We start from the raw sequence: 137,576 nt of genomic DNA on the forward strand, positions 1-137,576 counted from the left end.
AGAAATCGGTAAGCAAGTTTAAAAAAATAAAAAATAAAATAAAATAAAGTAAAATAAAATAAAGTAAAATAAAATAAAATAAAGTAAAATAAAATAAAATAAAGTAAAATAAAATAAAGTAAAATAAAATAAAGTAAAATAAAATAAAGTAAAATAAAATAAAATAAAATAAAATAAAATAAAATAAAATAAAATAAGTGAGGGGGGAGAGTTACACAGATGTTGCTTTTTGCGTTTGACTTCGCAATGTCTGTGCAACTTTAAAGCTAAATTGCAGCTCGAGTGACATCTGTGAGTGGCAATTATTGCAGGCAGAGACGGGCTGGGCCGGCTAAAGGCTGAAGCTAAAAGGGCTGAAGCTGAAAAGGGCTGAATCTAAAAAGGGCTGAAGCTAAAAGGGCTGAAGCTAAAAGGGCTGAAGCTAAAGGCTGGGGCAACGCGGAACGGCGGCGGCGGGGCTCTCGTTGCCGCAGGGGCGCTATGCGGACGGACCGCCCGGGTGCAGCGCAGCCATGGCCGCCGGCTCCGCGCCGCCCCGCGTTCTCAACGTGAACGTGGGAGTGTTGGGCCACATCGACAGCGGTAAGACGGCTCTGGCGAGGGCGCTGAGCACCACCGGCTCCACCGCCGCCTTCGACCGGGCTCCGCAGAGCCGGGCGCGGGGCATCACGCTGGATTTGGGTTTCTCCTGCCTCCGCACCGCGCTGCCGCCGCAGCTGGGCCCGGGGCCCGGAGAGCTGCAGTTCACGTTGGTCGACTGCCCGGGGCACGCCTCCCTCATCCGCACCATCATCGGCGGTAAGGGGCTCCCCGGTGAACCTTAGGTTAACCCTGCTCTAGCAGATGAACTCCGCCTGCAGTTTGTAAGGGCAGCCGGTGTGATGTGCTGTGGCTGGAGCTGTGCTACAACCTGTTGGACATGCACATGGAGAGCTCTAACACGGGAGTGTTAGAAGCATTACGTGGAATTTGCTCGTTTTCCATTTCAGGCTTTGTATGTGATGCGTGGAGTTGATTCTGGTTTGCTTTAGAGGGTGAAGTAGGTGCAGGTTGGTCAGCTGAAGTGCAGAGACCTCTGAAAACTCATTTCCCATTGAATCTTCTGTGTTAGTGTCTCTTTGGTGTCGGGTATGAGCCTTCCAGGTAACCAGCAGGAGAACAAGTAGTAATGAGTGAGTAGCCTCTATGTGCCCCGTGGGAGGTTCAGGTGGGCTGACAGTTGGACTTAGTGATCGTCTTTTCCAACCTTAATGAGTTAATGCCCAAAGGTACAGCAGGAACTGCAGCCACATGCGATGTGAAGTAGCCACAGGTTGATCAGTTAAGTTTTCAGAACTTCTTATACTTTATTTCCCATGTATTTTCTATGCTAGTGTCCCCTTGGTACTAAGGAGGTGGTAGTTCTGCAGTGCAGTGTGTGTTTATTGGCAGCTGGGCTGAGGTTTAGACTAATTCTCTCCTCTTAGTGTATGAGCCAACCCTGTCCGAGCAGACGTGTGAGTGGTGTTAGCCGTGATAATGCGGTGCTATTTGCATTTCTTTTGGATAGAACAATAAACATTTCACTCATTTCTTGATTTCTGCAGCAGTGTCATTAACGTGTGCTCAATGGCTGCAAGGGAGGAGCGGCTCAGTGCCGAATTCCAGAGATGTGTGGTCGTCTTTTGTGCTTTATAATCAGTTACCGATCTTAAGTGCTTGTAAGCACCTGATTATCTTCTGAAGAACAAAGTGTATTTTGGCAAATGGGAGCTTTTTTTTGGACGGACTGACAGAGTGACTGGTAGAGAGGCGTTCCTTTCTCTAGGAAACCACTGCTCTGAGGGCTAAACTTTCTTTGTGAAGAGGTCTCTGAAAGCTGGGGGAAAAATAGCTTTTGTTATCGCTTGTTTGGGCTGGTTGTTTAATACATAGATATATATATATATTTAATTGCTTCCTATTAATTATTTATATGAAGATGTTAGAGCATTTAGTCGCTGCTACCCACACTGGTAGAGTAACTTATTCAATTTATGGCACTGTAAGGCTGTGCTGGGAAGGGATGTGGGTTAGACTAGTTGAATGGTGGTTTTCTTCCCAGCAGAAGTGATTCAGTGCAGGTAGCAACTCAGACACAGAGTGTCAAACTTGCATAGTTCCAATTATAGCAGGTTACATATAGTGAAAACTCCTGATTGTTTGATTAGTATGACTTAATGCAGTTCTAAGTGTTAAGAAACAGAATGGCAGAGAAGAAGCAGTATTGTGCTAATACTTGGAGCTAGAAATTTCAGCTGCCTGCTCGGTAGCATACACATAAATCTTGATATTGGATGCTCCTTTATTTTTACTACCAGGTTTAAAAAGTGAGACCCTGTTGTTAAACCTGATCTGTGCTGGTGGGAACTGTTCAGAACTCTTGTGATTTTAGTATGTTTTGGTGAAATTCAAACTGAGGTATAGCATGTCATGTGTAACAGGATATATCCTTCAGCATTTAGGCATCGCTATTTCAATATTACCACCTTGTCTGAAACTGAAAGCCAGGCTGCCCAGATCGTGGTACTTTAAGATTTAGGCTGCATGTTTGTGATTAGGAAATAGGTGGAAACAGTTTGCTGTTCCATTTTCATTGCAACCATGAAGGCTATAAGCTTTATTCTTTTTTCCTCCTTTAATCTGCTTTTTCCTTTTATCATAAATTTTCTGTTTTGAAAGCTTTTAAATAAAATACAAGAGCAAAGTACTTTATCTTCCTGTCTTTATTCTGCACTTTGGATTTTCCACAGCTCTTTGCTGTGTCCTGAGATAGCTGTAGATGTGAGTTAGCCTGCAGAAAAATGGGAGATGAGAGGGCTGTGAGGAGTGGAGTGGGATGTGAGGAGCTGGAAGGGTTATGGTGATGGGAGGGCTCCGTAGCAACCTTTTCTTCTGTATTACCCCTTCTGCATGCGGCTTCTGATGTTGAAGCTACAGGTGTGAAAATATGCAACTGCATGCTCATGTTTGAAGCCTCGTCTCTGAAGGCTTTATAAACTTGTTGACTCCTCATTGACTGGCCCCATCCTATGGGATTGCTGGGTAGCGCTGGGTTTATTCATTTTGTCCAGTCTACTACCAGACAAGCTCAGGATGTTCCTTCTTGGGAAATGGAGAAAGCAGTGCTGTCATCTCTGCCTTTCTCTTTTTTGTTTGTTTGCCTGCTCTCCTGGGCTGTGTCATAGTGGCAGCTCCATCCTCTATAACTGCTGTCTCTTCTATGCACCCAGGATGCTCTAAGGTTTAATTTCTCTACTGTACAAAGCTGATAAATCCACTCACAGACTCACTGAAACTATTTACTCTTCTTTAACGTATTTTTGTCTCTAGCTAATTCTCGAAGGGCGTTTTTCATGGCTGAATCTAGTATTGCATTTTGGTCATGCTGCACTAGGTAGCACTTGACCTTGCAAATACTTCTCACAGTCATTCACAGGATGCTTATGTACAGACAGTACCTTAGGATTCAGAGTGCAGACTGCTTGAGCAGTAAGCAGATGGAATGGAAAATGGAAGTCATATTTCATTCTCTGTGGCTGCATTTTTTCTTATAAAGCCTGCCCTTGAAAATAAAAACAACAAAACACAAAACCGTATCAAATGTTAAATCAAGAGTAGGGTTTTGGGGGATTTCTCTTTCTTCTTCTTTTTTGTTAACCTTCATGTTAGGAATTGGAAATGCTGCAGACAATTCAACCCAAAGTGCTTCCTTGTTAACTGAAAGATGACAGTCAAAGGCTGGAATGGAATAAGTGACTCACTGTGTTGTAGTTTTCACTTGTATTTAAGCCATGCTGGTTTATTCCTCAGCTTTTATTGGCTTGTTGCTGCAGGAAGGTGTGCTGTGATAGCTGTGTGGTTTGGGCAGTACTTCATTTATTCGCACCGTTCTTCCGAACAGCAGGAACACAACTTTTTTTCTGATAGTTTATGGTAATTTCAAGGTTGCAGCAGAGGAATATCTTATACATAATAAGCGACCAACAAGCAAAATGTTTGTATTTATTGTTTGCTTAACAGAAAACAAATCTGAAGAACTGAATTTTAATGGGCAATTCCTTGGCGTGTCACGAAGCATCTGCATTAGCATTATTCTAATGCTTGCCTTCTGCCCTGAAGGAACAACTGCAAAACACAACCCTGCATTTTCTATCAGGGCTGTTTTTCCTCTATTGCTATAGAGATCTAAGTGATGTTTTCGCAGAATTTCACACTGAAATTGGGTTGTTTCTGTTGCAGTGCTATGGGTTTTGTGTGTGATTTTAAAGCTTCTGTTCTTGTGTTGAATCTCAGCTTTCCAGCATTCACCAAAGCTGATGTTGCCTTCATCATAGTAAAAAGAGCTTTGCTTTAACATTTGCTTGCTGCAGACCCAGAAGGGTCTCAAATGAGTTCAGCAGTAGGGGATGCCTGCAGAGAGGTTACACAAGTTAATCTTCCAGGAGAAATTCAATCCCCATATTTCATTTTAAGACCACTTTGCGTAGCAAAGTAGTTTAACCAGTAGCAGATTTTTTACTTGCTGATGGTTAATTTCATGCCCTACAAAGGGTCAGCACACTAATACAGAAGAACATGATTACTTCACCCCAGCTTCCCCCACACACACGCAGCGAGGGGATCTTGCACTGTTTGTTTTGGGGGAGCTGTTGCCGGGTGCCCTTTCTGTTCAGTTTTGAGATGGACTCTCAAAAGAACTTCTACAAAAGAAAGTTATCTTTTTTTTACCCTATGAAGTTCAAAGGACAGAGCAGCCTTAAAGCGGGCTTTAATTGGAAAGCTACTGCTTGACCCTGGTTGTCTAAACCTGCGGGAGGAATTCTGGCAAACTTGTAGTTTTGTAATCCTTATGCCTGGCTGAACCTTTGACCTTTTTACTTTATAACTAGAGCTTCATTGTCACCATTTGTCCCCGCAGTTCCTTTCAAAGAAAACTGCCTCACAAGTGTCTGTTTCCACTTTGCTGCTGTGTTCTGTTAAGGAAGGGTATTAATTCATACCTGATACATCGGAGGGGCCAAGACTTTTGAACTTGCCCAAGAGCTTGGGGACGGGGAAATGAGCATAGCGAAAGCATGTCTTGCTGATGCAAATGAGTACAATGAAAACAGTCTTGGGAGATCAAGGGAAACGCAGGCTTGCTACCGGCATTCACATTCAGTCAGATGCAGATTATTTGTAAGATTAACACGGTGGCAAAAGAAAGTACTTTTATAACAGATTTGTTGTTTTGATGGGTTGGTTGTAAGCTTGTAAGAGGATTTGCAAACTCAGCATTGTTCTTGTGTTGTTGTCAAGAAAACGCACTGCTGTCAGTGTGAACTTTTGCTTGTTGGCACCTGTGTGAAGATACATCAGTTCTTCGTTTGCTCACACAGAATGAAAAAGAAAGAAAAGGGTTTCATAGTTTCAAGGTGTTTGCATGTAGAGATGACTGTAAACTTGCGTGGAGGACTCTTGCTCTTGATTAACAAGGTGCAGTGGAAACTTGTTCCGTGAGGACAGATTGCTTTGTGTTGTTGAGTGGATGTGGTTGTATTCAGGAGGGTCAGTGAGGCCATTTGAGGGCTGGCCTGCCAGCTTGAACTGAGAATGCAATAAGCAACCTGGTTGAAATTATGCTATCAGTCCCACATAACATATTTAGTTCAGTGTTTGGAACTGGCATTGATGTGAGTGCTACCTAAACCCTGTGAAGTTTGTTGGATTTGTGGTGCTTGTAAACTGCTGACTTTGTGTTAGGGATGCAAATTAACTTTATTTCTGTGAATGAAAAGCCTTTCTCTTGAAACTGAAGTAGTGTCCATTTTTTTACTTGCTTTCAGGAATGTATTTGGAGCCCTTTACTTGTCTGACAAATTAAAGGACTATTTTCATTAAAATTTCTTAAATTAAAGCTCTTTTCTTTCCCTATTATGGAGCTATGTGTAAAGAAGAGGCAGCCAGTATAAACAACAGGACTGCCCTACAATGCCCTCTCCCCAACCCCCCAAAACACAACTTTTTCTACAGGATATCACAGTGCACAAGAGGGCAGCATTTGCTTACAATGTGGGATCCTGATGGTAAGTAGGTAGGGTAACAGGTCAGCGTGGATGAAGTGACCTTACTTTGAAACGAACCAACATTAAGTAGAAGATTTGGAACTCAACTGGGGCTTAATTTTCCCCTTCCTAAAGAAAATGCCCTCTGTGTGTTAAGGAAGGTTAGTCTTACTTCATTTACAACTCGGATAGCATTTTTTTATACCTTAAGCAATAAAAATACAGAGTGTTGTCTTACGTTACGTGACAAAAGCTCATAGCAAAGATGGGACAAAACAACTGGGTTTCACAGAAGTTGAATGTGAGGAGGGATGGCTGTTACCCAGTTGAACTTGTAAAGCAGCTGAGGATGTTGGAGCTGTGAAATTCAGTGTACACAGCTAGTTTTTCTTCTCTGATTTCCCACATTATTTAACTCAGCAAAAGCAAGGTGGCTGTACTTTGTACAGTTGAATTTGTACAATTCTACTTTGAATTGTTTCTGTGCTGTGTACAGCTTATATGAAATCAGGAGTTGAAGCAAATCTGGTTTTGCCTGTGTGTAGTGTAGTGGTCTACACGTGGAATTTTAATCGGTGTCATGACTTTAATTATTCTACTTTTCTGCTGATTATACATTATTTCTCATTTCTGTCCATAGTACTGTTTTTTGAGTGAGGTAACAGTGAGTCTAGCCTACTATAATATGCTGTGATTTCTGTGTTAATTCTCTCTTCTGCATTTTCAGCTTGGAGCTGACTTCCCTTTTATTTACAATAGATTCAGTGCACTTCTAAACTGTATCAACTGTTAAGTAGTAATAGGGGAAAAAGCAGTCTTCTTTTTGTCTTATGGATTGAGAAGTTTAAAAGAAAACCTTCGCGTTTTGATCTTAAAAGCTATATTAATTGCATTCTCTTCTGCTTCTCTTTAGAATTCCATGAGATGTACTATTCAGTTGTATTCTGTTTTACAAAGGTGCCTATCTTGTTCTGAAAATGTGATTTACAGTTTCATTCTCCGCCTTAAATGTAGATTGTAAAGGAGTGGCTTTACTGAAACTTGTTTGAATGTCCAAATTCTTTTCCTAATATAGGACAACTTTTGTACAAAGCTGTTGAGTGGTTGTGCACACAGTTGCTTACATACAACAAAATTGGGCTAATTCACACTTCAGTGTTTGACACTAAAATTTGACAGCTTCTCAGGAAAACATAATAACCAAGTCCTGTAATGGTGCTGACTGGTTCTGTTTAATCGTTTTCCCTATTGATTTAAAAACAGAATTTCTTTGTTCCGTCATGCTGTGTGCTAGCATTCATCAAATAACTACGTGCCCTTTCATTTCATTTTCCCCTCATTCTAGCCTAAGTTTCTGTGAGCTGTTTGGGACAGTTATTAATCCTTTTGCAGAAGTTTTAAAGTATAAGTTATCCTTATGAAGTCTTAGAAATACCTGCATAAAAACTATTTCAACCTACTGTAGGATATGAGGCATGTTTGTAATTAAAGTTGCCATTGTCAACGTGAATTTAAAGCTTATTTTTCAAAGCAGTGTTTTTACTGATGACGGATACATTTCCTTGCTAAATAGTTCAGTTTAGTAATTCACAGTGGTCTACTTATTAAACCAGCTTGTTGATTGGGTTCTACTGCATTTGTTGTATGGCTTGGTTTAGAAGCTGTCTTTAAATAGTAGATGGAAGATACAAGTTGAATGATGTGTTGCTTATATACTATTTTTCTAAACCCTTACAAACCAACATGCAGATGGAAAAATCTTCCAGCTAAGAAAGCAAACCAAAGATGCACACTGAAGTCATTGCTAAAGTCCGTGAGTGGAATATGAAGTTGTTCCTGTGGTGTGGCAAAGTGCTGTTTTCTCTCTGTAACCCTAAGGCTGGCATAGCAAGCTGAGGAGTGAAGGCACGTCTTCAGTGCGGGTAACTTCCAGCTGGTTCTTGAATGCATTGTGTTCTTTGGGTCACAGCTCGTAACAGAGCAAAATTGAGTGAGAACTCCCGCAAAGAAAGAGTTGAACGGCTTGTGTGGTAACTGATTGTAAAGATACTGTGCATTCAGTGAGGAAATGTTCTCAGTGCTATCTGTAAAATTCAGATTAAATAGCCATTCTGAAGTGCTTCCTTTAAACTGTTTGTTTCCAGAAGCGTTGCAGGCTAAGTAAATACCAACAGTTCTTATTTCCCATCTCCTTATCAGTTATTCTACCAAAATGTTCTTGCACAGCCTATCTAATCTCTTCAAGTGTACATGAAATGGGTAGCATTGGCTTCCAATTTGAATCATGATCTCTGTTTCAAACTTAAGCTGATTAATTCTACATTAGATTGTAATTATCAGCATTACCAGCACTAGGGGTGGCCTCAAGTAGCCAATATATATGTGGAATATGACAGCAGAGCAGCAAAAAAGGAAATGAAGCAGAGTTTAAACAAAACTGAGCTGGCTGTATTCAGCAGTACCTTAAGGGTAAAGGATGAATTTTTATTTATTTTTACACTCTCCTGTACTAAGTTTGGATTTTGAGAATTTGAGAGTTTACCCAGGTGAGAAATCAGGCCGCTCAGCCCAGCCTGGAGAGATGAGATGATTCAATTCGGGTTAATGATTTGTTTGTTTAAAGAGCTGTTTTCTTTCAGTTCTTGCCACAGAAGGATCATGAAAGTGTTGTTTAGTTGATTGTAGATCTGCTTTTTCTGCAGTGCCATAAAAGCAAATTTAATGCAGTCCCCTGCAGTGCTTTCTCATATTCTGTGCTAAAGTTTTCTTTTGCTTTTACTTCTTATTTGGGGTGCAACGTGTGGTTGGCATATAATGGCAGCTGGTACTCTCAGGTCTTAGTTGATCTTGTTAATTGAAGAATGTTGCCTCAATCTGTAATGCTATTTCACGTTTCTTTTATTTCCAGTGTGTGTGTGTTGTAGAATGGGTGAGAATATTCTGCAAGTGATTCCTATATCTGTAAAACTTGAAGTAGTCTTTGGGAACCTGCTGGGCAAGGAAGGCTATAGGAGCACTTGATAACTATTGGTAGGACTGTCTGCTTACATTAACCAGGGTCAGCAAGGGAAAATGTCTTTTGTTGCAGACGTTTATTCATGCTTAAAACTCCTCTTGTTACATTGAACACTTCCCTTCCAGCATTACTGCTTTGGAGAAGAAAGTTTCCAAAGTATGTAAAGCTGCATTTCAGAGAAGGAAGCAAAATAGTTGTATTTTTCTTTTTTTGGGATCAAGAGGGAGAGGGAAAATGGTTTCCTTGTATTTAACCGTGCTGTTGGATGGAAGACAAAGCTCGGTCTCTCTTGCTGACTAATGTCATCATCGAGGCATTTTTTTCTCCCACAGAGCAATTTTGTCTCCATTGAGACCCCCACAGCCATTGGCAAGGCTATGGCCTGAGATTAAATCTCATGCTTGGATGAAATTCTAATGACTGTAATTGTTTCCTCTTTTCAAGTCTGTGGTCCCTTCATCAAAGGGTGGTGCGGAAATTATGCATTTATGTTATAAAAAGGGAGGTCACGATTACCTGAACCTGTGGTTGGCTTTGGGGATTCTGTGTTGTGTTCTGGCAGTGGTTATCCACACTGACATTCTAGTATGTGAAATGATTTAAAGAGTGACTTAGGGTATACACATAAAGGTACATGTGTAAGGTAGCAGCGGTGCTTCCCAGTCTTTTGGCCATCACATCCAGCTGGGCTGCTGCTACTGTGTAGGGTGGGGAGCTGCTCTGGTGTCTTGGTCATAGAGAGCAGTAAACATGGCACAGGGTAGGTGTCTGAGTGATGTACCAGAGCCAATTCCCAGCATATTACAGCAATGAGGTGGTGCTGGGTTTGGCTTCCCAGCTGGAGAGTGCTCAGAGTGCGCTGGCTCTGTCGCTGTTTGCCTGGGTGCTGGTGACAGTGCCTGGCACTGCAGTAGGGCTGTGTGTGCAGGCTCCAAGTTTGAATGTGGATGTGAAGATATTGCATGTGGATTGCTTGTCCCGTGCTGCAGGGTTAGGATATGTATGTCTGTGTGTCACTGTGTGATGGAAAAATGCCTATCAGCATTTTGCATTGTTTGATGTCGCCTGACCAGCAACTGTGATCCTCCCATTTCTTTTTCTGGCTTTCTGCTGAAGCTGTGATGCTTGGTGATGTGTTTGTCACTGAGCTCACCCTTTGCTCTCTGTACTGTGTATTAGGATTTCTGGTAATGCTGTCTCATTCTGTCCAAAATTTGTATTTCTGTGGGATCTCTTGTGGGATGAGGTTCCCTTCTGCCTTTGTGGTTCTACTTATTCCATCCAAGGGCAATTTGAATAATACATTTTGACAAAATTGAGCTGTACCGAACTTTTCTCAGAGAAAATACTCTTTTGGTTAAGGGCAGTGAAAAGTTCTGAACTGAAATTGCCTGATCTGTTTATTTTTCATTTGATCAGTGGCTGAGAGTCCCGTTTTTACTGTAATTTCATCTCCGGATGTTTTCATCACAGAACTGTATTCACCGAAGGTTTGGAGGGGGAGGGAACATTGTGTGTTTTTTCATTACATATCTCTAGGAGTATGTGTGTGTATGTATTTATATATATGTAATATTTGTTCTCAAACAGAAGCCCTGCTGTCCATTTCTCTACCCACTCCCGTACCAAGAAACGAGCACATTTGTTTATTTTAAAAGAATGCATTATTCAAACTGATGCAGTGGTTGAACTCTGCTGTTTGCTTCTTTTTCTTTTACATGTTCAAGATTTTGTCCCGTTAAGAAAACTGTAGACCTTAGCTAGGAAAACTGTAGACCACATGTAAAGTGATGTCAGGTGGATGGAATCTTTTTCCTGTTTTCTTGCGTATAATTGAGTCAACCCGGGGTAAATACGGAATCGGTTAATGTGACATTTAAATTAGTTGATCATATCCCTTCCAAGGCTTTCACATACTGTTTGAAGTGCTTTTGCAGTCTGTTACTGAGCATTAAGGTGGTACTGTGGAGACACAGTAAAAGTAGCCCTGGTCAGCTTGGTTGAAATGCTGCACTGAGTAGAACTTGTCATAAGAAGCAGAGCATTGCGTAGCATCAGTCCTTGCTGAAATAAGGTTGGACAGTAGCAAGGAGGCAGACAGCTTTGTGCTCAGCCAGCAAAACAGCCCATCGGGAGAGTTTTCCAAAACTATGTGTTCTGGAAAAGGCAGTTTGCTGCTAAGTGGTAATAGTGATCACTACCAAATATTCAGAGTGCCTGAGTTGTGCTATCTCTACTCTGTTTGTTCCGGGGGACCAAAACATTGAGCTTTAGTCATCGTGTATTCTTTCTCATTGCTTTCAGCATTGAATTAGGCAGTGATTAGTACTCTTTCATTATGCATTAGTTTATCTTAGTGATGCATTGTTGCCTTATTGAATTCGGCTGATGCCTGGCAATTGCAGCAGATTTTGTTTTCTTCCTGTGCCAGAATATTGAAGCTGTCAATAGAGAGGTGTTCATAACTTTGGCTTTGTTTTTAGTGTTGGACTTACCTGTTTTTTGGAGTAAGGTGAAAGATGTGAGACCTTTTTCCCCTGTGCAACTCTTGGATGTTTGGGAATGAACCACGCAGCGGGTTGATCTAACAGCTTGGAGCTAGAATGCATTATTTCTTGATGTTCATAAGCAGGGCAGTTCCACATATGAATAAAAATAAGTATTTTTTCTTTAAAAGCAGTGAGGAGAGGGGGAATGAGGAGGGGGACAATGCAGTGGGAAACAGCTGAAAAGGTGTTTTATTTACTAATAAATAATAGTTTTATTTACTAATAAAAAAGTTTATTTACTAATCCCTACTTTCCTGTGTATGAGGAAGAGATGAGAAAAGGACGTCCATGCTGTTAAAAGTTCACCTTGGTTGTTTTCTCACAATGGGGTAGGAATTAAACTTAAGGGGAGCCCTGGTGGTCTGTGATTTAGAATGGTCTTTGGCAGGGCTGCAGGGTTGCAGGTATCCTACTACTCTTTTGTTTATTTGATGTTGTCTCTTTGGATGTTTTAAAATGATTGTGTATTCCGTTTGCTTCCAGATTTAGCAGTATAGAAGCTTGAATTCTACTTTAGTGATATTCTTGAAATACAGTAGGCTTCTCTGCCAGTAAACGTGTGCTAGCATTACTTCATTAATGAAGAGGAAAAAAAAAATCTAAGTACCAGTTTATGTGATCCTTATCTATTTTTATTTTTATTTTTATTTTTATTTTTATTTTTATTTTTATTTTTATTTTTATTTTTATTTTTATTTTTATTTTTATTTTTATTTTTATTTTTATTTTTTTTACTTCCATGCAAACCTGTCATTAGGGGCAATTTCACTTTCTTTACATGAATTACTTGCTTTTTCCCCCCTCTTTATATACTGTTTGAACTTCATATTTTTACAGTACAATGAAGTAATTTTTACCTTGAAAGCAGATCAGGTGTGTCATTTTAAAGATTATTAATAAAATTAGTTGATTGTGAATACTTTAGTGAACTCCAACAATATTTAATTTTGAAGTCTGCAGAAATTGTCAGTAAGAATGTATTTAATAAATTTCCTTTGTGTTTCTCATCTTCCATGTGCTTCTTCAACAACACTTGTATCCATCATTTATATGAATACCAAAGTGGGTAGATAACAAATGAAGCATATTTGCTGGAGTCCACTTATAGTGAAGTTTACATGCTGAGTTTTCCATTCCTTGTTCTATCAATTTCTGTTGTTTAATTTGTAATCTATTGTTTTGAGCATAGAAGACTTGAATGTCAAACAAGACCCAACAATGCGTAGAAGGTAACAGGTAAGAATATACAGAAACTTGTACAAGGCAAAAGCATCTGAGAATGGTGTCCTGAAAAGGTTTATATAATCTTTGGATATTCTTGATGTGCTTCCGACACTGGTTTGTACCAGATAGTGCTTAGGAGTTGCTTCCCTTGGTTACCTGAGGAACTGTATCACAGAGGACAGCTTAGCAAGTGCAGAGGATATAGCTGGACATCAGGCATGGCACTTGTAGCATCTAAGCTGGCTGGGGGGGTCTTAGTGCCAGTACTCACTGCTCGATGAATTTTGCAGTGACCAGTGGTGTCTTTTAGTGTCCTGGTTACCTCATTCCTTTCCTTAGCAAGAAAATGTAAATTTACATGTATGGTAGAAAAATTACTGCTTTGCAGTCAATGTTACTTTCTTGTTTATCTAGCATTCTTAGTCTGTTCATATTTCCATTAAATAACTTCAGCAGTGCCAGCATTCCTGAAGGGTGGTCACATGAACTTGACAGAGCAGCATGTATTCTGAGCAGACTTTGTTTGCTGGAGGCCTGCTTCCCACTTCCCTGGGGATGTTTTCAGCCTCTGTTCTAGCTCTAGAATGGAGTTTTGGGAGAGCAGTCCTTAATTACCAAGCGAAACATAGGAGAGTGAATGTGTGTGGGATGAATTGCTGGGAGGGGAGACCTGTTGTGCTTTCTCTTCTGTTGGCTCTTCTTGGTCACAGAAGTCCAGCTCTGGCCTCAGTCAAAGTTTTCATCTTGAGTGGTTCTTTACTTAACCAACAGATGTGGCTGCTTACAGACTTTGTTTACACAAAGTGCCATTACTGTTTGTGCAGAGCCTGCCCCCCCCAAGTCACTAACTTTGTTTTATTCAGTTATAGAGAAAATGCTAGGGGACTTGTTCTGAATTATTCTGACATATCTGTGATAATCTCAGCATGTTCTGCTTTATATAGGATTTCAGTTGTACTATGAAATTACTTTGCAAGGCTGTGTTGAAGCATAGCACCTCAAAATACCTAAAAGAAAACCTTTTCAATTTGTGAGCTGAAAGGACCTTTTCTGTAAATAGGGTTCTGTATGTTCACCTTACAAGATGCATGCTTTTCTATGCATAAAACTTGAAGCAATAGAGAGACCTGTTTGTGTCCATGATTAAACTGCTTTCCTTGTTGGTGTAGGGGGCAAGTGGTAGCTCAGGCTGTGTGCTTTCTAAAGCAGGAATCCTTGTTTTGTGTGTATCTGTGAGGTGTCATGTACACCTATGGCTTTGTATAGAAGCAACTGTTCAGAGCCTACCTGGGCCATTCACACTTGTGCAGCCCTGCAGCCAGAACGAAGCCCTGCAACACTGGAGTCCAGAGCAGTTTGGACTTGGACTGGGTCACTTGCATCAAGAAGTCTTTTAAAATAGTCAGGTAGGTCATTGAAATAATTTGAAAAGATTAGTTAAGTTATTGCTCAGCCAGTGAAAACATGGATATCTTCTTAGGATGCTTATTCTGCTGTCAGTTAAGACATCTTTAAATAGACAGAATGTCTTGGCTTTCCCAGTTAATGAAAGCAGTTTTACCTTTCCTCCTGATGCTGCTCTTGAAAAAGTTTAAGAACTGTTACATGCTTTTTGTGGTTACAGGTCATTAAACTTCAGTCTCTCTAATCCAACATCAGTTCAAAACTTGACAATTGTTGTCCAGTTTGTTTAGTAGTTAAGCTCTTAACTGCTTTGTTCCTTTGCATAACCTTCTTCATTGCCGTTGGTTTTTATTAATTATATGAAAAATGTGTTAATGTGAAACAAATCACAGAGCATCCACAGTGTCTGGATTACTTTGTGGAGTTTCTGTTTGGATGATGTATTTGGCATGAGAGTTTGTTTCATCCTGAAGTACTGGGAAGTGAGATTTACCTGAGTGTTGACCCCCTTGGGCCTATTCTGAAATGAGCTGTATATTTTGAGCAATCCTACTCAGCAAGATTTTAAGTGAAACAAGTGCACTGTCAAAAGCCCTTCCAGTGCCCTAGCAGAAAGCATGAAATAGTTCCGTATATCTGATGATGGCTTCCCAGGAGAAGATCCCCTGGTGCAACGTGTGGCTTGGTGGAATGCTGAACCATGGAGAGCACCTGTGTGTACCTGATGTGATACTGGGCTGTGGTGCATTGCTTGCCATGGACCAGAGGCCAGAGCACCGAACGAATCTTCTTTAGAATTTGAGTTTTGAATCAAATCTATATTCTAAAACAAATAGGCTTTGGAGCATTTGTGATGGTTGAAAACATGGGTTACAGTGAACACAGTCTTGAGGGCCACTTCTGTATGGATTTATTTTCATTCCTTGATCCAGCACTGTAAGAGAGAGATTTATTTGTTGGCATTTGGAGTTGGTGAACTTGATTCTTAATGAGATCTGCCCTTCCTTGGCCAACACGTTCCTTGCATGGTGTCTGCCCGTAGCATTCTGTGCCAGTGGTGACTTATGGGCCCTGCAGCCTTGGCGCTGTCCCCTGTTGTGGGAGCGTGGGCGACTCAACTTGCTCCTCCGGGCAGCGCTGGGCTTCCCTGGAGAAGCACTCCTTGACCCTTTGTACTTCACATACAGTATCCGCCTTGCGGGCGGGCTCCAGCCTGTGTTTGGAATGCGTAGCTAACGCGTTCCACTTGGGTCCATCGTTCCATTCCATAATGTTAGCTTTAATTGGCTGGTTTTAAACTTTCATGTACAATTTCGTCGTACACGGTAAATTACCACCCTCTTCGCCTTTTCTGAAGAGCAAGGAACTACAATCCAGGCTGCTCTTCCCCTTGCTGCCTTTTACTGTTGCCCCTGAGGTCTTTCAGAGGCAGCAATGATACGTAATGTTTCTGCTGGAAGACATACCTTGTAACTGGTATTTTTCCTCTAATCTCACAAGACTGTCTTTTATCGTTGTGTTTTTTGGATGGACTTTTGCACTTGGAAATGGGATTGTCACATCTTGTCCAAATAAACATCTCCAATTTAGTATCTGTTGCCTAACTATGCCTAGTGTGGCTGGATATCCAGTGTGTTCTCCAAGTGATAGTTTAGTTAAAAAATACTTAATTTGCTTGTTTGTTTCAGGACAGAGTCAGCTGTTACCAAGGTTTGTTCCTGCTCTACGTGAATACGTTTCTATGTGCTTCAGAAATGTCATTATTTCTTCGAAGGGTAGAAAGAAGTTTCTCCTACTGTATGGATTTCCATCTGAACATCAGCTGCAGCTAGTTTGGAGAAAGAGGAATAGTTTAGTTATGCGAGGAGTAATAGTAGTGACTGCATATAGAAGCAGTCTTGCAGTTGAAGCTCCAAGCAGTGATGAGCCTCTTGTTCATACTTGGTTTGAGTAAAATAAAACAAAGCCTGCCTTTATCCTCCATAACAGGCTTACGAGCTCATGTTTCGGCTTTTCCTTTCCCCTCCCTTTCTGCCATGGGCTCTGTCTTTTTTTTTTTTTTCCCCGTTTGCTGAACAGACAGTAGCTCTCCACAGTATTTTTAATCTCAACAAGACATCCAGCAGCTGATGATGCGCAAGTGTTGCACCAACAAAGGCGGGATGATGGCTGCAGCATTCCACGTTGGACGTTTTTGGCTGCGGATCCATCTCTTGTGACCACTGGTTCCTCCCAGCACAGCGTGTGAGCTGCGGGCAGGCGGCTGTGTTCCATTGACTCCTGTTGTGTGCCTCCACTCGCCTTACTGCAGGCTTCCCCAAAAAGTCCTGGCTGGAGTTGTACGGTTTGAGATGAAAGAGCCTGTTGTCTTGTTGAATTATCTCTGTCCTGTCTATACTTAAGCAAAGCTGGCAGGTAAAATATGAAACAACAGAACAAAAGCTGTTATAGTAACATCATAAGCTAGATTAGAATGTATTTATTTAGTTCTAGGCCTGTTGCGTGTTGCCCACCGAGCAGCAGAAGTCGACTCAGAGGAGTTTCCTGCACAGAAGGCTGTCCACCAGGATAAATACATCATAAAATGCATTTCCCCTAGATGTTAGGAATGTCTTTGGGAATGGAATACAATTGAATTTGAAGGTGATTTAAACGTATGCTCATGGATGTGGAGGAGCCATCAGGATCTTCCATCTTGAGAAGCTAGTTTTTTTTTAAACTAGTTTTTAAATCCTAAAGTAGGAATGTCTTCAGTTTATTTTAATACTCGGGTGCAGCACTTGAAGTTACTGGTTAGTTTGGGAAGTGCTTGAAGAGAAGGCAGCTCAGGACGCTGTTTGGTCACTAACAGTGTGGCTGCTGGACACTGTTTTCAGATGGGCTCAAGAACTTCCTCCTTACATCTGAACTCCTTGAATCCACACAAAAATCTGCTTAGGTCATAACATTTAGCCTTGCAGGATTGTTTTTACTGTGCAAATAAACTACCAGAAATTGATTTATAATCTAGCAGTGCTTCATGGACATGCCTGTTTGTTAGGTATGTGTTCCTTCCGAGCAGAAAGCCTTTGGAGCCCCTCAGTCTTGTGCTTGGCCGCTGCAGTCAGGTACTCCTACTCAGCGCGAAGTTCCCGATGTAATTAAGGAAAGTTGGGCTGATGTCTTGATTTCTACCTGAATGCATCATTAAGCATTACAAGAGGGGAAATTAGGCCACGGGGTTGGTGTCTTATTCTTTATTTTTTTTTGCTTCCCTGCTTTTGGTAAATCTTATTTTTGATGCAAGGGCAGTTCTGTCGCCAGCCAGTCCAGCACGCGTAGACACTCCCCCCGCCATAAAACAATGAACACATTCAGGCACAACTCGTGTTTTCAGTTATTAAAAAACGGAGCCGTCTGTCTCTGCCTGTGACTTTAATCTTTAAGCCTTTATTCCCCGTACCCCACCCCCTCTTTCTTTCCCCAACCTTTTGTTTGTGAAGTGCAGGGCTACAGGATACGTGGGCCAGCACTTTCTGAATGTATTGTACATTCCCTTGGCAATTACAGATGTTTGTATCCCTGACTGATGTTATTTCAGTATTGTGAGGGTGAAGAAAAAAAATTAAAAATGCTTTAAAAATGTTTTTCTTTTTAAAAATATATTTATATTTATCTTTTTGGAGGAGGGGAATAAATTTTATACTTTTTAATTGCTTTTATTTAAGAAAATCTTGTTTGTTGACCTTGGATGAAAAATTCTTGAGAGCTGTGTGTGAGCGTTCCAGTAGCCAACTATAACTCTTCTGTAGGGACAGCGTGTTTCACGTGGTGTTGTGAAACGTATCTCATGCTGGGCTGTAGCACAGAACGAGCTCCTTGCTGTGGGGTCCATGACCTCTGCAGTACTTTATTTCTAAGACAGAAACAAGACAGCGTAAAGCTCAAAACACTTGGAGTTTGGATCACGCTAATGTATTTCTAGCTCTGCATGGAAACCAGATTGTTTTGTTTTGTTTTTAATAGAGTAATGATTTAGAATCTGCTGAATTAATGTTTTAGTTTTGGATTAGTGACTTGCAGAATTGTTCAAGGAGGATTATTTTTATTAGTCTCGTAGGACTTTATAGAGTTTTTTCATCTCTAAGAGGTTTAAAATCTATTTCTTACTGGAACTTCCTAAAGCTGCAGGTGCATGGTAGGCTATATGTTGTTGGACTGATAGAGGTAGAGAGAATGAGTAGCAAATCTGAGGTGTTAAAGCTTTGCACTTCCCTTGGGGATCTCTGTGCATTTCATGATCTCTCAGGTACTTGACCTAAAGCCTCGAATTTAAGTGGAGAAAGCTTAATGGGATTATGACTTTCTGGTTTGTTCCTCAGAAACTCAGGGACACAACTTTCATACCTGTATCTGCTTTCCCACTACATGCAGGCTGCTATTTGTGCATTGTGCATGTTCAGAGTTATTCATGCAAATGTGCATTCGGGTTGGTCTCTCAAATACTTGTTGCATCCCTCTGGGTGCTTACAGGTACTCTTCAATAATGATTCTCCAGTCCTTAGGGGAAGAGTTGTTCATTAACCACAGTACATTCTCTTTATCCTGAGATAACCAAGTACTTCAGTTGCGGATTGCTTCTGTAAGGATTTATGAAGTGTGCTGTTTCTTGCCTTGAAACACAGGCACAGATGTGATTGAATCCTAGATATGCTAAAGCGATTATATAATCTTACGAAAATTCTAAAAGAACTTGAAAAGATGAAGAGCTGATTGAAATATTGCTGATACAGAATACCGTATACAAAAAAATGTTCAAGTATTGTGCAGATATCTTCTTTTCTACTTGGAGTCCCTGTATATAATAATTTATTCACATATCTCTAAAAATATAGGCATTTCCAGGTGCTGCAGGTGCTGAAGGTGTTTTCACATTGTCTTCTCTCCTCTTGTCACCTCTCCAGTGTTTATGTTATTAGTGAAGCATCTCATAAACCTCACATATAACATTCCTAAAGCTGGGGGTTGTCTGTTCATCTCTGCTTGATGAGAACTGACTCTTTATAGATGGAGCAGAAGACTGGAGGCTGTGTGCAAGCCTGGCAGAGCTGGGGATGGATCTGTGTCCTTGTTCAGGCAGCCTCATGATTGGTAACTCTTTGGGATGTCTGATGACTTTTCTGCTTTTTAGCTGCTGCTTTTTGGTTTAAGATGTATCTTCAAATACTTCCAGTCTGCCCTCTTGGAAAGAAGGAGTAGAATGATGACACTTTGTACTTGAGTTGTGGTGTTCTTTTTTCCTTTGCATTTTATTTAGTGTACAATATTTATTTAGCTTTGATAGTCAAATATATTTAGCATTTTTATCTGCCATGTGATTGGCAATCTTGTAGACAGCTGGCATGAGTCAGTAAAAAGGCTTCTTTTCATCTGGTCTCTTCTCACCTGTTTGCTTTTCAGCATTTACCTTAAAGGCTTTATAGACTACCAGGGACCATTTATGATCAGCTGTTTAAGGCTCAAGTATAACAGTACAATAATTCCCAGAAGCATATATGGCAAAATACCCGTGAAGAAGGAGACTGAATCCTCAACTAACTGCTCATCAGGTCCCAGGAAGGCTTACTAGGATGCTGGGCATGCAGTGTCATCTGAGGATGTTACAGCAGGGTTTCAGATTTGTCTTATTCTTGTCTTGATTATTTTTTTGTTCTTTCCTTTCTTTCTAAATCATAGCCGTAGTGTTGGTAGATGTGCTGTACAGCTTATTACCTCGTTTTTTCAGGAACCTTCTTTCATGAGCGCAACTCTACACAGCAGTGGGCACTTCATTGCTAACCTGTACTTGAGCCTGTGAGACTATCAGTGCATTATAGGTGCCATTTTCCTGTGCCATATGAGGACCCAGAAATCTGACATGACTTTTGCTTGTAGTTCGAATGCCAAATTAAGGGACCAAACCTTTCCGTACTCTGTGTAATACAAACACGTAGTGCCAAAAAAAGTGGCGTTGCAAATGTTAATAACCCAATTGTTTTCTTCTCTTGTGCTTTGTTTTGCTTTCAAGTGTATGAAATAGCCTTCCCCCCCCCCTTTTTTTTGTATTATATGTCATAGATTGTGCTTCAAGAATGATGAGCCATATAATGACATTCAGGCTGAAATGTTAGCTAACTTTTGCTTTAGTTTTATGCAATATTCTGAATATTTAACTTCCCAGCTTTATTGGTTGTCTGCATTTGCATATGCATATGTATGAATGACACTTTAAAAAGTTAATGCTTGCTAACTAATTCACAATTTATGCACTCTCTTTTTCAAGCCAAGAAAGAAATTAATGCGGCTGAAATACCAAGGTGTTGTGCAATTCAGTGAACGTTCACTCTTTCTGTAGCAGTCATCTGTGTCTACTCAGGATGACTGTTGAATGTTTAAGATATGTAGGCGCTTTTAACCCCTTTCATAGTTAATGTTTTCAGCCTTAAATTAAGGATTGGATTCTGACTGGTTTGTGCTGTGTTTGTCCATATAGAGATTCAGGTCTATTAATGTATTAATGTGTGGAATCACAGAAAAGGGCATCACAGTGTATGGAAGAAGGATGATGTCTTCTCTCATGTTACTACATACCCGTTTTTACATGCGCTATATACTATAAGGTGTACTATATTCTAAAGTGGTACCAATCAGCACTAATTTAAAGGTTGGCACATCCCCATTATGTGCCTCATTGTCCTCTTTTTAGAGAGATTTTGTTTTCTTTCTCTTGCCTTACTTTATATGTTTTGTCATCGTATGTTGTTACATGGATTTTTCTCTATCAAAACTTGCCATACTGCATTTGTCTTTGTTCCTTGGTTTTGAGGCCACTTATCTTCCAGATTCCTTTCTCAGAACATGCTTAGATCTAAGAGTAGCACTGTATATTACACCCCTTGTGCAATCTACTACTTCACCTTTTGACTGAGCTTCAGTCAGCCATCTGAGCAGCTGGGCCTTTGCTTGTCTGCAGGTGTGCATCTTGGTCTTGGGAAGTGTGATCCATGGCTCCATGGGCACTGCTTCTCCAAATAGGCTGGCAGCAATGTGGGGCTCCTTACTTTCTCTGTGAAATCTTGCTGAAGATCTCGTGTTGGCCTTCCTTTTACCTGTATTCTAATGCCTTTTGGTGGGCTGTCTTTATTTTCAGGTATAGTTTTGCAGCAAAAGTAATCTGTTTAAGCTTACTCATATGGACAGTACTGCCACAGGAGGATCTGCATATATCATTAATTATTACATGTCGTCCCTCAGTGTTTCTCATCATAACCTTCACGGAGACATTATCTCTTTTGTGCTTCCTTCGCATGGACAATCGAGCTTATTGATGTATTCTAATCATGTTGTTTGTCCCTTTGAAGAACACAGTCTTGCCTCTGACATGTTAGACAAAAGGAAGGGTAAGGGCCCACGGGTCCTTTAACATCTTCAGGACAGTGCTGCACTCTGGTTTATTTGAAAGATGAAATATATTCTTGTGTGATGTTTTTTTCTTCTCCAAGAGAATCCTTCTATTCCTCATTAGCAGTTATCTCTTTCCATCGCTTCCTATTTATATTTGAGTTGAATTCAAGATTACAAGTAAATAACCAAGAGGTTATTTGGCGTATCAGAAAAGTTGTTCTTAGGAGTGTGCTCTTGTGGCCATCCCTATTTCTCTTTGTAGCTCTTGGTTTAGGAAGGAGCTTGGTGCCTGGTTTTCATTTAAGGGGATTTTGTGCAACCAGAGGTTTCTTTATTGTTAGGGAAAAAAAAAATATCAAATATGCGTATAATTCTAAGCTTTACTGTGTATTCAGAAAGAAGGCTGTGGGTTGCCATTCTGACCCTTGCTATTGGTGATGCACCAAGCTATCCAGAGATGGAAGCTGTGCGGTCATTCTGTGTTTCCAGCTGCTGAAGCCTTCAGGAACAGCGTGCCTGGGAAAGGGTGGTGGGATGCTCGAGCTCCGCAAGTTCCTATTCTTTTCAAAGTGGTTCCTAATGCAAGTTGGTGTATCAGTTTTGATCCACGATTTGCATTGCTTTGCAGAGGATCACTTCATGTATAATTCACACGCTTCGGTTGTGTGCGCGTCTCTCCCTACCTCCTTTTTTTCTGCTTAAAGTTTGGAAGATTTCGTATCCCACAAAACATCTTCCTTATTCAGCACAGGGCCTCCCCCCACGGCACCTAGCGAAATCCTGCCCAGCTCATGGCATCTCCTGAGGTGTCGCTGTGTGTGAAAGCACAGAAGAATGTAGTCCTTTCTGAAATAGATTCCTTACAAGGAGGGGGGGGGGCTGGGAAAGGGGAAGTTTCATACTGGCTGCATGATATAGACAATATTTCCTGAGACAGGAGATACTAACCTCAAAGAATTTAAAATAAAACATTGATCTTTTTCACTTTTTTCAGGGGAATAGGGGAGGCAAAAATGGTAGAATAGTTGTTCTTTTTATCCTCTGTGCAGATGAAATCGATTAAACCTTAAAGACTCGCCTCAGTCCACCCGGTTTATTAATTGAAGAATTTCCTCTTCCCCAGAATGGGAAGTGCACATTAGAACAGAGCTTTGCCCCTGAGTAGCAATGATACTTGAGAACAGCACATTTTCTACAATCCGATTTTCTCTTCAGCACTAGAGGAAATCCTAACATGGTAAAAGCATATTGGGGAGGGAAAAAACAAAGTTGAAGGAAGTCCTCTTTCTTTTCCTTGTAAAGCATGAAATCAAATTATAGCCCGTGGCCAACAGTTATTTTATTTTTACATTTCAAATTCTTCTTTCTGCTTCCTTTTGGTGCCTGCGGACGGGAGTTGGACTGATGGTGCAAAGTCAGCTAAAGAGATGACAAATAGAGAAGGATGCAGTAGCTTAAATAAGCCCCAAATCAGCTGTGTTCACATTTGGTACCCATGTGCGTGTGGGACCCCTGTGCTGGCTCACATTGGGACCCCTTCTGTCCTGCTCTGCACTGCCCAGGTCTGACTGCAGCCTTTGTAGGGTTAGACTATGGGGAATCTAATGTAGTGCTGAGCTTCCACTTGCTGAAGTTGTAGTAGTTTTAAACACTCTAATACTCTTAATCTGCATTTGTTGAGGAGAAAACCATTCAAACTGTCCAAAATGTCTTCAGGTTTTTCTTTTTCAGCAATAGTGAAATTGCTGGTGAGTTTAATACTTGCAGTTTATAACTAAATGTGGGTGTAGTGTGTACATATAGAGGTGGTAATTGACAGTGTTGTACTTATTTATTCTGCTCCCATCCCCCCCCTCTCCCCCTTAGGCTTAAAAATGCCTTCATTAATTTACTGTGGATGTGCTGTAGGATTCCATCTCCATGCAGCTCAGTACTGGAGCTCAGGTATAGAGGTAATGTACAGGTGCGTGCTGCAGGTTGCACAAACAGGAAGGTTTTTGAGTTCCTGAACTTGCAGAGTTGCTAAAGCTTCTATGACGGAGGCTGGAAGGGATTTGCCATGTAAGATGTGATATTCTGTGCCAAAATAAACACAGCAATCACAGTGCTTTGCAGTTTGTAAAAAGTAGAGTCTATGGTTTGGGTACTCCTGTGATGTTTCCCTATGTATATGGTATGACAGGTCTGGTTTTAATACTTTTTGGTTTTGGCTTTCTGGAACAATAAGCCATTCACATTGTGAAAGCCTTCTCAGGAGCCCACTGTGCCTGACAGGAACACAGCCTGATGTGGGGGCTCGCCTGTAGTCCCACTGACAGCGTGGATCCTATTTAATGTGCAAGCAGTGGCAGCGAGGAGTTACTTCCTTGATGATGATCGCTGTCAGATATTCCCCAAAATTCAGAAGCCAGAGTAGATTGGACTTGAGTATAGATAGCTAGGGTAGACTTCTTCTTTCTCTTCTCTGAAAATGTCTTGCTAACGTCTTAGTTCTGTGATTCTTGTCAGTGTTGTGGTACAGATGAGTGCTGGTGCCCCCGAGTCCAGCTGCCACAGCTCTTGCAGGCTGTTCTCTGATGCAGTGCTGCCAGCCTTGTTGCTTGTCCCCATATCTGGCTGTCACCCAGACTCCCTCTGTTTGTGTTATCTTTGTGTTTGTTTTCCTTCACTCAGCAGACCATCTACTTCTTTACTTTGTTTTTCCACTGTGGTTTAGCCTCTTATTGTGCAATATAATTCCCATCTTTCTTACTCCCTTGTGTTTTCTGGTGACAACTAGTTTGTTTCACTTCCTTCTTGCAGGGCTGTAGTTGAGTGCAGTGATCATGAGAAGGATACCCTGATGGTGGGTAGTTTTCAAACTAAGTGAGAAATAATACTTTATGAGAAGTGTCTTCCTTTAATGTTCTTCAACACCACTTTTGTAGATGAAACATGTATCTGTGGGAGGTCATTTGAATACCTTAATTCAGCTGTATTCTAGATTCTGTGTCACCTACTTCAGTGCAATGAAGTTTTTCTTATTGCTGTGCTTCCTTGTATGCAAACCCATCCTTTGCGTGCATCTCTCCTTTGTTCAGGTTTGTTCCAATCCTGCTTGTCTGCTTCAAGGGCTTGGTATGGAAGCAATGACTGTCTGTACATCGTATTGACATGTAGGATGGTATTCTGTCCTGCTTTGAAAGAAAAAGTGCTTCATTTCCTTCTGGTTCCATTTGTTGCAGGACCCATGGCAGGCCTTCTGTGGTCAGACAGTGCAGATTTGCAGCGTGATATCATTGCCTTGTTTTATTCTTCTTGGTTGTGGAGCCTCTACTTGGTATGGCTGTAATATTTTAAAGCATCAATTATAAGGTCATTCCAGGTCAGATTATATACACAAGAACACGGTTATATAATCCATTCTTACTGTAGCTTTTTTAGTTAAATCTTGTTCCACTGTAGAAATATTCTTCAGGAGCATTGTTCCTTTTGTAGACCAAAATCCAACATGGTGGTAAGTTGATTTAATAGTCTGAAAGAGAGCTTCATGTTTGCAATTTAATTAAAACATATTGTAGGAATTTCCTAGGATTATTTACAGACTAAAAGAAGAGATGTTCTGAATGGGATGTTAGATGCTCTGGAGAGGTTATGTGCGTGCTGAGGCTGTGGTTTAGTCACCTTCCTATAAGTGATTTGTTAACTTTTACCATTATCCTTGTATACTTTGCTTTGATCTCCGTGGGTTACTTCACTTTTAAGTGTTTAATGAACTATTACACATGGATAAAGGGCAACTAAGAAAATGGGTAATAGAGTAAAACAAAATTCACGATAGCTGTACTAAGTCGAATACTTGTTAATTTGGCTGTATCGCTGTTTACTTGGCTGCAATATGTTTTCATGCAGTGTGTCTTGATTCATTTTCTGGTGGTTTTGGAGTTTTTCCATGGGCTGTACAGTTATTTTTCCTGTGTTCATCTTTTCTTTGCTGTGAAATGCCCCGAGGTAGACATTCTTGACCCTCTAGCAACTGGGCTGATGAGTTTAGTCGCTCTTTTCAAGTGTTACTAATAGATTCATAAATACAGCAATTACAAGTATTTGCTTTGTAACAAACGTGTTCAAAGCAGTTAATTTAGTGTTTCAAGATAAAGGGGCCCTTGTACTGAAACTGCATGTAACAGCTTCAGCACAGATTTTGTCTCCTGTTGGAGGGAAGAGATATTGCACCATACATAATGCATCACACGAGCCACCCTTTGCAGAACCAGAATCAGATCTGGTTGCTTTGACTTCATTACGGAGCACAGTGTCATACCCTCGCAGTCACAAGGCTTAGCTAAAACTTAAGCTGCGATATTGTTATTTCACTGAACGAATGAGCCGTCTTTTTATGGTATTAATGTTATTTTACTTCATGGTTTGATTTTAGTTACTAATTCCCTTTCATTTTTAAAGGTGTCATCTGTGCAGGGAGAATTACCATGCGGAGTAGTTTAATACAAAACACAGGCATTAAGTTTTACATACAAAAACCTCAACCCCTGCTGGATACACTCACAACAGTGCCTGCATGCTGATTGTTCACTGTTTTGTTCCACTTGAACAATTTTCATGCTGTTGTTTCCCCTTGTTTGCTGTTCTCCAGCTCCGTACTTCAGCGTGGCATGGAACATCCCAGCCTTTCGTGCAGCCCTGGTGAGAGCTGTTAGAATTGAAGCGAGTTCTAAATGAATTGCGTTCTTGAAACAATACAAATAAAAATACTTTAAAAGAGATAAACTTTATCTTGAGTTTGTCTTGGAGAGTATTTTGAAATGGCTGCTGAAAAGTTGTGCAGGAGCTTTGCAGATGTCGTCGTAAGCCAGCCAGCCCTCCGAGGCATCCATTATTTACATTTAGCATTCATTATTCCAAGATGAAAGCTTTGGTAGGTTGAAAATAGTCATTTGTAACCATAACTTTTTTCTTGTCGCCGTTCCCACCCACTCGTTCACCCATGCACTTCAGCCTCGGAATGATTTCCTATCCCAAGAGTTCATGGGAACTGGGAACAAGGGTGGCTGTTGTGACTGCCATTATAAAGACTGGGAAAAAAATGAAGTGGGTTGGAGAGGGCAAAAGAACAAGGAACTGTCGCATCGATTTCATGTTCTTCTGATCAAAAGCTTGGGACAAATATTAGAAGCACTTATGTTCCAAATGCTGCAGTTTACATGATTTCTTCTATTACATCTCTTAATGTGTTGGGTGTTTTTTGTCTTCCTGATAGTTCAGCTTTATGTTTCTTTTCCTGCTTCATATTTAAACGTTGTTACGTTGAAGTTGTTGCAGCTTCATTTTGGTTGTTCGGAGTATTTCAGTTCCCTGAAGTGAGGCAGTTCCTTAATGCCGTTAGTGGAAGGCCCAACATTCACCAAAACCTCCTTGAAAATGAAGCTGAATTCATGAAACTTGAGTTGCTTCAGTCAGAGGTTGAAGAGCTCATGAAAACACAGTTTACAAAATAATCCACAGGCACAATTGGTAACAGTAGCCTAAAATTTAGGATTTTTTTTTTCAGGTAAAGAAGATCTAAGAATCTGTTGTTTATGACTGATATGAGCTATGCTTATCACTGATGTAGAAATGAACTACAACTTACTACAATGCTGATGTATTGAAGGGTTTAAATCAGCTCTTCTTCATACTGAAAGCTTTTATGAATTTCCTTTGATTTGTAGTAAATCTCACCCTTATTTTTTAAATGCAGTGATGGTGTCCTTGCACTGTTAATGTGGGGGAACGTGTAAACAATCATGGGTTAGTATATTTTTATAATCTGATAGTAGTATATAAGGGCTTAAATTCCTGTTTTCAAGCATAGCCAGGCATTCGTTGCTTGCATTGATTGGTACTTTGTTCACAATTCTGGGCACGTGTACATATGCAGAGAGTTTTTATGGAAGCTATTTGAGAAACTGATCCTGAGCCTCTTTATGCTGCTGCAGAACTGACTGTGAATTCTTCTCCAGGTGCCCAGATTATTGATTTGATGATGCTTGTCATCGACGTGACAAAGGGGATGCAGACGCAGTCAGCAGAGTGCTTGGTGATCGGGCAGATTGCCTGCCAGAAGATGGTGGTAGTTCTGAACAAAATAGATCTCCTTCCAGAGGCGAAGAGACAAAGTGCCATTGAGAAGATGACTAAGAAGATGCAGAAGACCTTGGAAAATACAAAGTAAGTTAACAATAACATTAGCAGTTAACTTGTAACATAAATACTTGAACCATATTTCACTTTCAGCATTCTGCTGAATTCATCTGTCTGGCCTCTACTAGATGAGTCATAGATGTAGACCAGAAGAATAGAAACGTTACCAGAAATTCCAACTCAGCCCTGGATTTAGGAGTATCATGTACATAGAAATATCTCAGTGTGATTAAACTTTTCAGTTTAAAGGGCTGCTTTGAATTCGGATTGGATAAAACAAAGCCAGGAAGGCTGGGTGAAGCAGAACTTGTAGTTCGTGAACTTGTACATTTTCTTGTTTTCCAGATTTCTTTTTCTGCTGTAATGAAAAGAAAGAGTTAGACCTTTTTCTTTAACCCAGGGTTAAAGATGTGATTGCCTGAACTAGGGAGATAAAGGCAGCTTCTGGTGATCTTCATCTGCGACAGATCAGTATGGACAAGAATCTGATTGACAGTGTTCCTGAAGTTTCCTATAATGCAGCGTGACTGACTGGGTTGGTGTTTCAGTCTTGTTTTGCATGAAATAATTGAGGAAAATAATGAACAATGTGCAGGGAGATTTGCGATTGAAAATGCGGCTGTTATGAGGTGGGACAATAAAACAGAAACTCTTGTGGCTATTACACAATTTAGTGGTTTACACAAATAGAAGCAAAGCTTACTTTGTTCAGGGTCATGGGGGGACTGTATGACTCCAAGGTTTACAGCGTGGAGGTCACATTTTGATTTTGAGAATTGAGGGAAACAAGTACAGATGAGTCCCACAGGTGTGTCTTGAAAATGAGCAAATTGTCAGAACTGGAGGGGAAGTGAATTTTTGAAGCATGGGACATGTTAACTGCAAGGTCCTTTCTGCCAGCTCTCTTTTAAAACAAGGATGTGCATCAGTTGATAACAACAGCTGTGATTCCACATGGAGGAAAGCGGTCTGTCGTAATGTTTTAATTATTCATTTGAACTCCAGATCCTAGGAATGCTCATTTATTGGATGTGCCTGTGTATTGTTCTCATAACTAACATTCCTTTTTTGCAAGAATAGTCTGCCCTTTATGATGCATTGAAAGCTTTGCTACCCTGGACTGACTGCAAAGTGCCTGTCCCATTGTATGCTGGGCACATGTTTCTTGACAGCCTCTTTTCCAGTCAACTTTAAACTTCCAAATACATGCTTAACTGTTTTTGTATTTCTAAACTACTTTGAACAGCAGGGCGCATACTGAGACCATCTGACAGTTGCCTCAGGCCTCAGACACTTGTCAATGGGGTGTTTTCCAGGACTAGTTTACTTGCTGATTATTATTATAGGCAGAGGAAAGTAACATGTTGTAGTTTAAAAATTTATGATGCCATAAGTAAATGCAAACTGTTCCTATGAATGGAATTTCTATTTAATTGTAACTTCTGGCACATACTACCTTGTGTCTTTGTTTAACAGGATCTAAACACTGCTGACAACAAATCCAGGTTGTGGAGTGACAATTTTAGTAGGACTTAATCATATTTGGAAGTACCTCTAACGTCAGTATATGTGGTTACTACAGCTTATTCTGGCATTGGGGAAATGGAGTGAGGCAGAAGTCTTTATTGTAATATGTCGTCCTAAAGAGTTTCTATGAAAATAAGAGTTCTGAAAGTTTCATTGGTTAATCACAGAAATTTTCAGTGCACGTTTTTTTACCTTCTGTTCCCAGATGCTTCAGGGAAAATATACTGGATTCTCTTTTTGCTACTCAGTGATCTCATTGTACAGAACTTAGTGCTTTTTCTTTACTGTAGTTCATTCCCTTTTTGAGATGAGATCTATGATTTGGGGTGGAGGAAGAATCACAAGGCTGACAGCACTCATGACTTTTGGTCTGAATCTACTGAATAAGAGTCATTTATTTTTCAGAGCTAAGCCATTATTTTACTTTTACTGTTGATTTATTGTTCCATTACTTTAACAAATATGTGTATTTAACATGGTTAATCCTGAATTGTGAAAAAAATGCAGTAATAACCTGACTTACAATCTGATTTCCATTTCCAAAATGTAGGCAAAGCAAGCTTACAGATCAGCTGAACTATAGGTTGTGTTCTAGGGAGCAAAAGTCACAAATTCAATCAGCGGACTCTAAAAAATAACAAAGCAGCTGCTGAATATTAAGGGCTTGAAGAACAGAATTCATTGCAAGAGAAAAGCTGAAGTGGGGTCAGCTGTTCTGCTCTTTTCAGAAGCTTTGCATGTTTGAGATTGTTATATAAATTTTCATTTCAGTAGAATTAGACCTTTCCACTGTCTGCAAACCTTGCACACTGTCTGCACACTCAGGTAGATATCGTGTCATCTTGCATTTGGCTCCTGTTTGGAAGGTTATGGCTGTACAGCCAGGACTGTAATTGTTCTAATGAAAGTTGAAAATGGAGTTAGTCTCCAGGTAAGCTAGCTTGAATTCAGAGCCACTCTGATAAAGCTGTGTAATGTGTTCTTGTTTCAGAAATGGCGTCTTGCTTTCAGTGTCAGTCAAAAGTTGAATCTGTGCCTGATGCTGAACAGAGTTAAAGATTTCATGGTGAAGTTCAGTAGCACAAATTCCAGTAATTAAACATAAATAAATAAATCTATAAATTGTCTGTTATTCACTTAGAGGAAAAAACAGATACATCAGGTTCTGAGACAGTTTCTTTGCCTTCACAGTCTGGTTTACACATGTGGGAGATCTGTGGTCTAATGGTGGGTCTAATTCTCTCTTTCAGGTTCTGTGGGTGTCCTATTGTCGCTGTTGCAGCAAAGCCTGGTGGACCAGAAGCTCCAGAGTCTGAGAATCCACTTGGTGTTTCTGAATTAATTGAGGTACTTGCTGAAGAACTTAATGCTATAAAATGTGCTTGAGCATCTTTAAGTCTTTTAGAGTCATGATATATTAGTATCCAGGACTGAAGAACTGCTGCCTTAATTCAGTTTGATGGGACCTAATTGATCAGGGATTCCTTCTAGTGAGTGGAGGAGTTGCAGATCTGTGCCCCAAAAGTGGTTCTCCTTTTCCAGCTTCACATTCTTTGAATAGCTGTCTTGTGAAGCCACTATCACACATGCTGAAGTGTTTTAAAGTTGACAGGAACTACAAAGCATAATAAATAAAAATTGCTTTAAAATTCTGCCAAATCATTGCTAGGTGTTATTTTAGAATTAAATCATGAATGGGAATTGCTAAGTCAGGGCCCGAACTAATGATTGAGCACCTGGGGAAGGGACACAGCCAGCTCTGAGAGCACAGATGAAAGCAATTCACCTTTGCAACTGAAAAGGGTGGAACCAGGTTCTGCCTGCTCCCTAAGCCTCATTTAAGGGCTGGCTGCCTCAAGAGAAGGTTCCCTAGCTGGACCATTCCTCCTTTTGGAGTATTTGGCAAGCCCTGATCCTTGGGATGATTTTTTGTTCTTTAATTGGATTACGACTATCACCCTTTTTTAGGTAATTTAATACTGGTTATCTGCGATCTCCTTTCCTGCACACCTCAGTTAGGGGAGAACAGCGAAGCGGTGAATTCATGCACTCAGAAATCGGACATAGGTGAATGTCTCCTTCCTTCAAATGGGTGCTATGACAGGGTTTAAGTGTATGATTCTTTATTCTAAATAACCTGTGCTTCGTTGTGGAGGACGGACAGAGCTGAGCTACTGAAGAGACAGTCAGCATTTTGTTTTAATTCTCATTATTCTCTGTGTGGCCTCTTAACTCCGATCAAATACTGCTCTGCTGTTAGAATATTTAATTTCCTTCTGGTCTTTTCTTTGGCACTCATCAGTGATTATTTGAACACTTGACAAATAGTTAATTTACTTTGAAAAGACCTATAGGAAGCGTAGAGGTGACTGATCCTGTATTTAGATTGGGATGCTGGGAGACAGAGGAGGTAAGTCCAATAAGTTTACTAACGCTGCTTGCCATATTTAAAGCAGTAAAGACCTCTTCTGGGATGTACTTGCCAGTTTTGATAGCAATTGTGAGTGTTTAGCGCTGTGCTTACTGTACAGTAAATAAGTAAGCAAAGGTTTAAACAGATGTTTTGTTAAGGAAGATTATTGTGATGGAAAGATAATGTGTAATAAATGGAACTGCTCACTGATGTTGAAGGCTCACAGTGAACTCCCCAGAGGAGCGATCTCTAGAGAAAGAGATTCTTCCTCAGTGGCTCTAGGAGAGGTACAGCCAGGCTCCACTCCTTCTGGTAGCACAGCTGAATTACCTTTACCTGTGCTTACGCAGCTGACTCATTGCTTGCCTCAGGTGGTCAATCAGAGGTTCAAGCTGTGATCAACAGTTTCCCATACAGTTTACCAAGGTTTGAGGTTTCCATTTGAACAATCTGAGGTATTCAACCAGTGATCACCTTTGGTCATGATGGGGTTCTGGAATTAGTAAGTGTAGAATCCGTTCTCTAGAGCAGCCCCACCTGCCCTTAGAATGAAACTCTTTCTCTGTGATACTGTGACTTGTTTACTGCATGTCTTGCACTTCTGCAAAAGATAACGTGCATGGCTTGTGTTTGTCTTGTAACTGAATGAGGCAGAGCCTGGAAAAAGCTGTTTAGTGGTATAACTAGCACTATATCAAATGCATGTGAACAAGAGAAGGTTGTAATGCAAGCTAATGCTTCAGAGGTATCATTAGTTCTAGCAGTGCTGAATTTCTGTTTTTTGTGAGAATAAGTTTTGAGGCTTTAAGAAAAATGGATTATATGGTAAATTATTTGACATGTAGCTTATACAGTGAAGGGCAGGATGTGTAGGAGTGCTGTTTGAGGTAGATGAGGGGTTCGGCTTGTACCAGTCTTGTCATCTCTTCTGTGAATAAATGTTAAGAGGTATTAGTAGAGCTGGTAAATGCTATGTGAGCCCTGCCATCGAGCTTCAAGGAATTGCCCTTTTTCTCGTTGATGAGGCTCCCTCTCCATTGTTCTCCCATTTAGACTTTGACTTAACCTACTGTTTTTGGCCTTAAAAACAGATACTAAAAGCAGTGCTATGTTTATATGCGGATATTGTAACAGGCAGAGATCAAAAGTGATTGGAGACAGAGGTGAAACAGCTCCTCTGAACCACTGTTAGTATGTGACTGCATTTTTATCATTAAGGCCTGATGACAGTGATGATGTGTTTTAAGAAAGTTATTTTAGAGAATTTCTCTAAAAAATGCTTAGCTATTTTTCTTAGTGGCTTGATCCTCCATCAAGTGTTAACGTAAATCTGAAAGGGAAGTTGACTGAAAGAACTTATATAATAGTTTTTCTGGGAGAGTGGCAGGGATGGGGCACTAATACCTTTATGTAAGTTAATTTGCACTAAATCAAAAAAGCTGAAGTAGCAAAAATACTCTATGAAACTGTACTTTGGGACAGGTGGGAAGGGGGAAGACAAGGATACAGGGTTGTTTTTTTCATTTTATTTGCTGCAGTGTCTAAATTGAGTTTGGCAGCAACTTCATTGCCAGTGCAGTTTTGCTAACCAAGCTAAATGTGCAGCACCAAATCTTTCTAAGGCAGAAAATCGAACTGTTCCTGCTGCTAATTGTACATCTCCTCTATGGCACGCACAGTTAATTTGACATTGGTGCGTTCTTAGCTCATTGGGAGATGCTTGAAGTCAGTAAAGCTGCAAGGCTGTTCAATCAATCATCTGCTTGCCTTCCTTTCGCTGTATGGCTGTCATGACTTTTCACCCTGGCATGGTTCTGCTTTTATCTTTTATTCAGGTCCTGAAGTCTCAGGCTTACCTGCCATCGAGAGACCCCTCGGGTCATTTCCTTATGGCAGTCGACCATTGCTTCTCTATCAAGGGTCAAGGCACAGTGATGACAGGGACTATTCTTTCTGGCTCCGTTAGCCTTGGTGACAATGTGGAGATTCCTGCCCTGAAGGTGAGTCTCTCACTCCTCTCAATTTTCCTAATAGAAGGAGGTGCTCGACAAAGAAGAGAGTGTTCTCCAATCTGAAATTATTCCATTATTTTTCTGATACTCAAATATAATCTAAGCTAATAATAGTGAGAGACTTGAAGATTTTTTTAGTTAACATAGCTAGTGAAGTCACCTGCTTTTAGTTGAATGAAGAAGAAAGAAGTCTGACTTAGATTTTCAACTTCAGGAAAGCAAAGTGAGTGTATTTCCAAGATGGGATGTACTGGAGGACTAGAAAAGGTTTAAGTGAGGTTACTTTTATTTGAGACATTGTGCATCCACAATCCACAAGCAAGAAGGCTTGCAAAGGAGTCTGACTGGTTGGGCTCCCTGAGATGTCTGGAAGTGAAGGAAATGGCAAGAAGGCAGCAATGAAATGCTTGATGCACATTCTCTTTTTGCTGGGGAGTTTAATTGGTGTCAGCATGTTCTGGAAGAGTTGCTACTTGCTGTAGTTCGGATTTATAAGAGATCCTATAGAATGTTGAGGACTTTCAATGGGCTTAGTAACAACAAGTAGGTTGTTTATTTCTAGAGAAGTGAAAGACCTAAGTTTGGAGATGAATGAGTCTTTAACAGAGAGAGGTCAGATCATTTGAGTCTCATAGCATAGCAGTTTGCCTCAAAGTTTGCTATTTTCAGTTGCTGTAGACGATCTTATCCTTCCACTGCCTTGTGTGAAATAGCAGTCATGCCATAAATCTCAGTGATAATAGTGGCAAGCAGGATTTTGCTTTTTGCTGTGAGCAGTTTGTGAATGTGACTGTTCACGGTGTGCAGGTAACCAAGGCACAGTTAAAGGAAGCAACTTTTGTAAGTTTGAATTGCGTGTTGTACTTACCCCTGCTAGCATCATGCGGAGTTGGGTTAGGATACCTATGAAAGGTCAAACCTTTCTCAGGCCTACAACGTAATGGAGGAAGCACATTTCACAACACATTGTGGTTTATGACTCTCTCTGACCCTTTTTTGCCCTGACCCTATGGTAACTGAGATTGACAGCTGGTGCCCACTGGGCATTTAGGGACATTACAAACCATCTGCTTTTTAAATTTGAGGAACCCTCTCACCAAATGAAGTGGCATCATCTTCCAGTTCTACTAATGGACTTCGACATCTTTGACCGCTTGAACCTGCACAAAGGAGGGACACAGCAATTAAAAATAAACAGTGACATTCTCAAACGCCCGTGCTTGCTCTGATTGAGGCTGAGAGCACCAGCAGTGCATGGATTCCTTTATGCTGTTGCCTATGTAAATTGCCATCTGGGGTTGATTATCCATACAGCAAAAAGAAAAATTATATATGTGTGTTTGGCAAAAAGCTTTGACACAGCAAACAGTTCACTATCCGATTGAGTTAGTAGTATTTGCTCACTAGTGCTTGAAATCCACCTTGAAGAGCATGAACCCAGGGTTTCTACAGCAAAAACATAGTGTTGGCAGAGCTCTGAATGTCCATTAAGATTACTTCAGTGGTCTTTCAATCTCTACAGTCTTTCAGTATATAAACTGTAACAAGTTATGACATTTTTATTTCTCCTTTATAAAACTTCCTGGAGTTAAAAAGGAAGGATTTTTTTTAAATTTTTTTTTTTGTGATGCAGATTCATTTTATTTTACTGATAGATTTGGCCCTCATGATTCGAAAATGTTGAGCTATGTATGTTGTGTTTGGTGAACGTAGTTTGTGTCTTTCTGTAGCATTCGTTAATTGAGAAAGGAAGGTGTTCTTTTCACTGGGGGGAAGTATCTTTGTCTTCCTTACAGCTGAAAAGAACGATAGAAGCTTTAGAACAGGAACCACATAGAAGGCCAACACAAAACAAATGCAAAAGAGACAAAACCTGAGACTTTTGCTTACTTAAATCAGGAGAGTTGCATCTTGATCAGTTGGTAACGTCCTGAAAGCATTAATGCAGTGTTATCTCAGCTGTGATTGGCTGCCATGGGTACGTAGTGGTCACAAAACGTGTATGTGGGAGCTAGGTACAAAGACGCACCTTTTTTTTTTTTTCTCCCAGGAATTCTGAGTAGTAGAAACTTGCTTTCTACTTTATATTCAAGTTCCCATTTGTTCTGTTCAGTGTAATTGCTGTTTAATGTTATTGCAAGTTGATCCAGGCTGTGTGCCTGGTGAATGTTAACAGCTTCACTGGAACATGTATAAAAATAAAGTGTGCTGCCATTTTGTAATGCATTTTGTCAGATGCTTGTGAGTGATTTGACTGAGTTATTGGTAAATGATTGGTGCCTATCAGTAGGGGATCATTTGGGGATTTTTGCTGTGCACTGGAGCTGAATAATGTGTCTGGTTTAATAGAATACAAGGTTATTTCTTGTGTAATAGAATTGTGGGCCACAGGTAATGGACCCTCCCTGGGAGGTGCATCTCGGAGGTGCGCCTTTGATGTCTGATTTCTGATCTGCTGGGTGTGACTGAGCTGCTACCATTCACAGGAAGAGGAATGTTCATGCTGAGTCCAACCTTCACATACCCTGATGTTTGCACCATTGCTGTAGTACTTCTTAAAAGCAGCAAGTATGTTTATGAGGTGCTCCTCTGTAGCTGGAGATCAGTCATCCAGGTGTTTTAGTACCTTGATATACTTTTAAGAGGTCATCTGAGATATCAAGTATGAACAAAATAAGAAACTTGTTTCTGTTATCTAGTCAAATCTTGTAGTAAATGAATATCAGTTTAAGCCAGTAGTAGATCTTGTCTTGACAAGGGCCTGTTTGCTGTCAGATTGTACTGACTTTATGAACTAGTAAGATGTATCATTTTCCAAGTGCGATACTTGGAATAGCTTCATGGATTCATATGCTTCTATGATATGAAGAGATCTTTTCAAGCTTCTTTGTTGGCTAAGTAACATTGGTCCATTTTCAGGCAGACATTCTGTAGCTTTATGGCTCAACCAATAAAGAAATTCTCCCATGTCTGCTAAAGTAACTCAAATAGCTAAGCTGCTGTAGTTATTCAGACTGTAACAGATAATTCAGCTTTTTCTTGCATGATTACTTCAGCCTAACTGAAACTAGTTCTTACTACATCTATATGTTAAAGCTCAATGAGCAGAGGTCTTCTGATGTCAATACATTTAAGGACTTTTTTCTGCAAGGTCGTACAGAGTTGTGCTACTGAAGTCTTGTCAGAGAACACATTTCAATAATTAAATCTCAGAAAATGAGGTTGGTATCACAAAGATGCGTGTATGTAGAATTTCATGGTAACGTTTTAGGTATGTTTGCTACTTCCATCTTCTATTCTGCAGCCCTCCAAGCATGACTAATCCAAAGTTCATGATATCTTGATTGTGTGTTGTTTACTACTGCAAGTAGGAGCCGTTGCTGTATTTTCTGTTAAATATATGTGACTTCTGTTTCTATGTCTGCTTCTTCTGAGGCTTCTGGGATTTTCCTTACTTACACAGTGAGGCCAGAACTGGCCTTTAAGATGCTAGGCAAGAAGCCTCGCTCACCTTGGATGTGGCTTGTTTGTGAAATCTCTTCCATTCCCCTTCCTAGAGGTTTGTGATAGAAAAATACCTTGTCACTGAATGCAGTTCACTAACTACATAGCAGCTGTGTCAAATAATATTGCAAAAAGTTAATGAGATCTACTTCAAACTGATTGTTTTCTTTCACTGTTCTTGGGAACCTGTTCTAGAATGGAGTTTCTCTGATGGTGTGAAATGTCTCAACTTCTACTCTGCTTTTTCCCTTGAAACTTGGCTATAATTTATTTTTGTTCTGTTGAACTTCTCAGCCAACTTTTCTTCTCATTGAAATGCTGTGGGGAAGGGCAGTTTAGAAAAATCTACAAGTATCTGGGGGGAAAGAATGAAATGTAACCAGTAAAATCGCTTCCTGGTGAGAAGGCAGTTTGTAATACATATTAAAATATGTGGGTAATAAAATATAAGAATCTCAAATCCTAAATCAATAAATTAAACATACGCGATGTTATACATGCTATTTAATTCAGTACAAGTATTGAACTGTTTCTTTAATTGTCTGGCACTTCTAAAGCATGGATTGTGTTTGTTGGAGATTTTCTCCTTTCCTAGAAAAGATCAGAGTGAATCCTACTGGTTTTGCATCTGCTGTGGCATTTACTTAAAAGCAAAACATGCGGGATTTGGCTTATATTAGAAAGTATTCTTTTGACGTTTAAGGATATTATCAGTTGTTTTGGAAGAATTAAACTCCTCAGCACAGTTCTTTGTGGTTAAGTAAAGGATTAAAGACCTGATCCGGTGCCTGTGGAATAAAATTTAGATCTGGCAATAAAAACTTCTCAAATCTTCTTGGCTTGATCTCTTGAGAGAATAGAAAGAGCAGATGCTGAGCTCTTTTAAAGATCAGTTCCCTCACTTTCAATGTATGGTATTATAATGTTTTGCTGTTTATCATTATTTAAACTTAAAAAAAAAAAAAAAAATAAATAAAAACAACAAGCAGAGGGAAAGGGACAACACCGTAAAAGAAAGGAATGCATTTTCATTGTGGAAGAAAGGTTCATAATGAACCTCAGGCTTTGAAAAGGCTTAAAAAGAGACTTGTATGCTTCTATTCTTTAAATACTCAATAGTGAAGTACAGTAGCTCATATCTCTTGTGATTTTTATTGAGTATAGTATGTGCATAGTAAAAAGAGAGAATAAGATCAGGACTTTGTGTAAGGCATATTCTATTCAGGACCAGGGATAAGACATGAAAGAGGGAGTTGGGTGCATATCATGGGGTTTAATTTTTATTTTTCTAGTTTGTCAGAGCAGAAGGGAAGGCAGCCAGAGGGAGAGCAGCCAACCTGAGCAGCGCTAGTCCAAACCACGCACTGTATTTTTGGAGCTTGTGTGTCTAATGTGATCTCTGTAAGCAGAAAAGTGGCCTGGTCATTGTTGGCCAATTAACTCTTCAAGTACTGAAGCTCATTTTCAGTGCAGTTTTTCTTGGTGGAGGGTCTAGATTGTGCCCTGTGTTACCTGCCAGGGAAATACAGTTTGGCTGCAGATTGCCTTCTAATGTATAAGGAAAAAATGATCCAGGAAGTTTATTTTTTTGTGTTTCTTCCTATGATGAACCTGAAAAGGAATGAACTTGTGATGCATCTGTCCACTTACAATGTCTGTAAGTGACCGGGATTCACAAGAAAGTGCAGCCTTGATGGAAACAGTGCTGTTCTCTGAGACAGAAGTTCCGCAGTATTTCTGTGATGCTAATTGCTTGTTAAGAAATATCTGCAATGTTGCCTGGCTGTGGTTAACTAATGACATGATTTTAAGTATGGCGCTTATGGTGTTACCACACAGATAATTTTAACTTAGCAGTTGGAAAGTGTAGAGATCTACTGTTGTTGTAGGACTGGTATTCCCTTCAGTGGGATTCAGAATGAGACGGAAATACAGGATTGTATTGGCTGTGTCTGTGTACGTGAACCTTATGTTTGTCCTTTGGTACCATGACTCTTTTTCTTGGGGAAATCAAATCTTGTTTCTTCTGTTCAGATTTTAGCAGGCCATTCGTCTCATAAAAAAATTTAAAAACTCAAAAAAGAGGCTTAAAAATGTTGTTATAGAAATGCAAGACAGGAAAGAAACTGAACTGAATAAGAGGAAACCCACAGGCTTTCCCCTCCTTTCCCCCCCCCCCCCCCATCCTTTTCCTCACTGCTTTGTTTGAAGCCAGTACCATGCAAGGTTGATGGAAATGAGTTCGAGCGCGCTGTCCTGAGGTTTCTCACCTGTTAGTTGGTGGAATGTGATGAGACATGAATAAATAGTAAACATTTTGTTTTTTAAAGAGTAGTTTCTGTTGATGAACGAGTAGGTTCCAGTACTTCCCCTAAAGCATATGCCAGATATTCATCCTAAGACAAAAGTCTTTTATTTTCTGTTAAAAAGAAGCCCTGCAGCTGTCCAAATGGTGTGCTCCAAGCAGTGTCCTTTAAGTTGCATACAGGAGGAAAAGTGCCTTACGATGATTTCAGTCTGGGTTGCAACTAATAAGAACCTGCTTTTACTGTGGGACTTCATAGGAATTTTCCCGTGTAACAGTTGCTAGTCCAGTGATCAGATGCTGTGTTCTGGTGTTTGCATACATGGGAGTTCAAGGTTAGTTTGAATATAAGTTAATGGACATAATGCTGGTAATCACAAACCAACATCCAAATGCTTTTTTGTTTAAAGTTTTTCAGTAACTTTTTAAAACAAGGGATGATTGTTCTGTTTGCATATTTCTTTGCTTAAGTATTGCTTCTACTGAGTCGTTAACTTTATTTCTCTTAATTTACTGGGTAGAATTGTTCTCTGTGCAATTTAATCGAAAACAGACCCACATGCACATACATATTTCGTTTGAGCAGGAGTGTTATTGGAATGCTTGGGTAGTAGTGGGGAAGGTAACCTCCTGAATGGGAAACATAGCTTTCACCTGGACTTCCTGCTGCAAATGTAACTTTAGTTGGAGTGGGCTTAGTAAAAGCACTGAGCAACTTTCATGTTTCAGATTTTTAAGTTCCAGTGCTGGAGGCTTTGGCAAAATTTCAGTAACCAGAATTGAAGGAAGGAATGTCACTTTTTGTTCTTCCTTGGTCATCTATATACAGTGCAATTCCTCATTTGATCAGGTTGTTAAGAAGTGGAGCTACTTGGCAATGCTGTGTTGAGTAATCATGCTCTGTGCATTCAGCATGAAGTAAGCAGGGCTCATCATGCGAAGTAGTTTCTTGGGGAATCAATCACCATCACTCCAAATGTTCCCTCTTCCTCCTATTTTCCCCCAGTTCTTCTTGCTGAGCATGATGCCACACGATATGAAACATCCCTATTGCCTGTTTGGATCAGCTGTCCTGGCTGTGTCCCCTCCCAGTTCCTTACTGCTGTGGCACTGTGAGAAGCTGCAAAGTCCTTGGCTCTGTGTAAGCACTGCTCTGCAGCAACTGAACCATTGGTGTTATCACCACTATTTTCATCAGAAATCCACAGCACAGCAGCATATGTGTCTCTATGAAAAAAAAAATTAACTCTATCCCAGCCAAAAATATAACATGAAATGTTATTACATTATAGGATGTCCTTTGGCTTTCTTGCCTTGTACTGTCTTCCTGAGATAGCAGATTTCCTCCTCCTTCAGAAGAGTAAATCATATTCTGATATTGCTGTGAAAATTGCATGAGAATTGACTTTGCTCTTTAAACATTTGTTCAGCTCATCAGATGAATCTGTTGTCCTGTGCCTGTGACAATAACACGTATTGTTGGAAATAGATGTAAGACATCTCTTTGGCATTCTCATAATACTATATTGTAATAGTCCGTGCACTTTGATGAAAGGAAAAAGTAATACTGGAGAAAGCCAATATTTCCAGTATCTGCTGGAGTAATATAATTATGTGCACTGCCCAGATAGTACTGTGATGAACACGATACAAATGCCTTGATACAGATTTTCATTTGCAGCTTGCTGGAATGAAAACTACAAACTCTCAGGATCCTTCATGGTTATAAAGATTAGCTTGAAAGCATGTGCTGTAAAACCTGGTTGGTTTCTCTTCCTCTTCTAATGAATAAATGATCAAATATAAATGTTTCACTCTTAAGAAATCATAATGAAAAGGTCAAATAGCATTTTGGAAAGGGGTGACAGTAACTAGTACATCTCTAGATGCCTAACCTGGGGACATAAACTAGAAGGCCTTTGTGAAAGCCTTCATTCCTAGCCCCAGTAGTTGACCTCTTTTCTATGTAGGTAACTTGTTTTATTTATTCTTTTTTGAATACATGTATAGTTAGTAGCAGATCCTGCCAAGTGATGCCAGAGATGGTGCTATTGTTTGTTAAGTTCAGGTAGTAGAAATCCACAATTAGAACAATTAACTCATTGGAAATAAGGATCCAGTTATGTGTGGAGGCATCAATATCTTCAGTGAAAAAGGGATAGAAGTACTTAAAATTATGCCAAAGTTTTGGTGGTTTTTTGTCACTTAAAATCAGTGTGAGCCTTCAGCACCTTTTGAAGTTTCTCTGCCCTTTCATCAATATTCATGTGACCACATAGCTTTGTTTTGTTGTTTTTTTCATTTCAATCAATATGTTTTATTTGCTTTTTCTTAATATCATATTCACTGTATAAGCAATCTCAATAAGCTTCTGTTCCAATCATTCCTGGAAGAGCTGTTTTTATCTTACATATCCTAGTATGCGGAACTGCAACAAGTTAAATTATAGCTTAGGAAGAAAATACGCTATTACAACTCAGTTCAGTTTTGAGAGGTTGATATTATTCATGTGCTGTTTGCTTTGTCTAGAAGACATTGATCCTACTTGTAAAGATTACCTGACAATAATTTGAAATCATTAGTGAACGAGGAATATGCAGGTATACCACAATCAAAAGCAGAACCACAGAAAAGAGGATTTTAAAAGGAATATTGAAAATATGAATTTTTATGCAGGATTGAACTAAACGCCCAATAAGTCTAAAATAAATGCACAGTTTGCCCTTCAATCAACACTAAATGATACTTGGTAATAGTGTACATAGTGTAAATGCAAAGTAGCACGCAAGCCTTTGCACAACACTAAAACACAAAATCCCAACCTGAGCTGTTTGGCCCTTGTGTTTTAGAAGAGAACCAAAGGTGTGCAGTGATTGACAAAGAGCAGTGCTTTGCACAAGGTACCAGTGCTGCTATCTCGGATTTTCTGTTGTTGACTCAGTGCCCTTGTTTGAGGAGAAACAGTTGTTTCTACTGAATGTATCCAATTATCTTTCATTCCAGTGTTATGAAATGTTCCTTGATTGCCGGGGCTCTAGAGGAGCCTATTAAGAATTTGTATTTGCCTTAGGTAACTTGGGTTGTCTTTAATCTCTTATGGGTGAAGGAAGTTCTCTGATGTGGTGGGGTCCTACCTTGCTCGGAGCCCTCCCAAGAGGCTTAATGTGACCTTGAGATGCTTCCCAAGATTGAAGTTTAATGTAATTTGTTCTGATGTATTAATATTTCTCAGGCATGCAGTTTCCTAAATAGTGGGAAAATGATGGCAGTGTCCAAGATGGTAGGAGTTAAGATGTCTGTTCTTCCTCCTTGCACCAAGTGTTAGGAATTAGTGAAGCTCGAGTTGCTTTCAAGTCCTTCTTACCACTTGCACGCCATCTCTATTTTCCTCTTCACATATACTGCCCACCCAGACTTGTTGCTTGTGTTATTAGGCTTCTACATCCAAATGCGCTGTACTGTATGCAGATAAATGGTGGTCTTCTGTGAGATCACTCTGAAAAAAAATATCTTAGCTGCATGCTTCAGATTTGCTTTTGGAATGGTAGAAAGCCTATAGAGCTAATGGGAATAGTAAGAAAATATTTAAGGAAGACAGTTGTCTTCAGTTGTCTCAGCTTATATATTATCTTTAAAACGTGTCAAAGCTGAATGTTTTTCACTTTGTGGATTCTCACAATAATTAATGATATTTCCATCAGTGTGGCTTCCTGTGTTGTTGTTGTTTTCTTTAAAGGACTGTTGTTATTGGGAGGAAGCTAAAGAGCTTTGTAATAGCACTATTTAAAACATAGGAGTGAGAATGTGAATGTAAGGGTTTTATCCATGGGGTAGAATTGTTTTAGTTTGGGTTTGTTATTTGTTTTGGGGTTGTTCCCCCTGCTGGATATGAGCTTCCTATTTTAATTTGGTTAAGAAAGAACCAGAAGCATGATCTTTTTTTTTTTTTTATAAGGAAAATTCCAATTTTCATCCATCAGGTTGCATGTACTTTAATATTGCTTATGTTTTAAAGGTTCAGATATAAGAAGAGGTTGGCAAGGTGTCTTTACGTCAGATTGAAAAGAAGGAAAAAAGAAGTAAGACTGTCACATTTAAACATAGCTTTCTGGTTATGGTGTAATTCACAGCAGAAAATTCAGCTGACGTATACATTATAAACAGTTGTAAAAACAAGCATTAGATACTTGCAGCCTGTGGTGGACCGAGTTAAAGTCTGTGATGTTGGAGTTATCTGGCGTGCTGAGTTAACTCCACAAATCAGTACTGTGTTCTGTTCTGCATTCATTCTTTGCTGGGCAAGGTGATTAGTTCAGCAGTGAAGTTTTCAACCTGCCTTTTCTTATTCAGTTTCATGTAGCTGCAGTGTCACCAGTTGGTGCTTTTTACTTGAGTCAGAATGCGTCTGGGCTTCAGCAGAATACAGTGGTGTGATTTAATTTACTTAGAATTATGCACAGTGCTTTACAGTATGCATGCTTGTTTTTTTTCTGTTTCCCTGCATGTGGAAAATGAAAGAATGTTAGTTTTAAGTTGAAACGTGACTATTTTTGAGTTTTCATTAATATGTCTAAATCTCCAGGTGTGTGATGTGATAATTTCCCTGAAGTGAACCTTAGCACAGGTAGATTTTGGAACTTGTTGGTCCTATGCCTGTTCACCCCTTTAGGTTTTGGTTCAGGTTCTCCTTTAACAGAGTTAGCTTCATTATGTGTTAACTCCCCTCAACAATATTGGATTTTATCTATTGTGTTTAATGTGCCTGTAGCTGAAATATTGAGATTTTAGTTGCTGGACTCAGAAGGTATGAATGACATAATAAAAACTTTCATCATATTAGCAAGTTTAGTGGGATTTTGAGTGAGAGGCTGACATGGCTGCCTCACTAATAATAAGAGGGAAGCACTTTGCAGAGGGCTTAGGAGGTCTTGCAAGTTGGGATTGTTGGTTTGTGTTATTATAGTTAGGGCTGAAATGGGAGAAACACATTTCTATAGCTGCTGGTTATCCTTGGTACCACCTAGTACCGTTTGCAGCCACCACCAGTGCTCTGGTGTTCATGTCAATCAGGAAGCTTTTATTTAATGATAAGAAGTGTACAGAATGTTGAAGCTTCGTATGTGTAGTGTTGAAGAGACTTTTTTTGGTACTTGTTAAAGCTTTTGCCCCACCCCCCTTCCACATTCCCTCATCCAGTTAAAATTAAGTCTGACTTCTCCCTGCTATATTTAAAAGCATATTAAATCTATTTCTCATGTACATCGTGTGCGTGTGTGGAAATTCTATCTAGCTGGAGTTCGTAACACTCTGATAACAATCAGAATTCTGCAATAATGAAAAATGCATCAGTGCTGGAACATTCAAGTATTGGGGCTTTTGAACCTTCGGAGGAATTTATCATATTTTTATTCGTAAATACAGCAAGCTTTAGTTTCTGTGAAGCAGATGGCTCGATGAAAACAGGAGAAGCCCAAATCAGCCCAGGCAGGTGTTGAGCAAATGTCTCCAGTGAGCCCTCACCGTGGCTGTGGTAAACATCTTTATTCTTTTTGGACTTAATTGCTGGGCGATTCAGTCACAAATATCCAGATACATACCTGTTGCTTAGATCCAATCCCATTGGTCTTCCAAACAAGCATTTGCTTACCTCTTGTGCATCCTGGGCTCACTCAGGTACCTTTTCAGAGCTGGTTCCTCATTGTTTCTAAATCTTTTTAACTGATAAAATTTCTGCACCAAACACTTGAGCTTTTCTGTGTTATACCTTTAGAACTGCACTTACCAAAATGTAGAAGACTTAGTGTTTTGAAAGCATGAATGTCTTCAGCATCATCAATTATTTTTTAATATTAAAAGTCAGCAGATGGAGCCAAAGGCTTGTAGAAAAATTACTTGTCCTGATATATATTAAACCACAAAGCCCGCTAAGTTTAATAGTGCTTCTACTGAAACATACAGCAGCACTGCTAAACCTCATAGCAGCATCCCCTTTTCAGAGCCGTGCCTCTGTGCAGAGGGAGAGCTCACTCTTTTGTATGCTGGGAACTGAAAAAGCTTAAAAAGATAAGTGGGAACCCGATTTTCTTTGTGGAGTTATGTCTGTGTAAGGTTCTCTGAAGCATTGCTCACCACTTAATCAGAGAAACCGTGTTATATTTTGTCAATATTCCTATTTTTCCTCTGAGCGCAGTAATTGGAACCCACTATTGAGGGTTAGGTTGGAATTCATGACAACATCATTTTCATTATTGCGGAGTTGGTAAGGTACTGAGGTTTCATGTTTTTCCTCTGAAGCAACTGAAATAAGCTGTTGCCTTAGATAACGTGTCAGACTTGATATTCTAATAGGCTAATCCAATGCTTTTGGAAAACATTAACATCCTTTTGGGGTTTTGAATAGTGTGTTTAGGAAAGTAAGGGGGTTGAACTGTTTTCCAAGCAGAATGTCACGTATCCCAATTACCTAAAATAAAAACCCAAAGCACTGAGTGGGACCTGCCTTTTGCTGTAAAAGAGCAGAAAAAAATCTGCTATAGTTATAAACTTATATCCAAGGGATATGCAAGAAACAGCGAAACTGGGCTAAGTACTGTAGTGGCTCAGCACTGATTTGCTTTCTTAGTAAAGATGGAAAAATGTTTTAGTGATTTGAGGTGGCAGATTCATCAAACTACTAAGTTTCATTTTAAAAAGTTGTATACTCCATCTGTACATCTGAAAGAATATGGAAGGTATAAATGCTACATAGAATACAGTGCAAATAGTATTTAATTGTATAGTTAAATATTGCACGGACTTTTTTCCTCATCTTTGCTTTGATGATCCTTGAAGCGAGGTCTCTTTAGTCCTAGTTCTTTAGTTCTCTTAGTCCTTTTAGTAGAGCAACCAGGAACTTTGGAAACTTGGCTTATTGACCCAGTTAAAAGGCTTTTCTTATTTCTCTCTTGTGCTTAAATTATCCCACTCCTCCTGTTGAGACATAGTGATAAAGCTTCAGCCAGTTGTACTGGCAAGCTAGTACTCAGTTTTCTCTGATTACTGCTGGTTATGGTAGGAGTTTCTAATATAGAAGTTCTTTTGAGTGTTGTGATCAGTTCTTAGTTTTGGATTCACTCCTGACTTACTGTGGGCCTTTCTAGTAATACATCAGGTAGCTTTATTTAGGGAGAACAGTCGCTTCCAATGAAATCGTATCTTTTTCAAGCCATATCAGTTGTGCAAAAGAAGTCATTCAACTCAGGGATACACCATATAGTTCCATGTTTTATCTTAGTCCAGTGTCCTAAAATTGCACTGTGATGGGTATCTTTTATGTCTGTATATATATACTGTGGAAGAATTTCAATGCGTTCTTGAAATAAAGACCACGTAAATTCATGACCTAGGAAGACAGTGTGTATTTGCTGTATTTAAGGGAGCCTTCTGGATATACAGTCCAATGTTAGCATTGATTTGTGCTGAGATAAAGGCTGATATCCTCTGTGTCACGTTGCTGTCAAAGATAAGAGCAAATGCTGTTTTGATTTTTGAGAGAAGAATGCTTTGGCTAATGAAGACCAGTTGGTAGATGTAGTGGCTGGTGCAGTGAGGTCTGCTTAGCAGGGACACTGTGAAAGACAGCAGTGACTTCCTGGTGTTGATAATTCTTGCTTTTGTCTTCTTTGAAAATACTTCTCTGATACCAGTTATCTTGCCTTGACTTTTAGCAGAGAGCAGACCTAATGGCATACTTGCAATTTGTACTTTTTTTCCAGAGGTATCTATAGTGTATAAGGGGGAGTTGTTCTTATGCATTTCTCAATCATTTAAAATTGGGAAGGTACAACACGTAATGCATCAAGAACGAAAGTGGTTATGAGGTTTTGTGCTACTTAGGAAGCAGTGTTGCAGCCCTGGCTCTGCAGGCAGGGACGTGGGGTAGCCTTCCCCAATTCTTGCAGTGCTAACTCTGTGGCCTGGTTGCAGGGCATCAAAATTCCATTGGCCATTTCACCGAAGGCTTTCTCAGCAGGATGTGGAGCAAGTGCAAAACCCAAAGATTGAAGCAAAAAGTGGTTGAAGGAAAGAAATCTAGAAGAGATGTATGTGCACAGAGAAGAGAAAAAGCAAAAAAAGCTGGTTTTGGTGTGCCCTAGAACTGCATAAAGGTGCTAAAAGGTTTATTTGCTGTGCAAGTGTTAATACCACTACATGTTAAGTCCCCTCTCTCTTAGGCTTTAGTTCCCCCCTTAATTTCACCAAGCTTCTGTTGTTGGCAGTGTCAGAAGTCCTTGTTTGCTGGCTCTCGTGTTGCTGTTTCCTTGATATGTGAGCTCGATGAGTACTTACTCCTTGAGGATTAAAACAATATATAACAATAATAAAATCTTGACACAGTGAATCTATGAAACAATAAAATTGGCAACAAAAGGAAAATCATTTTGTTTATTCACCTCGAACAGTAAACAAGACACTATCTCAGAGTGTCCTGCTGTACACTGACCGTGCTTTGGTGAGGTGTTATTCCCAGTCCCTGCTTTTGCTGCAGGTGCTGACACACTCGATACTGGGGAACTTCTTTCAATAAGAAACTATTTCAAAGAGATAAAGAAAAATACTGGAATGTGTTGGTGTTCCATTTTTGTCTGGGTCTCGATGAAGGATTAAGATCACGGCAGTAGGAATATTCCTGAAGAAATCCTGCTGGGAGGGTGTAAAACACAGGAATATTTATTCACCTGGTGGCAACTGGAAGACCCAGATGACTAGAAAGTGTGTTTAAAAGACATCAGTTTGGAGTTCTTGCATACATTTGACAGCCCCCTGGCTGTCATTGACAGAATATCTCACGTGTGCTTTGCAGCAGGTACAAGGAATTACTGCTTTTATACTCAAACGTAGATTTGCTGAAGTTGGACAGCTTTCCTGTAGCAAGCTGACAAATCCTTCGGAGGCAAAGAAGTCGCAACTCTACGTGTGTTGTAAAAGCTTGTTGTATCAGAGGTGAGGGACCCTTTTTCGGGAGTTAATCAAAAAGATCTATGCAAACAAGCAAGGGGATTTTTGTCCTCAGCACAGAGCCTGACATTGTTCGGTGAACCTTCATGATCTCGTAGGCTGTGGCGTGCTCTCGTGGGCCAGAGCCCTTAATAAAAACGTGGGGCTCTGGATGCACAAATTCGTAGCAGCTGTCGCAGCTGGGCTGTGGTGAAGTTTGGTCAAGACCCTTTGAACTTTTTATTTCACACTAATCCCATTTAGTGTGATCAATATAGGGACCTCCAGCTCCTAGGCCTGTTAATTAGGTGTCAAGTGTTGGGCTGGCCGGTGTCAGGCTGTAAAACACAAACACAGAGAGACTATCGGTAGGAAAGTGAAGTGTTTATTGTCTGAATGTATACGAGCCATTGGTTCTGCAAAGTTGCCTTCTTAGCCTGAGATGTCCTTAGGGATCTCTAGAGTCTCTTGCTTCTCTCGGGTAAATGGAGGATTAAATAAACGTTTTGTCACTGATATGGCATGGCTGGGTGCTGTAAAAAGATCCAGCTCTAATAATAATTGTGCAGTATAACATCCAATTCTAATAATTAGTTGTTAGGATAGGATAGTCCTTTGCCTCCCCTCTCTCTTTGCTTTTTTTTTTTCCTGTTAATAAAAATGCTTAATTGCTCTGTAGCTCTTTGCTTTGAACACGGGAGTTTAAGATGGGAGTCCTTTCTTGTTCTGCCTAGATACTTCTGAAATGAAGCTGCTTTCAAGACTTTACCAATATTTACTTTAACTTGTGCTTTTCAGCATTCAGGGAATAGACAGGATAACTTAGATCTTCATTTCCCCACCTCAAAGAATCTCAGGGTGTTTTTTTTTTTCAACTCCCCCATCTTTTGCTCTCTATCATTCAAGGAAGGGTAAATATGTAGAATGATATTTCAGCTTTCATACATTTTCGGGTTCCTTTATTTCAGTCTTCCTGTGACAGAAAGTACTGGGGAGTTGTGAGTAGTTTGTTTCATCTCCTTTGAAGAAAAACTTAAATTTATAATCCCAGATCAGACCTTTCCTATAACTCATGCAACTCATCCTGTTAACTGTTTTAATATATAGCACCACTATTTCATTAAACAACATCTAGGAATAATTAGTTCAGCAACGATGCCTAGGAACAAAAGCCCTTGATTTCGTTTAACTTTATAAGTTGGTCTCTTTTGATCTGCAAGAACACATCTGGGGCCTTTAAGAAAGCAGAAAGAAAAATATTAAACGTTTAGTAAGGCCATTGGTAGAGATTTTGAAGTACAGTAACCCTTTGGTACCAGAATGTAGCTCAGAAGTGCAAGAAAGTGTGAACTTAATATTTTCTAACTGCATGGCACCTCCATATGGTTTGGTGCTGGTTTTGCTAGGAAAGAACCACCGTGTTTTGGCTTTATTTCCAATGTCATAAGATGGTCACTTCATCTCCTCCATGCCATTTTCCTCTTCTATTTCTCTGTCCTTCTGTCCATTTTCTTCCCGCAGCTGTGTATGAATGGGTTCATCAAAATCACTGCTGTAAACCTGACCTTTGTTTTTACTGTGTAACTGTGCATTAGGATTTGATTTTGCTGTGCCCAACTTTGCACTGCACTGCTTTCTTCCTTTAATAGCTCAGAACTTAAATTGTTTGTTCATTACTGGAGACCCAAATGCTCAGGTTTTGAAAATATAAAATATGTGATATAAGCTTACTCATCTAATCTTAATCACTGTTACTGTCTTGGATTAGAAACTGATCTACAATCCAGCTCTTGAAAATTTACCACCAAAAATACCTTCCTCGAGGAAAAGCTTAAAGATCTTTATATACCAATTGTTTTTAATTTCATATTTTTTAATCTTAAAAAGGATTTCTTTTTTTCAAAAGCCACTTTTACAAGTAATAATTAATTCCTTTTCTTCTTCGCATAAGTGGTAGCCTTTGTTTTGATTGTAATTAGTGCAAGGAATTCGCTAGGAGTAGTACCGTGTCATTTGATTTGTTCAGATGTGCATACTTGTGTTGCTCGTTTGTTGGTGCGTTGCACCAAGAGCGCTGTTGTTTCAATTCCAAGCATTTCAGAGAAAATGCACTAACTGTAATGATTAGTACTAAGGTTTGCCAAAATTAATGAATACTACCAGATCTCTTAGGTAATTATTCATCACTTTCGTTTCATTTTGTGTAGATCACGTTTTCTATAAGCAATATTATTTTAGTGGAGGGGCAGGAGAATTTTGTTCACGAAAAATGTCTTTGTTCTACTTTTTTTCCTCTTGACCTGTCAAAACAGAAGTGAAAAGACCTGAAAATATTATTTTTCATTACAGGTTTTATTTTTAAATTCAGGTTTATGTTCACTCTGTGTTTGTTTTCTTTAGTGAGCCTTTAACTCCAAGGTTGTGACCTAATAATGACCTCCTCTTTCCACTCGCAATTGCTTTTGACCTACTCCATTAAGTATAAAGAAATAACCTAACAGAAGGGTAACCAGATCACTGCTACCACACCAAGGAAACGGGCAGGCTTTGGGATGCTCTTCTTTAATCTCTCTATCCACAGAGCCTTCATTTTAATTTGCAAAATTGAACCCAGATCGAGAGCAGTAAAGCCTGAATACAGTAAATATTCATGCCTCAGTGATCTAGAGTGGCTCCATTACATTTCAGAGATTGGGAGAATTACCTTTTGGATTATGTATATTCATGGGCTGATTTTTATTTGAGATATAATATTACTCACATAGGGCTACATGTCACACATTCTACCAAAACCAGCCTTCTCACAAAGCTCCAAATGTTCCTTACATGTAAAAGTTTTACTTCTTTAGCCTATAGTTTCCCCCTTTTATGCTTTTCAAAGACCAGCAGTAAACAAATTTCTTTTAAAGAAGAAGGGAGAAAAAATCCCAGTAGAAGTTCTTCTATAAAACCTTCAACCCTGTGTTTACTGTGATGTATTCTTTTGCGTGTGACTTTGAAGTCTTCAGATAAAAGTATTATTATTGTTCTAAACCAAAATCTATTTGGAGGGGAAAAAAGAATTCAGTTCATTTTGTTGGAAGAAAATTCCAAACAGCCTTTTTTTAACCTATCATTTTGTTCTGTTCTTGAGTTCTTCTTGGATTTTTTTTCTTTGAAAAATACTTATTGAAATATATTTTGATAAGTTGCAGAAATTTTAATTGGTATGTAAATTTAAAGCTTATTCTGTGGCCCAGTTTTAATATGGGTCTGATGTTCTGTGTGTAGATACTTAATGGCTAAATTCAATAGCATTGTATATGCTTTTAAAATGCATACCTTGCTATCTGAGTGACAGACTGCACACGCAGTACTGCTTACACTTAAGGTTACTTGGCATCTTAATATTCATTTTTTTGTTGTTACAACCTTTGAGAGATCTTAGTCTTCTTTAGGTGAGAGGATGTATATTAGACATCTGCCTACTTCTTCCTTCACCACATCCATGGAGCATGGGGATCGCTTCTCTGCCTAAAGTCCTGTGCATCCTGTATGGCTTTTATGATGCTCTTTTGGCTGAAAATACTATGAAATGCAAAATGCACTGAAAAAGCAGCCATTTGCTTTCAAAGGCTGCACGCTGTGGTTTTCTTGAGTATTAAGACGATAACAAACGATGCAGTGAAATTTTCTGTTTGCAGGTGAGAGGCAATGCCATGTTATATTACAAGAGTGAAGTACTGACTGAACTTTATTAATTAATGAAATATTGCAGTAAGATGGAATGCATACAACACAGTATGGGTTTGATGGTTTGTAGCAAATAACAAATTCAAGGCAGTCCAGTCAGAAGAAAAGAAAAGGAGGACTGTTTCTTACTCAGTGAGCTTTGTTCAGCCTCTGCATTGGGTAGATCAGGCTCTGAAAAAGTTTGAGGTTATATACTCAAAAGCTGCAGGAGAATGCCTACACACAAAAGGTCACTTAACATCGTGTGCCAAATCTTAATCTTGACACGTGCTAATTTTTGATTTGTGATTGTCTGAATGAATATAATACGCATGTAATTTAATTTAAAAATATAACATTAAAGCAGAGCAGCGTGAGAGTATGATCATTGACCCGCTTCTTTATTTACTGAGTGCATGGACATATTTTAGATGCTGTGAAAGAAATTAAGCTAAGGAGATTTTCCTATCCTCTTTTTATACTGTTTTATTCCTATACTTCAGTGCTGGCTGCTCAGGCTGTGGAGTATATTAAATAAAATCTGATAGCGTGTGTGTGGCATTACATAAGTACCACAGCTATCATTTAGTGATGCACTTAAAACTTCAGTTAAGAATTTAGGTATAAGAACCATTCACTGTGAAATATACAGCATGTAGAAGAAAAAGATATTTCTTTCTTGGAGCCAAAGTGAGGCGATGGACAAAGAGTAGGTTCTAGAGATATTCCAGACCTTTCAGAAAGTTGTTATTGAGTTACAGCATCTGGGTGACATCTGTATGTGATGGAGTTATTTCCTACCAAGGCTGCTGCTGTTTGCAGTTGTTCCTTGCTGCCATGGGGATGTTGACTTGGAAGAGATGGCTTTCCACAGCCTGATCACAGGGCAGCATTTGTTATTGCTGTTCAGTGAAGTGCTATTGAGAACTCTTGATACCTGTCTTATGCTTTTCTTAAGTCCTGGCTGGAGATCTGTGGAACTCCTGGTGCTCATTAGTTTGTGATGTGAATCCCAAAGGCTCAAAACATTAAGGAAATATTTCATGTTGATTTGGATGGAGGATGTGCATGGAGTAGTGTAAGGGCATTGACTTGCGATTTTTGAATGCTTGTTGTTGCTGCCCTGTACTCGTAGCCTAGGAGTCCTCTTGATACTTCTCAAGCTGTACACCCACCTATAGGATTCTGCTTGTAGATGGCCATTCTTCATTTATACAGAAATGAGCTGGAGTTCTCTGCTCTTGAGGTAGAGTTCCTTTTTGTGACATGGACATAATACTCCTTTTATAAACACTGCTTTTTAATCTTGTTTTTTCTCTACTAGAATATTAATGCTAATTATTGCAACTTTGCACTTTCTCATCAGTATTTCAGGGAAGTATGGTTGCTGTATCTTTCGTATCAGGAAGATGCACTTGCAGCACTGAGAGGCAGCAGGATGGGTTAGGTTCTTATCTGAAAAAGCTATGAGCTACAGCATATGGCAGATAACTTAATGCAAGTTAAATAAATGAAGGAAAAGAAGCTCTGATATACTGCAGAAAAGTCATTAGTAGACTTCTTCTGTATCTTGTTTTCTGTTAGCCTACTGAACTGCTTTGAAAATCTTAGTGGGCTTTTGCTTTGGTCTTCAAATAACAGATTCTCTTACACTGAATGTTTATCTCAAGGGGTGAACTTTGGGTAGTCTTGTTTTATTTTGCTTTTTTTTTTTTTAAACTGCATTTGAACACGTGAACTGAACTTCTTTCTCTCACCTTTTTTAATGGTCCTTTATGTCATGTTTTAAAACATTAAAGTGATTATACAAATTTAAAATAACAACAGAAATGAAAGGTAGACTAAATTTGCACCATGGAAGACTTCGACACGTGGCTTTTGATTTATGTGATGAGATGTAATCGATTCCATGTTTACCTACATTGCTTGCATCCAATGAGGTCTGTCATTCTGAAGTTATGCTTGATTTTGTTCATGATGTGCTCAGAAAACAGGAAGTTGGTGATGTAGAGCTGCTTCAGCTCTTGTGATTTGATCCAGTGGGTGCAGATCAACTCAGCAATTCATTTTGCTGCTGCTTCTGTGTCTGACCTTTTGGAGGAGATGCAGTTTTAAATCAGTTCTCATGTGAGCTAACCTCTCCCTGAAATCACCTTGTCTTGCTCTGATTTGAATTCCTTCATGCGTTATACTCTTGAAACTTACACTGTGCCATTTGATCCTTTTACAATGGATTGTAGTACTGAGAGTGTGTAAGAAATATAGGAATAAGAGTGGTTCTTACCATTCCAGCCTCTAATGTGTATAGGAATGTCAGACACTGAATATAAAGGAAAAACTGAATGCTTTTGAAAAAAATAGTGATGGGTCAATTATCCAGTATGCAAGGTACTAGGCATAGGTCAACACGAAGTATCTGTCTCTGGTGATGTTGTGTTGAGGGACGTGGTTTAGTGGAAGCTATTGGTAACAGGTGCATGGTTGGACTGGATGATCTTTTAGGTCTTTCCAACCTTGGTGATTCTATGAATGTTAAGGTTCCTTTTCGAGGGCTAGAAGCTTCTGTAGTTCGTGTTGTCTTATTGTTTATTCACTCTGTCCATGGTTGCTGAAGATAGAAAGTTTAATCACCAACATTATCACATATGACACAGTCTTTCCCTATTGTTTGGTCTGGTGTTTTTCATGTGAAACTTTCAGCACTGTAGGACTTGCACTAGATTATTTTAAAAATCAAACCAAACTTTTCTGTACATTGCTTTTGATCGCTTTTTCCTGGCTTCTTTGGAAAGCTTTTAAATTCCAGCTACTAAAGATCAGCCGATAAACTTTTGGTCTACTCTATTTTGATCTAAGCTCCTGCAATTAGTTCCCCGATGACACTTTCTTCCTTCGGTTCTGCAGTCTTCTCTTCATGTTGCTTATTTTGGTGACGCTGGGAGGCCAAAGATTTGTGTCTTTCAAATAGAGTTGGCAGACTTTGTAGAAAAAGGAAAAGGTGAAATGCAACTTCATTTCTAGTGAGACATGGCATCCAAGACACAGAAAAGAAGTGGTGAATTTCAGATTTGTCCTGCTAGTACATAATTCTGTGATTAATAAGGTTAACTTTTCTAGACTGTTCTGAGTAGTCTAAGCTAGATGAAGTCCTCACATTTGTGTGGCATGCTGAGAATGAAGCCCAGATCTGCTGCGTTTTATCCTTAAATCCTTAATTTGGAACTCTCTTCATTGCTGCTCGTGTATTTTGGACTCTGACTTTCAGGAATAGAAAATATAGGAATGGGAAAGGATTAAAAGATGGATTGCTAAGGGGCAAGCAGTGGTTGAGGATGATTTGAGAATAGTTACAGCTGAGCAAGACACAATTATGGCTTGAATGCTGAGAATTGCACAGTAGCATTTGGCGTGAAGCTTCTCGTAGTACCAATTCCACAGCTGTCAAAAGGGAAGAGAGCAGAAAAGAAAACGATACTGAGAGTGGAGATCTGCTACCAATTTTGTTCTGTGCACATTCACAGTAAAGTCTGTTGCACATTGACAAAAACGCTACAGAAATGATCTCTGGGCAGTCTTAGATTTTTGTCTTACTAATTATTCTGATGTGATTCTTTACAACATGTAATGGTGCTCAAGCACTGAGGGAAATAACTTTCTTCTGAGCACTTGATGGTTTTTAACCAAGTCAAAAAAGTGACTGAAAAGGATTTTGTGGAAGGAATGAGAAAGCAGTGAGGCAGATACATAGCTAGATGCTGTACTACTATGCTTTCGCTGGTGTAGATGATCAAGGGGAGAACACATTGAGTAAGCTATTCTGTGGTGCGAGTAGACTGTGTAGGTGTGGCTGCAGAGATGGACCATGTAATTGCAGCCATGGTCATTCTAGCGTTTGATGGGCAGAAACACTCATAAAAAAGGCTCAAATTCTTAGTATTTTTAAATGACTGATAGAGACAATCTCAATCTGTTCACTTTCTAAGTTTTGAATTTTGGATTCTTCCAGAAGGACAGTCTCTTTAGAAGTGAGAACGGTGTGATATGTGACTTTGTGCTTGTGATGTGCTCGTGTGCAATTCTATTTCATTTTCTTTCTTGCTCTTTCATCGACAGGTGACAAAGAAAGTCAAGTCTATGCAGATGTTCCATACTCCTGTGACATACGCCATGCAGGGTGACAGAGTGGGTATCTGTGTAACCCAGTTTGATCCCAAACTACTGGAACGAGGCCTGATTTGTACCCCAGAATCACTTCACACCATCCACGCTGCAATAATTTCCCTGAAGAAAATCCAATATTATCGGGGAGCACTTCAGACAAAGGCTAAGTTTCATATCACAGTTGGTCATGAAACAGTCATGGGAAGAGTGATGTTTTTCAGCCCGGCTCCTGCTGACTTCAATGTAGAAATTCAAGAAAACGTTTTTGATTTTGATAAAGACTATCTTTATCAAGAGGAATATTTGTCTAAGGACTCAAAGTCTTCAGAGGAGAATAAAGAAAATGGCCAATCAGAAATCCAGCTGCCAAAACAACAGTGGGCTTTGCTAGAGTTTGAAAAACCCGTCACTTGCCCTAAGCTGTGCCTTGTGATCGGCTCCAAGCTGGACACAGATATTCATGCAAATACCTGCAGGCTGGCGTTCCATGGGGTGCTGCTCCAAGGCATGGAAGACAAGAACTATGCAGAGACTTTCCTTCCAAAGCTGAAAGTGTACAAACAAAAACACAAGGAAGGACAAGTGGAGAGGGTAAGCTGTCCTTTCTTTGCTATACGTTGGAGAGGGGAATCTTTGTTCTGTATGAGAACATACATTGATGTGCTGTTGAATTTTTCATTGTTATAGTCAAGATTATATCAGTTTCTTACATTTATATATCTAGTGTACTATGTATTTCTTGTCGGCAAAGAGTTGGAGATGATTCCTCAAGACTGGCAAGTTTATTTAGGTCAGTTCAGCACCAAGTAATTTGATACTGGATTTTCATTGATCCTTTTGATGCTCTAGTCATTGTGTTCTTCCTGCAAACTTGCCTTGTTTGTATGCCTTCATAAGTGGGTCAGCTGTCCTTGTCCCACTTGACAAAGCCCCCACTTTTCCACTGGTCTGTTTAACACAGCAGTACATTGAAAATATGTATGCCAGCCACAAATACATCTACCTATATAAGTAACTTAATTGCTTACCCCTTGATGAACAGAACTGATGAAGATTTTAGCAAATGTTTACTAGATGAGTTAGTATTCCAGGTGTTTTATTAACTTTCTGGGTAAGAAACTATTAATTGTTATTTTCCTTATCCAAATGCAATTATTTGAACAAAACATTTGGTAATCTCACTGCTTCTTTTCAAAATTCCACTGCAACTGTTTTGAGTATTGAATAAGGTCCCTCCTTCCTTTGCTATAGGAGACTAAACAATTGTCAACATAGCTTATCATGTTTGCAATTTATAGCGCAGACTTCTTTGAATACTATTATGTTTGCTTTACTAATACAATACTAAAAATAAATCAAGTTCCTTTTCAGGGCACAGTTCTGTGCTAGTGAGGTTCCCTTTTCTAAATGCTTCGCTATATTAATCAAATAGGCCGTGTATGTTTCCCTCCCTTTCTCTCAGAGGATTTTATGTTTTTGCTTTTTCAAGCGAATTTACTCCTTTGTGTTTCAACTTCTGAATTCAGCTGCTGTTCTCAAATGAACTAGGAGACCTCATTGCCTAAACTGTTTCTTTTTGGATGCTAATCTTGTCACTATAAAGGTAGAGAGCAGAGGAGGGAATCTGTGACTTTCTAGAATCTTTTCTTTATTAAGATGGGTTGTAAGAGATGCCAGAATCAGTAGTCGCTGTTCATGTCAGGTGCATTGTTTCCCTTGTTTGAAATGGCTGGCTGCCTTTCTCTTTGGCTGATGATACTGAACTAGAACACCAAATTGCAGGTAGTCTGCCCTCTAAGCTGCAGAGAAGAAAGACCAAATGTAAATGTCTGGATCTCCATTCTGCTCATTTTCCTTTTTATTGTTCTGATTGTTCTAATCTGAACTCATGAAACATTTCCCTTCGTCTCTACTAAAAATGTACTTGCATGTGCCCAGACCATGCTGCCAAAACCCAGAGAGACCTGGCTTACCAAGTGCTGTTGTTTCTCTGTGGCTGTTAGGAATATGAATGGGAACAGAAGTTGGTGTGACCCATGGAGACACATGCTGTTTGGTTTTTGTTTGACTGAAATGAACCAGTCTCAGCTTCTTTCTTTATTGTTGCTCCCACTTGTACATGGGAGTGCTGTGAGAATGTGAATTAACTGGCTTTGCACTTTTAGCCTTGGTCACAAGCTTTCAGTGGCTTTTGTTTTCTGTGTAATCTTCAAATCCTTTACTGGGTTTACTTCTGCTATTGATTTTAGAGTGTAAATAGTAGAATAACATTAGTCAGATTATTCATATATGAACTTCATGTTGATAAAATAACTGCACAGCCTGGAGATGTTTCTCCTCTTGCACAGCAGTGCAGTGGAGCAAAATTGGTGCAGGAAATTCAGGGGCATGCAGGGAGTGGAGAGGGCTGGTAGGGAGAGGACTGTGCCAGTTAGCAAGACGTGCTGGGGAAGTACCGAGGGCACTTGTGGTGGCTCCTCTAATGTCAGTGCTTTCGTGGAGCAGAGGGCAGCGGGAACAATTGGGTGGTACAGTGACTTTTTTTGGTACACAAAGTCACTAGCTAATAGAAAACGTGAATCAGCTGGGCCCGCCCTGCTGCTGAATGGCTGCTAGATGGCTGGAGATTAGGATCGCTGAATTTAGGGTGTCTATTCTTGGCACTGGTGCAGGAAAATTTCATTCTCTGTGTGAAGTAAGGAAGCCTTCCTCCCCACACAGCGTCCCCGGGGAGGCATTAAAAATGTAAAACTAAAAAGTACACATTACCTTCACGAGAAGTGAATTCCTCTTCCCAGAGAATGATGCTGGGGTATTGGGGTGGTGTGGTGTGGCTGCATGAGAGGCTGTGAGAGAGGGGAGTGGGCACTGCCCCCCCAGCTGCCCCATGGGCTCCGCAGCCTCCCTGCTCACTGCTGGGAGTGGTGGTTGTGGGGTGGGCTTGGGGAGCTGCAGCAGGCCCGCAGCCCTCAAAGGCAGACAGGGAAATAATGAGGATTAACAGCAACTGCTGGCCCTGGTTGGATGCTCAGTTCTGCATTAGATGGAGGCTTGTGTTCATCCTAACCAACTCTGCAATATCTCCCTGTCTGAACTTATGTTCTGTGCGGCATCACAGCTAAATTCCAGTGTGAGTCATGGAGCTGTTACTCAGTTCCTGGGATAAACCCTTTGTGTTTATCATGTTATTTGCTCTCTGGCTTCCCTGGATATGAAGGTTGAATGCAGTGAGCTTTGGCTGAAAGGTGAACTGTAGAAGTGCATCGTGCTTTCCTGTATGACTCAGAAATTCTGCCTGTTTTGAGAAGTGTTTGCACAAGCAGGATTTATCTTAGGATGGCTGTCTCAGGGTCTTATTGTGGAGGATGCTCGTAAATCTGTAGCTCTGTGCAAGAAACAAAAGGAGAAGGAAAATTCTGCCTTGTTTGCAGAGCTTGAACTGCACTTTTAAGCCTGTTAAGGGAAAATAAAAGCATAACTCGGCTGTGATTGTTTCCCATTTTGAGTATAACCATGTTTTTCTTTGAGAAGGGTCTTGTCCTTCCTAAAGATAATTTTTCTATATTATCTGACATTAAGAATGAATTCTGTGTACTTAAAAAATTTAATGTGCTTTTCCTTATTATTTGCCTTGCTTTCAGGCTTTGCTTACTTGAAAGTAATAGAGTTGTTTCTTCAGCAGTTTCCTTTCATGTGTCACGGCCATGGGCCATCCTGGTTTTTATTCACAGCTGTGGTGGTCCCAGACTTTGTGCTTGCTGGATAAGTGACTTTACTGAACCTGTTCTCATGGGCTGCACAGATCACTTACTGCTTCATAACAAGATGTTGCTAATTGAATATTGGTGTGATCTAAGCGTTGTCCCCAGGGAGAAAAGTATCGTTGCAAGAGTGGGATGTGAAAGCAGGGTAAACTATCGAGATTTTTATCAGGGTGACAGAGCATCTGAATGGAAGATAAAAATTATCTTTCAGTATCTTTAGAAAGTGTTGGCATCTCTCCTCTTCTTACAGTAGAATAACAAGAGCTCTGTCAGAGAACACTCATGTGGTCATATGGAAGGTTTCATCAGCATCACTTAGCAGATATTCTGGCCTTCGTGAAGAATGGATGAGGCTGTGTAGATGAGTACTGGTGAGAAGCTGCAGGAAGCGTTTAAGTTTGTTGACTACTAGCAATGAACCAAGCGATTTATCAAGTTGGTGTTCCCAAGCAGACATCTTCAAGTGGAGCAGTTGTGAAAATGGCGTTGTTAAACCTTGCTTTAACAGTTATCAAAAGTATTTTCTCTTAATTCAGTATAGTTTTTTTTAATGAGTGGAAATACCGACTTAAAATTTACGAAGTACATGTCAAGTTTGTAGTAGCTCAGCCACACACTTGGACTGCTGAAGGAGGAGAAATGAACTCAACCATGAACGAAGGGGGAACGTCTGATGTGGGTTGCTGGAGGGCATGAGGCCACATGCTGGGAGAACGTCTTTGCTTAGAGAGAGCAAAGCAGAGTGTGTCTGTCAGGGAAGTTTCCCAAGGAGGAGGTCATGTGAAAGCAATTATAGTGCTTTTTTCAGCCAGTGCTTTGCAGGTGTATCGGTAATAGCAGAACGTTTCACAGAGTTGTGCCCACACCTTGCACGTAAAGCTTTGTCACTAAAATACAGCTCCTTGCATTTTCTGTTGCATGGTTTCAGTGCTGCTCAGAAAGAAGAGAAGTACGTTTTATCTGCTCAGGTACTTTGATTCTTTATATCCGACTTATTTCTAGACAAAGGCCATTTCTTTGGTTTACTAGGGCTAATGCTTCAGTTGCTATTTACTTACAGCTGTGCTATAGCAAGTAAAATGCTCCAGCAGCCAGGCAATGGTACTTTGCAAAGACAGAATCTGGGTGACTGATCTATCTGTGCCATACTTGCCTGCGCAGCGTAGCAAAGACTGAACTGTGAAAATGAATTGGGTTTTGCCTGCATGCAGTGAGCTGGGCTAGCTGCAGAACCTCTGTGTCTCCAACTGGGAGAGATGGTGGATGCCACTCCATCTACTGTAAACATGCAGACGCCACAACTAATATTTTTCCTGCTTTGAAGTCTGAACATGAGTTTGTTTGGTTCTGCTTGGCTGCTGATGGTATGCTAAATACAGTAATAATACAGAGATGAAGGCAATCAGGTGAATAAAAGTGCACAGCACATTCACTAGTTAAAATGCACTGTAAAATAGGGATATAAAAGATGCATTTATTTATTGGCTCTTGTTCTGGTTTTGAGTAAGAGATTTTGTGAAGCTGAGGGGGGGAAGGGAGGACTGTATGCTCTTTAAACAGAGGTACCATCTCGACCATCTCCATTAGACAGCTCCAAGTGTTGGTATTAGATTGACACGATGTATGGATTAATAGAGTTTAATAAATTTGTCATAAGAGTCCCAGTTAAGTCATAGAACCTGCTTGCTTACTTGTACAGAATCTTGCTATTTTGTTCACTCACCAAAAAAGAGAATGGCGTGATCCACATGACTGCCTAGTATAATTTTGCAAGGTTTGAGTAACACCTATGCTTGTTATTTATATTATTGAATTTAAAATGCAGACATGCTTTTGGGTCTTGCAAGTGTATGGACAGCTGGTCTTGATTTTTCTGAGGTTGTGTAAGAGTCACCTGTGGGAGAATCGGTTTGTCAGCAAGGCAGCCAGTGCACCATTTTATTTATTGGATACGAAAATAAATTAAGAATGTTACTTAGGTTGCGAAATCACTTGAAAGTACTTAAAAGTTAGGAAATACCAGATTTACAGTTGCCTATGCAACATTAATTCTGTTCCCCTGTGTCTCTACGCTGTGCTCTTAATAAGGCGGGGGTTTTGCATGCGCTCATGTGAAGACTATATAGTGGGGCATATTAAAGAGGGGCAGGGGTAAGGCTGTATGAACATCTGGCATTTCTTAACTTCTTAAGTGCCCAATTTTGCAACTTAAATAACTTAAGTTTTATATAAATGTGATTTCCTGGGCATTTTTTTAAAGTAAAAAGGTAAAGTGAAACTAAACCCATGTATTCCTGAACTGTAACAATCCCTCTACTGTATGCCTTCATTAGGACTTGAGTAAGTCAGCAGCATAGCATAGATTCATGCGGCTTACTGCTGCAGACTGTTAGCCAGACATCAGGAAGAAGCTTTTCCAAGGATAGATGCAGATGTTGGGCTTGGGCAGAGGGCTCTCACACAGGTTGGAGAGCATCAGGAGAGACTTGGAACATATATACATATGTGTGATGTCTTTGCAGGGATATGTCTGCCCTCTCCCTTGCCTCTGGTTGCTCTGTGCAGGCCTTTGCTGTCCAGTCCTGCTTCATTTCCAGCAAGGAGTTTGTAAGCCTCTGTTCTTTGCCCTTTTCAACCCCCCCAAGTCATATCTAGGCAGTTTCCTTTACAAACAAATTATTTCAAATTACTGTCCTTATGCCTGTTGATCTGTGGCTGTGCACCAGAGTCATGCATTGTCCATAGTGAACTTTGCTGTGCCTCTCTGGTATTTCGTTCTGAGTGTTTAAGACCTCGGAGCTTTACTGAATAGTTGAAGAAAGCTTCCTGAGGTTCTTCAGTTGTGATGATATCATGAGTCTTTCTGGTTGATCTCACGGCATGGCCCGGGAGATTTCTCTTTGTCCTTCCTACAAGCCTGGGTCAGGAAATCTTCACAACAGCTCATCCCTTCCCTGCTTGGTCTGTGAGCATTACAGGTTCTCAGTCTTCTAATAACTTCCAGACTGAGCTGTTTTCTAAGGAACTGGAAGTCCTGAGTGGTGTAGACCTCTTCTTTCCCTCTCTGATGATGTCTTTTCTTGCATAAAGGGAACAATGCAGGTTGCTGTGAACATTAAAATCATGCTGTCAACTTTTTCATGGTGAAATGAATGTGTTCTTAACTAGGAAATTCAGCACCTGTGGTTTGCTGGAATTCTGCCTTTCAGAAATCCAAATAGAGGTGCATGCAATTTGCACTGTAAAGGTGTACAGAAGGATGTTAGTGCTCTCTTTGTACCTGTGCATGCCTGGAGACTTGAACTGGTATGCACAGAGCTTTTAAAGTTCAGTCAGGCCTTATTCACATGGTTCAATAATGAAGAATCCTTTTTACTACTGTGCTGCTTTTAACCAGGTTACAGGGTTGCAGTGATGGGAAAATGCTCTGTGTTCTTTTTTTTTCAGCTCTTAAAAAATCTCAAATGCAGTTGTACTTTTACAGAGAAAGAAAGGCAAATAAAGGGAGATATCTCTTGCATCCAAAAAACATTGAACATTGGCTTTGGAGAGAAGGGGGCAAACATCTGAACGCCAAAGCTAATAACCCCGTGGTGGGTTCCTGCTCTGTTAAAGCAGCAGTAATGAGACGTGAAGTGCTGGAGGAGATGAGCTGATCTTCTCATGCATCCTGGATGCGTGTTCAAAGGCAGAAGTTTGGTTTGTTTGCTTGGAAGATGATGAGAAGAAGGTCTTCAGAGGGAGCCCTGTGCACAACTGCAGGCCTGTGGTGCCAGAGGGAATTCCAGAAAGAAAAGCCTCTAATAGTTTCGCACTGATGTAAGCTCTTGAGGAAACGACGTAGCTGACCAAATCTTTATTTGTGCCAAGTCCTTCACCTAGATCTTGGTAATGAACTAAAAGCACGAACAGTCTTTGGAGAATTAAAAAAGCTGCAAACTCAGTCGTCACTGAAATCCTGTCAGTTCCTTTCAGCTTTGCCCTTTTTTGTAGCCTTATGTGCACAGCCGTTCCGTAAATGCACAAACCCACATTTTAAGGAGGGAGAGCAGGAATTTGCAGCCTCCAAAACATTCCCGTGTCTGATGCAGGAATGGAAAGTGTTCTGAAAGTGTTGTAGAAACTAATGAGCTGTTACTGATCATGATGATGATGTCTCAAGTGTACTTCTTCTGAAGAACAAATTGTAATATTACCTGGTATTTTCGGATTTAATCTTGCATTTGTTGTTCTTTTTCCTGTCCTGTTCTCTGCTTTAGTTTCAATGGATAATATTTTCAGTTTGCTGAGTTTCATCAGAACTGTTTTTATCACTTTTAAAGAATTATCTTTTCCTATCTGATTGAAAGCAATATAATCTTTTTCTGATTTAACTTTAGCTTATTCTTGTTCCATCTTTTTCCAGCTATATGTATACGCTTCTATTATATAAATAATACTCTACTTTTTCTGTCTCAAATCTTTGTTTCCCAGCTCGCTCTGGCACAGATCTGTTCCCTTTGCAGGTGTGTGCTTCGGTTCTGATCCACTTATTTTTTCTTGGTTGTATTAAGACATGGAGTTACTCACAAACAAGATACGTGTTGTTTGAGACGGAGTTCAGATGACAGTAGTTACTTTTCTTTAAAATGGTGGTTTAACAGGGTAGGCAGTACAGCTTGCTAACCTTGCTCCAAGGGAAATCCTATCGTTATTCGTCCTTGCTGTTATGCTGTGGTTCACACCGTGTGCTGACAGATGTAACATTAACTGCAGTTCTGTAAGTGATACACTGCAGTGTAAGTACTTCTTGGCTGGGGAGTGTGAGGAGGTGCCTCACTTCATGGTATTAGCAGAAGTGTTACATGCCAGAGATGCACATACTTCACCTATGGTTATAAAGTGCTATTTACTTTTTTCTTGCAAACACAAAAGCCAAGTGGGAAGGGATATTTCATAAACTCAGTGCTATTGTGTCCTCTGGTCTAAGCCATAAAACAAGAGTAACAGAGACGTTCTCTTTGAACTTGAAATCCCTCTCTAAGCTGCTGATCTAACCTAAGGGAGAGGGGGAGACTACACCAGCCTGAAAATGTTCTCTTCAGGGTATTTCTCTTCCCCCCCCCTTTACCCCGTTTCTTTTTCTAAAGTCCTTAAGTGAGTTTGATGCTGCACCTCTGCCCATAAATTTATAAAAATATTATCGTAATGTAGGTCAGTGAACTGAAACGCCACTGTACACCACGGGGGATTAAAGTCAGAGAGGCAGCCCTCTCCCACTCCCACTAGGTCATATGACAATATAAACAAGAAATGCAAGGAGCCTTCAGCTTTTTCTTGCCCTAATCCTTTGTTTATGCAGCACTTAAACTGACTTTTGGGGTCGTCTCTGTCTGGCATTAAAGCCCTAAAGCTTTTTGAAGTTTCCCTGAAGTTAATAAAATTAGTCTGCCCTCATTGCTAGGCCCCTTGCTGCTGCTTCAGAGCAGACTGCATATCCCTTACTGTCTTTGCAGCGCTTGACTTTTTAAGTTAATAATATTTTATAACAAAAAAGTGTTTGAGAGAGAGGCAGAGATCTCCCAAAAGGCCGTTCAGCTCACAGGCAGAGCGGTTGCCGTTGTAGATGCTCTGAGAACTCAGAGAGGATTAACTTAAAATCCAGCGATGGGAGGTAAACTGCTGGTAAAGTAATTGGAAGTGGTGAGATTCAATTGGAGAGAACGGCACATGTTTCTGTGGCTTTTAACACACAAAGACTAAGAAGTGTTGATTTTTTTTGCTGTTGTTTTTGTAAAGTTGAGGCAAACGATGTTTCCTTTGCAGCAGTTACTCCCAGGCTGTGCCCCTTTGCTGATGTATTTTATTGCAAAGACCAATTAGTTACTGTAGCTCCTGTGTCAGTGATCTATCACTTTGTTGTCTTCAGGGGTAAATTGGTGACAGGCTGATTTGGGGTTGGGGCACTGTTGTACTTCATGTATGGGGCTGTCTTCAGCCTGTGAGTTTAATCCCAATAGTTGCTAAGCACTGCTAAGGAGATTGTTCTACTGATGGTGTATGTTGATGTTCAGGGAATAATGGGAGTATGTGCAGAAGATGAACGACTGGCAAAGGAGGGGTATGTGCTGTAAAAAGCACATCTTATGGGGAAGACGTTGATTGTGGTTATTGTTGCTGCTTTACTTGGAAGTCCTCGATGCTTGTAGCATGTGTTGATAGAGGTTGCTCGGTTCTTAGGACAGTTTTGCTGGGGAGGCTGAACCGAGCCATGCTGGCAGAGTAGAATTGTTCTCCAAGCCATACGGGTTTCAATTAAGCTAAAAGTAACTTTGAAGCACACCTAGAAAAATAAAATATGTTTATTCTGTTTGAAGTTGGCCTCCCAGCTCATTGCAAAGTACAACAGCCGGAATAGTGGTTGTGTAGCAGAGCTCTGGTGGAGCATAAGACTGAAACACAAGGGAAGAAGCACACAGCCTGCAGGGGGAGGTGTTTCAGTATTGAAACCTTGTTTTAGGAATAAAAGTAGTATAGGAAGAAATGGTATTTTTTAATTGGACCATCTTATACAATAGAAAAAGGATGAATGTTTTGAGAATATAAGTGCAGCTTCAGGTTGGAATGAACAGCTTCTGATAGTCTGCTGCTTCAGATCCAAAGAAAGGCCAGCATGCCTGCAAGCTTATCTCCCCCCACCTCCACTGGTCGCTTTAGTAAAAGACATTGTTCTGTTTTAAATTTAAGCCAGAGGTTGCCAAGCGGTGATAGTACTGCTATGGGTTCACAAAGTATTTTGGAACAGTGCTTGTTTGGAGCAGGGAGATACCAAAAGAAGCGGAACCTGAACCTCCTGGTGCACATCAGGCAGTGGGCATTGAGGCACTGAATGGCTCTGGCTGCTGGAAGCAGAGATCTGTGCTGCTCTCATCGGGGTGGGAGAAGGGCTGCAGGCAACTCCTGGCCTGTGTCCACCCTGCAGATGGGAATTACTCCTGGGATCTGAGGGAGAGCAGCAACTATTGCCACCAAAAAGAAATAATCACGGGGAGATTTAAGCAATATATTCTTATTTCTTTTGATAAGTAAATAAAGGTTCTTGCTGCTGCTCTGAGGTACAGTAACTCCAGACATTAGGTATACAAGGATATTCACACCTACGGGATTAGGTTCACTTGGCTGCACCTTATACTTAGTAATGCCTTAGGGAGGGCTGTTTATCTTGCCTCACCTGCCAACCTTGCTGCCTCTTGTTCCTGATAGCTTAATTAAGAATCCAGGCTTGGAATGGTTCTTCCCACTGGGTTACAAACCTTGAAATTAAAATTGGATACAATGGTCATAAGGCTTTCACTTTAACAAATCAATGGGTGCATAAAGGTGAATATTTAAAAGGCTGTATTTAGAAATTCTAAGTAATTGTCATTTCATTTAAAGTGTGGCCATTGGAGTGCAGTTCTGGAGCTAAGAGAGAGAGAAATGTTTATGTAGGAGATAATGTACTTAGCTGTAGGATAAGTAGTGGAAGAAACTTTTTGTGAGCATAGGTACTTAAGTGACTTTTATGGAAGGGTTTTAAAGCAGGAAAGAGTTTAATTGACTGACCTTTACAGCACGTTCTGATGCATGTTTTAGTCTTTCTATATGTAAGGGAAGGAGGTAAAAGCAGAAATATATGAATGCACATAGTCTTTCTCTACTTTTGGATGCTCATTATCTTAAACTCAGCAGTTTAGATGAGTCATCAAGAGTTTTTTATTCATTTGGGGAGAAATGGTTTCCCAATAACAGGGCAATAGAAGTCACTGCTGTATCTCATACATTAATTTTTCATGTCGCTCCAGATTGTAGATTCATAATGCCCTATTTCTTTTGCAGGTGATGGATGATTACAGCGTGATTGGTCGTTCGTTGTTTAAAAAGGAAACAAACATCCAGATTTTTGTGGGTCTAAAAGTCCAACTGTCTACAGGAGAAGAAGGAATAATAGATGGAGGTTTTGGACAAAGCGGTAAATTCAAAATTCGAATTCCAGGTAGGTGCTCATTAACTGATATACTTTAATCTATGTGAAGTATAGAGGATCTTTCCATATTTTAAGTCTGTATGTCTCCGATAGTTCTCTGAAATTTTGTGGATCACTGTTTATTTGGTGGGTTGTACCACTTCTAATTAAGTGCTGGGGACTGTGACCCATGTTATGAGACTCAGTGGCCAGCAGGCACATCTGCGTATGCATAAACTCAGGTCTCAAAATGACTCTTTGAGTGTCAGTAACATGGAAATCGTACTCTGCCCAAAATGGTTTTGTGGAAATCTGTCTTAATATGATTTTCTTCACAGCCCTTCTGAGTAAATAAAGGAAAACAAACCTGCAGTCATTTTTACCTCTAGCTACTTAGTAAATAGAGCGTACTGGATGCCAGTTCCTTAACTTGTCTTGGTTCTGCATGTTATTATCTATCTTCCCTTCAAGCAAAAACTACAATCACTTTGATAAATGAGTTTTTAGAGATCCTGAGGTTTTTTCTTTGTTGTTTCTGGTTTTATGGCATTATATAGTACTGTATTTTTTCATCCTTGGTGAGTTGCAGCAAGGATTTATGCCTTCCTAGCTTAGAGCATCAGAAATGACGGGTTCTGGAGTTTAAGTGTCATTACTAATTTTTAGCAGAAAAAGTTGCTCCAAGCCTTTTCAACACGCAATAATAGGTGCTACATTTAACTCAAATCATGGGGTATGGTTTTAAGTATGCTGGTATTACTTAATTTCTCTCAAATTTGCAGCCCTTTGTCAGTGTTAACCAACCACCCTTTTTAGAGAGATGGGCAAAAAAGAAATTGGGATGTTCTGCACTCATTTTGACTCCTAGTGAATTTTCTTTCTTTTGCCTTGGAAATCAGCATTTCTGACTAGGTAAAAAGACTCCTGTTTTCTATCCTATCTGTAATAGTAGTTTTGTCACCAAGTGCTGGACTTTCCAAATAGTTTTGTAAGCTGAATTAGCAGGCACGCCACATGTTTAAAGAAATAGGCTACAACTAGCATGTATACGGTTTGGATTTTCTATAATAGAAAAGCTTTTAAGCATTCACTGAGCTTTCTACTTTCAGGTAGGTGGTGAAACAATGTGCAAATGACCTTAACACAGACAGGGGTTCAAGCTGAAGTTTTGTTTAAAAAAAACATAATGGTGTTCTTGGTAACTTTTCTCCCCTGAAGACATAAATGTGGTGAAGGAGAAGAACGATGGGATGATGCCATTTATGGTGGCATTTTCATACTTTGGTGAAACTGTTCTTCATTAGGAAGAAGCCTAAAAAGGGCTCTTGTGGCTGTCATCTCTTTGTGGTTGGTAAGCAGAAACTGGAGCTGAAAATCAACAGTCATGTAAAGAAAACTACACAGCATTACAAAATCTTGCTCCGCCTACTGAGTATGAAGAAATGATACCTTTTACCAAGGTGTTTATCTAAACACAGTTGTGCTTTTCTGGCATTTAACAGCAGACCATCAATGTGTAGACAATACTAGAATTAACGCCTCAGTAAGATGGGCAGAATAATACAACGTAGCTTGCTTTTCTGCAGTCTGGGTCAAATATGGGTACTTTGCTATCTGGAAAAAAGAGGTAATAAGCTCAATATCAGCTCAAGCTGGAAGTGCGTGTAACAGGAGAAAACAAAATTTGGAAGTGTTTGAATAACTGTTTCTTTAAGAGTTGCAGGGATGTGTGTAGGGGGAAGGCTATTGCTGTGATGCTGTTTAAGTCAACTGCAGTTCACATTCCATTGTTAGGTCAGTGTTGCTTTTTTAATGTGTCTGCATCCTGTTTGTGAGTTTTCCAGTCTTTTATTAAGTTTAACTGGTCCAGTTCTTTTCTCCCTTCTCCCTCATCCTTCGGCCGTGCCTCCCTCCATAGAGTCTGTTACACATTGCTTTTGTGAAGAGCTCCTTGTAGTTGCTCTCAAGTTATTTCTGTGCTATCCCTTCACAAATGCATCAGGGAGTGGGAGAGAAGGGAAGGAAACGTGCAAGCTGGAAACTGCCTTGAATTGCTGCAGCCCAGTCTGTCTTGTTGTCTTTAAAGCTAGCCTTAACCTCTGGAATTGAATAGTTTGTTCAGGGAGTTAACCTCATGGCAGTTGGGGGTGCTTCTAGAAACAAAGCAGTCACAGTCAGGTAATGCATCAGAAACCCTGATGGCTTGAGGTGGCGGTACAGCAAAAGGCACCTTGGGGTGCTGCTCCGGTCACACTGGTACCCACTCATGAGGGATACGTTGGCCCTCGGTGCTGTTCCTTGTCCTTTGGGAATGGCTCGTGTTTGCTTGAGGATCACAGCTTGGGAACGCTGTGTTACGTCATCTGTGGGCTGAAACTTGGCAGACCTCACAGCTGGGAATGGCAGAGCACGGTTCTGTTTCTTATTCTGGCACCGCTTGTGTGCAGCAGTGATTAAGATACTTCTCTGCTTTTCTGTAAAATGGGGATAATTGCTATTTGTACTATTAAAATATTGTGAAATCTGATTTAGACTTATTCCAGAGTCGAGGCATTAATATTTCTTGAAAAGGCTTAATTATCTTTCCTCAGAGCACAAAAAGCACATCTAGAGTACAGCATGCAACTGGAAGTTTCTCAGCCTCTGAAAGATGTCAGCAGTTTGGAAGAAGTTCAGGGAAGAGCAGCAAAAATGCTGAAAGAGGTTGAAGGGATTGATTTATGGGGGAAAGAAGATGAAAAGAAACACATGAAACTTGGCTGAATGATGTCTAAGTGGGAGATACAATTATCTGCAAGTATTTGAAGAACACAGTGAGGAGAAATCCCTTAGGGTGGTCCAGGGAGGTAGAAGTAAAGCTAATAACAAGAAATAAAGCAAAGCGCAGAGTAACTTGACTACGGAAAGATGTTACTTGACTGATATTTCTTGCACTGCCAAATCATCTCAGCAGAGGAAAATAGTGTTTTACTTGGAGAGCACTTGTGTAGATAAGCCTGGATGTTTGCTAGTGCCTGTTCCATAGTAAAACACAAACAAGAGGATGGTGGGTAGGAGTACAACGTATTTATTTTCAGCTGGTTTCTGGTTTTATGTTGGGCCGCACTTCTATTCCCTCAGTGGAAAGATATAGCTCATGTTGTGTTCCACTATTACCTGAATGTAAAGACTCTTTGCAGCAGCATCTGGTTGTTCCTTGTTGTGTTGTGGGTTTTTTAGTACTTGTTTGGTTGTTTTTTTTCCCCTCTTGTGTTTGCCGGCAGACCTGCCATTCTGTAGGGCTGGGTTGTGGGGCTGTTGGTGCTCTCACTGTGAGATAACTTCTAAGGTATGTCGGTCAACAGGGCAACACTCGCTTTCCAGACTGGTTGTGTGATCAAGTACATAAAAAGGGAGACATAATTTCTAAACTAACAAGAGATTTTTGTCCAGTTTAACAAGCTGCTTAAAAAACAAACAGAATGTAAAAGCAAATGTAAAGTACCATGCTTTGTAAGTAATGCTAGTTCGTGTGTTTGCGGACGAGTGAGCTATTTATGAGGTTCTTGCTGAGGTGGGTGATACGTGGCAGCTGTTTTATTTGTAAATGGGAACCCTGCATTATACAGTCAAGGTGAATGAGTGAAAAGTATTGTTCACCTTTGAGATCAAGAAAGAATTTGGGGAGGCAGGAGCTGTATGCTTAGGTATGCTAAGGAACACAAAAGCTAGCAAAAACATTCTTTGGAAAACACTTATTTCAACATACGTTGCACCCAGGAATGTCATGCTGGTAGATGAATTCTGAGGAGATTTCAGTGAGTGCTTTGAATAACTTCTTGCTAGTTGTGGATTTTGTTTAACTGTCTCTCACCCAGGAACTGACCCTGTAAAACTCTGCTTGGTCTGCAAAATCATAATGTGGTTTGCTAAGCCTCACGGCATCTTTTAAAAGATTGTCTCCAGATATGCTCGTTTTGTTGGTCCTGACATGTTGTGTTTGTCTCGTGTTTAACTGTTGTAAAATGTAGTGACTTGAGTCTAACTGGAGCAGGTGGTATCTCAGGCATAGTTCACTGTCTGCCTGTCCCTACAGTCTAGGTGCTAATAAACCATTTCTCTTTTCTGATGTACATAGTGTGTTTGGCTGCAGTTCTTTCTCTGTCTGACTCAATGCAGTGAAAACTGCCGTGTAAGAAATGAGTTAAGCTTCGTTATTTCTTAATGTGAAAGAAGCAGTGCATATCTAAGAAATTCATAAGAGCTGAACGTGTTTTTGAATCGAGCAAGTTTAAATATAATAGAATGCAGAGTTTTTGTATGAAGAGATATGAATGAGAAAATTAGAAGTATTTTAGGTTTTTGTTTTTTACTTTGCTGTTCTTACCTGAATGTGACAATAGTGGCTTTAAGTTTCTTATAACAGGTGAAGGCAAACCTGTTAGTGACAGTGTCTCTTGTGGTCATTAACTTTTCTGCCTTTTGTTTTTAAGTGTTGTTGTATATGAGAGAGCGAGTTTGTTTCCACTGTGTCTCCTGTCAGCCTTTGTGGAAGAGTCAGATGTGCAGTCAGTGCCCTCTCTGTAGTAGTAGTACAGGTGTGTTTCTCAATTCCAGAGGCAACAATGGCATTGAGAAGTTGGACTCAAATCAGTTTGGTTTTCAGTATTCCACTTTAATGACATCAGGTAGAGATTGAATAATATTCGGGCAATGGGAATTATGCCAAAGTAGAAAAATGCAATAGGGAAACAATGCATACAATGCATTTTCCTATATTTTCACTGTAAGACACATCTAAATTGTGATGTGTTTTTATTTATATATTTTTTTTCATGGGCGTGTTTTCTTAGTTTCTTCAGGTAGCTCTCAGTACACCTATGCACCTGGCCCTTGTAGAGTGTTACTGTACTTTCTTCTTCTAAATAGTTGTAGAAAGAAGCTTTAAATAGTCAGCTGTAAGTAAATGTCGTTACCCAGCTTCGTGATGTGGAGGGCAGTCCTTACCAACATCAGCAGGAGTGGAGTAGGTTAAACCTTTTCTTTGCACTGAGAATAATTACACATCCTGTCACCAAGCAGCATACTTTTTCTTTTGGTGGGAGATTTTGACGTTTGGAATTCTTTGCTTGTGTTGCACTAAAATAGGATAATCTTCTCTTAGGCCAAATGAAATTTAGGTACATTTAATGTCCACGCTTTGCCCAGCCTGGCTTCTCTTTTAATAAAGGAAAAAAATGTTGGCTGCAAGGGTCTGGTGGGTTGCCATCCCTGTCAGTATCAGGTGAGGCTGAGCAGGATTTCAGTCAAGAGGAAAAACAAAAGCCCAAGGGCAAAGGAATCTATGTAGCTGTGTTTTATTTAAAAGCTGGAGATTAGCTCTGCTTGTTCTTTCACAGTCTCTCTTCCCCTGCTCTCTAAAACAAACAAAACCTAAAATCCTTAAGGGGTACTTCAAGCATAAATCTCTGTCTTTCCTTTTTGTGGGAGTTGGCTGGTGCAGCATGGGCAGAGGCTGGGAGAGGATTGCTGCCAGGGAAGCATCACTTCCCTGCATGATCCTCTCTTGAGCGGATTAAACTGTAGCAATGTAAAAGTCGTGGTGTCCACACAGGAGCTGGGAGTTTGCATTGCATTTGTCTAAGAGGTTGGGCTGATGGAATTGAACCTACCTTGTAAATGGTGACAGCCTGTAAGCCCGTATTGACCTTTGGAGGTGGATGTCCAGCTTTATTGACCTTACAGTGGTTTTTGCAATATCAAAGTCAAGATTTGTACATATGTCTTTTGAATGAAAATGGAAGTCAAGGAAGTATTAATTTATTAACTAGCTGCCTGACTCTTTGAAGGCAATATCAATAGACCTTGGTCTTGTCTTAAAATTCAGTCATTACAGACAAAGTCTTATCATAGAGCTTTGAAAGGTGATGTGTTGATTGCAATACTGGTTTGAGATGGAGTTGGTAATTGTATATTAGCATAATTAGGGCGTCCAGGAGAAGATAAGGCTCATCTTTGAACATTAAATTGCCATTGGAGTGTATATTTAGCAGGTTGATCTCCTGGGATCCTGCAGATACTGATGATGACATTATCAGGTACAGATAAGTTAGCAGTGAGTGCTTCTGGGGAAGAAGAAGGTCCAGCTCCTTTATAAGCCCCCTGTGTTGAGCATCCTATAGGCTTAGTCTTGCAACATAAGAGAAAAGAGTGAAATGGAGCTATTTTTCCCCACAGCCTTCTCCACTATTTATGGCTATGTAAGAGGAGCTGTAGGAAGGTGCCACTGACATAATGGGGGTACCTCTGGCTGTTCTACACCACTTGATAAACCCTGTGTTTCCTCCCTACTCACCACATACATTAGTGACCATCAGATTCTTCTTGAAGGCAGCACAGTTAGTGGTCTTTGGGGAAAAAATAGCATTACTCTGTGACCAGTGCTGAAATAATGCTTCAGAGCAGTATGTCTGGAATCCCGTTTCCTACCCTGCATGACAAAGCATCTTATACTTGCACTGGTGTGAGCTTAGCCTCAGAGCAAACCATCTTCAATTTTGGGCTTTGCTGGCTTTTGTGCTTATGCTTTTAAGTTACTATTCATGCAAAGCGTACGTTTGTGACCCTTTGGCTTGTATTCTGAAAGCAGTACAGGTGTAGGTGTTGTCTCAAAGAAAATTGCTTTCAAAAGACAACATTAAGTGCTTTACTTTGCAACTTTAAAACTAGATTTTTTAACAAGAGTGTTTTCATTCTCTCTCTGTGCACAGGCATTCTGATGCAAGCTCTGGTTATGCCATTGCATTACCTACACTTTAGGTGTACAAGTTTAGGTGAAACAAGTAAAATGTTGCTGTGTTTGGGTGGTGCTTAGCAATTGACCTTTAATCATGTTCTGTTTTTCCTCAGTGAGCAATCAGTGCCTTTACTTTTTGCACCTCACTGGAGTCCTACTCTAAGAACCAAATTTCTGTGATTGATGGGTGGGAAAATCCTTATAAGAAAAAAACCCCTCCAGTAGATGACATTTGTTTGCCCACTGGATGGTTGTCTTTACACATGTGCCACTTGGAATTACTATATTTCTTTTAATCCCTGAAGATTACCTGTATTAATTTGTTTTTCTCTCTTATTATCTGCTGATCTCCATCCAGTCTCCATTTACTTTTTGATTTTTTTTTTTGTAATATTCTTCCCTTTCTTTCTCATCCCCCCATTCTTTATTCCACCTTGCCCATCTTGCTTGGTCTCCGAGGTCTTATGCCACTAACACCATCTACTGCTATCAGATATTTCTGCCAGCTGTTTCATGCTGTGATAGAGATGTGCAAAGGAGACAGGATTTGTTTCTGACCTGTAGATACTCTAGTGCTGTTAGTGGAGAAATCCCATTACAAAACAGAAGGACGCTATAGTTGAATTCGTTTATCTTAATTTGAGGATAAAATGTAGATCAGATAGTCGTCTCCCAAGCACTCCCCACACTGTGAGGTTTTACAAGTATTTTGAAACTGAGCAGTTGTTATTTCAGTTGGCAGTGACACTGGCAGTCAGCTGTCCAAAGTACTCATACTGTTAAGCCTCCAACGAGTGATTAAAAAAGAAAAAGAAATTAGGTAAAGATTATTTCTTTTCTTAGATAAACTCGAGTCATATATACAAGATTCTCCTAAGCCACAAGAACTTGATACTTAACTTAAACTGAGATTTGCACTCAGTTGCATGTGTTTAGGATCTGGGATTTCAAAAGAAGTGCACTTATCTTGAGATTTGTGGTAAAACTGAGAGCTGGTAGTGCTGCTGCTTATTATAACCTTACTTCTTTGTAGGGTCTCTTGTGGTCAAAAGTCTTCCCAGTTAATCCAGGCTTTGTTATTTTGGGGGATGTAGCTATTGTGGACAGTTGCATTCCCTGGAAGAAAAGCGAGTATTTAGGGCTGCTACTTTGCTGATCCTTGAATAATTACAAAAGAAACTGCAAGCTACTTGGACCCTATTGCATAGTCTAAATCATTGGCAGGATGCATCTGTAATTGATGTAGCTGAGCCAGCTGCTGTGTTCTGAGCTCCTGCTTGCCACCACTTCGCCACTAATCTATCCAGTGACCTCTTCCAAATTATCTTCTATCTTTCTGCTTCGTATTGCTGATGTATGCTAATATCTGAGTGTCATGAGCTTTGCCTAGTATGCTGAGGAAACCCTCTGTGTCCAGGCAGCACATGGGATTTCCTGACAAGCTGCTCATGAGGAGCTCCTTCTGCCCTTCCTCAAGTGAGGTTTCTCCAGGAGTTCTTCCACTTGTAGAATCCATGAAATCCATGGATTATTTTCCACGTCTTCTTCTATTTTCTCAAGTGCAAGTTAGAATGCTGCATCTCTGGGTGTTAGTCCTCACTCATAGCTTTACAGCATTAGGTTGGAAAATGCATATATTCCCAATGTTTACGTTACTTAACTTTGATCCTGCTAAATATCTTCACAAGGACAGATCATGAATTCACATTGCTCTTTTACAATGAAATTTCTCTACTATTCTGTAGGGTGTTTGTGCTTATTTGCTTGATTTTGATCATTCATCCTTTCGGCCTTTCACCTTCCCTTTTTACACGTATCTTTTTGAAGTCCAGGTAAAAACATGCACCACAAGGGCTTCCTGGAGGCACAGAGCTTTGTGGTTTGCAGATTGTAGGCTATTTGAAGTATTGACTTGGAACAGTGGCCGGTGTTTAGTGGATATGGCATGTGACAAGGACGCTAACCTTATGAGGCTGATCCATGTTTTGAGGCTGGGGACAAGAAATAGCTTTTCTTAACAGTGTGCCTTGATTTCAAGGAAGTCTGTGTAAAAGCAGTCTTTGGTTTGTGTTTTCACAAAGGGATTGTGGTGTTTAATAAAGAATAGGAAATAACTGGAGCTTCAATAGACCTGCTTTGATAGGGGGTCTGCTGCAACGTGATTTTGTGTAATACTCTGCATAAGCGACAGAAGCATTTCCTGCCTCAGACTACAGTATTATTCCATTAAAAAGCTGTGGAAAGTCCTTAAAGCTGTAATAAAAGGTGTACGTAAAGAAGAAAAGCCATCATCCTGCCTAGGAAAGTCTTTCTTAATACCTGAGCTTGTAACTTCAATCACAAAAATTCCATGTTGCATGCGTTTGTTCTGGGTTTTTTGTCATAACAACTTCTTAACAGCTTGAGCCCTCAAATCCCTTTGCTTCCCTTCCCCTTGTTTCTGCAACTCTTCCAGGTTAGGAAATCAAGACAATTTGGTAATTTGGAGAACCTGTTCATTGCTGTTGCAGCTGATTAGCTACACAGTTCCATTTTTTTTATGTTACCCCCCTATCTCTGTACTTGCTTCCCTTTCCCACCCGATTCCCTCTTTATTTGGCCGTGTAACTCTTCTGACTCCAGCAGTCCTTCCCTGTGCCAGCTGTCCTTGCCCACACAGCCCTGAGCAACCTCAGCTGGCTTTTGTTTTTATGAAATAAATATATTAACAACTATAGAACCCTAAACCAAGGAAATGGAGCTGTGCCAGCCCCTCAATTACTTTCTGTTGTTTCATCCAAAATTGTCTTTGTATATAAATGAAGAACATTGTTTGTATGGTACAGTCTTTTGCTGTGCACCTAAGGACTTTTAATTCAGTACGTGGCTTTGCTGCCAGCTACATATTTACTTCTGAATGCATTTGTTTACTTTCTCAGTTTTCAGTCTATGAAATAAGAATAACATTCCCTTTCTCTGTTTTGCCCAGTTAATGTATGGATGCATTGGGCTGGGGACCGTTTGTGCAATTGTAAAGTATCAGCTCATCAGGATGGGTGTTGCAATATGAATACAGCATCAAGAATACACATTTGTTTTTTGATTGCAATGAATTATCTTTTCAAGCTGGCATAATGGTAACATGGGCTGTGCCAAGCATAGTGTGCCAGGTGCAGCAGTATTGGCACGAGGGGAAGAAGACATTTTCAAGGGCTGAAAATGTGCTAAAAAATGAGAGTTCCCACTGACAGAAGCAGGCTGTATATCATAGACTGGAGATTTTCTTTTCATGGCTCATTACAATCGACTCTTCTCACAAGTACCTCCTGAGAAGATGTATGGAGATTATAGTCCCTCTGGAGTTTGTGTGGAAATGGATGCCTGGTTCCCTGATCCCTGACTTTTTTTTTCCATAGTTTTTCTTCATGTTTTCCTTGTTATGCTCTAAGTAAATATTTTGAGGACATAATGTAATTGGTTTTAGTCGTGTGATGCCGTGGGGTTTTTTTCTATTGAGATTGTGCACATTCAGAGCAGGACTGATGTTCTGGTTGCTGGGGGGAGGAAAAAAAGGTATTAACCATTGCTCCAGAACTGTTCAGAAAGACAGGAGGGGGATGAAGAAAAATATTGTCACATGAATTGAATAATTAATTTTGGAGTACGCATAAGGGGAGTCTGTCTTTTCCAACAAGCACCAATTTCAAATAGACACAGCTCTTCTCAGCTGTGCTTTCTGCCCCACAACACGTGTTCCATGCTCCAGGTCATTGCTCCCTATGTGCATTTCAGAGGCTGAATGCTGAGTTATGGCTCTTGTTTTGAGCCAGGGATGAGCGACCTCAGTATATCCATGCAGTCTTATTGTAAAACAAAAGTTTAAGGAGAACTTGAGCCACATCTGTGGATTTTGCCTCTGAAAAGCTGTGCAGGTTGTGTAAGCATTCATATAATGGAGACAACGCCATGCAGCTTGGAAAAAACGAAGTTTATTCAGTAAATTACTGCTGGTTTTACTTGTTACTTTGGGTGAAATTTCAGTGCAAGTTTAATGACTCAGCCTCTGCCTTTGTTTCCCTATTTTTTATTTAAAAAATAGAATATTTTCAAAGCACTTTTCTGTTGACTCAGCCACGGTGAAGGCCAAATAGAAATAAAAGATTTTTGGAGTGAATAATAAATAAGAAAAAGATATAAATATCTTGCCAAAATCTCATGAATTTCTTACACCTGTGAAAATAGAATCACTTGACTATTTCTGTTCAGTTGGTCATCATACGTTTTGCTGGTACCTTTAGATATATTACTGGGTTTCAGAGTAAACACGTTGGAACATAAGCAGGAGTGATTCTCATTTAGATCATGTGTCTTAAAATTGTGGGGGGAAAATCAACTTTATTTCATATTTGGGGGAAAAAAATGCAGGAAGCTTAAAAAGAATTTTAAATGTCTTTAATAAAGCTGTCGATCTTAATAGTGGTATTCATAATGAGACTGTGCTGTAGAGTTTTCTGTGTTGCGAATTAATTTGATTAAATAACTTTCTCTAATGTTCATAAAGGACGGAGGGAGTTGTAATATACTTGAATGAGGACTCTTAGGGTAAAGAGAAATGTGTAAGCTTGTGGAGGAAGGATATGTGTTCAGAATCTGAAATGCCCGGGTTCTCCTTACTGATAGCTGGGAATCTCCTGTTTGAGATGGAAGTGCCTTTGATTTCAGGACATGTGCATATGGATTACATATATAGTATGTGGAAGCATGTTATGTATTCCCTGCTGCTTTCATTGAACCAGGTAGTTAGAATGGGATGGAGATGGAAAAAGAGAAGACCAGCTGTAAGCAAATTGATACAGGGTATTTCAGTCCACCCCTGTCGATTATTTCTAATTGAAGCTGTCTGAGCCAGCCTTAATACAATTTAGTTATCGCCAGCCAGAAGGATTTTATTTATGGAACAGGGCCTGTTGGAACTTCCTCCGACCCCGGAGAAGCTGTGAACAGGAGAGAGCTGATCAAGCAGGCATGCCTGGCTAGCGCACGCATTTCTTTAATAAGGCAGGGATTGATGTCTTTTGCAGTTCAGGGGTTAGGTAAACAGCAGTCCCTCGGTTCAAGGCTCTCCATGTTCGGTTGTTTGTTTGTACGGATCTCAGAAGGTTAGGTTAGCCTTCTTGACATCTCAGGGGAGCTTTCCTGACCATTGTATAACCTCATCTGCTCCAAAGTTGGTCAGGAGGTGTTGCATCCCTTCTTCAGAAGGGTATGGGCTGAATGGAGCATCTGGAATTGGTACCTGGTCTCTAGGAAAAGTGATGTAACTGCAGGGGGTGGAACACTGTGAGTTTGTCTTCAGTAACTCATAAATACTTTGCACATGTAGTGTATGTAACTAATTAATGTGCTTACATACTCAGACTTGACATTTGCACACAAAGATGAGTAGTACGTGTAACTTAGGCTCTTAGTGAATTGCAGTTTTGAAAAGCAGCAGAATATATAACTCATTTCACCAGAACTTGGAAGTTGGCTAATTTTTGCTTCTTTTGATTTGGCAATGGTAGTTCTTAAAATTAAATAAGATAAATCCTGAATAATAAATAAGTTGCCATGCTACTAGCTGTTATTTAAAAATAAGTGATGGTTAAATGTTGAGCAGTGCTATGAGGTAGACCCTATGTCTCACTTGTGTGAGAAGTGAGAAAGGACTGGGTTGACTGGTAATTATGAAGACCCAAAAAGACATTAAAGCTAGCCTCTCTGCTTGTGAAATATCCTAACATATGACTTGGGGAAACTGAGGCACAAATGGGGGGCTATGAGTTGTCATTGGATGTCTCAGAGGGCATTAAGATCTGTGAAGACCATCCCCATGTTGTAACCCCCAGAGTCATGCTGCTTGACCTGCAGTGCCACTTTTCTTGGGAGAGGTTTGTATTAGTCCTAGAGCTTTCCAGGAAACCTGAACTTTGTTCACTGATCTCAAATAGGAAGTCACTATTAAAGTATCCTGTCCTGTAAAAATCCATATGGGTGGTATTCTGGCTCAAAGGTGAGGAGGTGTTTGGAGTGGGAGGCCACTTCCATGCTGGCTGAGGTTTTCAAAGTGCCAAAATATGAACGTCTTGTCGCTTTTAAATAATGTGTGGGGTCTGACTTAAATGTCGGGTTTCGTATTTAATCAGTATTAATATGATAACAGGAATGTGTCAACTGAAGCGAACACAAAGAGATTATCTTCTTAGCCAAATGCATCCATTAGAGAGGAAATATAGGTTTCTATTAAACGAAGCAGACAGATGGGCGATTGGAGGTGACTGAGAACAGGAGGGGGTGGGGGCTAAGAGGTGAAAGTTGAGGTTTAGAAAATCTCTATAAAAATAAAAACAAACCATCCGTCTTGAAGGTTGGCGTTTTACCCTCCCGTTGCACTTTAGGGATGGTGCTCCGATTCCTATCGAGAACATTATGCTGAAATTTAATCTAACAGAGCACTTACTCCTGCCAAACTCTGGCTCAGAGACTCTGCTGCTCCCCCAGAAAGAAGCAGCCAACAAGGCTTCAAATATGGGACAGTGCTGTGCCATCAGGGGAAGACTGCTGCTTTGAGATCCCAGGGGAAGGCAGATTGGATCTTCTTGGTCTAGTCCTTGTGTTGGAAAGGTTGAGAAAACAAAATCATGTTACAGCATTTCAGAGCGGTTGTAAAGTAAATTGTATGTCTATGTGTATATGGGTGGGTGTATGTATGTATATGGATCCTCATCTAATAACTTCTGCAGCAGTGTTTATAACCAGTGTTTGAAACTAAGATGATAATACTGTAAATAATTTTAGATAACGCAGATAAGAAGAAAATGACACAATTAAAAGAATTTTACAAGATGGGCAATTTGTTAAGATAGCTGGAGTAACACAATACATAAAGAAATATATCTGTAACAGTGCAAACATCACACTGGTGACAGGAAACATCTGTCTTGCCAACCATCCCCTGGACTGGCCACAGCCATAGTGGGGAGTACTGGTGGTAAGTGGGCAGTTGGACTAGGTGATCTTAGGTCTTTTCCAGTCTTAATGATTTTGTGGTTCAGGTTGGGTGGATCGTTCTGCCACAAGCTTTGGGTAATTAGGGCTTGGTTGGGTGGTTTCTGCTCAGTGTTTTAAAGTTCATGTATATTTTATGTGAAGAAATGAAAGGAGGCATTTTGGATGGCTGTCTGCCTTGGATTTTGAGGAAGTACCGAGTTTGCTCCAGTCTAGCTCTGAATGGGATTTTAGACTTGGTATTTGTGGGAATGTTGGAAAGGAGAAAATGTTTACAAGAGGGAGAAACAGCCTCCTTCTTCTGTCTGGAACTGCCAAGCTTCATGTATGGTTTAATAAATGAATTGTGTATTATTAAACCAAGTTAGTGTTTTTGCCTGCATGGCATCAGCTTGATTTTTCTTTTTCACTCTACAGCCCTAAGTATTAACAATAATGAGATACATGGAAGTTCAGAGTGGGCTTTCCTTGTTCCTCCACCTTTGCCCTGTTACCCATGATGAGTGATTTTCCATGTTTCTCTGTGGTGTCCCTTACTGATGTACACTGACTTCCCCAACAAGTGATGGCTACAGAGGAGAAGTTCTCTGAGAGGCTCAGGTGATGGCTCCCAGAGGATCCCATTCCCTGCTGGGGTGGTGGCCCCGCTCCCCATGGTGGATGCAGTGAGGCTTGTGTGCTGTGAGCCTCTGTGCAGGACTGCAGGAGGCCCAGGGCAGTTTGTCAGGCTGTCCTGTTATTCCTGCTTGGGAACCTGACACACGGGCCCGCTTTCTTGCATGTGTTGTTCTTTGGGAGGGAGGGAGGTGACCGAGTGGCTAGCCCCTTGACAGGGCAGCTTTAAAACATTCATAAAACTTTTATTGGGCTGCCACCCTTCCAGATAAATATTTTCTGAGTTTATGGGCTTATTTTAAGGATTGAAGCTTAATAGCAGCTTTGTAGCCCCTATCCGTCCCCAAAATAGCCTTTTGGCAAACCCCATCTCAGGAGGCTGCCATGCTTTTCGTGGTCTTTGGAGTTTCTTCATCACTAAATTACTACCCTTTAGCCTCCTTCCAGCTCTCTATGACTAAATGGGACCAACTGTTAAATGAGCCTTTTCCCTTCCCCCATCCTTGCACAGAGCTGAAAGCTGATCCAGTGCACCGTATTTGGTCATTGTGAAAGGAGAGAGGTTGCAGTAGTTATAATTTTATTTCCTTTATTAAGTTGGGCTCGTTAGACCTGTTTTATTCCCATCTTAATTATTAATCTCTCCTTTATGCGGCATGTGGTTTTAAGATGGTACAGGCTGGTGGCATTACAGACGTGCTGGCACTTCTCAGGCAGTTTCTCAACGTGCTTCCACAAATATAAAAGCTTTACAGTGCGTCTCCGCATTCAGTGGTGAAACCAGTGGGCTTGCAGCCAAGGTTATACAAAGGAATGCTGTGTGTAGTACTTGCAGGAAGACGGAGTTGCAATTTGAACATCCATGCTTTTTGATTTCACTGCTTTGTGTCCAAAGGGATTTTGTGAAATTTTGTGAATTTCAGTGTGGGCTTTTGCTAAACACCGTCCCGAGACTGTGTGTACTTTTTTTGGCTGCTATTGGGAGAGCTGTGTATGATCCACGTAATTTCTAGATCTTGGAAAGTGGACTTTTTATTATGTATATAACTTGTTATCATCTGGCACGGTATTCCACATTACTGGCTCTTTTTGCTCACATCCCCTTTTTTTTCTTACTGGGCACATCTGTAATTGCCAAAAGCAAAATGTAGTCTTTATTTTTTCATTTACTCAGCTGTATACGATGCTGCTGCTTTTGATCACAGATTTTCCCAAACAAGACATTTCTGTCATAGGAGATTATATATATATATATATATATATTTTTATCCCAAGTTTTTCAGGGGACAGGGCTCTTTCTGCACAGTGCAGTGCTGGCCCTACACTTGTATTTGTGGAGGAGAGCATGTGGTAGGATAGGAAGTAACAGGCTGTGTAAGTGACTAAGATAAAACAGTGATTCAGGGCAGTGTGGGAACTCAAACAAGCTTTTAACTCCTTTAACAGAGTCGCTTGGTTTTAACCGATCTTAAGAACTTCAGAACCTATTTTTCTTTACTTTTGGGTAAGGTTCACAAGTCTTGTATAGTCTGGAAACTCCCCTTTCCAGACCAGTCGCTGTACAGCAATGAATATTCTGGTTTGTTTTTATTCCTAAAAATAGAAATGTCTATTTTGGTGAGAAACAATGTCCTGAGGCTTTTGTTCCTGTATTTCCACGATTTCTGTCATTTTTGTCAGCATGTTTTGGAAGTTGTGCTAAAAATGGAACTGACATAATCATTGCAGCTCTCTAGAGGTTCAGATCCTCACCACTCCTCACCATCTAATCTGTTGTTTGGATGAGGAAACTACTGTGAAGCTGTTTTTCTGCCAATGTTACACTGATTAAAAACAAACAAACAAATGATGGGGGGTAAGGGGAGGGAAGAGACTAAGTACTCAATTTGCCAGGCTCTGTGACTATCTCAGTATGAGCCAAAGTGGGTAAGGCATGGTGGTGGCTTTTGGTAGAAGTCAAATTCTGGACTTGAATGTAGAGCTCTTTGAATTTTTGCACATTTGTATGTGAGTTTTATTACTATATTCATTACGGAGGTGCAAATGTAATGGATAGCGATTGTTTCAAGTCCTTTTTCCCCAGGTAATTGTGGCGCTATTTCTCCTGCTAGTAGCTGAACTTTTCACAAGCAGATGGGAGTTCTTCCACTCCATTTACCCAGTGAATGAAGGTATTGTCCATATTCCAATGATACAGAGTGGTGAATTATTTTCACAAGACACCGTGGTCCAAAACTGTCTATAATAAAGTTACAGGTACCAAAATTGGTAGTAGACATTACTTGTATTTTTCTTGAAGAATTATGAAGAATTTGGAGAGTTGACTTTTTTTTTTAACCAGTAACCTTGGAAGACCTACAGCGTTGGCAAGTTAAGAGATGCTTCTGATTCTTAATTGGTTTTTGAACTCTGTTTTCTTTCATCATGGTTTAAATTTGGCATTGATCTTAAGTTGATGCTGCTTAAGTGTGTGATTTACCTTCAACGTGACTGTGCTTGGTGGTGTATGGATGGATCAAACTCTGTGGTTTTGGTGGGAAAATATGAACTGCAGACATGTATTCATGCTCTGGGAGCACAAAACTTTCTGAAACAATGAACAAACACAGCTCTAGGGGAGAAAATACACTTCTCAAGTTTTGTTGTAAAATAATTAGCCTTCTGTGGTAGGCACAGAAGCCACAGAGAACAGACAGGAGTTGCTTGTGATTTGACTTAAAGTTTATGACCTTGAGTAATGTGCCTGTTCAACAGCACTTAACAAAAGCATATTTGATGAAACACTGAACTCATGAATTGCATTTCTAAGAAGAGTCTTTTAGGAAAGAAAATTGTAAAAGCGGAAATAAATCACAATCTTCAGACCTCAGCTGAGTTGTTTAAACATGAAATTAAAAGGAACTGGCGGTTTTATCAACAACAGTATTCTAAGCTTAATGATATTATGTAACTTAACAGGAAAGGATCATATATTTCAAGATATTGCATGGAGAATTGCTGCGTTCTCAACTCGTTTTTGTGCATGGGGACGCAGACCAAATTTGAACCTTAAAAACTTGTGAGCTAATAAGTTACACAGAACTTTTACTAGGTCTAGGTTTCTTAATTCTCAACCCAAGTGTCTGTCCATTAGGCTTTAATGTCCCAAGAGCTTGTTATATTGCAGTTTTGGGGGCATCTGTAAGGCAGCATTTGTTCCTCGCCTTTCATTGAAACAGCCAATGGTTACTAGTTCAATTGTATTCTCATTTCAATCCTTGAATGCCTAGAATCACTCCAGATCTACACATTAAAAAGCAAGCAGAATCCAGTTTACTTACAAGAGAATAGATGTGCTGTCCCTGCCACGCGCAGCAGCAAGCGGTGGTCTTCCCCACATAGAGCTCTCAGCCCCAGGGCTGGCATGGCATTGGAGAGCCTGTTCTTTCATTGTCCTTTTATTGCTCAATGAATTTTATTTCTCTTCTTTAGTAAAAACATTCAAATTATTTATTGTTTAAAAAGAAAAAAACAGTTGGGTCCTCTGTGCTGGAATTAAAGTCATTCACAAGTGTTTCCTTTGTTGCACTACATGCAACTACTGTATGACAATGGAAGCACAATTGTCATTTTCTTGGAGAGCTTTTGCCATTATTTTTCACCTTTTGAGGGATCGAATCTGAAGTTAAAGCATTGCGTAAGATGTTTCTGTTGAAAACTGAAAATGTCCATGGACAGCCGTACTGGTTTTGGGGTTGTAAGAAAGTCTGAAATGCACAATGGTTCTGATCATTAACTTTTCACTTTTTGTCCCTGCAACCTTAGAAGGGAGACTTGCGTTTTTTGGCATTGGCCAAGTAGTCTGGTCTTCATAGACTGGCCATCTGTAGTGTCTTTGTGCAAAGCTTTTCCCCCTGGGCACCATCCTGTGGTTTAATTTGCAGTTTCAGTTGCTGATGTATGGGCTTCTCTGTTAAGAAACTTTTATTTTCTATGCCATTATGCCTACATACTTCAGCTGATTTGTGTTGCACACAGTGTTTTCCCCATGTTGTATTTGGAGCTGAATTGTAATAACGTTACCGTTGTGTAATTCTGACTGAAAATGACAACTTTTATCACCAAAGTGCTTGTTTCATTTGAAAAATTCTTTTCCATTTGTGAAATGTAAAGCTGTAAATATGAATTTCTGGCCATTGTATCTGTTACTCAGGTATGCCAGTGATGAGCTTGTAAGTGATGTTAATCTGGTCAGGCTTGCAAGTTTGGTGACTGTATTTTTCTAAGAAGCATGTTGAATCTTAGTAGGTAGTGTTGCAATTAGCAAATTCTGCTATTAATGTGTCCTTCTGAAATTATGCCAAACTGTTCCAGAAGCTTTCTGAATTGTAAAATGCAAACTCACCATGTTTGGGTTGGGAATGCTGACCGCGCATGTAGTGCACGCTGATCCAATGTAAGCTGAATAGTATTTTGGTATTTTAAAAAGTGCAGTATGTTCTGCGTGCAAAACGATACACGTAAACACAGTGTATGTTGTGGCTGCACATCTTCAGCTTGTGTGGTATGATGTGCACACTCATGTGCACTCCCACACGCTAAACCTTTGCGGGTCAAAAAGTGAGGATAAACTTTTGAACCCAGCTGCTCCCAAATTAAGTACATGTGCAAGGGACCACCAGAGCCGGGGTTACCGTATTGCAGAAGAGTGCTGGACGCTGACACCCACATACTGTGCTGCAGGAGACTCGTTCTTTCTTAGAGCCTGAAGGGTGATGCCTTGAACACGCTCTGTCCGCTTCGTCCTTCCTTGTCACTGGAAAGGACAGGCGGCAGTTTGGTGACTTCTCCCTTCGTTATGGAAAGGGGACTGATACAGTAATCAGGATGCTACATATGGAGCTTTTTAAATTACTGCTCTTCAGTCTTTTGTTAGCCTTCATTATTCCTGAAGATTTTTTTTTTTTCAAGTCACAAAAATGACATTTTTAATATGCAGAATTAAAAAAAGGCAATATGAAGAATACGTTTTTGTCAATAAGCTTTTACCTTTTAAACCAGTTATCGAAGTTTCTGCTCTAGGTATTTTAATTGAAGATTAACTACTGTTAAAGAGTATACAAATTTAGGTAGTATATATTTGGAGTAGTAAAATAGGACTGAATAAAAAGTGGGAATAGAGCAGCCTGTCCATTATAATTTTAGATTGCGAAGTACAAACTAACTTCCATTAGAAGTCAGCACAGCCTTCTTCTAATGTTATGGCTGTTTTTCTTTTGTTCCCATGAAATTAGCTAAAAGTACACTTTGGAGCTGGAAGTCAAGCAGCTCTCATCTGGATACTCAGAACCTCTGCCGTATCTTCAGGAAAAGCAGTGTTGGTAGATCGAAGATGCCTGTATGGGTGAAACCAAACCCTAAAAGTAACCATTGCTTTGTACTTCTCACTTTTAACTTGCCTCTCCTTGCTCATGTTTTTTCCCAATATGGGGAAAAAAGACTCATTAATTCCTGTTTGCAGACTGATTTTTATTGCTCCTGCAGTAGACATGGGTACCACGTTGTCTTAAATACATTCACTTAAGACCCAAAGGCAGATTTCTGCTTGAGAGGGGCTTAAGGTGCTGCCTTTAGTCCAGCAACTTGTGAGTTTCAGGTGGGGTATTTGCGTTCCTTCCAAGAGCCGGACTCTTGGCACAGGAGCCCATGTGGAGGACCTTCCTTCAAAGAGAAAAAGGACAGCCATATAGAGAACAGCTCTCTAGGACACGTTGTTTGAGCCTGTTTGGAAGGGAGCGCATCTGGTACGTTTTACAGAGATTCAGCTTTTCCTTTCCTCACATAGTTTTTACTAGAGCCTGAATTTCAGCAGTGTAAACGTTAACGTAAACTTACTGTAGATCAGCAGCCTCAATGAACTGCATGTAAAACAAACACTTTGAAGACTTGGAGTTCTCTCATCCTCAATACAGATGATGAGGGAATGCTGGCTGCTTGTTTAGCCCTATGAAGGCTGAGCTAGCCTAACAAAGCACAGGGTGGGCATGCTGACCTGTGCAGAGATGGACTTCTTGAGTTGCCTGCTTGCTGGGCATGACCCGAGGTAGTTCTGCCTCTTGCTGTTGTCTGTATGGAGTGTAGTTTTCTGACAGGAGAACGTGGCTTGAAGTCGTCATGCACTGCGCAGTTCTTCCTCCTCCAGCATCCTTTGTTAAGGAAGGAACCTGGGTAAGACAGAACCTCAGGCTTGGCTTAGGGTGCTACAGTGGTTCCTATACTGCTGTTGTTTTTTCCATGACATTTTTCATTTCTTTTTTTTCTTTTCTTTTTTTAACTGGTTGTTTTCTCTTTCTGCATAAGGAGAGTGAATTTGAACCACAGATTTGACATGATTCTGCTGCAAAATCAGTACCAGCTGTTGGAATCACAAATGGCTTCTTGGTTGCAGTCACAGAACCTGCAGTTGATCAGCTCTGCCCCCAGCGATAAGTGGAGACATCAGGAACGCTGAGGTTATAACTGGAGAGTCAGGGAGGGATGGAGTTCTAACCCTGAGGCAGGAGGTTGAATAGGGAACACAGATGGGTATTCCAAGGGACACTGTTTCCTCTTATTGGGTGTCTTTGTAGATGTGCAGAGCTGACTGGAGTGGTATTGTAAAGTGAGCAAAAGAAGCTTGTGTGAAAATGCAGAATGGGTTTTGGAGAAAACTTGCTGTGCATTTGTCTCATCTGCTCTGTTCCCCTTTAAAAAGCCCAATATCCTGGAAAGCCTCTGTCAGGACAAGTGGGTGAAAGAGGCTCCGTGCTTTGTTGGGGTCATTTGCAGGTAATTCAGGTTAATAGGCTAGGCTATATCTCTGTGTTGTTACTGAGTAACATAGTATATCACAAACGTTATGTTAGCATAAGGCAAATGTTTAACGGTTACTTGTCAAGGAAAATAAATGTTGAAGCGTGGGAACTACTGCTCCTGAAAAGGACTGTACTGGAACCCAAACTTAATGAAATCAGCACTCATCATACAAGATGCTGCCTTTGTGGTTTTGGTAATGGGGATAATTTATTTTTAACTTGTTTGTGTGTTTTGGCTGGTCGTATCACATCTTCTATAATTTAACGTTCCTCTCCTTCAGTGCTGCACTCCCTGCAAACACCAAGTTTTTGGGGCAAGTTTGCAGTGCAAGATGAATTGGTGTTTTGGCGGTGTGCTGTGGCTCTTGGGGAAGGTCAGCAGTCTGCAGAACTGACTGAAACACAAGTGGTGAACCTTTCCCCTCACACTGCCAGCTGTGGATCCAGGCACTGAAGCAGGTTGGCACTGCTGGTGGGAATCTTCAGAGTTAAGCTGCTGTAATTTTTCTCCTCTAACCAATCACAATTGATAATTTCATCATTTGAGCTTTGTAAACTGCCTACATCTTATGCCTAAGCAATATCAGTAGCTGGAAAATTCAAAAGCAAGAGCAGAATCTTTTCTGGGGGATGACTCAGGAGCACTAATCTGCTCCAAGCTTTAAATCAGCTTCTCATGGTTTTGGACAGGAGCTGTACCTGCATTTTGTTGTTTTTTTCACTAGCTTTTAGAACAGACTGTGCCCTGGGAAGAAGTGTGCTGAGGAAGGAAACCCAGCCCTTGGGTGCTTGCCTAGAAAAATGGCAGTGTTGATGTGGCATGGATGGATGTATTTGGTTGTTACTGTGCTCCATCGGTCACCATCTCTGCAACTTCTGCTATCTCAGTTAATGTCTGACTTGGTACGTCTGCTTCACCATAAACATATCACTGTGTGGCTGTATAAGGCTTCATGTTGCTGTTTATTTGGAGCAAAAGTATTGTAAAATAGCTTTTAAAAAACATGAACTTGGGATTCAAAGGTTTATTTCTGGGCTTTGTGATTACTGAGGGGGGAAAAAAAGCATTAAGAAGTTGAACTGAGACTCTTGGTACTGCTAAAGTAAATATGAATAACAGTTATACCTTTAAAATAATGCAAATATTTGTTTTAAATGTCTTCATTTGGAGGGCAGGGTGATGACTTCCTGTATTTCTGAGATTCATGATGCTGAAGCAGCTTACAAAAAGGCACAGCCACATAGAAAAAGGGTCTCTGACTGATTCAGTTCTGTAAGAACACTTGAAAATAGTAGTAGATCCATAACACACAGAAAATCAGTTAAGGCTCGGTGGTGCTCAACTAGCATGTGCTGAGTGGGGAGAAGCAGAGTGTCTTAATTAGAACAAATCCAGGAGACTTAGTTATTGTAAACTATTTTTTCACTGCTGGAGGATTTGTGGGTGACTAAGAAACGTATAGACTTGAGTTTCTTTTAAATAGAAAGCAGATCCATGTCTTCATCCTTTGCTGGCTTGTTGACTCAATTTACTTGGATGGAATTTTTCAACATTTAAAACAAATTAAAATTCATGAATCATTTCTGCTTAAAGGCACAAACTTTCATAGATACAACCATTAAGGCTTCTAAGTGGTTACATACTGTTGTTGCGCATGCAAATTATATACTTGCTTATGAAAATGCGAAGTTTTGGAATAGGTGGGACACGTTAGATATTGCCAGTTAGAAGATTAATATTGCACCGTGCTTATTTTCCATTTTAGCACCATTTGCTGCATGAGCAGGGATTAGTTGTAGGGCAGATATATGTGAAGGAGACCTGATACTGTGCTAGAGGGTGGTGATGTACATCCCTTTGGTAGAGAGTGACCTTACAGAGCTCTTCTGTGCTGCCTTTGACAGCCTGCAGTTTCTCAGTACTTCAGTTTTGCTGTAGTCATCCATATGCGGTTGGGTTTGATGCTTCTGTGCCTGCATGGTGTGACCCTGCTCAGAATGGGGAGGTGTTGTTTTCACCCATGAAGCATTCGGATTAGATTAAGATCAGTATTGTTTTACTGTGTAGTCGATGCAGCACACCGTGTTGTTTTATAAATTGCTTTAATGGTTGTGGCCTGTTGTTTGCTGCTACAGCTAGGTGAGCTTTTTCACAAGCATTTTGTAAATGGGGCAGGCTTCATCACAAGATTTGCATTTGGAGACTTGCTTAAAACTGTGACTTGTGGTAAGGAGGTGACAGTCAGCGCATGTTAACAGAAAATAACCAAATGCAAATCAAGATGAAAATATGTTTTCTTTTAGTAACATGTTATTTCGAGGGTATTTTGAATGCCTGTTTGGAAGTTTGTTCCGTCACTCAGTGGTACCCACACACCCATCACTGTGGTGTGGCTCCCAGCACCGAGCTCTGCTTCTAATTCCCAGCTGTGATCAGCTTTCCTCCTCTGGGCTCCCTTGGTGGATGATCCACCTGTGAAAGGTGTTTCTGGGAACCTCACCCAGTGACCTCAGTGTGCCCCCTGAAGCTGCTGTGCCTGTTGCAGTGCCCTGTTGGCCATCACAAGTCTCGGTGTGAGCTGCTGGTGTTGGCAGACTGTGAAGGACAGCTGGAGTAAAGATGCACCACGGATGTGAACCTGAAGAGCTGCTTTAGGGAAGAAAACTGGGAATAAGAAAAAGAAAAATCATCAGATCAGTCTTGGTAAAACAAAACTAAACACATTTCCAGAGTAGGAAAATGTAGGAGGTTGTGGGGAAGAAGTTTATAGCTTATTAAAAGAACGAAAACTTCACAGTAACCCAGCGTTCTCCTACTATGTCTTCTATTCCACCTCAGACAAAATTTTATTTCCCTTGTAATAATTAGTTTGAACTTTCATCTGTTTCTGTGGATCAAGTAATTTTCGTGCAACTTCGGGATTTTTTTCTCTGCTTTAAAATCTTTCTTCTAAATAATGTTTTGGGTTTTTTTATAACAAAAAAAAGCCATGAATACATTATAATTTCAATTTTCATGGTGTGTGAGAGATTTCTGCGCTGGGTCTTTATTGTTTTTGAAGAATTCATCACCCTAGTTAAGAAGCTTAATATAAATTAAAGAAGGTATTAAGGAACATTAAGACATCAAAATGTGGAGCGTTCTTTTCCTTTCGATTGCTCCAAATGCAAACAAGTTGAATAAAATGCAATCAAAGGGCCTGTTTGGAGAACATTGAGTGGCTTTACAGCTGTGCTGTAGAGAACCTCTGGTAAGAGCATAATTCAAATAAAAAGGCCTTTCTTTCCTCCTCCTAATTCTCTTTGTTGTGGTGACAACAGAGTACAAGCCCGATAAAAATTTAATCACCTTATCTTTTTAAAGCAAATTGCATATTTGTTTACACACAATATACATAACATAAAAAAGAAAAAAGCAGCTATCCAATCCCCCTCCCCCTTCTAATCGCATTAAAGGCCCTTGCCTAGAAGTTGAAAAAAAAGAAGGAAAAAAAAAAGCCCACAAAAATTAAATGTTTTATTCTTTATTCTGAAGTCCCATTGTTTAGGATTGCTTTATAAAGGCAGCCCAGGGGAAGATGAATATCGCCAACTTAAACTCTGGACCCGTACAAGCAGCAGATGCCTGGGATAAGTCAGCGGAGTTGGTCCAGCTTAGCGGGCTTCTCGGATGCCTCGTGCACATCAAGATGGGAGGATTACAGCCCAGCCTGCGGATCCAGCACTGTGGTTTGAAGCTGCTTTGTAATGAATTGCCTTTGATTCTGTCACATCTGCTAACCTGAACTTTTTGCATACGGTGTGCCTTCTTGAAAGGCTGCTCTCGGAGATTCTATATTGGTTGTGTTACTGTAGTAACTGTAGTGTTACTTTTTTCACTGGGTGGATGGGATTTTAGTCCCCTGTGTTGAATTCAGAACATATTTTGTTTCAGAGCATGGGTGGTGTTCTTTTTATTTACTGTTTTATAGGTACGAGGGTACTGATGATAACTCTGTCTTCTGGGGCACTGCTTCCTGACTCTGACCCAAAGAGCTCCCATGACTCACTGGGTGATTTTTCTCCCCCTTGACTTGAGTATTTAATTAGCAAGGACCAAACTTGTAAAGGTGTGTCTTGGACAAGTGTCCCTGTTACTCGTCATGTGGATGTCTGTGTGTTTCTTTCCCTCTCTCACATCCTGACTTAATACTTCATAGAGGTCCAGTGACATGGATGTGCCTGGGCCCTAGGTCTAGTAGCTTGGAGCCACGGTTGTGGCAGGGCTTTATGTACAGTAGAATACATGAATATCCAGATCCTGCGAGTCAAACTAGTGATGGGGTCTGATGGAAAAGAGACTTCTTGTCAAGCTGGCTATGTAAAAGTGCTATGGTAGTTCACGACTTTGTACTAAAGCACTGAATGCTTGTTGTTATTAGAGAGGATGTTCAGTTCTGAAAACAAGCAACCTTCCTCCCCTCCTGGTCCAAGTAACTGTGATTTTAAGGCACTTCTCTCTTGGAGTGTTTTGAATGGTCATGGATGTTAATGCTGACCTACCTGTAATTTTCAAATTGTTGAGTTGTACCAAGAGCCTGTGTACATTCCCATTACATATACTGGTATTAATAATTTAACGTCCTTATTACTTCAGTTTTTTCTCAGCTGTTCTTGCTGTGTGCTGGGCATTTCCCATGCACTCAAGGTGGCCTTTTTTGTTTCAGGGAGCATGAGGAATGTGTAGACTAAAAGCACAGTATCAGCAACATAAGCAGCTCTGCCTGTTCCCTCTTTCTGGGAGAGCTCTTCCAGCTGGCATGCTGAGGCAATGACTGGAGTAGCACTTGGGCACGATCTCAGTGACTGCATGGACTTTGAGTGACCATCCAGTGAAAACAGCTTATGAATAATTGCTGGTATAGTAATTAGCTGACATAATTGCAACCTTGTTAATGCCGCTGCAAATATTACCTTGAAAATCCTCTCCCTGAGGCTAATGGGACAGTGTGAAGATCAAAAGATTACCATGGTGGCTGTCCTGTATCTCTGCGAGTTCTTGTGGTGTGTGTACATGTAAATTGCACAGCCAGGACCTTGTAATTGCAGTGCCATGGAGTCTCTGATTTGACCCATGTTAATGTTTGGCAAACAGAAACAACAAATTGCAGGATGCATATAAACCATTGCTCTGTCCCAGGAATGCAAAGTGTGAAAACCTCTTTAGGAGATTGCCCCAGAAAGGTGTAGCCAATAAATGTTGGGTGTCATGCAATGGAACTGCAACTGAAATACATGCTGGCCTTGTAAGACAAAGTCAGGTTTGATATTCTTGACTGATGTGCATTGCAGTATGGCCAGCTAGCCCAAGTGTCACTGCATGTTGGGGTTAGATTTTGGGGCTTTGGGGCTGAAGAGTATGTTGGGTTAGGATGTGTTTTGGAAAGCCCACAGTGGGAACTGCAGGTAGGCTTCTAAAATGTGTCTGGGTTTGCATACCTAATGAAGTGCTCATATAGCAAGGCTATGATAGACTGGGTATTTGTAGGGTGCAGAAAACTGCCCTACTTCATGGCTTCAGGTGACAGTAATTATTTGTCATAAATTTTGACAAAAAAACAAACCAGGTGAAAATACAGTTACATGATGTAGATTTGGGAAGGATAATATACCCTGAGCATCTTGCTGTAAAAGGAGAAGCATAAGACAAAATGAATGGCACGCACTCTCGGCACTGTGGTACACTGAGTGTCCTCAATCTGGAGAGCAAGTGTGAGACGATGGAGAGGGAGAGACAGGCAAGGCAAGTATAGGAACGGGTGGTATTGATAACCGTTCGGCTGCTGATAGATTCTGTGTGACACTGGAGCCTGAGCTCTGTTTAGCAATACAAAGAATATCAGACTGAAAATCAATACACTGACTTCATGCAGAGGGTATGGCAGACTAATTAACGAAAAAAATCTGTACCAATGGAGCCTATAAAACTCTTCCTGACCTTGAGAAAAGTCCCGGAGAGCTGTGGGAAACTCCAGACCGTCCCCTCTGAACTTTTTTGTGTTGTTGCTTAAATATAGTAACTGCTTTTTTAATTAAAAAGAAAAATTAGATGGCGTTTCAAATTGTGTCCATGGTGCCTTGGGGACCTATTACAGTACAAATTACCCTGTACTATTTAGCGAGGGCTTGTTTACTATTGTGTGAAGCAAGGGTTACCAGTGTAAGGATGTAGGACAAGAAGGGCCCTTCTTTGAAAGCTTGGCTCTGCACATGAAAGTGACGCCAGCAATTGGAAGCAATTTGTGGAATTGTTTGATTATATTAATTATGGCACCAGCAAACAGTGCTTGGGAAACAGTTTTGTTTTCTTGCATTCTTTCTTGATTGCTTGCAGCAAAAGCCAAGATACAAAATGTGCCTTTAAGGGCTGCCGGAGAGCGCAGCTTAAGCCATTGTGTGGAGCTGGCACTGAGCTTGAAAGGGCTGTGTCCAGCTGACGTGAGAGATTTCCAAATACAGCTTTGGCCTCAGCTTCACCTAGGTCAGCCTCTTGAATTAAAACAGCTTCTGTCTTCCTCATCAAGGAAGATTAGCTCTTTCCCTACTAAGTAGGAGCCCATAATGAAATCCGTGTTATTTCTAGATTATCACCTCTTACAATCATGTATCTCAGTCCAAAAGCCTGTATAAACTTAACAAATTGATACACAAGACTCAAGTCAGTTCAGCACTGAACTGCAGCCATCTGGGATGTGGCACAGGGCAGCTGTTCCCTAATTTATGGGAAAATGTTTTGGTAGTTGAGGATTTCCCACCCAGAGCCCACCAGGCTGAACCTGCAGGGGACGGCTCTGCAGACTGACACAGCAGCGGTTGGGCAGTACGTGAGCAGTTACTGCTTGAAGTGGCTATAAGACTTTCTTTCCGATCTTTGTCATCAAACAGTGAATACAGATACCTTGTGTAGATTCCAAGGTATTAGTGTAATTCTCCTTTGGAAGGAGGGAGTGCTCTTTCTGGTCTCCTTGGAGGCTGATGCTCTCTCTAGCCGGCTTCACGTTGTTGTTGTGTTAATATCCTCAAGCCAGGCAAGATGATAATAGCAGATCTTGTACCAGCTAAAAGAGAAAAATTGATCTATCCTGAAGTTTGAAACCCCAACAAAATGTTTCTGAAGAGAGCTTATGAGATGTGGGAAAAGGTGATGTGAGTTGAAAAGAGCATTACTGGAGAATTGTTAATATTTACATAAGTAAAATTTGTTGCCTGATCTGTGGAAGTAATTGAGGCTTAAATCCTGAGCTCCTGAGGGTGGCAGCAGGAATATCCCTTGTTTCTTGAGTGATGGTCGACTGTTGCATTAAAATTGACTAGGTGGTTGTAATTACAGTTGTTATCATGGTAATAAATGCTTAGGAGTAGGGCAGACCAGCTTCAGTAAGAGCATTGTGCACAAACCTTTTGATTAGCTGGGCTGATGCTTGCTGACCCTGATGTCAAGTAGAGAATTCCTTCCCAGTCCTGGACTCTTAATTAGTTCAGGACACAGTTTTCATCCCTGCTTTTTCTGAAGCACCATATATTAATAACAAGTGGATGGGATGCTTGTCCCTTCTGTTAGGGCCAGCAGCCTCTCAATTGCCAGTAACTGGTCGTGATGTGGCATATCTGATGTTCCTAATACAGAGTTTATGGGCAGAGCAATATAGTAGTGTTGTACATGGAAGGCCTAGAAAGATGTCCCTTTCTGGACCAGCTCAGGTTTTCTTTGTTGGATATCGGTGGAGAAAAATGGCCACCTTGGTTGCAATAAAATGAGAAGTTTGAGTACTGGATATCTTTTCTGGGTAGCAACTCTGATTCTCTGCTAATGTAATATAAAGAATTCAGGCAAAGAGATGTACTGTTTTCTGTTATCTTTTCCATCTGACTGTAAAGAAAAGTTTAAGCGGAAGAATTTGGTTAAATCGATCCTCTGATTTTTTATTTATTTATTTATTTATTTATTTTGAGGGTTCCTTTTCCTCTTTATTTGAAACACCAGGTAATTACTTTAGGGAAAATTGCACAAGTAGTTTGTTTTTAACTACTGTACTGAACTACTGGATTATGAAATCCCACAGTACCAGCAAGAAGTTTTCCTTTCAGTGGTCAGCCACTGTAGTAAGCTTGATGGGAGCCCAGTCTGTTCTGTCCCATGCACAGCAGACTGACCCCCACGTGGGGCTCTGATTGTTTCTGATTTTCAGGTCAACTGGGTTTTGTACTCCCTGTTAGCAGGAGCGTTGGTGCAGTCGCACACTCCTTAACTGTGTAATGAGGGCTCAGGCTCTGAGGGTTCCAGTTAAGGAAATCCTGAAATTGTGAAGACTGGCTGTTACGAATAATCCATTGTGAGGGTGGATTATCCCCAAACCTTTGCCTGCTTCAAGTTGTGCTCTTTTCTTTACTTCTCTCAGGAAGAAAGAAAAATGTCTACCTGTCATAATAAAAGGTTACGTTTGCCTTGACTGAAAATTATTTCTGACTTCAAGCGCACTTTGCTAACTCTGATTTTCTGTCAATTTTTAACATTTGGATGTTGACAGGAGACAAGAAATTGCAAGTTCTTGTCTTCTGCTGCAGTGGTGGAAGGAAGGAAATAGGGTATTTTCTTCCCAGAAGTGAGATGCAAGGTTGGCTCACTTGTTCCTGGATGGATGGGGAGGTTTGGAAATAGTAGCAAGAACAGTCTAGGAAATCATTTAACAGTGAATGCATACTGCAGTATTTTCTATCCCAGTGATAGATACTGATGTAGCTTCAATCTTTTTCCTAACACTGTGGCAAGAATCATGAGTCCTCTCTGGGCCATCACATTCCTAGCAAACCATGACAAGTACCGCTGCTGGTACTTACTGATTTTCCTATTGCTGTCAATGGGATGGTTTCTTTATTGTCATATGGAAGCCAACTTTTCATGAACCAGGAGGCTTGGAATCTTTTAATATATATATACTTTTACCATTACAATTCTCAGTTCTGTAAGAAAACTGCAGTCATCCATGCTAGCTAATACCTTCGTGTTCCTCAGCACTAGCCAATGCACTTAGCTTTTTTTTTCTGCCTCTGTGCATCTGAGAAGGGAGCTGTTCAGGGAAATAAATTAGTCTTGGCTGTGCGGGAGAGCATGCCCAGTACCTCTATTATTGCACCTGTTTTCAATGATGTGTTTATCAGTTGCTTAAAAATTACTTCTGTCTCTGGCTGGGCTACAAGGAGATATTATTATCTGGCTTCTCATCCACAGTGCGTCTAGTATTCTGCCTTCGAAATCTTCAATTCAAGTATTTCATTGTTTTTGAAGGAGGTGGGACTATTCCTGGTTATCAAAGAGAGAAGGTGATCTGTGGAAGTAGGAAGTAGAAATTTGGAGATGGGAAATCTGAAGATGAAAGTTGAGAAAGGAAGGAGATACAACTGCTGAAGTGCTGAACTGGGAGTCAGGGGAAGGAGCTGGATATTAGGAGAAATAGCAGAGGTCACTCTTGGTGATCCTTTCAAGGAGCAGAAGAGGCAAAGGGGAAAAAAATGATGGCTTTTGTAAGGAATGATAACATTAAGTGAAGAAGAATGTGTTGTGAGGAAATAACACAAAAGGAAATGAGTATTAAGCTAGTAAGTAACAACTAAATAAAAATATACATAGGGAAAAAGCATGGCAGTGGTTTAACACATAATCTAGTCCAATCCTGCAGTTGAATTAGAGAAAGGAATGAGAATGCACCAGCTTTCTGCTTAACTGAAGCAGTGGTGGTAAAAACAAAGCACAAGCAAACCTTGCTGCCTGTGGCTATTTATGTTCCGTATTCAGTGGCTGTGGTTTATGTTCTGGCTGCTGCTGCCAGCTGCCAGGTGTGGAGGTGGTTCCCTGGGCATAAAGTGGGGGATCCCGGGGGGTCAGCATGGGGTGGTTGTCACCATACATCCCCATTGCAGAGAGGTATGGGTAACTTCCATGTAAAGAGAACATGTAGCATTAGAGAAACCTTAAAACTTGCATAGATATGGCTGTCTTTGCTTCAGATGCAAAAAAAAAAAAAAAAAGTGAGAAATTGATAGCCAGTATTTATAAACAAGAGTTCTACAGTGTGAAATTGACACTAAATTGCTAAAATTGTTGTGTTTCCATGCAAACTAAATCAGACTCCTTATATGAGTGATAGTAGAGCTCCAGATCACAGTGAAGTGTTTGAACGTAAGATACTGCTGATCATTAGGAAGTTTGCTTTTATTTGCTCAAACTGTTTAAAATATTGTCTTTATCTCGTATGTTTTGCATGTGGAACAGTTCTTAAACTTGGAAAGCATTTTCCTGGTGTGGTATTGCTTTTCGTTTGAGTTTCATTAATGCAAGTTTTGTGAATGCTTCCGTTTAGGGTAATCTTTGGGACTGTGCTGAGACAAAGGATCAGAGTCTGTGCTCTTAATTAGTAATTATTAGTAACAGTTAAAACTAAAAGCATGTGGCATTAGACTATTTTCCTGCCAGATATTGTATCTAACGTGTGTTAGCTGATGCTATGAGTATATTTTACATAAGACCTGGGTGCTTCTTGTTACAGACATGGTTATGATGGGTGGGAATGAATTTGCTAAGCTTTCAGATATTTTCTATGCCTCTGAGGACTGCCCATTAATAACATTAATATATAGGTATTTCCCACAGTTGTATGCAAGGCATTTCTTAGGACTTTGAAGCTGAAGTCTTTCTTAACACGCGGACCTTTTCAATTTAATCCATTAGCAACTTGGCAAAATAAAGTAATTGTCCAACAGAAGAAGAAAAAAAAATCTATTAACATTTGCTACAAATCCGAGTAGTACAGGCAGCACTTAATTAATGGAACAGATTTCTCACTATGTATTCAAGCTAACATAGCTATTGTTCAGCAGAGATTAGACCCTTAATGTAAGTAAGTTAAACTAGACCTCCATCTAAAAATATCCGTCATTTCAGCTATTAAAGGTCTGATGTCTTCTTTGGTGACAGATATATTTCCCTTCATTTCCTTGGTTTTGTAAAACGCGAGGCGTGCATTGTGTGTAACGCGAGAGACGCACGGAGGTAGATGAGCCCGCGATTACAGCGCCTGTCTGCCACTGCCTGCTCCTTTGTGCCGCTCTGCTGCAGAGCCTCGCCAGCCCCGAGACCTCCTGGCACCGCAGCAGGGAAACAGAAAACGCCGTTTGTTAGGGTACGATGCCAGCCACCTAATCTGTTTGCAGAGTGTGGGCCGTGGGATCTGATTAGGTAATTTAGATACCTTGTGAATTTAATAATACCTGAGCTGCCTTTGGCTGCCAGCCCATAATTTCGCTCATAGGAACCACTGCGTTCTTCCATTTCTTTTTGTGAAGTTCTTGCCCAGAATACCGTATTCAAATCCAGCTGGGTGTTAACAGCTGCAGGTGGGGTACTTTTACTTCCTCACATTTGGAAGTTGATGTGATGTCTTGCAAAAGGTGAGATCGCTTGGCTTTAATGTGTTTTTCCCCAGTGCAGTTCCACACACAGTGTATGCTGTTCTTCTTGAAAATGGATTTTCTAGTGTGGGATTCCTCATTTATCCACATGAGTGGCTGTGCTGGGATGTAGATGCTCATCCCTTGGGGGGGGATCTCAGCAGCAAGCGGGTATTCAGCTCCATGCACCCAAAAGGGAAACACCAGGCTGCCGTGTCCGTGTCTCACCTCCTCCCTTCCTCTCTCCTTTCCATCAATTAGTGATCTTGGAAATCAGTCTCGCAAAGCTCACTAATGTAAATAGAAGCATTTTAGAATTTGTTTGCTGAAGTTAATTTAAAATGCCTCTCACTGAGAGGTTTTAGAGTTAAATGTCTTTCTTAAACAGCAATGTGACAGTAACAGCAATGCAGGAGTAAGAAGAGCCAGAAAGGGAAACCAACCAGCAAGTAAAAAGCAGTGTTTTTGTCCCAAAAAATTAATGGTCATCTTGAGAAAGTGGAGGGAGATGCTGCTCAGGGGCACTGCAATAAGGTTGGTCAGTATAATACATACAGTAGGAAATAAGTCTTGCAAAGGTAAAGATCAGGACAGTGTGAGGTCACTCCTTTTGCTGTTTATGCTTTCTTTTGCTTGGTTTTGACTGTTGCTGTTTTTTCTAGCAGCACCCAAAGTGTTCTTTGAGCTTTTCATATAGAAAGAATGTTACTCTTCATGTGATGATAAATAATTCTGTGTAATGAAGATGGAGTGATGGTGAGGCTAATGATATTAATGGGATTTGTATGAAAGCATCCAATTAAAAAAATAAGTGAAGCAACTGCATCAAACATGACTATACAACGTAATAAAACCAAATAATAAATGTGCTTGAGCCACATCATATTATCTAGTTTGATTAATTGAACCTTACACGTGCAAAATGGTCATTATCAGGGTTCTCAACCACCAAGGAAAAACCGGCTCAATTATTTCCACAATGAAACAATCATCGCTTTTTTGTGCACCATCTGAAAAGAGAAATCTGCTGCTGACTTGGCTGCAGGATACGAGGCCCCACAGGACAATGTCAGTTCTGCCTAATGTTGGCCTTCTGCAGCCTTAGTGTTAGGTGTACTTTCAGTCCCTTGCATCGTGTTGCTTCTCTTTTGTGCCGTTTTGTGTTTTTTTGGGTTGTTTGGTTGGTTTTTTTGAGACACTCTGCAGGTCCCCACACGGCTGTGCTGCAGGGCTGCTCTCAGAAGCCGTGCTTATGAAATGCAAACGGGCAGCTCCCTGGTGGTGCTTCAGTGCTTGCCTGCTTCCCACCTTCCCTCTGTGTGGGTGGTGATGCTGTCGGAGCAGTTTACTGCTGCCCTGAAGGGTGAGTGCCCGGGCTGTGCAGCCGTGTCCCTGCAGCCAGCTGGAAGTGCTCTGCGTGTCTGGAGCGGAGCTGATCACCTGCGAGCATAGACCTCCTGTCTCCAGCAAATCATAAGCATCTCGAGCTTTTTGTCAGGCTGCAATATGAGAATCCGCATCTGAATTTCAGTATGAGGGGAGAGAAGCCGATTAAGTGTTTGAGATAAGGTTATGTGACACCGCGGGTTAAAAATACCTGAACTGAAGTTGGCCGGATGCCTGAAAACCACGTCTCGGTGTGCTCAGGTGGTGCTCAATGTGCTCCTAAGGAGCGGTGCTGTCTTCTGCTTTAAAGAGGCAGTTCCTTGTAGGAGCTGCATCTCCTATTTTACGGTGCTTCTATGGATATTTGCATCTTTGCTCTTCTTTAAAACATCACCATCGAGTCAAAAGATTTAAATTGACCCAATCCATCTAGGAGGGAAAAGACAAATGTTTGTTTGCATGTGAATGGCTGGAGAAAGGCTGATGTTTGGAGTTCAGATTCTCAGAATCATATGCAGGTTAATTCCAGTTCCCTTAAGAAGTGAGCTGTAACCCTGAGCTGCTCTGTAGGCCAAGCAAAAAAGGAGAGCATCATTTGCTAAAACCAACCAGTGGCAGGTCTGGGAAATAAACTCAAGATACTAAAGTACCTTAGTCTTAGGGCTGTATACTTCAGTATTTTAGCTGTTATTTCTCATTCGTGACCCGTATTTCTATAAATACTCTAGAAACTCTGGGAACTGTGTGCAAAATAGGGAAGGTCTGCTGGGTAAAAGCTTACCTCAACCAGGTAAGTTATTCTGACCTGGTTACATTTTGGCCTGTATTTAATACTTGAAAAGCTTGGCCAGTTTAGGGAGGTGTGTGTCAGGTTGTGGGTGTGGGAATGAATGGATCTGGGGGTGATCATGGAGGAGTCTGCACCTGATTTGGAGTACTGCTGTTGTGAACTGTGTCTGAATGCCTCTCTTGTCACATAACATAGCATAGTCCAGGAGTGTGGTACAGAAATGTAACCTTCCTGATGTATCACATGCATTTTCATATTTTCCTTGGTTGATTTCAGAAGTAAAGTTGCCTGTTCATTTTTTCCAGACACGCTGCATTGTGTAGTTGAGCTGTTTGGTCATGTATGTTCTTGTTTGTTTGTTTTTTAACAGGTGGGCTGAAGCCAGAGACCAAGACGCTTCTCAGTGCTGCCTCCAAGAAAAAATCGAAGGCAGGGAAGGCGGATACAAACAAAGAGGATGAAAGCAGCAAGAATGATTCGACCCAACCTGTTACCATCACTCTTCTTTTTAAAAGATACGTCTTTGACACACAGAAGAAAATGATTCAATCCTGAGGAAGCAAAGAGACCTCCAAACCCACCAGAAGGACCAGACTCTGGAGTGAATTCAGATGGAATGTGTTCCTTGCCTGGGTGCATTAGACCTGTTCCTTCCTTGCAGAGCTTTGAAGCTCCTGCTGTGACTCTGTGTTCACTTTTGAAACCCCCCTCAATCTGCTTTTATTCTGTTAAGATCTAGTTATCTTGTCTTGATGAGGTGAATTTTTACGGCCTTTTTAAGAATGCCACCTGCCAAATGGCAGCGTTGGGGTGTGCATTCTAATAGCAGTGCTTTTCTACTGAGTTGTTTCAAGGTTTCATGTAATCTGAAAGTTTGCCATCAATACTGATTTAAATGCAGTCAAGATGTAAATTTCGTGTGACTTGCAAAGTGAAGCTGATTTGCCTGGGTTCTCTTCCCCAAGTGAAGTGAGGGACAAAAAGCACGTGATATAATAGGTGGAACCTAGAATGGATATTTCAGATTCCTTCAGCTGCAACTATGTAAGATGTTATCTGAGAGTTGGTATGGATCTTTGTTATAAATGATTTCTATCTAGAAATGTTTTTCGTATTAAACATAATGATGCATATAACTGAAAGTCCTAATTGTTCTGTCTGCTGTTCCAAAGGTTCAGAACCTATTTTTGGTGACTTTTTTCTATAGCTTTTTTGAATTTCCTGCTGTTTCTGTGTTGAATTCCGGAATTCTTTTTATTTTCTTCTTTTTTATTCTTCTTCTTTTTTTTTTTTTTTTTTTGTAACCTAAATGCCTTTTTGTGTTCGACAGAAGAAGTTGCCTCTGGAAATAGTCAGGGGCTTTCTTTCATTAAAATAATGGTAGAAGATTGCAGCATAAAGCTTGTAAAATGAATATCTCCAAGATGCTTTAGAAACCATTAGTTGTTTAATAGGGATTTCATGGCTGCTTTAGTTCTTCCTCTGGATTTCATGTCCTACAGAGGAGAGAGAGCACTGGCAGTATCCCTTCTTTCTTATTTAGAAATCACAAAACATCGTAATGTAAAAACTAACAGTAATTCCTCAGGGATGGAAGCCTTCAACAGAAATTGGACTCTGGGTCTGGCAGCACGGAAGGTACTAGTTCCTGTATGCTCAACACAACGAGTACCTGTTGATGTGGCACCTTCAGTGGAGCCAGCCATGGGCAATGGTGTGAGTTAGATGTACATGGAATAACGCAATGGTAACGGGTCATTTTGCTTATTTATCTAAGTGTTATTAATCAAATACCCATTGTTGGGCATGAATCCATTTTACTAACATAATCCTATTTTTTCCTCCTTTTTCACTTCCTTTTAATATCCAGGCAACCAAAGTGGGCAGAAACGGCAAAGATCTCAGCTATTGTGTGAAGGTGTTTACAACTGGATAGCGCTGAGACGAGGCAAGTCAGGTGTTCAAACTGGGTTGATGGTGCCCCTTTAAATCAGAACAGAATTAGTGCTTTGTGGAATAATCCCAAACAGTTTCTGCTGAGTGAGTCCCAGCAAAGCTTTAGCACATCCCATAAGATTATGGGGTATGCTTTCAGTGTGATCCCAGAGGAATTAGGCAGACAACTTCAGCTATGGCTTAACGTGGCTTGTGCTGCCAGCCTTGCTGGAAAATGTGTCCTTCTATAATGAAAAAAAAAATGCATTTCACACCTCTGTCACCTCTCCTTCCCTATTTCTCTTCTTTTCCCAGACACCCCTAAAGGCAGTCTTTCGAAAGAATATTTTTTGTTATCTTTCTATTTAAGCCTTTATCAAATCCTGTTTTGTACCCTGCGCTGTTGCTTCTGCTTAAGATACTGCAGCGATGGAAGCTGGAGAAACAGATGACATAGAAGGGATGCCATTATTGCCATACTATGTTAGCCTAAGAATTACTGGGTATTAAAAAGCCTCTCTAATAAAACAAAAAAACAAAAAAAAACAAAAAACAAAAGTGAATTATGAGGGAATTTGTTTTTATCTGTATAGATTAATGTCCTTGCCAAATTTTAAATGAGTAAATAAATTCCTCTAACTCTGCTTAGAGTTTTGGAAAGAAAAGGATGCGCATCCTGTAAAGTATCCTGCTGTAGGATATCGTTGGCTGCTCAGAGGTTGCTGGTCTTGCCTTACAAATGAGAAAGACCAAGACCTGTAAGTGTATTACTGAGCAGTTCTGGAGAGGAGGCCTGATGTCAGCAGTACAGTGGCACGTGTATTTTTAGAAGGCGTTATCTGATTGTTTTCCCCTCTCTGTTGCTGACCGTCCATAGCAGCCTCAGTGAGTCAATCGTTACACAGCTTGATGTGTTTGAAAACTCTTTAGTGCTGCGTGCTGACAGCTCTGCAGCTCTCTGCTTGGCTCCTCACCAGTCATTCGGTGTGGAGTGTCCCACGGTTTTATTTGCTTGGGGCGTTCCAAGGCAGTGAGCAGCAGCACCTTTTGCAGAGCTGTGCCTCCATCCCTTTCTCCAGTCTTTAGTAATGCATGTTTTTTTAACCTGTACCCCAACCTTTTCTGTCATCTCCTGTCTAGAACGCTTACTTGGCATCATTGTTCCATCCCTTCAGTCCAAGATCTGCCTCCCTCCTCCCTGCTCCTATTTCCAGGCATTTTACTTCTCCCACTTCTGCCTCTGGAGAAGAAGGCAGAAATGCGAGCAGCGCGTATACCATAAAAACCTCATGTGAGTACCTTCACCTGCCACCACTTTCTGCCCCGGTGCTTTGTAATCCTCTGCATAAAGCCCCTCATTTTGCTCCCCTGGCAGAGATCTGTGTAGGATGGAATGCTGCAGAGGTATCTGGCGGAGGCTGTTTGGGTTTTTTTTCCCCCAGCTTTAATTCTAAAAGGAGAACTTATATGTGCCTAAGAACTTTGATTATAATGTGCTGTTACTGCAGATCTCTGGCTGCTGTCCTGAGGCTGTTGGATACACACTCGAAAAAGGGTGAAATGGTGGAACAAAATGATTATGGGAAAATCAAAGCTTTTAAAGACATTTGTAGGATGAACAGATGTTCAAACATTCTTTTATTTGGTTTCCAGACAGACGTAGAGACTTACCTTTCATCCTCGTAATCAGTACATTATGCTGTAATTTGTAAAAATGGCATTAAAAAAATATTAACAGGGTCATATTGTGATCTGCTGACACTGTCATTAAGCCGTGAAGTTAAGTACGGCAAATGGGAACAGGGGTTAAATGTTGCAGAATGTACCGTATTGTCAGACTGCATTATAATGAATCCAAAATGGAATAAAGATGTAAGGAGGTTGTTTTATTTCTTTCCTTCTACGAAGGTTGTCAGTGCTGCAAAATTAGGAATTATGATGGTTGTGCAGATGTTCTGTGTGTAATACATCGCTGGGTTGTGTGGAGAGCAGCAGTGAGAAAAGCTTTGTTTTTCCAAGCCTGTTTTCTGCTTTTCCTCAGGATTCCTTTAGGTCCTGCAGTTTGCCTTGTGATCCTGCCAGAGGTCTCGAACTGAGAGGATCAGAGCATGCAGTCGTGGTGGCTGGGATTCAGTAGGTGGCATCCTTTGCTTGTGACCAAAACTGAATCTCCCCACTAAGAAACAGGGGATGTGCTGCCATCGATAATGAAGATTTCAGATTAAAATTTGCAAGCCATCTCTCAAAGAACAGTTTCTACTAAATACTGCAGAGCTTGTGGTTACTGGGGTAGAGCCATTAAGTGTTTGGAATGTCTTTTCCTCGCTTCCTGCCACGTGTGGCAATTCATTGCAGTGCCTGACCATGGAAGCAATGATGAGCCACTTGCTCTGGCAGGATACTTAGGGTGCATAGAGAAAGCATTTGGGGTGCTTGTAGGGCTGAGCAGCCATGGGGTGGCAGAGCAGGAGGAGAAGTTGCAGTGATGCTGTGTCCTCAAGCAGCCATGTTTTGCCCCAGGACAGGCTGCATTTCACTGCTGGGAGTGCAGGCTGTGTAGTTACATCTGTAAAGAGCTCTGAGTTCTTGTGAAATGAAGGATGAAAGGCAGCAGAGGAGTGATACTTATTAACAGTTTTAAAAACCTTTGGCATTTTCCTTCTGTTGCCATCCCCAGTGAGCTGAAGAGCTCTTTATTTATAAACACACGATCTTTTAACCAACTTATTAACTGAGTATATGAGCAGAATAATAGGGAGCTCACCTGCAGAGTGGGGAGCTGGGGGAGAACTGTAGGATTACATTCTGGTGAAGCCAACCTAGATGGTGGATGTCCAGAAAGAATTCAAGGCTTGGGAGGTTGGATTTAAGAAAGGTACTGAAGAAAGGGGAGCAGGAATCCCCACCAATTCTCCTATTGTTCTGCACAAAAATAGGCTAAAGGCATTGTTTGAATAGGAGTATAGCTTCACTACAGACACTGTGTATGAGTATGGTGGATACACTTGTTTGTTGTTGCCAGTACCAAAATAGGGCCTGTCCCACATCTGCCATGCAGAGCTGTTTTTATTTCCAGTTGTTAGTGGACTTTGTGTTTGGGATAGAATGTGTTTTCCATTTCTTAGCGCTACAGTTCTTTTATTTTTGTGTGAATGACTGCTTTTCCAGGACCAAGAATGAAACCTTGTTTTCCCCCATTAAGATGACTGTGTTGAGGTCTTGCTCAGTCCTGTATTTGTTGCAGTCCACGTTTCTTAACCAAAAGATAATTTGAGGTCTGGCTTGCAAGCTGCAAAACAAACCTGGTAGTGACTGAGGTGCCCACTAGCAGTATTGTGTTGGCTGAACTGGTGTGATTATTCATAATCCCTTAGGAATCTTCTGTTCATTAGCTCTAGAAGGTTCTGTTTAGACCAATTTCTCCTTTTCTTTGACTGAAAGTCCTGCAGTCGTTTTCTTGTTTTGGTTGCTCATTCCTAGATTTCTCAAGGGTCTCATTCACGTCAGTCAGATCCCATCCTCCTTGGACTGCAAAGCTGCTTTTATTAGGCTCTATATAGCCCTCACACAGATGTGTAGGAACCAGTTCTTTTATGCCACTTCTCTGTGAAAACTGATATTTTAGTGCCTCTAAATTCAACCTGACAATTAGGAGTAATCCATGTCCTCACAGTGAATTCATTCCCCAAAGTAGCATTCCATAAGGCCAAGCTGAAGACTAAGCTGAAACTTAGGCCCCATATGGTGTTTTTTTGCTGCAGTTTCTTTATTTTAAGCAAAACAAGCAGTCTGTCATTTTGTTTTTCTTAGATTTGATTACAGAGAAGCTTCAGCTGGACTCTGCACCCTCCATGCGAGAATACTGTCTTGTTACCTGGAAAGGCCAAGGTCTTTCAGCAGCTCTTCCAAACAACGTCAGATTACTCAAAGATTTTCCACATTGGTGCCCACCTGCTTGTCTAGCAAATATTGCTTTTCTCTGGTTGCTAAAATAGGCAGAAGGATAGCTCTGTCCAGAACTGTTGGCTTAAAATCCTAATAAGATCTGTTAGAGAGCAACAGAGACCACCTTCAATTTGTGGATAAGACTTGCTAATTTGCAACATTAGTTTTGGTGGTTAGTGTTGTGTTTTTTTTCCCCCCCTTAATTAGAAATTTTAATTACTGCATGCTGTGTATTAAGATGTTAAAGCTTTGACTGGCAGTTTGGAATTGCAGAAGGATCAGCTGTCTCTGTAGGGCTGTAGCACAGCAGGGATTAGCTTGCACCCTTCTGCCTGCAGGTGTGTTTTGTTTCTTTAGTCAAATCATCAGGAAATGTTCTTCATGGTAGCATTCGTTTTCCTGATCAGGTCTTGCCCGTTCCAAGGGACACGAGTTTAGAGGAGATTTAGAGATTTGCTGATCATATATTTATAGGGTGAAAAGGAAGTCTCAAAACTGAATGACAAATAGGTCAATTGTTGGACTCTTTCACCACGGCATTGGAGCAGTCTTGCCCATTTCTTTGCTTGCAGCCCGTGCTGGGAGGATTCCCTGTCTGTGTCTTTGGAAATTAGTTATTATGAGCTCTCATTTCCAGTCCTGCCCATTAACGTAGAAGAGAGATGCCTAAAGAGTTTTTACCATCTTTGATCTGCTAATGTCAGCTGTCTAACACATCATGCACAGCATGTTGCTGAACACAAGGGAGCCTTGAGGGCAGATGTGCTTTGTGTTCTTCAAGCTCCCTTCATTTTTCTCTCTCCCGCTTTAAAGCAGATTCATGGGAAGATAGCGGTAGATTCTAAAGCATCTACTGTTTCCAGCATCACGCTTTTAGAAAGTACAAAAACTTCTGCCATGGGTAATTATGGAATAACCTACTTGTAAGGGAACTGTTTCCTCGGACTCTCACACTTGGTGGGTATCTCATGTCCTTTAAGCCTGACGATTCCTGTGTTTGCTCTGTATAATGTAAGTGTGGGTTTCTCTGTTCTGCAGACAAATAACCAATCGTTTAAAAAATTGCTGAAACATATTTTCCAGCCTATCTTGTGACATTCTAATCCTCCAGCTAATTATGAACCTGCAATTTTAATTTGCTGTTTGCAGTTAATTTTATGTGCTGTTGGAACAGAAGTATGTGATTTTCATTCCTCTCTGCTGGCATGTTTACCTTTTCCAAATCTCATCTCACTCATCTGTCTTCAGAAGTGCAAATCATTGCAGCCTCTGTTGGTATAGAAAGCTATCCGTGCTTCAAATGGATTTATCAAATCAATGTGCTCTTCAGAATGAAGATTGATCAGTGGCATTTTAATAATTTCAGTAATATCTGTCTCTTTTCTAAAGCATCTTAATTCCTGCATCCCCCAGAGTCCTGCTGTGAGAGACCATGTTCTGTTAAGCTGTTCACAGTGATGCCCAGATCTTTTATCTCGGATGCTTGTGTTAATATATTGGTGTCGTTCTTTTTTTTTCTTTCCTTCTTTGTGGTTACTTTTCACTTGTCAATACTCAATTTCAGCCCAGCTTTTGGTGGTGCTTAAATTCTTCCTCCTCTTCCTCCCTGCTGAATTAGCTGTGGGCTATTTGCAAATCTCACTGAGATGGTGTTCTTCCCTTTTTGTGGAAGGTCATTGAAGTTAAGCAATGGTGAGGTTAGTGTGGAGGTTATTCTTTCATTGGGTTAAAGCCTGGCTTCTCTTTCTATCCTTTTACTGATTTATAATACAGAATCAATAAGATTGGCAAAGGCCTTTAAGATCATTGAGTCCAACCATGCCTCTACCACTGATATTGCTCAGTGACCACATCCCTCCATGGCTGTGGAACACCTCCAGGGATGGTAACCCAGCACTTCCTGGGCAGTGAGTGCCAGTGCATCACCATTCTTTCTAAGAAGAAATGTTTCTTAATATCCAATCTGAGCCTCACCTGATGAGACTTAAAGCCATTGCCTCTTACCCTGTCACAGGTACCTGGGGAGAAGAGCATGGTCAACTTCTCATTGTGAGCTGCTGGATTTTCTTCCTTAATGTCTCGCAGAGATTCAGAGCTGCCCAATTCTTTGCATTTTTGGTGCTGTATCTCAGTCAACCTGGTTTTGATTTTTGTTTCATTGTTTTACCTGGTGCAGAACTAAGCTTATCAGTCTGTAATCCCAGGAGAATGTATAACCTGAGCTTTGAAGAAAGCAGTGATGTTTGGTAGCTGACTATAGTGTAAGTAGGCATTTCTGTTAGCACGTCACTGTCTTAATAGTGTAGTCAGTAATGCAGCTAAGTATTGCAACAGCTGTCTTATGATTGTCCAGTTCCTTAGTGGACCATATTTATGGCAATTGGTAGAAATGGGATGAGGTACCCAGCCTGCTTTTAAAACAAACAAAAACCACCAAAGAGGAAAAAGAATCTCAAAATAGTTTTGAATTGTGCTCCTTTCTGTTTGCCATACAGTGCTAGATGAACCTGAATCAGCACTTGGTAATTAGTGGATGTCATCGTGGTTGTCCCCTTTGAACAGAGCAGTGCTAGCCCTCAGATAGCTGGCTCAGGCATCAGCACAAATTCCTGTGTTCTTCACCTGGTTGTGAAAGCGACTTCTGTTTTGTGCTTTGAAAACTGAAGGGTTCATTGTTTGTCCGAACTTGAAGCTAGCACTGTCAGAAAGCACAGTGGAATGAATGAGGTTTTTTTGCTGGGAAGACTTCTGTAGGTACCACATGAAATGAGCCAGGCAGCTCAGCACAGCCAGCACCCCCTCCTGCACCAGGCAGCTCTGGGCCTCTGCCCCATGTAGCATTTCAGTGCCTTAAAAAGGAACACCGGGAGAGGCTTTTCACCAAGTAGAAAATGAGCAGTGGTGTAGAAAATATGCCGTGATTGAAAAAAGGCTGATTTAATTAAACGTTTATGGCTGGGACACTGATGTAAACAGCCTGTGGCTCCTTGCTTGCAAATTAGGTGTGTCTTTATAGCTAATCTAGTTGTTTGTGCTTGCAGGATCAAAGTTTCTAATCACTCCGAACTCCAAATACCAAATCCAGGTAAGCAACTGTGCACTATGAGGGAGGAGAAAATCCTCACTTAACTGCAGGTGTGCAGCCTTTCCTGGAGGGATGGGGAGCAGAAGCACACAGTTAGTGCAGTGCTGCCAGAGCCATCCCAAAGTGTGGCTTTGTGTGTGAAGAGGGAACTCCATTTGTTGGTCACTGGAATCTTATGGCTTTGTCACACCAACTTAGAGTGCAGCAGTGTTCAAAAGGGAAGCGGTTATGTTAAACCCAACAACTCTGTGAGTTGTGGGGGATTGTGTCTGATTTAGGATCAATATAAAAAATTTAAGAAGGCAGATCCTCTTGTTTTATCTGCTAGTAAAGATCTCTTCTGAATCTGTCATTGATAAGTATCTCTTTGTGCCTTTACAGTACAGAGTTGTCACATGTTGGATATATAGAATGACAGGGCTGTCGCTGCTTGAAGGGAATCTAAAGGCCATCCTGTCCCTGCTGGTGAGTACTGACTGAAGGCGGCAGGATTTTAACTTTGGCTTTGTCTCAGGCTGTCTTCCAGTTTCAGCTTCCCTGCCTGCTGGTTTTGCAGAGCCAGGGTGATGCCATCGTGGTGATGCCACTTTACAGGTCTGTTGCACAAGTGTTTGTTCTTCCATTCTGCACTTACACGTTTCTCTGCAATATATTACTGTGTCCTCTCTTAAATAGCCTCCAATTTTTTCAGGCTACTCACCCAATTTGTCAGGATGAGTTAAATCCCAGTCCTTTCCTCCAGCATACTCATTAACACCTGATCTAGCCAGTCATCAAGATCGTTAATGAAAGTGCTGAATGAGATCAGCTTGAAGACAGACCTCTGTGAACCATGCTTTTAATATATCCTCCGAGACAGCGTACTGGTAATAACTACTCTTAAAGCTCTCCCCTGCAGTGTCATGTTCAGGCATTTGAAAGTTCTGAACTGACCTGGAAGACTGCCTTCACTGCATTGACTCCTGTGCTATAGGCACAACCCTAAATCTGAGATGCCCTCAGACACTCAGGTGCCCAGTGTCCAGGCACAGTGTGGGTCCAGTTCCAGCCCTGCAGCTTTTTTCTCTCTGGTGTCTTAATCACAACAAACTGTGGCTGAGAAGCTGCAAAATTTGCAAATGAATTGAACAATAGTTTGGTGGCAAAGATGAATCCTAAAAAGGGTCGTTTTCAGGTAGGAATTAATGGGGGATTTCACATTAGATGGGTGTTTGCTGCATTTCAATAGCATGATATTACCATTACATTAAAATGTTTTTTCTTAATATTTAATCATCAGAGAAGTCCTTTGATAAGTTTTCCCCCCCTTTTCTGGCCTTGTAATATGCACATAATAAATCAGCTAATGCCCTGAGGAATTATTGGATTTCAGGCCATCTGAGCATGTAGCTATTAGGACACCTTCTGCACCTTTGCAGGCAACAAATGAGTTACGATGAAGATCAGCCCAGCTTCACCCATGTTCAGTGTAAGGCAAACAGTTCCCGGTGGAGCATGTTTGCTATGGCCTGAGCTCTGGGAAATGCTCTTTCACTCCATCAGCCTTACTGCACTCACTCTTTTTTTTTTTCCCCTACAAACTGAAAAAGAGGAGGGAAATGTATCTTTGCAACCACGCAAGCAAGAATTAGCCCAACTGTATTTTACAGGTAAACTAACAAATAAGAGGAATCTGAGCAGCCCCAGGGAACTGAATTTGTTTGCCGCTGGGCTGTTCTATCTGCAGCTGGCATCGGCAGAAACCTGAGTGCTCCATTAGAAGTCGACAACCTCTGTTTGCTGGGGCACGGGGCAAACAGAGCCGGCCTGTTCTGCAGACAGACTGACGGCCTTCATCCCCCCCACGCCCAGCTGGTGATGGGAAATGATGGGACTGGAACAAAAAGCTTTGAAACTAGGACTCTGTACTCTTACCCTGTGGCCATTGTACCTAGGAATAGCGACACAAGGTTGGTTTTCAGGGGCAATGTGGGAAATACGCCGAGAACAAGTGAGGGCTGGGGCTCACCTGCAGGTATTAAGAGGAATGGAGAGTACATAGTGCTGATGTCTACCCCACATAGTGAATCAGGAGGTGCACATCTGAAACATCAGGGATTTCATGAGACCACTTGAAGACAATGGGAACCATTTGATAAAGCATCCACCTTTCAACAATTGGTTTATGCCTTAGGCAACCACATACTCCTCTCTGCCCCAGGATGCCCAAGCCTATGTCCTATAGCATTACCTTGCAGTAAGCAGGGCTGCTAAGATGATGCCTGGATGCTCTTGCTGCTCACCAAGCAGAAAACGTGTGTGTGTGTGTATCTATGTCTCCATGGTAAGTACACTGAGTTTCGATGGTATCGTAGTGTGAAGGGAAATGGATGGTACTAACCCAAACACAAGGGAAGTGGTCTTTTCACTCTGAGTTTGCAGATATTTGAATGGTAGGTTCATCAGTTTTCCTGTGCCGGTGCATGTGTCTCTACCCTGTCCTTGCTGCTGTCTGTCCCATGTTCCATCTCCTGTTTGCATCAGCAGAGCTCTTTGGTGCAGCCAGTGACTTGCTGTTTCTTGCAAACTTAAGGCTGTCTTTTGTTAATTAATGTTTTTTTCATTACATGCTGTATTCTTTTGGAGTCCAAATGTGTCAGCCATTCAGAAGTGACAACAGTGTTCTGGACTTGTTGAGGGTTTGTGCATAATCCTGCTATCCTCTTACATTTTATAAGACTTGGGATTGAAACAGGGTGCAAAGGGAGAGGTCCTCTACCCAGCTGCCTTTTGTTCATCTTTAGTTATTCTGTGACCTCTTGGTAACAACCAACATTGCTCTAAAAGCTTGAACGTGGAAATGAGCACTGTAATATCCTTTTGTTTGTAGCTTCCCACCAGGTGTAGGTACCCAGATTGGTACCTAGTTTGAAGCATTTCTCTAATTCCAGTTTGAAGGTCCAGGTGGTGTCCCATGAGTGGGATTTTCAGAAGCAATCGCCTCAGCCATACTCTGGTGTAAGTCGAAGTGAAAATATAATTTAAGGTTTGGGGTGGCGGAGTGGGTGGCAGGAATAGGGTACAGCAAAACCATACATGTGCTTTTGTTGGTTTGTAATTAACTTTTAAGCCCTCTCCCTGCACCACGCATAGGTCCAAGTGTACTGCGTGGCATTGTGGATTCTGAGACATCAGAGATGTTGGAGTAGGGAAGAAGCCCAATGACCTCAATGTTAGCACGGACCAGGCAGTTGTCTTACAGGCATGCATGTTGAATGCTGTCTGTTGGGTAAGTGGATGTCTTGTCTTTATTGTCTTCAGCTACTTGGTCTGGTCTGAGAATGGCAGGCAACAAGTTGCAGTGGGTGCCTCACGGTACCAAGCTGGACTTGCTGTCAGACTTGGTCTTTGTAGGTCCCTTCTGTTACTCTGTTCTAACACTGCTCATCTTTGAGAGTTTTGGAAGATGTGTTTGGTTTGTGCTGTTCTCTGCCTCCTGTTTCATGATCAATTCTTTCTCCCATCACTGTTTTCTCTGACATTCTTCTCTTTGAGAGGTTTTGTGTCTTAGAGTGCACAAAGTGCAGAGTTAGAGACGGAAGCAATGCAAAACTCAGATATGTCCCCATCTCTCTTCTATCTGTTTATCTTCCGCAAAGGCCAGATAGTGAATGACATTCACATAAACAGTGGGTAAAAGACCTGATGTGCATAGTTCAAACATCCTGTCATGATCTGGGCACATGTACTTGGTTGAAAAATAAACACCTATCGTGTGTAAACATCTGATATGTACTCCTGGTTAAATTTCATGTCCCCATGCTGTATTTTTGTTTTAAGACTTGCATTTTATTCCTCTACTTCTCCATCCTCCATAAAATATAACCTGTTCTTACTTCTACTCTGTGATGCTGCTTGTGGCATTAACCGATAGTATGGAAAGCCAGGATGGTAATCCTGCATGAGATACCCTTTCTCTTGCCATCTTGTCTGCAACAGGCTACAGCAATAGAAGTTTTGGCCTGGAGGCTGGTCACTGACCACATGTGGTGGTCTCACATGCTCACCTCATTTTGGTATAGGAATATGACAGCATCCCAGAGCCCCATTTCCAGAAAGAACTCCATTTCAGGGCAAGGGGAAACATACTCACCCACATTAGTCAAGGTGCAGCTCGTGTGGCAAAGTCCCTCAAACCTTTTGCTTTCTCCTACCACTGGGGAAGCAAATGGCAAGTCTATTTCAGGAGATGCCGATGATAGAAAGGGTCAGGCTTTGAGCCTGAATATCTGTGCTGAAAACCATTTTAGCTTGTAGAAAAGCCTGGTGAAAACTCTACTAGAGACTGACATGCACAGTTCATGGTTTTGTCCATAAGAAGAAGTTTGTTTTTACTATGAGACACATCGTGCGTGCTGTTCAGCCCTCGCCGTCTCTTCGCCCTCCTGCTATCCTCAACTCTTTTCAGAAAACTTTAGATTTATCGCTCTTGGATCGTCTGCCTTGTTCTGGTTTTTAAGAAGAAAAGCTTTTCAAAGGGCCTTTGGAACAGGCAATGTTATTTTTGGCTTAGGGTCTTAGTGACAGTCGCTGCAGAATTAAAACTTCTAATTAGAAAACCAAAAAAAATGCAAAGGAAGGAGAACATGTTGCTGCAGAATTAAGGTGGGTATTTTAATTGCCCCAGTGACGTGCAATTCAGGTCCACGGCAGGATTTGCTCTGCGGCAGAAGATCAATATAGAAAATGATCACTGCTTTCCATATGTAATCTAGAACCTTTTAATTTCAAAACCTCAAGCTAGCATCTCTGCCAAGATGCTTGGATACTGCAAACGTCCTAGTAAGAACCAGTTAAGATTTATACAGATGATATGAAAAGAACAAGATATCAGGAGAAAGCAGTAGTTACAAATGGCAAGGGAAAGGTTATAATAAACAGATGCAGTGGAAATATGAATGAAGGCGACCTCTCTGACTTTGGATTAGATATTCTCCCTGGATCTTGGATTTTTACAATGTTTTGTTTCCCCCATGCCAACGTAGTGAAAATGGCTTGGAGATCATCTGCCGAAAGGGTCTGTGCTGTACAGGAAGAAGGAATGTCTGCAGAAGTTCTAATGGGCTCCTTCCTGTCTGGAGTAAGTGCTGCTTGATGCTGCTCAGTTTCTCTTTATAGAGTCATAGAATCATTAAGGTTGGAAAAGACATCTAAGATCACCTGGGGTTGGAACATGATGATCTTTGAGGCCTCTTCCAACCCAAGCCAATTTACGTCTAGTCCAGCTATGCACCTACCACCAAATATTGCCCATTGACCACATCCCTCAGTGCCACATCTCCATGATTCCTGAACACCTTCAGGGACGGTGATTCCACCATTCTCTGGGCAGGCTGTGCCAGTGCATCACCACTCTTTTGGAGAAGTTTTTGCTAATATCCAACCTTTATTTGGTTTCATGCTAGGCCATGGCCAGACCCTCGGAGTGGGTGTGTGTCTCTCAATGGTACCCATCACCAAAGAGGGAGGGAGAAGGCGTTCCTATGCTTGTTTGCATGCACTTGGTTCTCCTGAACACCTCTGAGGTCCCAGTTGTACTTTCTGCAAAGCTGCTTTGAGAAGGGTGAAAGAAACAGAGAGAAAAGGAGATGATTGGCAGTAGTCCTTTAGATTTCTGTTGTTAATGCACCAGTAATAAGATAAGCCTTATCTTTAAATGTTCATGGAATCGAGACTTTGATAGAAACAGGCTTTTGGGTTAATATATTTTTGAGATAAAGCAGAGTAAAATGGAAAGACCGGGGGAACCTGCAGTATGTGGAAAAGGACATGTTTTTCCTTGAAATCTTTCTCCTCACATGCTATCTGTGAGTGCTTGGCATACATATATAAATGGTGTATTGGTAAATGTGCATTCTGGTCCATTAATGGGCATTCCTTCTCTAAGATGCAAAAGTAAATCTTTCTTTCCTTCTACCTCAAGTTCATCTGACTTTGCCAGGTAGATAGAATGAGAGGTGATGGCCTCCAGTTGCACCAGGGAAGGTTCAGGTTGGAAATTAGGAAACTCTTCTCCAAAGGACTGGTTGGACATTGGCACAGGCTGCCCAGGGAGTGGTGGAGTCACCATCCATGGAGATGTGGCTTAGTGGGCAGTACAGGTGGTAGGTGGATGGTTGGACAGATGGTCTTAGAAGGCTTTTCCAACCTTAATGATTTTATGTTTCTAAATGGGTGCAGGGAAGAGGTTGCAGTGCAGCGTGGATTTTGCCTGTCCTGGAAAGGAGCTACGTGCCACCCCTTGGAGGAGTTTGGGCAGCAGTGAACTTGAACTGAAGTACATCAGTGGTCTGCTTCAGAGAAAGGCATAGGACAAAGCCAGGTGAGTGTAAGTGATCACACCCTCTCCCGATATAGTTGCAAACACTACCCAATCTGACAAAACATGGCCATATATTGCTGCTGGAGCACCATTCTTAACTGCTTGTGAATGTGGCTTGGCAGGTAAGGGGCGCATTTGAGAGGGAGGGTTCCCACATCTTTGGAGACAGAGAGGAGTGGTCCTGAAAATGCCTAATTCGGGTCAACCTGGGAGAGCAAAAGTGACAAGCTTTCATTTGATTTCACCAAGTCTTCAGTGCCAAATTAGGGTTTAGACTTCTCGTATTGCAGTAAGATTTCTTGAGCTCAGTTTGAGGTTTTGCTTGTTTTTAAGAGGTTATAAATTAATCTCCAAAAAATGAGACATAATGCAGCCAGGGCTGGAATCAAAGCCAGGCAAATAATTTTTCAAGAAGTAATTTAGCTCTCCGTTTGTGGACCAGAATACAAATGTGGTAGGGTATAAATTCCTCACAGAATCATTATGGTTGGAAGAGAGCTCTAAGATGATCTCGTCCGAGCATTCACCTACCACCAATATTGCCCACTAAAACTCTCATGAATCCTCATGTATTCATCACGTATTGCAGCCTTTCAGTGAGTGCTGATGTCTTGGTTCTGGCTTGATGGTCACTTCTCCCTGGCTGTAGTTGTGCTGGAGATGTTTCTGCTCTCTGCTGTGTCCACTGGTGCTTGTGAGCACCATTGACAGCCAGCAGTATTTGCACCATCCTGAATTTAAGCTTCCTTTGAGCTGTTTTCAATGGTGAAGTTCTGCCATTGGGACCTAAACCCATTGTAGAAACCCCTGTCTGTGTTGGCTAGAATGTATTTGTGTAACTTGTGGACCTCTATTTAATAAATGTAAAACAACTGTCTTGAATCTAAGAAGCTATCTAGTTGCAATTAGTTCTTGTTTGCTAATTAATTACCAACGAATGATTAAAGACTTGTTTACTGAGGTTTAGCAGCTATCAAGGACACACATCTAGTACTCAAGGGATTTACTATGCAGTAACTGGATTGTTGAATTAAATTCTTACTGGAGACCTTTCAACTGTGACTGAAGGAAGATGCTCTGCATTTGGGGTTTCCTCCAGCAGCTCGCCCGTGTCCTCCTGGATTGCTGGATTGGAGGTAAGGAAAAACAGGTGCTCAGTGCTGCTGCGTTGGTGGAGCAGCTCTGCTCCATGCACTCCCAGTGCTGTCTGTAGCCCATCAGATGTTTCATCTCTTCTCTGCTGCTCAGCACATCTTACTCCAAACAGACTGCCATGAATGGAGCCTTTTTTCGGCTGAGATCTGTTTGCAAACTGGCTCCTGCTTCTATTTATAGGCTTCTTTCTTTTTTTTTTTCCTTTGTCCTTTTAACAATTTGAGTGGTTTTGTCAAATCTCTTTAAGTCTGTGGGTTTGTTTGCAGATTTAGACCCTGTGTTTATGGTCTCCTTGGTCACCAAAACCCAAGTTTCTGCTTACCACTTGATGAATGAGAGCAAGATTTATGGTGGTAATTAGTGGTTTTTACGGGTAACCAGCTTAAAGAGGCTTGAGAAAGTGGTGCGTTGGCTGCCTGCTCGCAGCCAAGCTCTTCAGGTGTGTGGGGATGTGCAACCAACATCACTTGCTGCCTCTGACAGCCTCACCCTGCGCGTTGAGGACAGGCAGGAAAGTTAAACACCCGGATTCACGCCAGCTCTTGGTTTACCAGCAGAAAGCTGTTTCCTATAGACTGGTGTTGAACAAAAGCCATTCACGCAGATGTTAGTGAATAATAAGGGACAGAAACGTGGTTTATGAGAGCAGTTCAGAGGTTGAAGAGATCTTTTGAAAAACTGTCTTGCAGGATCTTTTGGCCTCTGTTTTCTCTCTGCATTTTGGTGTTCTGCCAGTGGGTCACAAAGGCAGGAAAGCAGGCGGGGTGCTGGGAGGTGCTGCACCAAGAGAAGTCTGCTAGGATTGCATGGAATCATTTCACCCCTTCTTTCATTTTCTTTTCTGCTTTCCTTATTATAAGCCTGAGGTTTGGATTGCTTTCCTACCAACCTCTCTCACTAAGCAGGGCTGGCAGGGAAAAAAAAAAAGAGAGAGAGAGAGAGAGAATGAGCAACTGCGGCAGAAAAGTGATTAAAAAGAATAATTAGCATTTGCCCCTGATAAATGAGCAAAGCCATTAATTAGACTGATTTACTCCTGGTTCTTTTTTTCCTTCTCCCTTTCCTCTCTGTATTTTTTTTTCTTTCCCTCTTTATCAAATGGCAGCGCCGTGACTGCCCCTTTGGTATGTTTTCATCAGCTTTTCAGCAGTTGTCAGAGCTAACACCCTCCTTTCCTGGAGCCCGCGCAGCCTCTTGTAGCTAATGGATATGGAATGCAGCCAGAGCTGATAGCTGCGAGATCTGCACTGGCTTACAGGTGTTTCCATCATTACTGCCGTATTATCTGCCACTGGGTCCCCTTCCTCCTCCTCCTCTTCTCCTCTTTACTCTGTTTTCTCCCTTCATTGCGGCGTTCCAGAAGTAATTACAGATTGGGGGGGGGGGGGGGGGGGGGGAAGAAAAAGAAAAAAAAGAAGAAATCCTGGCAGATTTTTAAGGATTTTATTTAATGCAACACGATGTCCCGGTGATCAAATCAATTTCTTATTTTTTTTTGGCACGGTGACAAGCGGCGATGCTGCTGCTGTCGCTCGTTTGAATGTAATTACCAGGATGAAAGGGAGAATTTTAATTAAGACAATTTCCCCCACACACCTTCTCCCCTCCCCTTTATTCAAATCACAAGCTGGGGGCTGTGGTGGTGCTGCTGTTTTTTATACATATGCTCTTTTTTTTGGCTTTTTTTTTTATTAAGAAATATTAGCAATTATCAGGCTGTTGCATATTACATCGTGAGTGTGTCCTCCCCTCTGCTTCCAACTGGGTTCTGCTGAGAACTGGCAAAGGGCTGTGCAGAATGGGGGAATGATACTCGTGTGGCCTCCAATGGGGGCTTGGCAGTCTGCAAATACAAGCAGAAAGTCCTTGTTTTATACCCGAACGGTGCAATGGCGTTTCTGGCCTATTGTGGTGCTTGGAGCCTTTTGTGATGAATTACTGTGTGTGTTCCTGTAATGCCCAGTGGTAAATTTTCCAAGCAGTTGTGGGCATTGGTAGCAGAGGAAGACCCAAATCACTGCCCTGGAACCAAACACCACGGAAACATTGCCCGATCTGTGTTTAACCTACACTCTTCAGGGCCGCCTCTGGTTAATGGGATGTGTTTGAATTGTGAACCGGAGAGCAGGTAATAGAAGGTGCTTCTGAGGTAGGAAGCTGCTGGGAGATGTGATGTCAAATGAGAGAGTTCTGGGGTTATGTGGAAGGAGCTGGCAGGTAGCTGAGAAGAAATAAATGGAAGTTTGGAGGTAAAGGCTTCGTGTGGAATGAGTGTGACATTTTCAGGCTCAAGCAGATACGGATGGATATTCTTATGCACCTCTGACACAGAAGTACACGGATGAGAGCTTTTGGAAGTAAAGATTGTGAATTAGACTTCTGTGGGGAAGGTGTCCCTGTTCACTGCAGGGGAGTTGGGCTAGATGACCTTCAAGGGTCGCTTCCAACTCAATCGATTGAGTGATTCTATGATGATTCAGTGATGTGAGGCTCTGAGCAAAAGATGTTAGGGGGATAGCTAAATTATCCAGCCATTCTGGGGGGTGTTCTTTATCTCCAAGTGTTTCAGGCTAGGGATTATTTTAAGTGTCTGCTGTCTGTTATGCTGCACTTCCATCATCTCTACACCTGAATCCCAGCACTGCTCTCAGTACCCACACAAAACTCCTCCAGGAATGCACAGCTCGAGGGGAGCTTCTGGGAAAGGAGCATGGAGGGATTTCCATAGAATCATAGAATTGCCAAGGTTGGAAAAGACCTCCAAGATCACCCAGCCCAACCTTCCAGCCATCACTAATATTTCCCACTAAGCCAAGGTCTCTCAGTACAACATCTAAACATTTCTTGAACACATTTCCTCATTCCTTTTGGAAAAGGCAGGGGATACCTTCCCAGTCCTGCCAAGATTTAATGATGTCTGCTTCCATCCCATTACTTGGAACCATTACTTGGAACTAAAATTAAGTCTTCAAAGGGGACCTTTAGCACTGGAGGGGGCACATCCATTTCCTGGCTGCATTTTTGAAGCATGTCTCATGTCAGCAGAGGGCAATTTAGGCCAATTTGGGTGCTCAGCTTCCCAGAAGTGCTGTGTGCAGGTGCCATAGCAGTGAATGCCTGCATGAATCAGGTAGAAGGTGAGCTGCAACACCAGGGTGGGTGGGTGGGCAGAGGAGGCCAATGGGGTTGAGGTGGGGAACAACACCAAGGACAAGATGCCAGGATAAGGAGAAAGGGATACAGTACTGTGTTTCCAAAAGCCTTGGGGCTCTGCTGGATCTGTTCTGAACCTGACAGCTTGTGGTGAGGTGAGGGTCAGTCTCCCACATAACAGCAGCAGGACAAGAGGGAATGCCAGGGGAGGTTGATGTTGGATGTTAGGAAAAACATCCAAAAGAGTAGTGATATACTGGAGCAGACTGCTCAGGGAGTGCGGGAGTCACCATCCCTAGAGGTGTTCAAGAGCCATGGATATGTGGCACTGAGGGATGCCCACTGAGTGGGTAACATTGGTGATAATTGGGTGGTTGGAGTTGGTTATCTTTGAGGTCTTTTCCAATCCTCATGATTCTAGAGAGGCTGGCAGTGAGCACCACCAAGGCCAGTTGTGTTGGAAGAGGCCGTTTCTCTTGGATGTCAGCCCTTTGGGGTTTGGCAGAGCTCAAATGCACTGGGTTAGGGAGAAGGGATTGGTATGTACATCCCAACCACACACAAACAGATGCAGTAATCTGAATTCTTCGTGTGCAACCCAGGTCCCTTGGCTTGCTCAATCCCAGAGTGGAAATTGCGCCTGAGGTTAATGCACTGCAAAGAATGTACGGGAAATGTTTCGCATTTTAAACAAATAAAAATCAGTGCGTATTTTTTTAACGCTTACTGACCAGCTCTTCACATCCTGTTAAGCTAAATATTTGCACGGTAGTAGTGCAAAGAGGGCTGAGCAAGGAGCCCGTGTGTTTCGTTTGGGTGGCTGTACATTGCGATCAGCTGCTCTTTCCTCTTCTGTCTGTTTTTCTTAGCAGGGTCAGGACGAGTTTCACAGTCCGAACGGTTCACTGCAATTCTCTACAGGATATCCTCATTTTACTTTAATGGGGAGGAAATTAATGAAACATACAGGCCCTGGGGCTTCGAATACTATACATTAATATTATCCCAACGCGTTGTGGTATGTGCGCTCCCTCAGACTAAACTTTACACTGGACAGAGGAAGTTGTGATCAGATTCAGGTGCCTGTGAAATTTAAGTGGTGGGGGGTAGAGGGGAAAAAAAATAAAGGGAAAGAGAAGCTTGAAGCAGTTTCCTTCCGTTTCAGCCCCTGATCAGTGTGAGAACAGGGATGTTCAAATGGGATCAGGTCAATACAAACCAAACAATCCCCGCTCCAAGAGCAAGACTGTTTAGCTGTATTTGTGTTGAGGAAGTTCGTTCTGATTTGTCAGTTCTTTGGGGAGTGAGGTCCTTTCTCTCTTCTGTGGGTAAACTAGTCTGTGAGGCAGCGGTGATCTTTGCAGGTTTGCAAATCTTCCCACCTTCCTTTACTCTAAATGTAAAGCACCAAAAATGCTTCTGAATGCAAGCGGACAAGCAATGAAATGGGGAATATCCAAAAGAATTGAGTTCAGCTTCAAGGTGTTTTTGGTGTTAGCTGAGAACAGTGAGAAAATGGGGCTTAGAGTGATCTCAATTCCCCTTGTGCAGAGCACCTCAGATGAGCAGCAATTTCTGTGCACCGCTGCCTGCACAGAAATCCTAATGCCAGACTTAGAATCTGGAGGTGCATTGCCCAGCAGTGGCCTTGTAGGCTGTAGGAAGCCTCTCTAGAAGACCAAAAATTTTTTGCCATAGGTTGGAACAGCCACAACCTGGGGCTTTTAGCTGTCGTCCCAGTGTTGCTTCAAGGCAGCCCCTGCCATGGCAGCTGCTCCTGTGGTTGGAAGGGGTTCGTTACCATTGGGCTGGACCAGGCCCGCTACTCAAAAAGCTGCTGACAGTGGATTCTGTTTTTCCTTCTGGGATTTTTGTTTTGCTTTTTTCCCCCTTGTGGTACAGTTTTCTCCTCTTACAGCAATTGGCGCTGTCTTTGCATCAAAAGGAGCAGTCCTCTGCATTATTATTTTTTTCTTTTGGTGAAAGAATGTGGAGAAGGGGATCTTGTTTGGGGAAATTGGCTGAATCAAGGAAAAATAAGAAGTTAAAAGGTCATCATGGTTTTAGCCTCTCAGAGGGGTAGCGAGGCTTTTTCTTTCTTTCTTTCTTAGAAATATGCAAAAATGACAGAAATTTTCTATGGGCTGAAGGAGGAAGTGATCCCCTCCCATTCCCAAACTCCACATGGCCAACTCTGTCCATTTGATTTTAAATGTTGCTGAACCTCTCGCCTGGTGGAGAAAACCACAACTTGAATATTACCACATTTTGCGAACTGAAGGCTCTGCCTTGGGATACGGGGACAATTTATTAGTGGAAATATCTTTAATTAATTTGTGCACAAGTTCGTGTTTTTCTTTAATTCTTCTCCCCAGGCACTTGACCCATAGTAATGAAATCCGAGAGCCCTTTTCAGAAAATGACTTTCTCAGCATTTTTGTTCCTTTTAAAGTTAAGTGTATCGCATAATGACCATGAAATGTTATCCTTTATTAGGAACACACTTTTCACTGAGAGTCTTCAAATAGACTTTATTACCAAGAACTCTGTGGTAAGCTGCCATCCGCTGCCTTCCAGTCATCGGGCCTGGCTTTGAACTCCACATGCGAGTGGCTTCAAGGACAAGTGCCCTGCTCTGATGGCTCTGTTGGCAGAAGTATTTGGGTCCCAGTCATGTTCCAGCCTCAAAAGGTAGATTAGAAGTAGTTCTGACCTTTAGTAACTGAAAGCAGGTCAATGGCTACCTGCAAAGCATCTATGTCCAAAATGAATGGACACCTTGTGGGCCTCACATCTGGCTTCATTAGTTGGGTGGCTTTGGGTACCTCCCGATGTTACTGTTGGAAATACAGACCTTTCTGCTAGGTCTGAGAGGAGACTATGGCAGGGCTGGCTCATGCTGGCCCAATCCCTGCCAGTGGAATATTAGGGTAATATCACAAAGGCTTTCTCTTCTCTGGGCTTTCCCCTAGGGGAAGTTTTCCAGCTCAGAAAATCATGGCATGCCTTGGGAATTGTTTCAGTGTCTTAGATACACTTTGCTTCTCTCTGCTAACAGTCCTTTGGGGCAGAGCAGTTTTCTTTTACACAGAGATGGATCAACAGTCCCCCGTGGTTTGGCATGTGGGAGCATTAACACTGACACAACACACACACACTGGTGATTGAGGGTTTGTTTGGAGGCAGTGCTGCCAAAGCAGAATGGGATTTTTCAATATACTTTTTTTTTTGCAACCAGGAAAGATGGGAGGGGGGTGTTCAACAATAACGGGTGATGAGCAGTTCTGATTTATAGCCCATCTGAAAGGCGTTATCTCCTCAGCCCACCTCCTGCCCCTTAACTGCCACTCTCGAAGCCTGGCGCTGTCTGATGCAACGTTTAGGGTGCTGATTCTCTATGGATTCAGAGGACGTGGTGTCATTGCTGACTAGCTTAGACTGACATTTCTTAGCAGACCTTTCATTCAGACGCTAATTGGGCCTTTACCCTGCTGAGAATGTGGCAGCGAAGTCACCATGCTAGAATGTGTGTGTGTTGTTCTGGAATGGGACAGAGCTGCTCCTTCACATACACATCTCCAGCTCCAGGTCTGAATTCCCTTTCTGGGAGCAGTAAGGCAGGGCGTTTGCTGCTCCCTCCTGTCTCTGACTCTCAGCCCAAGTGGATTCAAACCCCAGGGCTTGGGGTAGGCTCCCCAGAGCCAATTCACATCATGCTTAAGCGATTCATCTTATCGCAAAGACACTGTGAGCATTTAGAACCCCACCGCCACCAGCAGAAAGGGCTGTTTCACAAAGGGTCTGTCCCTATTGTTTTGAGGTCATCCATCTCCCTGTCCCGGTCCCATTTTCACTCTAATTTGTTTAGACCACAGAATGGGTGTGTGAACAACTCGTTTTGTTTTTGTTTTTGATGGGTGACCACAAGAACATTGGCTGCATGTGCTTTTCCTTTGGTTGCAGTTTAACAGCTGTTCCCTTTGAAATAACCCTGTTTCTGCTGGCTTTATTTCTGAGTTGCTCTTACCCAACTTTTCTGACCAGTAAGCGTCCTCCCTCCTCCCCACCCACCTGGCCCCATTCCCTGCCCTCCCCTCCGCCACCATAGGAACCCTTTTGGTTATTTCAACCTCCGTGATTAAACTGGCCCCCAATTGTTATCAAGAAGATTCAGGAAGGAGGATGAAAAAAGGAAACATAATCTTATCTGAGAATAGAAAATATGATAAGGGCCCCCTATCTGGAGGCTGCAGTGTCCCTCGTGGTGGGGCTGCAGCAGTTCCTTTGAAAATAATCACTGACACCATCTCTGCTAAATCACCTTTCACACAGCTCAGGCCTTTGATACAAAGGCCTCTGGCAAAATTAGAGCAGGATTGTGTAGACCCCAGAGCCAACGCATTAAATGCTCAAGAGATCAGAATTAGGGGCACCCAGCTATAATTGCATAGGAGGGACTGTTCTGGGGGAGGATGCCGTGCCTGCTTGCGTATGTGTGTGTGTGTTCGTGGCTGCTGCTAGATGATGACTACAAGTTACAAAGGCGTGACATGAGGTGCTAATTAATCGCTCTTTGTACCTTTTAATCATCTGCGTGGGAGAGGAATTAGGACTGGACTAAATGCAATGTATGATTCAGAGTTCTCAGCTCTTACAGGTCTGGGAGAAGGCGCTGGCAGAGCGGTCCTGTGTGTGTTATGTGTAACAGTGAGCACAAGCAGGTCTCTTGCTTTTAGGGTTGGTTTTACTTTCCCCTGTGTTGTTTTTGTTTCCCTGCCTGCTTTGCTGTCAGAAGCCTCAGGGCCGAACTTCTCTTGTTTAATTGCAGCTGAAGAGAATTTCAGAGTCTTGTATGCTAATGGACCTTACTGGGCATGGTGAGGGTGGGGGGGCGATCAAACTGAACAAAAATAACCAACACAGTGCATTGCTCCCAGGATTTCAGTTTTGCATGCATAAACCTGATCTGGAAGAGTGCTGGTGCAGTGGGAGGAGGTCGCAGGAACTTGGAGAGTGCAATATCCTGCAGGAACAGGACTGGGGTGCATTGGGTGAGTGCAAAGAGTCACAGGAAATACAGATACAGGCCGTAAGTACTACTGAGTTCAAAAGGGAAAGCAATCTTCCTTGCGATCTGTCTGTAAAGACTGATGTTGTAAGCAATGCCTGTAGGTTTTGGCTACCCAGTTGATGGCTTAAGGTGCCTTTCAGAGATTGGCCCTTTCTAAGAAATGAAGTTCTAAAATGTCTGACATTAGTTACCTAAAACAGGTTCCCCTCATCCCAGCAACCTTCTGAAAGCTGTGCATTACTAACTGTGGTTGCCATGTCTCGTGGCTTTTAGGAGCTTAAGCTGAACTGGAAAAATCGCAGAACAGCCTCGTCTTGCAGGTGTGAGCCGTCATCCAAATTACCCATTCCCGAGATCTCAGACAAAACTGAAGGTTTGCTTAGAGAGGGAGAGGGGAAAAAAAAGGCTTCTAAAACCTGCAGCAGCCAAACAACTCCACTCTTGTGAATATCGGGTTCAGAAGTTTTGCTTTGGGCGTAGGAAGTGCTGAAATTGTCGCATCTTGTGAAATAATTTAAGTGAAGAATCCAAGCTGAATTTGGCAAAGCTCAAACCGTAACACAGCTCCTTTGCAATGTACTCATCTGGAATTAAATCCCTTTTTTCCCCGTAGAGGAAAAATAACTTTTCTCCTGTTTTTGTGGTGGGATGCTGTAACACAGAGGGAAGGGCATCAGAGTGCTGTTACTGGGTGCCTCAAGGCAAGGTGCCAACTCCAGGGCTATGGCACTATTTTAAGGTAAAAAGTTTGAAGTAATAAAATGCCAAGTGTTGGCTTGGAAGCAAATTGCAGTGGTGGGAAATTGGCATGGGGTGTGAGAGATAAGCTCGGAAAGCCTTGTCTTTCTGCTGGTCTGGTTTTCAGGGGCTGGCACTTGTGAATGCAGCCCATTGAGAATGAGTGCTGGAGCGTGTTGGTCTGTAACAGAGACGTGGTCCGGGTAGGATAGGGCTGTGGGTGACTGGCAGAAACCTTCCAGTTTTCTTCAGATGTGCAAAACATGCCACTTAGGCCTTTTCCTCCTATTCTTTCCCCTCGACAGCGAGAATTATGGTTGGAGGTGCCAGCCTCAGCTTTGAGTTTCCTGTTGTGCATTGACTGGTGGGATATTCATGCAAGTGAAAACCGCACTGGTTTGAGTAGCATTCATAGGGGGTTCAACAGTGACTCTGAACATAAACCCCATGTTGACTGTTACAGATGACTGGAATCCTTTCCTTCACTTCTGTAGCTGTCTGAGAAACGCATCTACAGCAAACCCTAAAATTCCCTTGGCATCTGTGGGGAGCTCAAATCTGAGGCTTCTTACTGGGGGCTTAGCTGCCAAAATGTCTGGTTTATAGGGGCTTTTGTTTGCTTGTTTTTACAATTGGACATAATTGTGGAGTTGGGGATGCTGCTCAGATTTGATCACAGTTCATGGAGAGAGACACAGGCAGGCCATAGTTTCATCTGCAAAACCACTCATTGGCATCATGGTTTGGAGGATTTCCCACCCCCAACACCTCCCACGTGATGGTGACGCTGTAGGGGTTTGTAAGGCTGTGCAACAAAACACCTCAGGGAACTGATCTGCCTGCAGAAGTGGCAGAAATCCTGCTTTAGCCCTGTGTGTTTCTTGCACAAGTGCATCAGCTCCCCTCTGGGTGGGTGCCATGTACCACTGCAGCAGCGCTGCAGGGAGGATTGTGTGCTACAGGGCAGAGATGGATGCAACACAATCTCCTGCTCCCCCAGTGCTGCTGAACTTGTAGTATCAACAAGTGAGTGAGCAGTCAGGGAGACTCCAACCTCATCTGTGTTTAACAGCAGCAGCGGGTGTCTGTGGCTGTACGGGGAGAGCCTTCCCATGCAATGTCTGACCCCCACATCCCTTTCCATGCCACTAAAAGGGGCTATGTTATCCCGCTCCAGTTTCAGGCCTTTTTTATGGTTGCCCCTTTTAAAGTGGGGTTCCCAGGCATTGCTCGATCTGTAACCTTCGTGCACTTCCTGCGGAGCGTGCTCTTATATTATTTTTTTTATCAAAAAGGCCCAGAAATTTGATAGGGGAGATGAGAAGATGGGCACGAGCGGGGAGGATAATAAAGAAGAACTGTCACTTCCCCGGCTGCAGCTTTGTTGGCCCTCCTGCTTTCTGAGATAAAGACACAGAGGCTGGCCTGGGTTCTATATCAAAAGGCTGATTTGGCTGCTTGATTATATATGAAATATAGATTTAAAGCTTAACTTATGTTCCCAAAAGCGAATCAATCACAGGGTAAAGCCTGACACATTTGTTACGATCACTAAAGAGCTTTGCTGGGCTTGTTGATGCTCATAGTGGCTGGAGGGGCTTTAAAAAGCTGTTTGGATCCATTTTACTGAAATCTTACCTGTTCAGAATACATTATTTATTAATAACAGCTTGGGGTGGGAATGCTTTTCTCTCTGCTCTGAGTTTCAGGAACCATCTCCAGAGGAGGAGTTAAACCTTCCATTAGCAGGCAGGCAGAGAAGGAAAGGCAGGAATGCTTCCCAAGCCATGGTGCAGACTGCTGTTTCTGGTGAAGCTCTGTTTTCTTGTGCAACCCCTGGGCCAATAATGTGCTGGATCTGCTGCTCCAGGCTCTGTTCCTGGAAGGCAGAGTGCATCAACATGAAGGTAACAGGTTTCTTAGCAAGGGTCTGCTGTGATGGGGCAAGGGGAAACAGTTTCAAACTAAAAGAGGGGAGATTCAGATTGCATGTAAGGAAGAAGATTTTTTGCATTAAGGGCAGTGATACCATGGGGTATCTCTGTGGGTCCTGCAGGAAGAAAAGCCCCAGAGCTGAGGGGTTGTCCTCCCTCCATGCACCATGGATGGAGCTCAGGGCCTGCACTGTGGCTGTGCCAGAAGCATGGCTGGAGCTGGCTTGCCTTGGCCGCCAGGCCTCAGAGCCCATCTTGTCACAAATGACACACACATGCAAGCACAAATAAAGCCCTGGCAATCTCTCGCTGCAAAAGCCTCGCTGCTTCCAGGGGGAAAGAGAGCAAAGTAATTTGATGCCTTCATTATCTTCATAACATGAACCAATTTGTCAGCAAACTACTGTGCAGCCTGATTCCTGATTGCAGGGAATAGCAGGCTGGGGGAGAGCACTATTATTTGCAACTAGTTTAAGCGCTGTTCTTTTCAGAGCAATATAAACATACAGTGTAGAGCTGGCTCATTAGACACTTATCCGTTTGTATTTATGGTTTAATTAAATAACTGCACAGAAGGACCTTGGTTTCTAATCATAATAACAATAACAATTTTGTGCTCTTCACGGCAGTTTCTGGGGAAGGCTTTGTAGGCATGAGTGTGTTGAATCTGCCAGCTCCCATCCTGCAGGGGAGGCAGGAGGTGGAATATCTCAGCCCCATTGTACAGATGGGCTCTGAAGGGTGCTGGTTTTTGCCTGAAATAAGGGTTAGGGTGTTAGTGCGAGTAGCTGATTGCGCTCTGCAGCAGGAGAGATGGGTGCCTACATTGCATCATTACAGCTGCTTTGCCCTCCCTGCTTGTTTTGTCACAAATTCCAGGCTGAACCCAGCTTTCCAGCCATCCCAAGTCTTGGTTTTGGATGAATTCTGAATGAGCTACAGATACGGAGATGATTTGCTTATTATGGTTCTGAGCCAGGGTGGGAAGGGTGCCCTGTGCTGGGTATGATCCCCACACAGAAGGACCTGAGCTGCTGCCTTGTCCTGGAGCAGAAGCCCCAAGGCCCATCACAGCTGAGGCCATGCAGGACAGGAGCAGGAGCTGCCTGCTGCTGTGGCTAATGCAGTGTGAAACTGCTGTAGCTCTTCTGGAGGCTTCTAACCCAAGCTAAGCACCCCTCTGCCTGTCCCTGAAAAGGTGGGCTGCTGACTGGTATTACTGGTGTTGCCTTCGGACCTACTAAACCCTGTAGGTTTCCTGCTATCCTATATTTCCCATAAAAACAATTCCATGGGTGATTGAGTTTCTGGTTTGAGTGACTCTGTCTCAGCTCAGGGCAGAGGGGTGAATGTCAGCTTACTTCTAAGCACAAGTGGACTTTGTGTCCAGCTTCCCCGACTCTTCTTGCTATGACTTCCCTGTGTTGTATGATCTTGAGCTGGGACAGAGGACAGAAAGGCAGTGAGATCTGGTCAGGCACGTGTCTTCAAGAAGTGCTTTGACTTTAAGGTTGAATTTTCTCTTTAAAGAGTCGGGAGAAATCTAAAGGAGCTGCCTGTTGCTTAGGGAATAGAACGAAGAATGCTTTGACATCATATTTTGTTGTTCCTAATCATTGCACTAGCTGATGGTTGTATTTTTTAACTCTTCTGTGTTTAATGTGGTCCCTTAAATTGCTTAAGCTTCTTTTTCATTTCTTTGGCTCAGCTAAATCAGATTCCCCAGTACCCTGAAATATAAAATACATGGAGGTTTTCTCTAAAGCATAGTTTATGCAAATAATTCCCTCTCTGCATTCCTGTGCTAGAGTCAAGCACTGCATATCTGATTGGGCTCTTAATGACTTTTGGGAATCATTTAAATATCTAGCTGACTAGCCCAGTTAATAATCAAAGCTGCAGCTCCTTGAAGCAGGAGTGACTCATGGAAGGAGAAGGAAGCTTCTGGTTATTTCTAAGCCCTGCTCTTGCCCCTTCACCGACGTGCAAACGCTGAAGGGCACGGCCTTATCAGATGTTCCCAGGCAATGTGCATCCTTTCCGTCTTGCTCCCAATCACACATTCAGGTGATGCAAACTGCCAGCTCGGTTTCTGAACATCTGTTGCCTGTGCCTCCCGTTGCAGGCAGATCACTGGAGCTTGCAGATTAAGCAGTTTCGGGGCAAATTTAGTGTTTGAATTGCAGATTTTTCTAAGGGGGAAGCCCATAGATGTTGTAGTGGAGATAATGCTTGGGATGTGCCTGTCTTTACTCCTGCATGCTTAAATGTGCCCTGGTACTGCTAGTGCTATCTGTGAATGAACCAACAAACACCAGTGCTGGGATTTGCCTTGGAATTACTAATCTAATTCAAAGTGGCCTCTTCCAAATAAAATGTTACTGTATCCTGTTTGTCCCAGTTTGATCGTATTTCCAGACCATCTCACCTAATGCCTCCTGAAGTCTCACTGAGTTTCTGGAGTAATCTCTGTTTTTATCTTCTGCTCTAGAGCATCGTTGTTCAGTGTTGTCACTGCTGGTGGCATGGCACCCAGACAAAGCTACTCTTTGGTCAAAAATAATAACTGCTGTAAGCTCCCCCCTTTTCCTGTCTCCTGGAGTTTCTCTCCCAAGCTCAAATGTGATATTAGGAGAACCTTTTTGGCATCTCTGTGTTGTCTTTTGTGTCCTCAGAGGCAGAATTCACTGAGTGCTGCTGCTCTGATTTATGAATCGAGATATATTCCACTAGAGAGAATGAGAGCCTGGGGGAGGAGAGCAGGGCTTTGATCTTGCTATGCTTTTGAAATATGACTGTAAAATCTGAATTAGATTTTAATCTCTTTGGGGCAGGGACATCTTTATTTGCCCTGTACTGTGCCTAGCATGCTTTGGGTGCCACGTTATCAACAAACAGCGGTTGAGTAATGAGCGATGCTCACAAACTGTATCTACTGACCCTGCAGAGAGCAAGGAGCTGTTCTTTCTTTGTCCTATAATTAATAGTGTGTTTTGATTTCTTTCCTCTGCTCCCCATCTCCATAGCAGTCTGACTTTTCTGGGCTCTCTAACTGTAAGTGCATTGGGATGCCATTGCCTAAGGTTTGGTGCTGTGCTGTGTAGTTCTGGCCTTGTGTTGGTGGGGAAGAAGAGGGAAGGGAATGCTGAGTGCTGGGCACTGCCTCTTGTGTGCATCACCTGGTGTTGTACTGCAAAACAGCTGTGAGATGCTGTTGACAGGCACTGTGAAACAGCTGGTGGTGCTGCACTCTGCACTGGGGTGGCCACACTCAAAAGTCTGGGCACCAGGCACAGTTTTCCCCTCCAGCATTGTGAGCACAGCAGTGAGAGTGCAATACGTGCAGGGCTGGTAGATGTGTCTTTCTCCTGGGTGTTCACCTATTGGCAGCTGCTCTTTGAAGAGGGAGGGCAGGATGGGTCCTGGGATTCATTGAACTAACCTCGTTGGGAAATACAACCCTTGTGGAAGCTGTTTCAGAAAGGGCTGTTTCCCAGTCTGGTGTGATAAGATGTGGGAGCACTACTTAGGTTTTTGCTCATTCCTTAATAAGTAGGTTGTGATTCAGAAAGAAGGAGAGAAAAGACACCTTTCTGGAGACCCACCAAGCTGCCAGAGTTAAAGCTGATACACTTAGGTGATGTCTCCAGTTTAGTTGCCCGCGAGTACTTTGTAGTGAAATGGCATGTGTTGTATCTCATTTCACATGGACTGCCGAGCTGTGTCCTTAAACACTCACCTAACTGTCTTAGTTCTTCAGCTACAAAGATTCCTTAACAAAGGCTGAAATTCCTTGCATCCCCAGCCAGGAACAAAAAGGCAAAGGACTTGTGAAAGACGAGGGGAGAGCTCCAAAGGAGACTTTGCTGGCAGATGACTACAGCGAATCTCAGGGCCCCATTTAGCGCATCGGTCTCTCCAGACCAGCTGATGGCACATGCGAAACGCAGTAAGTCCTTGGGCTATTGTGTAACTGGGGGGTGCATACAGCCGCTGTTCATAATTAATCATTTAAGCAGCAGTAAAATCAAGTGACTTTACTGACAGTACCCAAACTGCTGACCTCAATGCATTTTAAAAGTTCGCTGGATACCGAACCTCGAATGACCCATGGATGGATCTCGAATAATAATTTTCATAATCCTCAAGTCATTATCTTAAGAGGGAACGTATTGTTCTCCTAATTAAGTTCGTCCACACGCTGTGCATCTTCCCATGCAAATGCACTGCGCATAAACTAATTAAAAGAAATATACAGTCACAAGGACTTAAACTGTCTTTTATGCAATCTCTTTAAATTATAAGGAGTCTTCCCTCCTCCCCCTCCACACACAATCTAACAAGGGATTCAGCACCATATTCAGCAGGGAAAACCACTGAGCCCTTTTGGATCAGAATGTGGAATTCCCCACAATTTATTAGAAAGCTTTTGTTTTATGACATTTTTTGCGAGGGCCCTGGATGTGTAGAAGACCTTAATTAAGAGAGAGTTATGATCGCTTAATGGGAGACAGTCCCTGCCCTGAAGAGCTTACAGTCTAAACAGACAAGACAGCCAAAAGCTGGAGGAGCCTCATTCTGCAGTTAACAGCCCAGCCATTGAAGAGTTGAATGACTTTTTCAAGGTCATATGTGCAGAACTGGAAACTGCAATTGGTTCTGCTCCAGCACAGCAAGTACACCATTCTTTTACCTTTAGCAGGAGACCCAAAGGGCGCAGTGCGTTGAAACCTATTTGATGTAGCAGCAGCAGACAGCAGCTTCCCAGTGCAACATGCTTGTGGATTAGTTGAGAAGTGGCTGTCAACCTGCTTGTGCTTGGTGGTAGCAGGAGCGTGAGTGAGGCAGGTTGAAGGATACTGCCTGGGTGAGCCTTTTGGCTGCAGTCTCCCTGGGGACTGCTGCTGACATTTACCTTTGGCTGCTGCTTTGCAGGAGGAGCAGTGGAAGCTCTGGATATATCCTGTTTGTTATTTTCACTCTTCTCCTCGTTATGTCAGTATCTGGTGACCACACATCTGCCAGAGCATTGTGACAGCACCTCTTGCTCTCCTTCTGTAATAGATCAACAGCAGCCAAGTACTTTGTCCAGCATATCATCGCAGGTTCCATCAGTGTGGGAAGGGTGTCTGTGTGTGCCAACATGCTGAACTGCAGGTAGCTTGAAACACTGGGTGTGCCAGCAAAATAACCTGGGTTTTATCTTGCTGAGTTTCTCCTGCTAACTCTTTCTTTAGCTTCAAGAGTTATGGGATATCCCAGATCGCATCTGGGGCTGGATTGGAGTATCTATCTTGTAAGCTGAATCTGGGTATAATGTTGGAGTTTCAGTGTTTTTGCTGACCTGAATGGTCTTCACTGGGCTGGCTTATCAAAGCTTTGGCATTTGCAAATATTGCATGGATACTTATGAACCAGCTCTGCATAAAGGCAGGGAGAGCCAGGTCATGGCAAATGGGCAGTCAGCAAAAGAATGGCTTGGCAGCCAGGCTGGCAGAGCCCAGACTTGGTTGCTAGCTGGGGAGAGATGTGTTCTCCCTTCCAGAGGGCGTCTGTTGTTGCAGAAATGGGTATGAGCTGGATTTGTGTTATCTTCTGAGATGCACAGTTTTGAGCGCTGTCAGAGAATGGCTATCAGGCAGACCTTTAACTTGTTTTGGATGGCAACTTGCTTGTAGGTTTTGAGAAAACAGAATTTCTTGCTGCTGCTGCATTTGCTTGTTTGTTTGTTTGTTTGTTTTGGTAGTGAGTGTTTAGAACTGCAAAGTGGAAGATAAAGTTTCCTTTGGCTGGTCTTGGTTCCTGTCTGCTTCTCTCAAGCAGCAGGTTTTCTGGCATCACCCCTAGCAGTGCAGCAGCTGGAAAAGGAGGGTGAGGAAGAGCCTGGCTCTGCCAGCGGGAGGTCCCTGCAGTGCAGCTTTGGAAATAGAGCGAGCAGTTCTTATCTGATGCAGCCCACAGAGCAGACAGGGCTACAGCAGTCAGTATGATGGGAATGTGGTGGGTGGACTCTACCAAGAGAAAAGAAACCCTCCCCTCTATGGATGAGCCTTCATCCCTCCGAGATGCTTTCCCCCTCTCCAGTCCTCATTCCGGCAAGAGGGAGGATCTTTTTCCCCATCCAGCATTGAGATGAAAGAGTGCCCCCCATTTGACACTTCATGAGTTGGCTGAACCCTACAAAATGATCTTCATAAAATCCTGATTCCAAAGCATCAAAGCCTTTTCCTGACTGGTAAAAACCCTAAAAATTCCTGGAAGAACTGCCAAAGGGCAATGGGGCTGATTCTGTCAACTGCCTCTGGTTAGAGCTGGGTTTGGTTATTTACGGGGGCCAAGGGAGGCAAGAACTTTCCAGATGGGCGGCTGAACCAAATATAACAATGATAACAATCAACACAGTTATGTGAAGGGAAAAGAATGCCTGTGGTGAAGGTCTGTATGAGGCACACTTCTCTGTGCTGGAACATCCCCCAGTGCCGTGCTCTCTGTGGCATCCCAGCCCAAGCCCAGAGTATTGCATGGGAATCTCCTGTGTCTGCTAACATGTGGCTTTTGCTGGAGGGAGATCCTAGCTAACTTTAATGGTACCTGACAAGGTTGTGCACTGCTTGAGGAGTAAATACAGTAGATGTGTTTTGAGACTAAGTAAGAAGCTCACAACTGATTAGCAGCATCATTTTGGCTTCCTCAGTAAAATAATAGTAGTTTGCCATCCAGGTCACACTGGGACTTCAAGGAAACTGCCTCTTGCTGAAACCCCATGGCGTTCCTTGTAGCAGATGTGTCACTCGTTGAATTGTATCTCAGACAGAACTGGGGAATGAGGGATTGAGGCTGGTACATGAGGTATCTGGTGGGTTGCATGGAAGCCTTTGGATGAGAGTAGAAGGTGGAAAGGTGAATAGTTCCTGTCTGGAGAAATTTGCTGTTGTGGTATGATGGTTTGCAGGAAGTGAGCAAGCAGGGGGACAGCCTTCAAAGTCATTTGGGTTCTCAGGTCTTCCTGAGGTATTCATTCTGATTCCTTAGAGCACTGCTGGTGTGTGAGGCAGTCAAGACAAAACATTGTC

The 137,576-nt window shown here is 41.5% G+C and overlaps 1 protein-coding gene across 7 annotated transcripts; it reads left to right on the forward strand.

Moving 5' to 3' along the window:
• The first annotated feature begins 488 nt into the window (after nt 1-488).
• Nucleotides 489-104,262, forward strand: EEFSEC (eukaryotic elongation factor, selenocysteine-tRNA specific). 7 transcript variants are annotated; one of them, XR_014934623.1, is made up of 8 exons: nt 489-798; nt 27,680-27,887; nt 30,638-30,734; nt 33,636-33,800; nt 56,422-57,060; nt 68,091-68,247; nt 100,478-100,682; nt 103,497-104,262. XR_014934623.1 is itself a non-coding variant. In XM_015875392.3 (7 exons), the coding sequence occupies exons 1-7, from the start codon at nt 513-515 to the stop codon at nt 103,679-103,681; spliced, it is 1,737 nt and encodes a 578-aa protein (XP_015730878.2). In that variant the 5' UTR covers nt 489-512; the 3' UTR covers nt 103,682-104,262. The 7 variants fall into 7 exon arrangements, 4 of the variants coding, with proteins under 4 accessions (XP_015730878.2, XP_085372462.1, XP_015730881.2 ...); XR_014934624.1 differs by lacking the exons at nt 100,478-100,682; nt 103,497-104,262 and adding exons at nt 93,002-93,575; nt 94,173-99,585; XR_014934626.1 differs by lacking the exon at nt 33,636-33,800 and having other exon boundaries at nt 100,478-100,738.
• Nucleotides 104,263-137,576: the final 33,314 nt, after the last annotated feature.

Source organism: Coturnix japonica, chromosome 15, assembly GCF_054131305.1.
Source record: "Coturnix japonica strain WE chromosome 15, WE-NBRP24, whole genome shotgun sequence".
In the NCBI taxonomy this organism is placed as follows: Eukaryota; Metazoa; Chordata; class Aves; order Galliformes; family Phasianidae; genus Coturnix; species Coturnix japonica.

Coding starts and splice junctions, on each gene's coding strand:
- EEFSEC (XM_015875392.3), top strand. CDS start 513: ATGGCCGCCGGCTCCGCGCCGCCCCGCGTTCTCAACGTGAACGTGGGA. Junction 33,801..56,421: donor TGGAGATTCCTGCCCTGAAG/GTGAGTCTCTCA, acceptor TTTCATCGACAG/GTGACAAAGAAAGTCAAGTC. Junction 57,061..68,090: donor AGGAAGGACAAGTGGAGAGG/GTAAGCTGTCCT, acceptor TTTCTTTTGCAG/GTGATGGATGATTACAGCGT.